This window comes from Chionomys nivalis, chromosome 9, assembly GCF_950005125.1.
Source record: "Chionomys nivalis chromosome 9, mChiNiv1.1, whole genome shotgun sequence".
Taxonomy (NCBI): Eukaryota; Metazoa; Chordata; class Mammalia; order Rodentia; family Cricetidae; genus Chionomys; species Chionomys nivalis.
In genome coordinates this window covers 42,326,617-42,470,795 of record NC_080094.1, presented here as the reverse complement: position 1 = coordinate 42,470,795, position 144,179 = coordinate 42,326,617, and the positions used below count along the sequence as shown (strand labels likewise).

At 45.0% G+C, this 144,179-nt stretch overlaps 1 protein-coding gene, 1 non-coding gene and 1 pseudogene across 4 annotated transcripts; 2 read left to right on the top strand and 1 right to left on the bottom strand.

Moving 5' to 3' along the window:
- Positions 1 to 47,261: 47,261 nt before the first annotated feature.
- LOC130880967 (ubiquitin-conjugating enzyme E2 S-like) lies at positions 47,262 to 48,354 on the bottom strand (annotated as a pseudogene).
- A 16,200-nt stretch (positions 48,355 to 64,554) lies between these two features.
- On the top strand, positions 64,555 to 130,666 carry Shld1 (shieldin complex subunit 1). 3 transcript variants are annotated; one of them, XM_057781701.1, is made up of 3 exons: positions 64,555 to 64,572; positions 71,261 to 71,445; positions 129,873 to 130,666. In XM_057781701.1, the coding sequence occupies exons 2-3, from the start codon at positions 71,265 to 71,267 to the stop codon at positions 130,313 to 130,315; spliced, it is 624 nt and encodes a 207-aa protein (XP_057637684.1). In that variant the 5' UTR covers positions 64,555 to 64,572; positions 71,261 to 71,264; the 3' UTR covers positions 130,316 to 130,666. The 3 variants fall into 3 exon arrangements, with proteins under 3 accessions (XP_057637684.1, XP_057637685.1, XP_057637683.1); XM_057781702.1 differs by lacking the exon at positions 64,555 to 64,572 and adding an exon at positions 65,667 to 65,755; XM_057781700.1 differs by lacking the exon at positions 64,555 to 64,572 and adding an exon at positions 68,320 to 68,380.
- LOC130882151 (U6 spliceosomal RNA) lies at positions 96,247 to 96,348 on the top strand. The gene has a single exon (XR_009057787.1). It is a non-coding gene; the product is annotated as a U6 spliceosomal RNA (small nuclear RNA).
- Positions 130,667 to 144,179: the final 13,513 nt, after the last annotated feature.

Sequence of the window (144,179 nt, the reverse complement as noted above, 5' to 3'; positions counted from 1 at the left end):
TATTGTGAGAAATATTTTTCTTTTTCCTTTCAAAAGTAGCCAGCCCACCAAGAGCCAAATGCAGTAAATCTCTTTCACCCTTAATCTCACCAACTGTATAAAACTTTGTATGCAAATCTTTGAATTTCTCTGACCTGGTAAAACTTATGTTTACATAAAGGCCCTTTCCACATCCCAGAACATGATCACCTGGAGAAGATTCCTTTCTCCCTTCCTCCATTTCCTCGGCTCAGATTCTTAAATTGGTCAATCAGGAAAGATAGAGGTCAGATCCTAGCCCTGGTGGGGTGTGTGTAACAGGGACTACAGTCACTATCTGGGTTACAATAAAAGCCAAGGGAACTTTCTGCCCCAGTGGGCTCACTGGCCATGTGTGTCCTGGTGCACCCTTCTTACAGAAAGAACTTGCTTTGTAAAGCTACTTTTACTTTGTTTGTGTAACACTGAGATTACACTGTTTCTTTCTTTCCCTTTTATTTTTTTAAATATACACTTTGCTTTTATTTTATGTGCATTGATGTTTCCCCTGCATCTACGTCTGTGTTAGGGCATCAGAAGCCCTGGGACTCGAGTGACAGACAGTTGTGGGCTGCCAGGAATTGAACTGGAGTCCTCTGAGTGATTATTTGGAAACGGCTATGGGACAGGGCAGGACAAAACAGAAAAACCTCTGTTTACAGATCCTATTGTTGGCATAGGTGGGGTGCGGACCATATAAGCAGAGCTCCCCATGCAGTACTTGTCTTCTTAAAAAAAAAATAAAATAAAACAAAACAAAACAAAAACAAAAAAACAAAACCCAAGAATTTCAGCATGAGCCAGTATCAAGCAGAGCAGGAGTTCATTAAAGGTTTTTTTTTTTTGTTTTTTTTTGTTCTTTTTTTTTTTTTTTTTTGCATAGACTTTAGCACAGGGATGAGCAGAGATGGAGGCATTCGGGGAATGAATAGGCGCAGTCAGTGGTGGCTTCTGAAGTTACACGTCGTCACTGAGATGCGGAGGAACCTTTGCTTTTGCAGCAAATGAGATGATCCTGAGTGATTCTGGATGTGCATTGGAAGACCCTGCAGCTGGTAAAGTAGAACCCACGGTCAGCAGGGTTGCAGGGGAAGTTATGTCTTTCTTGTAAACAAAGGCTTAGCCTTATTGTAATAGGGTCCCAGACCTTAGCACAACTGACTCCATGATGAAAGTACCATTCAGGCCATGAAACTCAACACGTTGACAGGCACCACCTGCCGAAACTAAAACAAAGGTCTAGTCCACCAAAGGTCATTGTTCTGGAAAAGTCTGTAAGTGTACTAACCCTGCATTTTGGCTTCTGTAGTTCTGCTTCTGGCTAACTGTTCTTGTTAACTGAAGCATGTCAACCCAGGATATGTTTTTGTGCTTAAAAACTTGCCCTGAGAAAGACTCAGGTCACTGGCCAGCTAATAAAGACTTTCCATTGGCTTAAATCCATGTCTGAGCAATCTGCACTGGTGAACACCCTGCAACATTTCTGGAGGTCTCAGTGAGATTCCAGAGACCAGACTCTGAGACACCAGGGGTCTCAGAGCAGTGGTCACGGGACTCCTAGCACACAATCTGAGATAGTCTAGGTCCCCATGGTTCCCTTTGATCAGTTGCTGCCTAACACTTTGGAGGGGTCTGACACCTCCCCTTCAATAGGAAACAAATTAGACATTGACTGGTTTGTCACCTCAGGAGGTAGTTAAGGTGCCTTCTGTTGGGACACATAGGAGAGGTCAGGTGTGGCTGCTGGCTTAGTGTCCAGAAATCATGTGAGATGTCACTGGATTCCCCCTGACTGTTCAGATGTATGAATGTGTGGTGATTACCCCGGTGGTCTTTACTTTCTCTGTCTGTCTGTCTGTCTGTCTGTCTGTCTCTCTGTCTTTCTCTCTCTGTCTTTCTCTCTGTGTCTCTCTCTCCCCACCCATTTCTATCTGTTACTGTCAGTTCTGCTTCCCTGTATGGACCTGTGGCTTTCTCTGGGTGAGAACCCCCTGGCTTGAGACCTGTGCCTCTCCTGTTGGGTACCTGAATTCTTTTGTCTCTGTCTATCCCCATCCCCAAACCCCAAAAAGCCCCCAAACAAAACAAACAAAAACTCTGCACCTGACTGTCCCAGTTTGGGAGAGGGAACACTTGCTTGTTTTGTGGCTTAACTCCTGATCATGGTTAGGACTGGTGTCTGTGTGGAGGTGGGGAGGGGCTGGGCCTCTCATCCAGAGCCCCCTGCCGTTTAAGCAGATAAACCTTGCCTCCCTTCCTAGCCTGCTCTAAGCAGCCCTCTGGAAGGGAAAAAGGTCCTCTGAGCTGAGCCCAAAGGAAAAGAGAAAGTTCCATTCCTTTCTCTTTCACGATTTTATGGTTTTTTTTTTTTCAACCAATGATCCATATAATTGGAAAACTCAAAACCCACCATTTTTCTGGAGAGAAAAAAGGTAGGAAAAAAAAACCCGTTGGCGGGGCAGGGGGATTTCTGCCAGACAACAGATTTTCCCTTCTATTTAACTGACCAAGGAGTCTTTAAACAATTTTTACTAGGTCCTTCTTAAAAGGACTGAAGAGACAGTTGCTAAAAAGATTTCCTTTATCACCTCATCAGCCCCAGATATTAAGAAAAAGTTATAAAAGTCAAAGGTAGAAGTAGGTTTCAGTTGCTGGCATAGCTTAAAAGGTGTTTACTAGCAGAGAACTGATTGGGACATGACCTTTTGCATAAATTGAAAGCCACTGTCACCTTCTCTGATGATGAGACACAGTGAGACCTACAAGTTTGAAGTCTTGTCCTCTGTCAGAAGAATATCTCCTAGCAGAATGTTTGCCTCCAATTGAAAGATACAGTAGGAATATCATCTTTCAGACTGATAACAAAGATTCCCAGGGATATAGACAGAAACCAACCAACCTCTCCAGAACTGGCCCAACATCAAGTTTCTATAATTGTTCAACTAACCCTATTCAGATTAAACAATACCCAATGACCCTGGAAACTAAAGGGAAAATTTCAGTCTGTATTGCCTGGCTCAATAAGACAGGCATCCTGGAGCCCTGCCGGTTACCCTGGGATACATGGGGCCTCTGATTCTCTAGTCTGGTTTTTCCAGAGAAACAGGTGTACACTGTCTTGAATCTGAAAGATGATTCTTCAGCTTTCCATTGGCGGAAGTGAGCCAACCCATTTTTGCTTTTAAATGGACAGACCCAAAGAGAGGTTACAGGGGGCAACTTACATGAACCAGGTTGCCCCAAGGATTTAAAAATTCTCTAACTCTGTTTAATGAGATATTAAATGCTGACCTCCTGCCCTTCCATCAGAGATTTTCCAGGAAAACAGATTATAAAGGGTCACCGAGGGACTGTTGCCAACATTAAAGATCTCGGGCTACAGATTGTCAGCTAAGAAAGCCCAACTTTGTACATCAGAGGCTACCTACCCTAGCCATCAGCTGAAGAGAGGCAAAATGGGTGCATCTCGGAGTAAAATTGCTGCCATCCTTCAGATCCCAGTTCCACAGACTAAGAGACAGGCTCGAGAGTTCCTAGATGCTTGTAGATATTGCTGCCTCTGGACACCAGAGTTTGTGGAAATAACACAAAGTGGGGAACACTAGGCCCCTAGTCGAGACTCAGACTAAAAACAGCTCTGATATTGGCTCCAGCCCCAGTGCTTTCATCTGTTTGTTCATAAAACAAAAGACAAAAAGGGTTTTTAGCCCAAATTTTGGGGTCATGGAAATACCCTGTGATATACCTGTCCAAACGATTGAATCCTGTAGCCACAGAATGGCTCACTTGTCTTAAGAGTAGCCGTGGCTACTGTTAGTCTACTGGAGAAAAACCAAACAAGTTAATTCTAAATCAAGGTCTTATACTAACAGCGCTCCATGACTGTGTTGAGGTCTCCCTCTGAGGAACACCAGAACTCTGGCTGTTGAATGACTCTGTGACCTAGTACCAGGTCCTACTCCTGGGCCACCCTTGAGTCCAGTTTGAGAAACCTACCACCATCAGTCCTACTACCCTCTTGCCTGGTGATGACCCATAGGTGCTTATCCATGACTGTCACAAGATGAAAGATGAAACCGGGTCCTTGGGAATTACAGTAGTTACTTTAACTGAAACAGCGATTTGAGCCCAAGTCAGGTGCCTCAGCCTAGACAGCAAAAACAAGCTATCTGACCCAGTCTCTCCTGTATATAAAAGAGGGCTTTTCACTGCTGTGAAAAGGACATTAAAAACAAAAGAAAAAGATCTTGGCCCTCCTATAGGTGATTTGGCTTCCTCATATGAATTGCTGCCTGACAAACAGCCCTAAGACCGGCGGGGCCTGTTGGTATTCTGATGACATACCAAGACTCAGTGCTGCCTGAGTCTCCATGGTAAAGAAAAAATGAAAAGCTCAAACCCACAGGTTGGTGGAAGACACCAGAGGAAAAGCTCATTCTCCCAGAAACAACCGGCAGGACTCATCTGGAGTCGGTAAAACTTTCTGAGTTGCTCTGATCAAGGTTTGTTATACCTGGACTGGACAACCTAGCATGGGATGTCTTATCCAGGAAGGGGTCCCAATAACAGACCAACACCATGGCAAACTGGGAAAATGACTTCACCGAGATCCAGCCTGCCAGGGCAGGATACAAGTACTTGCTAGTTCCTATGAATAGAAACGTTCCCCACTGGACTGAGACTACTTGGTAGGCATATACCTTGGTTTGACTAAACGGGCCTCTTCTGATGTTTTCCAAACTAAGCAGACATGTTGATCCAGAGGTATTAAGACTTTCCATTTCTGAATTAAAACAACAGTTAGATTCCCTTGCAGAAATGGTCCTGCAGAATTGTAGAGGCTTAGATTTAACTTCTCACGAGATAAACTATGTATAGCTTTATGAGAAACTTGTTGTTTCTATGTTAATTGATCTCCTGATGTAATTACAAAGATCTTGCCATGGTTGGAAAAACAAACTCAAATGAGAGAAAGACAAAGACATTAATCAGATAGTTGGTACCAGTCTCTGTTCTCTTGGCCCCTTTGACTAACTACTTTGCCGGCAGCACTGGCTAGGCCTTTAATTCTCATTCTGATTGAATTTTTTTGGGGACCCTCAACCTTAAACTATACGGTCAATTATGAGTCAGTTCAGTAAAATTAGTGGTCCTTAAGACCAGCTACTCCTCTTTTTTGTTATTGTTGTTTTATTTTTTTTTCAAGACAGGGTTTCTCTGTGTAGCCTTGACTGTCCTGGAACTTATTCTGTAGACCAGGTTAGCCTCAAACTCCAAGATTCACCTGCCTCTGCATCCCAAGTGCTGTAATTAAAGACTTGTGCCATCACCATCTGGCTCTAACTACACCTCATTAAAACAGGACGAGTCCATGATTTGACTCATTCCTTATGACCAGTGGGGAATGGAATGTAACAGGGCACCAGAGCTGAGCAGGTCCCCAGACCTAAGCACAAGTTGGAAGCCAGTTTCCATTTGCTTTCAAGTACAGAACAACTGGAATGTGTTTGTGTGGGGAAGTGGGGGGTGGGGTAGGCAGATAGGATGTCTTAGAATTAGGAAATGAAAATCTCTGGCCTCAGCAAGAAGTTTATTTAGATGGTTGAGCTGTTTTTCTCAAAAGACTGGCACAGGACACAGTTAGAAAGCCTGGTTTCAAACCACGAGGATCATCTGGGGTGTGTCCTATCAAGTAAGGCAGAAGTCTAGTGATGGTTTTAAAAATAGCATGGAAAGGTGTGCAAAGGCAGAATGCATACAGAAGTTTGAGGTTTAGCAGAAACCCCTTAAGGCACCTGTAGGGGGACATAAGGATGGCGGGGAGAATGGCAAGTCTGTGAGGTCTCCTCTGTAAGATAACGGATGCCTTTGCTTTGAGCCTTTACCTTATTAGCTGATGCAGGGACAAAGAAGTGAGGATGTGGGAATGGGAGACAAGCAAGAGAAACTTTCACTTGGGATTCTAGTACCAGGCACCAGGGCCCTTTCCAGAGCAGACTGAATGGGAAACGCTTCAGAATCCCATCAGATTCTGTTGGCCTGAAGCGTTTACCGACGGCACCTGGGGCCTTGGGCCAAAGTTTCGTAGGTGTCAGTGTTTCCAGTCCTCACACAGCTATCCAGACAGATTGCCAGAGGCTCAAACAGACAATAATAGGATCATACAACACAACACAATAATACAACAAACCACAAGACAGTTACAGCTTATAGGATATTTCTAAATGTATTCATTCCCAAAATGTTGTGTACCTACCGTGTGCAAGTTTAAGGAGAGAAAGATAGGAGAGTAACCAGAAATCCAGGCTCTGCTCTTGAGATGATTCCATTGTTGTGATCAATTCAGCTTTGACACGTGCTTTGACCAATAATGGGCAGAAGTAGGTAATACTATGATATTTCCGAAACCTGCTGCTTCTACCATCTGTCTCCTACAATGCCATGCAAAAACACTGAGCTTAGACCAGTGGTTCTCACCCTGTGGGTCTCAGCCCCTTTGGGATTGGATGGCTCTTTTACAGAGGTTGAATAGCAGATATTTACATTAAGATTCATATAGTAGCAAATATATATATATATATTGCTATATATATAATTATATAAAATTATAGTTATGAAGATGCAATGAAATAATTTTATGGTTGGGAGGTCACCACAATATAAAGAACTAAAAAGGATTGCAGCATTAGGAAGACTGAAAACTATTGGTTTAGACTGTCAAGAAAGGAGACGGGGCTGAAGAGACGGCTCAACAGTTAAGAGTACCATCTGCACTTCTGGAGGACTCAAGTTCAATTCCCAGATTCACCGTAGGCAGCTCACAGGAGATCCGACACTCTTCTGGTCTCCACAGACATCTGCACTGACACGCACATGACCACACACACACGTAATTAAAATTAAAAACAAAATAGTTTTTTTTTAAAAAATGAAGAGAGAGAATGAATAGGCGAGGCTAGGCCTGGGGTGAAAGGGTTGGGTTCTCAGAGAATGCAGCCGCATGAGCAAACCCAGGCAAGAACAGGGGAAAAAAACTACTCCGCTGAGCCCAGCCTTGACCACAGAATTATAAGGACACAAAATGATTGCTAGTTTAGCTCATGGAGTTTTCAGTGGTTTCATTACAAGAAACAGATTATTGGTACATGAGGAAGATGAGTGTAGAAACCAGAATAACCCGAAATGTCTCTGCCCACCCTTGATTTATAAATATGTTACAAGACAAAAGGAACTTTGCAGAAGAAATTTTGGTTTTGCAGGGCTAGAGAACAAACAGAACCTCGAGGATGCTGGATGCTCGACCGCTGAGCTACATTTCCAGCCCTTAGGTTTTTGTCAATGTCACCCTGGCCGCTGTGAAGCCAGGAGCGCCACGTTCTCATCACCTGGCTCCATCTCTCGAGTGTGAGGATTACAGGCATGAGCCACCTTACCAGGCACCAAAGGTATTTAAAGCATTACCTGGCTTGTTCCAGTTAGATCATATGATCCCATATAAGCAGAGTTTTCTCCGCTGACAGAAGCCGAAGGCAGAGATCTGAAGCTGTGACAAAGATGTGGCCTGCTTTTCAGAGGTCACGTGGAAAGTGTTAAGAGGCCTAAAGAAGGCTCCGACAGCCAAGAGGGGCCCTTGGTTCAGAATGAGCATGGAAACTGGAATGGAAGATTGGAATTTGGTCACCAACCTCAAAACTTAGAATGCATCCCCAGAGCTCCCTGAAGGGACCAAGCCCTGATGGCACTTTTCAGAACCAACAGAGACAACCTTGCTATGCCACCTTTTACTTGTGAACTCTGACCCCCGGGAATTGGATGCTGTGTTAAGCCAGTATATTTGAAATTATTTATTACAGCAATAACCAAAAGTCCTGATGTGTAAACAAGTCACTGAAAGGCAATTTGAGCAGTCTTCCTTCCAGGGGCGTGCCCCAAGCCAAGGAGTCTGGCCCCAAGCAGAGAAGGGAAGAGCTGATGTCACCAAGAAAAAGAATCCCAGCTCTAGTTTCCTGGAAAAGACGTGTCAGAGCCCCCCAGAAGCAAAGCCTGAGGTGAGCACCAGTGCGAGAGATTGTCCGGATGATCCCAGGAAACTTCAGCAGAAGATGGAACAGTGAGACCAGAAATGACAGAACCCCCAAACGTGGATGACAAAGCACTCCTTCTCGGGGATGCCAGGAAACGGGGCAGGCGGTGCCTCACTGCCACCTCACCCAGAGGACACGGGCATGGGGGATTTATACATCAACTGCCAACATCATTGGTTAGAACCCTCTTGGGGGACAATAACCTCCTGCCACTCCAGCCTGCTGTGTGTGTGTTTGCAGAGCAGGCACCGACAGTTTAGGAAAGCTCTCAGGGTGGGGTGCAGGCGGGGGAGCAGCAGGTACTGTCCAAGAAGTGTGGTAGATGCAAATGGAACTGATGAGGCCAGAAGACGGGGCGGGACATGGTAGCACTTCCAGTAAAGGGTGCTGCAGGTGGAGAGAAACAGGCGTGCTCACAGACGCACTGAAACATCCAAGGTCTGTTGAGAGATGCTCAGGGGATTATTTATCTGGGTCGGACTGACTTGCTCCACCACCTCCTCACTTGGTGCCTCAGGGCAAGTTACTTTATTGCTCTCAATATTATCGCTTCTTGTACTATCTATGATTCAAATGACAGATAGGTGAAGCCTCCTTGGATTAGATTAGATAATGGTTTGAAAAAATCTGGACTTGGCACAGTGCCAGCCCTCAGCAAACAGAAGAAAATAAAGCCGGCACGTTTTTGTCACATACGGGTATTGGTATTCCATGGTTAGCCGACTAACTGCAGTCACAGGCAGAGCCAGGAAAATGGTCTGGGGAGATATTGGGGCTAGAAGAGGGGGCAGTGGGTCTTAGTTACTCTGTATATTTCATAATCTATATTATATATTTTATGATGTGGGTTTGTGATGGAGGTATGTCTTCAGTGGCAGGAGACATGCTTAGCATGTACAAGGTTTTCCATCCATGGTCAATAATCAGCACAAAATTTTTCCAAGTTTAATCTCAATTTTTAAAGTCAATTCAGACTTCCTTTTAGGAAATGTGGAAGAGTAATCCAGGACTTCTGACCCTGAAGGTTGGTGGATGTCAAGAGCTCTGTGGGTAGAGGTCAGGTGCTCCAGAAGCTTGGATGGGAAAAGAATCACTTCTATTTTCACCTTCCGGCAAAGGGTCCTTTTCCTTCAGAGATAAATGTAATAAGCCACAGTGATAGCAGCAAAAATCAAAAAAACAAAACAAAACCAAAAAAACACGTGGCTTTGTTACTAGTGAAAATGTAAGTAAGCAAACAGTACGCATGGGTACTTCCAATTTACACATCTTTTAAAAAATTGTACCTCCCTCCTCTCTCTCTCTCTCTCTCTCTCTCTCTCTCTCTCTCTCTCTCTCTCTCTGTCTCTCTGTGAACATGCACACACATGCCAGAACACACACATGGAGGTCAGAGGGAAATCTGCAGGAATCCATGCTCTCCTTCCTCCATTCGGGCTCCAGAGGTTGAACCTGTCATCGGGCCAGAATCTTTCTTTACCAGCTCAGCCATCTAGCCAGTCCCAGGTGTGTTCCAATTTATATTCAGCACTAATTCAAAACTATGACACTTTTAGATTAGATTATTGCTTTTATCTGATGTCTGGGAGTTTTGCCCTCATGTATGTCTGTGTAGCACGGTTATTCGTGTGTCTTCAGAAATCAGAAAGGGGATCTGATTCCCTGGAAATGGAGTTGTGGATGCTGGGAATTAAACTCAGGTCCTCCGCTAGAGCAGCCAGTGTCCTTAACATTTGAGTCACCCCTCCGAGTCCTTTAGATTTTATATTTAATGTGTTAATAAAAAGTATATTTAAAACTACATTGGACATATTTAAGTGAATTTCAATATAAATGTGTCCCTTTGAATTCCTAGCTGTTTTGGCTTATGCTTTAGAAACACATTTTCTAAGAAATTACTTAGAAACTTCACTGGACAAGAAACCAATAATGAGTACAACCTCATATTCTTCTGGCTTTGCTAACATGGCTGATTCTAGTGCTCATGGGCCCACCCATTTATCTAATAACATACGCCCATTTATCTAATAATAAAGCCCAACCACATGGGCTCTGAGAAGGGAGGGTCACATGAACAGATTTGCATGCTGGGGTAAACTACACCAGTAGTCCTCAGTCCTTCTGCACTGTCTACCCTGTTAATAGTTATGGCTCAAACTTGTCCTGGGCCTCGAAATACACAAGTCAGACTTTCCCTGGGGACAGAGTTTTGTTGTCTGTGAGGGAGTATTTATGAATGGAAAAAGTCCCTTGGGTGAGCAGTCTCTCTCTCTCTCTCTCTCTCTCTCTCTCTCTCTCTCTCTCTCACTCACACACACACACACCCTTCACACCCTTTAAAAACTTATTGTGTGAGTGTGTGTGTGAGAGAGAGACTGCTCACCGAGAGAGAGAGAGAGAGAGAGAGAGAGAGAGAGAGAGAGAGAGAGAGAGAACATACCCTAAAGCCTAAACACGGAGGTCAAAGGACAATTTATGACAGTCACCTCTCCTTCCACCATGGGGATTCTGGGGATTGAACTCATTTGGTCAGTTTTGGCAGCAAATGCCTTTACCCCCCAACCATCTCGCTGGCCCCTGTTTTTGTTTGTTTGTTTGTTTGATTTTTGCTTGTTTGTCACAGGGTCTCTCATAGCCCACACTGGTCTCAAACTCACTATATAGCTAGGGGCTGATCTTGAACTCCCAATTGCACTGCTATATCCCTAGCTGGGGATTACAGGTACAATCCCACAACCAAGTTGTCCCTGGGGCCCTGTATGTGTTGTTGCCACCCTTATAGAATGTCTAGGTCTAAGAGTCCTAGGGGATGTTGTCTGATGGGTTCTTAAGGGAAAGAAGAATTTGAGCAGATCAGTTTTAAAGAAATGATTGGGTCCACAGAGAATCTGCTGGTATGGATATAAAATTACAGTTCTTACAAAGGGAAGGGCTTCATGGCCAAATTCATAAGGCATAGGATGCTTCCTTGCTCATGGAAACTTTTCCTTTTCCTGTAGAGACAGAGGGAAGTGGCAGACTGCACTTCCCAGCATCCCATAGTTAGCAGAGCCCTGCGACTGTGTTTGCTAGTGCATCACCTCAGTCTCCCCTTTCTGCTTCTAAGGCCCTTGTTGTGGGATAGTTATACATTGTGAAGATGTGCTGCTGTGATTGGTGTAATAAAAATCTGAACAGCCAATAGCTAGACAACAGGGATAGGTGGGGCTTGTGGACAGAGAGAGAATTCTGGGAAGAAGAAAGGTGGAGTCACCAGCCAGATTGGATGAAGCGGGAAAGCAAAACGTGCAGTATGGAAGAGAGGCACAAGCCACATGGCAGAACACAGATTAAAAGGAGGTGTTAATTAAGTTATAAGAACGAGTTGGAAAAAAGTCTAAGTTAAGGTGAAGCTTTCATAATTAATAATAAGTCTCTGTGTTATCTGTGAGCTGGCAACCCCCCGAAAGTCCGACTACACCTCATGGCTTCTTTAGGCAAGATGGATAATCTGGGATAATCCCCCATCTCCAAGCTATCTGATCAGCAACCTAATGTTCGTCTGCCACGTAATCTAATGTCCTAACCGAGTCCAGAGACTGTGACATGGGTATCTCTGAGGGGCGACTGCCAACGGCAGTGAAAGAGACAAGCTTGCCAAGGGAAATCTGGCACATGAAAGCCCTGTGCCCCTCCCACTGTAACCAAGTGCACCCATATTGAGGCACTTCATATTTTTGTTTTGTTTGGGTGTTTTTAGACAAAGCACTACCATATCGCCTGGTTGGCCTGGGACTCGCTGCACAGACCAGGCAGGCTTACACTCTCAATCCTCCCAGCTTTGCTTCCTGAGTGCAAGGATTACAAGTGTGCACCACACCCAGCTTTCACTTATATTTATATTAGACACGTGCAGCAGATGTTTGTGGGGTGTTTTGGCACATCGCACTACCCACCTACTTCAGGGTACCCCGAATAGATGGTTCCACAGTCTTTGCCAGCCTCCATTATCAGGCCAACATGGAGACACCTCTACTTTCTCTAAGGTCATACAAGGCCACTGAGCCGGATTCAGGTACAATGTGAAAGTACATGGGAGTTACCATGCCCAGAAACAATGCTCCTCTGACGGAGAGTGAGACCCGTGGTTAGGCATGGCAACCTCTGGCCTCTAGTGGAGCTTCTGATGGTTCCCATGGTTCCCTATGAATCCCAGCGGTACTGAGTCTCAGTTGCCCACAGTGGTAACTGGTTTATGAGTATACCTTGCCTTAGCTTTTCTCCTCTCTGCTTCATTCTCCCTGCTTCTTATTTCAAGTCCCTGAGATTACGTCCCCAACAAACTACTCACATCCTAATCTTCTCTTGCTGCTACTTTAGAGGGAAATGAAAACCTGCTGTACTTACTGCCTGTGTCTTACACATTTGTATACATCTCGTCTAACTTGCTAGGGTCCTTTGGGTTGGCGATGCCCCTGCCACAAAACGTACCTCCTTTTAATCTTGTCTTCAGACACAATTACATGAAAGACTGCCCCTATACATCCTTCTTGGCTGATTCTGAGGCTCTACATCAAGACAAGTTTAAAGAACATAAATACCTTAAGAGCAATCACCCTGAGCCACGTACTAAAAGGTCTATGTACCTAAGGGGAGGAAAGGTTGTCTGAGGTTATCTTTCTCTGAGTTCAGGCTGAAGTTCTGCTTGTTTATTTGAGTTCCGGAAATAACCCTGGGAATTTACTTAGGTGCCAAGGGAAACATGAGGACATTGGACTCTAAAAACATTTTGCTGTAAGCCCCAGAAGACAGCAGGCATACACTCAGAGTAAGACACTGGTGCCTTGCTGTAGACCCAGCAAATGCCTGCTGACTTTGGAGAGGTTACATGTTCTTTAATGGCGAATGGGGATGTCATTTTCTGTATGATCTAAAGAGAGGCAGAGCAAGGCTGTAGAGTTTGGGGAGGATTTTAGTATATTTCTGGGATGGTGCAGAACTTGTTTTTGTTAGGGTTTTTATTTCTGTGATGAAACACATGACCAAAGAGCAGTGTTGGGGAGGAAAGGGCTTAGTCTGCTTACATTTTCTTACCACTGTCCATCAGTGAAGGAGGTCAGGGCAGGAACCTGGAGGCAGGGGCAGAAGCCATGGAGGGGTGCTGCTTACTGGCTTGCTCAGCCTGCTTTCTTGTAGAGCCTAAGACCACCAGTCCAGAGGTGGCCCAGTTGTGGAGCCACCCATAATGGGCTGCCCCCATTGGTCACTAGTTAATAAAATGTCTTACAGTCAGATCTTATGGAGGTATCTTCTTTTTTTTTTTTTTGGTTTTTCGAGACAGGGTTTCTCTGTGGTTTTGGAGCCTGTCCTGGAACTAGCTCTTGTAGACCAGGCTGGTCTCAAACTCACAGAGATCCGCCTGCCTCTGCCTCCCAAGTGCTGGGATTAAAGGCGTGCGCTGGAGGTATCTTCTTAATTGAGGCTTCCCCCTTTCCGATAACTCTAGTTTGTCAAGTTGGCAGCACAGAGCTCCTCTTCCAGTGTACCACGTGACCGTTCCCTTATGAAATAGTCTCCTGTACTAAGGCTGAGCGAGAGTTAGGAATGAGATCCACACCACTCAGCATCCTGGAAGGCCCCGTTCCAGGTTTAATGCCGCTGCCCCTGAGATGGAGAAATGACCACAGAAAGCTGAGGAGTGTGTTTGACGACACTGTCTTGGAGGAGAACTGGAATGTGGGGAAGCTGGCCTGTGATGCCCTCATAATATAGTCACTAGTACCATCAGGAGATGAGAGAAGCTCCTCAGAGCTGTCCTAAACGGAGTGAACAAGTCCTTAGACATGGCTGCTCCAGATAGGGCAAACACCTCCCTTACTTAAGAAAGCCTTAAGGTTTGAACCCTCCTGGCAGCTGGAGATGAGTGACTGGGTTCTCTGATGGGGTTGGAGCAAGGTACCATCCATTGTAACTTCACTCTATTACAGTAGGGAGGTCTATGCTGGTCTCCCAGAGAGGCTCAGTTCATATATCCACCTTCAAAGACCTTCAGCTTCCTCTGGCTATAGGACCTATTTCTACTTTGCCACTGTTAAAGATCGGCTACATATAGAAAATAAAACAGCTCATGGAAAAGAAAAAACAAGGCCGGGCGGTGGTGGCACACGCCTTTAATCCCAGCACTTGGGAGGCAGAGGCAGGCGGATCTCTGTGAGTTCGAGACCAGCCTGGTCTACAAGAGCTAGTTCCAGGACAGGCTCCAAAACCACAGAGAAACCCTGTCTCGAAAAACCAAAAAAAAAAAAAAATAAAAAAAAAGGAAAGAAAAGAAAAGAAAAAACATTGTATTTCAGTAGATAATCCTGTCCCAGAAGCAGAATATTTTACAGTCTTCAGGGCACATTCTATTGCGTGTTCCTATTTGATTCTCAGAACCTGTGTTCTGTTCTATGTGTATGAGTGTTTTGTCTGCATGTGTCTGTATACCACGTGTGTGCCTGGTGCCCGACGAGGTCAAAAGACGGCATCAGACCCCCGGAACTGGAGTGATAGTGGGGTGGTGAGCCACACTGTGGGTTCTGGGAATCAAACCTCGGCCCTTGGAAGAGCAGTCAGTGCTTTTAACTACTGAGCTGTCTCTCCAGTCCACTCAAACCTGAGTATTAACATTTAATATTAACATTAAAAAGTCTCAGTTTGATCCTTAGTACCACAGAACAGTAACAAGAGAAAATAACAAAACCCTTTAGGGAGAAAAAGAAAGACCAGGGACCTGTTTAGTACATATACCTGTCCCTCTCTGACAGCAGGGAAGGGCAGGGGTGCCCATCGAGAAGCACCAGCCTGCAGCAGCCAGTGAAGGCTGAGTGTCTACTTGCTGGGTGCTCCCTATGTGTTTCAGTCCTTTGCTCCCTGGGTCTTTTTTTTAAAATACAGAATGTGAAGGTTTATTTTTAAAAGATTGCATTTTCTTAAAAAGTAGAATACATAGAAATGCAAGGAATAATCTCAGTCTCTAAAAACTTAGACAAGAGTCTGAAGCTTAAACAGCCCTCAGAGTGGAGGCAGCAAACACTCAGACTCTCACCAACATGACCACCCAAATGAGAGCTGAACAGGGAGGACACAAAAGGAGGTGCCACCTGGGCGGAGAAAAGCCTCACTCCCCACAGAGAGCTATAGACCACCAAGGGATGCTGAGAGCAGGAGAGTGGCTCTTTCCCAGGGAAGCACAGAAACAGTTATTCAGTGTCAGAGGCGTAGCATTGAATGGATCAAACAGGTTATATTTAGGGATACACACACACACACGTGTTGGGGAATATTTGTCCATTGTGAAAATGTGTTGCGGTGATTGGTGTAATAGAAAAGCTGCATGGTCAGTAGTTAGGCAGAGAGATAGGCGGGACTTCTGGGCAAAGAGAGAGGACGAGGAGGAGGAATGGAGGCATGCAGGATCCCATGGACACGTGGAATGAGTCAGATACATCAAATGGGAGAGAGGTAAAAGCCACATGGTAGAGCATAGATTAATAAAAAATATGGATTAATGTGTTATAAGAACTATGGGACAAGCCTAAGCTTGTCTCTGCGTCATTATTTGTGAGCTGGCGACCCAAAGAAAACTCCAACTCCACATGCATCAATAACCATTAGTGAAAAGGATGCCGTGGATCTGAAGGAGAATGGGAAGGTCTGGAGGGAGGAAAGGGAAGGGAGAGATGCTGTAATTATAATCTCAAAAGAAAACAAAAGGAATGGAGGCAGGAACTTTTAGTGACAGCACAGCGCTATGTTGCAAATGAAACCCTTACTACATGGCTGCAAACTACCTCGTGTCCCCCCAACACTAAACAAAACGACCTTGGTCCTAATCCTTGCAAATGGGTCTCAATGCAGCAAGAAAAAAACTCAACAATACACAATCTATGCAAAGTTTCTGTAAAACTATTTTGAGAAAAGCAATCATGGTAAGTTTTAAGGAAAGAAAAGGAAAAAAAAGAATAAGCAACAACAACAAAAACAAAAACCCCAGCTGGCTAGACCTCTCCAGCAGTCAGAGGTCCTCGTCACCGGTGGTCAAGGAAAGTTTACAGGGGACCTAAATAAATTAGCTTGATGCTATGGCAGAAAGCTCATTTCCAAATCAATGTTTCCTCTTGGTGTGGCTTTGCCATCAATCCTTACAATTTTATGAACCGGGGATGCATTCCTTGCCTGGGTTGTCATACCTGCTCCTGCTGGCTATCACTTATGTACTTTGTGCCATGGTAGCCAGGGGCCTCAGGAGGGTGCTCCCAGGGTCTTAGGGGACATAACTAGAGAAACTGTACTTGATGAGGTTCGTGACTCTATTCAGGATTGGGTCCTCGCTGGAGATCTACAGGAAGACTTGGATCAAGTCTCTGGGCCTCCCCTTTCTTACACAGGAGACAGACTGGAATAGGCAGTTCAGATGCTGGGAGACCTGGGAGATCAGAAAGTTCTTGGAAGGGGCTTAGAGGGCAGGATGAAGAGATTACTGAAAATATTCCTTTGTTAAAATTGCTAGTCTTAAGAAACTGGGGTGGTACACACCCATAACCTTGGTGTACTGGAGGTTGAGGGCACCCTGGTTTACACTTTGCTTCAAACAAATACCCAACCAAACCACACTTTAAGAATTTCATCTATGAAGCTGGGTGTGGGAGCCAGCCACACTGTAATACCTCACCGGAGACAAGAAGATCAGGAATTCAAAGCCGCCCTCGGCAGCACAGTTCAAAGCCTTTGTTTCCTTCTGACAGTGTTGAGAATCTGAGGCCCCCTATTAGTTTGTTCTTGTTTTCAGGACAATAATTCTGTAGCCCTGACTGGCCTTGAACTCATGACAATCCTGCCTAAACTTCCTCAGTGTTGAGATACAAGCATAAAACACCATGCCCAGCTGTCTCTTTTTCTCTTTTTCTTTCTCTTTCTTCCTTCCTTTCTTTCCTTTTTTTTTGACAGTATCTCTCAACATAGCCCTGACTCTCCTGGAACTTACTATGTAGACCAGACTGGCCTTGAACTCATAGAGATGTGCCTGCTTCTGACTTTCCAGTGCTGGGATTAAAGGTATGTACCACATGACTAGCTCAATTGTCTTGGCCTTACAAACAAAATCAAACTTTATTTATTTATTTAACCTATTTGTTTTGTTTCTTTTTTTTTCCCGAGACAGGGTCTCTCTGTAGCTTTGGAACCTGTCCTGGAACTAGCTCTTGTAGACCAGGCTGGTCTTGAACTCACAGAGATCCACCTGCCTCTGCCTCCCGAGTGCTGGGATTAAAGGCGTGCGCCACCACCGCCCGGCTGTGTTTTCTTTCTTGAATGAAGTGATAAGGCAATTGTCTTTTCCACTAACATGTAGTATGATTTAGAAGTAAAAGAAAACAAAGGAAGGAAGGGAAAAGGAACACACACACACACACACACACACACAGAGAGAAAGAGAGAGAGCAAAAGAGAGAGAGAGCTAGTACAACACCGCACTGACCCGCAAGTTAATTGAGAGTCTTGGTCCAAATTTCAAGAATTTCCCCCAGCCCACAAAGACTCCTTGTTGTGTTCATGGTATTTATGTTTGCTCTAATATCGTCCCTAGCCTGGACTCTGGAGTTTCTCTCTACTGATACACAGCTACTGAGAGAACTCCACGCTGCAAACACCCAAACCCCAGTTCTGCTCTCCCTACAGAGCTGGAGAAGATTCCAGAAAGTCATGGCACTGGCGTTTCCATCACTGACTCTGCAAACATCATCTCTGGAATACATGGATGTAAGATTTCAGCTGCCACTTCTACAGCGGAGATCCCACAGAGCCTTCCGGCGGATAATTAAAGGGTTTTACTACACTAGAGCAGACAGGAACAAAAAAGCATCCATTGTATTCAGCCAGACTTAGAGGGTCCAAGGCTAATTTTCATGCAGTCTGCTTCGAGTGAACTGCACCAGCCTTCTGTCTTTCATTGGTGGGGAGTGGAAGCTTTGGCCACCAAGCGTTATTTTCCAGAAAGCAACTGGCTGTCTGCATAGAAAGGCTACAGTGGGAAAATTACTTTAAAAATTTTATTGTTAGCTGCAGGGCAGAAGTATGAAAGGTCATCATTTTATACATCTGGAAAAATGAAGTCAGGACATGCAGCACATACAGCAGCAGCAGGAATGAGAGCTGACGGAGCAAGGCTCCTGGGAGGGTTTAGTGCTGACTTACAGGGAATACTGTTGTGTTAGCTGATCTTTTTTTTAGTGTGCCCTCCAGTTAGTTTCCTGTGAGTCCAGTGACAACTGGCCATAGGCTTGGTGGCTCCAAACAACTGAATTATTGTCTTGACAGCTCTGGGGTTCAGAGGTTTAAAGTGTGTCTTCAGGACTGTGTTCCCTCTGGAAGCCCTAGGGGAGACCTCTGAAGTGTCTGAGCCGTCTGTATCCCTTAGCTTATGCCCTCGCTCTCCCACCTCTACACCCCCAGCCCATCACTGTGACCTATCTCTACCGTTCCATCTTTCGTTCCTACTCTGACCCTCTTACATCCCTGTCTGAGGACCCTTATAATGACTTTGAGGCCACTTGGACAACCTTTTTTCTCAAATCCTTACGTTAACCACCTTGGCAAATTGACTTGGTCCTTGTAAAGAGGGAGCACAGTCATCTGTGGGGGCCTCTGTATTCACCTCATCTTCTCCCAATGCCCCTGATCTGTTGTGGCTGTAATGTTAGCAGGCACAGCTGACTGAGCGGCTCCTGTGTGCGCACAGGGGTTTTACTGATGACAGAGGAGCATCAGCTGACCAGGTGTGGTGTCCTCACTCATGGGGATCCATGGTTAGATTTCCAGCTCCCAGCTGTACAGTCATTTGTCTGAGGACTTTCTCTGGCTGCCAGAGCCTATTCTGAAGCCAGAAGTAGAAAAGAATTAATGTCCCCTTGTGTCCCCAAGCCTTCCTTGTCAATGACCAATAGACCAACTCCCTTGACCTGTGACTGGGAACACTCTTAAGTACCCGTAATGTGAACAAAAAAATAAATAAATAAATAAGTACCCGTAATGTGTAGTTTTTCAGAATTCCCAATAGAATTAAGCTACAGTTGTCTATAATGTGTCCTGCTTGGGAAATATCTTCTCTTTTATCTGCCTTCTCCTTCTGGTTTTATTTCTCCCAACTCCCCTAAAAATACTTTTTGGATCATTTGCCAGGTGAATTGCTAATGCTTATGTCTTCTCAGAATCTGTTTCCAGGGGAATCCAAAGTAGAATATTGGAGTAGTCAACTCAGTTGCCATGAGTTGCAAATTACGTCTCTCTAACCACTCCCAGTTGCTTCTCTCAGCTGACTTATTCGCTATTGTCCCTGAGGGATAAGGCTGACTTGGGATGTAATTAACCAGAAGGTACTTCGCCCCAACTATCTAGCTTGAAAGACGAGCGGCGTCCTGGAGGGCGAGAGTTGACTGCAGTTCAGCCATCTGAGACCCTGACGTGATGGGGTTGAGGATGCTGTCTGTGACTCTCAGGTTGCAGCAGCGTGTGGGAACTCCCTAGGCATCTCAAGGTACCGCACCCAGATTCATCCGTCAATGTGAGAGTGGTGTGAGTGCGTGTGTGTGCGTGCATGTGTGTGTGCGTGTATGTGTGCGTGTGTCCTGTCAATGGGGGAAAGAATTGCAGACATATGACATCATGACTAGAGGACCTGGGCCATTACCGTATTGACTTGAAATTCTGCAGCAGGAAAAGGCAACAACAACAAAAAAAAACTGACTAAAAGTATGTCTATTGTGGTGGTTTGAGTAAGAATGGCCCTCAGAGGCTCATATATTTGAATGCTTAGTCACCAGGGAGTGGCACTATTTGATAGGGTTAGAAGGATTAGGAGGGTGGCCTTGTTGGAGGAAGTGTGTCACTGGGGGCAGTCTTTGAGGTTTCAGAAGCCTACACCAGGTCCAGGCCTGCTCTTTCTTGGTCTGCAGAGTAGGATTTAGCTCTCAGCTGCTGCGCCAGCACTGTGTGAGCCGCTATGCTCTCGGCAATGATGTTAATAGACTAAACCTCTGAAACTACAAGCAAGCCCCCAGCTAGACCCAAAATCTCGGTTGTAGGAAACAATTTCTGCAGAACGTTATTTGATCAGCCTGCAGCTCTTTTACAAGGTGAATTTTAAACCATAAATGGAGTGCACTATTGAAAAAGAAAAATAGTTGAGTTATCCCAAGATAGGTTTTTGTTTGCTTGCTTATAACCCTTCTTACTATTTAGGGCTGATAGGAACACAATTTTTCATCTGTCTCCCCAAGACAAAAACCTCCTGAGCGAGGCAACTGGCTCTGTTATCCATTTAGCTTTAAGAGAAGACCTTCAGTAGAGGCCTTGCCTTGTGGGGTTTGTGTGTGTAATTCTGAATTTCAGTCTCACGAGAAGAATTTCCTGGAAAACAACATGTCCCATTAGCATTCAGAATATGAGAAGAACGAGGTCGGGTCCAGGAGTTGCAGGGCCACCAGTCCCAGAAGGGGCACCTGTCACTTTGTCTCAGTGTTTGGCGCCACTTGCTACACATCCCGGTTTTGTGACTGACTCGTGGTGTGCCACCTTGGGTGACCTTGCCACCCTTCTCTTTCAGTCACCTCATCTTAAAACAGAGACAAAATTACGGTGTTGGGTGCCTCCCCACTGGACAGCTGCTCCATGCTGGCACTTTCTTACTGGACTGATCTGCTTCAAGATGTGAGGCATCACAGGAAGCCCAAACATGTGGAGTCTGGGGTTTCCTAGATGCCTGAGGCCTGCGGGCTGACTTGCCTTCTGTGCTCCTGGCTTGCTCAGCATAGGAAAAAGAAAAACTGTAGAGGTTTGAGAAATTGATACTGTTGCCTGTCATCTTGTCATCCCTGAATTGGGCTTTAACAGTTTGTGAGCTCCTGAACTACCACAGTGTCTGTAATTAAATGACATATTAACTGTTTTGATAACTGTCACAGTACCAATACCGTACTTACTTGTGCAGGGATGTTTGCAGAATTGTGGCCTGGGAAAGTTTTGTGTAGACTACGGTTGAATCAATGTGTTGCCATGGACAAGTTGGTTATCCCAGACCTAAGCGGTAGCAACATAGATACAGAATCAACAGTAGGGAGGTGGAAGCAGAAGGATCAGGAGTTCAGGCCTGCCTTCAATACATAGTGAGTTCTCGCTCAGGCAAAGCTATGTTGAGAGCCTGTTTCAAAAACCAAACACGGCTAGAGAGATGGCTCGGCAGTTAAGGGCACTTGCTGCTCTTGCAAAGGACCCAAAACTTGACCCCCACACCAGAGGCAGACAACCATCTGTAACTCCAGCTCCAGGAAGCTGAGGCCTCTGAGCTTACCTACACTCGCATGCATACAGACACCCCTGCACACAATTAAAATTAGTAAAAATAGTTTTTGGTTTGTGGGTCTCCGAGAACGAATTGACTTGACCTTGACCGAAGAGTTTAGAATTAGATTTTTAAAAAAGAATTTATATAGGAAAAGGAATCAAAATCTTAGGACGTAGCTCAGTGGTAGAGTGCTTGAGTATTACAAAAGAGAGGAAGGAAGGGAGGGAAGGAGGAAGGGGAGAGAACAAGGAACAGAGCACAAGATGTTTTGCTGAACAAAAGGCCTTCTGGCCTCCTTGCTGGCTGCAGTTTCTTAGGGACTGCTAAGACTCTGTTAGGTTTTACAAACAGCAGAGCAGGTGGCAGTGGATGTTGGAAGGCTGTGGCTGCATCACATCCGACCAGCCTGCAGGAGGATGAATTGGGGGATGACATGGGGGGCAACTGCCCTCAGACCCTCTAGAACTTAGCCTCTTAAACTGTGGGCCATGGTCCTGTGTGGGGTTATGGAATTGAATGTGGGAGAGGAGGCACACAAAAATATCTGGAAACAGTAAAAAGTTACTGAACTCCAAGAACCAAAAATTAATTCAAAATCAAATACATCATAAATCTACAATGTTTTTGCCAGCACTCGCCTTGGCTGCCCGGGCCAGTTTCACCACTGCTATGGTTCTGAACACACACATCAATGGTGCAAGCCCTGCACTGTGTGAGCCCTGAACCATGTGAGCTGCTGTGCTCTGAAATACAAGGCCAGCAAGAACTGCCCCAAACGACCCAGCTCAGATTCCAGGCGCTTGTGTTAAGGACTGCAGTGGCTTCAGTTTTTGCTGTTACAGAAACACAGTGGTTTTAATTATAGAAAACAAAGACACATAATACTTTCCTACTGTCATTCCTTAGCATTAAATTAGTATAAGTTTGGATTGTATTGTGGTAAGTGTTTGACTTTAAAAATTGCTGTTTGAGTTACTGACTCCAGTTTCATTTTAAAAAATCACTATGTAAAGCCTGGTGTGATGGCATATGACATTAATTTCAGCACTTGGTAGGCAGAGGCGGGAGAATCTTTGTGAGTTCAAGCCCAGTGGGAGCTACTTAGTGAGACCCTGTCTCCAAAAACAGGACAAAAGAATCAGTAAGTGCATTTTAGTTTGGTTTCAGAACAGACTTTCCAGCTGGGCTGATGAGGCAGCTGTCGGTGAAAGCACTTGATGTTTAAACCTAATAACCCGAATTCAGTCCTCAGATCCCCGTGGCAGAGGAAATGAACAACTCTCAGAGCCGTCCTCTGACCTCCACAGACAAGCTATGCGCAAGTGTGCCTACGCTCACACTTCTCACACACATCATACTATCTTAACACACACACACACATCATACTATCATAACACACACACACATCATACTATCATAACACACACACACACAGTCACACAACTCTCGCACACACACACATCATACAATCATACCACACACACATACACCTCTCTCTCTCTCTCTCTCTCTCTCTCTCTCTCTCTCTCTCTCTCGCTCGCTCTCACACACACACACACTTCTCACTCACACACACAGGTATACACTACATAATAAAATTTTAAGTAATTTTTCTTTTCAAAAGCTTTTTTAGGCCAGGTGGTGGCGACGCACGCCTTTAATCCCAGCACTCAGGAGTCAGAGGCAGGCTGATCTCTGTGAGTTCAAGGCCAGCCTGGTCTATAAGAGCTAGTTCCAGGACAGGTTCCAAAGCTACAGAGAAACCCTGTCGCAATAAATAAATAAATAAATAAATAAATAAATAAATAAATAAATGCCAAACAAAAAAAATTAAAAGAAACTCCCACAATTTCTGAAATGACCCTAAGCATATTTCTGCCGTTCTATGCTTTGTGTTTATTTGAAGCCATGCTCTCTGATGATAATTATAAAAACAAAGAATTGATCAGCACAGGAAAATTTTGAAGATGCTGTGTCTCCCAGCAGAAAATATTAGCCAAGATTTAACTCTTTATGCAAAGATGATCCCTTTCAAATAATTCCTATACAAATTTGCTTTATTCTTTAATAAATGGTAAAATAATATGAGTACCAAAGAATTTGACCTTTCTACCTTTGACTCTGAAGTGCTGTAATAACACTCAATTTCCAAATAATTGTTTTAAAATATTTTTATGGTTCTATCAGTACATGCTTTGTTCGTATATTTATTTATATCTTTATATGCCTGGAGTCCTGTAAAAAAAAAAAAAACTTCTCACATGAAAAGGAGGTCATGGGAAAAGTTTAAGTAGTCTTGCTTGGGGCAGCTCAGGGAGGATTAAGCTTAGAGAATTCTCTCCCTTCATGTAGTCACCCTCTGTCAAATGATGTAAAAGAAGATACGAATGGAGTGTCTTTTACTGCACAGTTGTGAGGGGCGCAGAGATTTGCTGTGCACAGGCTGGCATTGCCCTTACCCAGGAAACAGGTGGGCTTTGGCTCTCCCATCTTATTCACAGAGTCCTTCTGACATCCCACCCCTGGGAGGGGGGCAGGCAAGTCTGTCGGCCAGCAGAAGCAAACCAGCTGCTTAGTTAGTGAACGGGTCCCAGTTGGACTGAGGGCACAGTTCATCAGGAAAGCATTTCACTCACCTGAGACCTTGGGCTTGCACACCAGAACTACAAAAACAAGAAAGACACAAACAGTGACATACGGTGATGCTCATGTGTCATCCTTGAACACAGGACGATCACAGGTGCAAGGCCAGCTCAGGCCACATAGTAAGTTTGAGCCAGCCTGTGCTACAAAATATGACCCTGTTTTTAAAGTCAAGCTTTCTTTTTCAACTACCAAGTTGTTCAATGTTATCCTTAAAGAGAACCCTCCAGTAATGTTATCAGCACAGAACAAGGGCTCCGTCCTCCAGAGGGAACAGACAGAAAATGATATTGCTGGCCTTCGAGCCTGTGGAACCTTCCAGGAACACACAGGTAATGCTGCCTGATGTGTCAGCTCTCCTCGGCTACTTGGTTCCGCATGACTTTATGTCACCAAAACCTGTCCCTTACATAGCACAAATTTTGGACTACAAAAAATTTAATACAATTTAATTAGCTAGAGAACATGGGTTTTAATCTATACAATATGAATTTAGTGAAGAATTGGAATCTAGGGGCTGGAGAGATGGCTTACCAGTTATGAGTATTGACTGATTTACAGAAGTTACGCATGAGGTTTCAGAGGAATGAATTTATGAAGCATGTAGCAAGTAAAAGCAAAAGAGTAACTAGTAGATGGGTGGAAGCAGCAGACAGATGGTAAAGGCAACATGAAATCGGGAGCTTGCAGTGTCCACCAGGCACAGCTGGAATAACCTGGCTGGGAGAGCAAGCAGAAGCAGCAGCATCAAACCAGGCACTTGCAACATCTAGCAGAAATGACTCGGGAAGCCTTGCTGAAAGAGGACCGGAGCTCCGGACTGGGAGAGCAGAGCAGAGCAATCTCTTCATGGGTGAGCATCTACCTCTCTGTTCCCACCACAAGCATTCTTTTTGTTTTGTTTTTCTTTTTTTTTTTTATTCTTTTTTTATTCTTTTTTACTTAAAATTTCCAACTGCTCCCCGTTTCCCATTTCCCTCCCCCTCCTCCCACATATTGCCCCCTCCCCCCTTGTTTTGTTTTTCAAGGCAGGGTTTCTCTGTGTAGCTTTGGAGCCTGTCCTGGAACTCGCTGTGTAGACCAGACTGGCCTCAAACTCACAGAGATCCGCCAACCTCTGTTTCCCGAGTGCTGGGATTAAAGGCGTGCGCCACCACCGCCCGGCTCATTACAGGCATTCTTATAGTATGTGATAAACAATAGTAACTTCCAGTGGAAATAGTCTACCTTCCAGCCATTGGCAAAGCTGACATAGTTTTAATACCCTTAGTCACTTGCTGTTGTCCTTTCTCCCAGTCCCAGAGTTAAGAAGATTTGGAGGACATTCAAGGACATGTTCAAGTCCGAGAGGTGGCCCATCTCTTATTGCTAGAGTCTGCTCTTGACACGCACTAACAAAACATGAAAAATTTGCCAGTGTAATGCCTACGATGCTAAGACCAAAAGACAGCTGAAAGTTCAAGACCAGCTGAGAATACAGACTGAGACCCCTGTCTCACAAAAACCAAAACCAAAGTAAGAATAAACAAACAGCAAGTGCGGACAAAGACATGTGATGGTGTGGGATGAACCTCACACGCCTGAAAAACCAACTACCACAATCACTAATGAAAGCTAGTGTGGAAGGTCCTCAAGACACCAAAAACAATCATGGGGGCTGGAGAATGGCTAAGCAGTTAAGAGTACAGGCTGTTCTTCCAGAGGACCTGGATTCAATTCCCAGCACCCATGGCTCACAAGGTTCTCTAACTCCAGTGCCAGATAATATAATGCCTTCTCCTGGCCTTCTCGGGCATCAGTGGTACATAGACATAGATCAGGCCAAACATCCACACCCCCACACATAACAAAACAACTACGAAAACTTATATACCACTTCTAAGAATATACTAAAAGAGGTATAGCACAATGGAGTTTTATTCAGCCACAAAGAAAAATGAATTATGCCATTTCCAGGAAAATGGATAGACCTGGAGATGATCATAAGTAAATCGTAAGGTAAGACAGAAAGAGACAAATATCACATTTTATCTCATCAGGTGTGTGTGTCTGTCTGTGTACATGCGCGCATGTGGTTTCAGTTGTTTCTCTGTTGCTGTGGTGAATACCACGACTAACGTAACTTAGAGACGATTGGTTTTGGCTTACCGTTCCAGGGGGGAGAGTCCAAAATGGCCAGGAAGGTAAGACATGGTGGGAGAATCGGGAAGCTGACTGCTCACTTTCCCGTCTACACACAAGAAGCAGACAGACAGAAGAGGAAGTGGGACAAGGCTATATATAAACCCTCAACGCCCGCCCCCCAGCAACTTACTTCCTCTGTGCACACAGTTATCTTAGTTGTCAACCTGATCGGATTAGAATCAGCTTGTCGAGTCCATCCTGTTCCTGTAGCTCCTCAGGGATCCCGAAGGCCTTCCCTGCCATGACAGCTGCTGGGAGATCCTGACTGTGGACTGGGCAACTGCTGAGCATGCTCTCTCTGGTATAAGACAGCCACTGTTGGGCTGCTCTGATTGTACCACGTAGACTAATGAAATAACTCTCTTTTTGATATGTCTTCATTCTGCTGCCCTGGACAACCCTTGACCAACACACCAAGCTGGCCTCAAGCAGCTTATACAGCTGAGGATGACTTTGAACTTCTGGTGGTCCTGCTTTCATCTCCCAAGTGTTAGGATCACAAACATGGGCCAGTTTTACATGGGACTAGAGAGCAAGCCAGGACTTTGGACAGGGTAGGAAAGTGCTCTGCAAACTGAGCTGTGCCCTCAGCCCCAAATTTGCATGGTTTAAGTCATACAGCCTGTGGTCTTTTAGGATAGCTCTAGCAGAATAATGATACACGCTCCACTTACGGCATTACTTAGCTTTTTCTACACGTGCTATCAGAGTTTTGGATTTTGCTTTGTTTTTATTGTTTCTTGTCATGGTATAGACCCTAAGATAGGATCTTTCTATGTATGCTAGGTTTTGTAAAGTTTTTCACCATGCTAGGTTTTGTAAAGTTTTTTCTTGTGTGTGTGTCTTTAAACATAGGGAAAAAACAAATCTTATTTCTTATAATTGATAATTTATACTTCAGATACTTGTAGGTCTGCTTCTGTTGGGGATGTTTCTTGTTCATGTTGCTTTTGCTTCTCTGTGTGCTGCTGTATTTGTGTGTTAAGCACTGAATTCATATGGGAATCATTTGAGACCTGGGAGGAAGGCATTTTCCCCCATAGATTTTTTTGTTCCGTTCCACTAGTCATCTGGAGGCAACACAAGCCATTTTAATTCTAATCCAAGCTAAAATTTACGCTTCCTCAGACTGTGTGGTTATGTGTAACCTCAGCATGCATGGGGCTAAATCTACAGGAACATAACAAGACTTTATAGAAACTTTAAATTAAAAAAAAAAGAAGTGTTGCATTTCCTTAGATTACCTAGGTGACAGGGACCAGCTTTAATCCGTCAGGAACTTGGCTTCACTCTCTGTTCACTCTGAAAACACAGCTTGGTCCCAGCCCAAACGGAAGAAGATCAGAATCATCAGCCGGGCCAGGCTTTGATAACTGACATTTACTTTCAAAAAAAAAAGTAGACACTGTGTCCCTTACTTTTGAGACAATGAAAAACCACAGCTCAGTTCTTCAGCGCTTCCTTACCAACTAACAAAAGTTCCAAGACTTTAACAGGCCTAAGCACCTTCCCCTCAAGGGTCTGCCTTAATCTAGATTTTTGGGAAGTATTTCTGTAATCGGTTGGTAACTCACTAATGGTCTAAGATAGATTAATATTTCTCTGGATTTTAAAACCTTCCCTCAGTTGCAAACTCCAGTGATCTAGCTGCCTAGCAACTGGAAGTGAAAGTAAGGGAACTCTTACCCCAGAGTCTCAATCAGTGACCGACTCTAGGAACGACAATGTTTTACAAGGTCCGAGGATGTAGATTTGTGGGTAGGGTGCTTACCCAACACACACCAAGTCCTGGTTGGATCCCTAATGCTGCATAAAACCCAGTGTAGTGGAGTTTACATTCAATCCCAACTTCCGGGAGGTGGCAGCTAGGGGATTAGAAGTTCAAGGTCATCCTTGGCTACAGAGGGAGTTGGGGGCCAATGAGGCACTTGAGACTCAATCTCAAAATAAGATTTCATTTTATAACTCCATCCATATAACATTCTTTGTTTGCAAGTCCTTATACCCATCTCTCTCAAAATGTCCTGTCAACTTCCTTATGAACCCTCCCTCTCTAGTCCTCTATGCAATCATCATGTCTCTATAGGTGCTGTGGAGGGGACAACAGATGATGTTTTTCAATTATTGGATGGTGGCCACCTTCTTTATCTGAAGATGAATACAGTGTCTGTGATGGAGTCTAGTGATATATCTGGATCTGGATAGAGATAATACTGCAGAGCACCAGAACAGCACACATGGACTTTTCTTTTCGTGTTTTGATTCTGGTTTTGCTCTGTTTCAGAAAGGGCTCCAATCTCTAGCCCACCCTGTCCTAGAACCCTGGCTCCCTATAGGCCCAAGCTTCAACACACCATCACCCTCTTGTTTCAGCCTCCCAATGCTAAGATTAGAGGAATGGACCACCATGCCTGCTCGACACGGCTTTTCTTTCTTTTTTTTTTTTTTTTTTTTTTTTTTTTTTTTTGGTTTTTTCGAGATAGGGTTTCTCTGTGGCTTTAGAGCCTGTCCTGGAACTAGCTCTTGTAGACCAGGCTGGTCTCGAACTCACAGAGATCCGCCTACCTCTGCCTCCCAAGTGCTGGGATTAAAGGCGTGCGCCACCACCGCCCGGCTTCGACACGGCTTTTCTAAGCTCTGATCCACTGTGCTTGTTTCCTGCCCAGACCAGGTTCTTCTATCCCTTCTCAGTGTTTTCCCTATCTTTCTTCCCAGGGTGGAGGGGAGGTTGGGGAAAGGGATTGGAAGGACACCCAGAAGCGCTGGTATTCATTAAACCTAATCTTTTTCTAATTTGGTTTGATTTGGTCTGATTTGGATTATTGCGTCGGCAGAGAGGTTTGTTGGGTCACAAAAACTTTACAATAACTTAACCTAGTTACTTCCTTTAAGGGCCACTCCAAACATAACCACATTGGGAATTAAAACTTCATAGACATTGGGGGCAGAGGGCCCAAAAATTCAGTACATATAGTGTATGGAAATCCCAGATTTCCCTGACTGTAGTGTGGTGGTCCTGAGGCACGTTCCACCCAGTTGTTCAGAGAGTCCCTAGTGGAACTGTACCCAGGCTACCTTCAGCTGTGACTTATTTTATAGTTTGAGACTAAGTTTCCTCTGAAAGCCCCTGTGTTTTGTTGCCAGCTGGTGGATTTTGGGAGAGGGATTGGTATGGGGGCACACACAGATATGAGCCTGTTCCACCTTGACTGGAGGTCAGAGAGTTGCTCTTTCGAAGTTGTAGACAACAGGTGTGACTACAAAACAAGAGATCCTGACCTAGGGTGTGATGACTTGGTGTTTTGGATGTGAGAGGTGGATCCTCTCCACCTTGACCTGCTCCTTCATTTTAAAATAGGAAGTTTGACATAGAGAGTGGCAGCCTACACCTACAGGATACTTGGTCTAGGGTGTATTCTCTGCATCTCCTGCCCAAGACATCAAATGATTTTCTCAGTAAATAACGCTTGATGTTTCAAATATTGAAGCAAGTAACTGTTGTGTTTGTCCTTTGTGTCATGTTAAAGCAGTCTTTTGCCTTCTTCCCCTTCTTTTGTATTAGGGTATGAAGTATATAAAAAAATTAAACATGGGCAATTCAGTATTCAGTATCTACTGAGTTGCTTTCCTATTACTATCCTGTGTCTCTGTATTTCTTTCATATCTCTGTTCCTCTTACCTAATGTTTCTAATCCACACGTCCCTAACCTGGAACATACAAAGCTGTTATGGCTAGGACCATGGCAGAAGCCACCCAAAAACGTGACTCATGACAGATTGGATCCTGAGGGCTTGGAACTCACCAATGGATAAATCCTTTGATGGATTCATCATGAGATGGCATTATTCAGAGGGAAAGAGGGAGGCAGAATCTATAGGAGGAATCAGGTCACTGGAGACATGCCCTGGAAAGGCATACCTTGTCTTTGTCTTTTGCCTTTCCCCAGACCTCCCTATCTCTTGGCCGTCATAGGCCAGTATCCTCCAGTGCCAAAGGTTCCTTCATCTCAGATGAGCCACCTGCCCACAGTGGAGCACCCAGCTACAGATGGAAGCCTCTAAAGCCCCTCTTTCAACTATAGCACAAGAATGCCTCACAATCACAGCCATACTTGCTTCCCTGGCCTTTCTCTCGCTGACCAAGCATCCAGAAGTCACCACTCTCTTGGAGTACCTACGCCTCAAACTTTCAGGGTCTGCTCTGAGATAACCTAAACTGAAGCAATGTTTCAAGTAATTTGAACTTAAAATTAGGCTTATGCAAGCCTGTGTCTTCTCCAGTTTCTGTGTGGAAACCCCACCAATGTGACAGCATCGTCAAACCAGGCTCTGGAGGCAAGGAAGCTCAGTGATATCACTCTCACTAGTGACATTAGTTTCCTTATCAAAGAGACCTCAGAGAGCTAGTGTGGGTTTCGGGAGAAGACACCCATAGGGGGTGTTCTCTGTAAACAAGAGGGCAGGCCCTTATTAGACTCCACATCTTCCCATGCCTCGGTCTTGGACTTTATAGCTCCCAGAACTTGCTTTTCTTCCATGTGAGCTTCTTGGTGTATTCTCTCTGCATAGAGTGGTTTGGACTCTGTCACCATACAATTCTCTAAAGGAAGTGAAACTGATTAGAAGCGCTGTCTGGTCAGTGTTCTATTGCTGTGAAGAGACACTATGGCCACAGCAGCTCTTATAAAGGAAAAACATTTAATTGGACTGACTTTCAGCTTCAGATGTTTAGTCTGTTATCATCATGGCATGACATGGTGGTGTGCAGCCAGACGTGGTGTCCTACATCTTGGCTTGTAGCAACAGGAAGTGAACTGAGTCACTATGGGTGGCTTGAACATATATGAGACTTCAAAGCCCACCTCTAGAGTGACACTCTTCCTCTAACAAGACTATACCTATGCCAATATATCCAAATAGTACCACTCCCTTTGGGGACCATTTTCTTTCAAACCACCACAGAAACTCATCTTTTGCTAGAGACTGGGACAGGGGTTTAGCACTATTAGAGCATTATTAAATATTGTTAATGTTAACAATAAACCTTTATTATAAACACCACTTTTAATGTCCATTTTTTATTTAAGTAGGCTAGGACATTGGGGGCAAAAATTATTTGATTCCCTAATTGACAGCTGTTCTTCTCTGGTGCCCTTGGTGTCTTAAACAGAACATTATCAGCCAGAACTTGCAGCTAGATGGCCTTGTGTCAGCACCAGCTGCTCTGAATACTCCATAGGGGAAGCTACATAGCAGCTAAAGCTGTTTGCTGCTAGGGCGCAGCTCCAGCTCTAAAAGGCACTATTCCAGCCAAGACCTTCAAACATAAGCTTCAGGGAGCTCTAGATGACCCTCTAGCCATTTTCACACAGGCCAGGGGAGGAGAACTTTCGCTGGTAGCCCAGCAAGAGGCCTGTGATTGGCAGAGCCCTTCATTTGTACAGACTGAGCTATGATTGATGTGAGTGGGATCCTTCATTTGAATGAGGGATTCCGATATGATTAGCACAAGTATAGTCTTTCGTTTGTGTGAAGTGCTGCTTTGATTAGTGTAAATTCCCTTGCCACACCCCTTTCATGACTACATAAGCAGGCTATGCAGCTTCCTTTTAGAGCGTTCAAGGAGATGGACCCCTCTCATGTTGCCTGCTCAATATTGCAACATTAGAGCTAACGAAAGACTTCTTTCCAGTGATCTTTTTGGCTACCTTTTTTTTTTTCTCTAATCATCTTCATTCTTGGTACAGCTGGTTGAACTGGTAACACAACCTGAGGAGGCCAGAGTGGCAGCAGAGATACAGCTGCAGTAAAGAGGACAGTGTTGGTAACAGAAATAGTGACAAAAGGGTGGCCAACACAGACAGGAGAGGTAAAAATAGCAATAGGGATGGGAGAGAAGTCAACACAGAGAGTAGCAGTGAGCAGTGTCTACAGCAGCAACACAGAGAGAGACAAAGACAGAGATAGGGAGAGAAAGAGAGAGAGAGAGAGAGAGAGAACGAGAGAAAGAGAGAGAGGGAGAGAGAGAGAGAGAGAGAGAGAGAGAGAGAGAGAGAGAGAGAGAACACAGAGGACAGCAGCGGCAACAGGAGCAATAGTGGCGAGGGAGTAGTCACAAGTTCCAGAAGAGCATATTTTGTGATTTTTGGATAATATAAATGGCCATCCTGTACAAATGGAAAGTTGAAGATCTAGGTTTATTTACAGTAGAGTTAAGGCATGAACTTGCTTTTGAGATTATATACTTTTGACTGGAGAGACAGCTCAGCAGTTAGGAGCACTGGTTGCTCTCCCAGGGGTTCCAGGTTCAATTCCTGGCAAGCAGATGGTAGCTCACAACCATCTGTAATTCCAGTTCCAGGGGACCCAATGGCTTCTTCTGACATATGTTGGTAGGAGGAACATAATACTGGAGGATGAAAAGTGCTGTGAAATGATGCTTTGGGGTATGACATGACCAATGCCCATATGAACTCGCTTAGGCTTTGACTTCCTTCTCAAGATCGAGTTGACAAAAATCAGTCAACCTTTCAGCAGGCAGCAGAATTGGGCTCAGTGGATTACTAACAACAAAAAGGAAAAGACATGAATGGAGATGGGGACTTATTTTATGCACCTGAGGGAGTGGGATGGAGGAGTCTGGGTTTCTAGGAAGAGTGGAGTGGGGGTTAAGGTCCATATGATCGTGATGCATTGTTTACATGTAGAAAAACTGTCAAAGAATAAGATAAAAGCTATTCTACTAAAAAGGGGGAAGGAAACAGGCTGTGGTGGCACACGCCCTTAATCCCAGCACTCTGCCTCTGTTCCTCCTATTTCTCTTCCGAGATGTTCCCTGGGCCTTGGATGGATGTGTTGATATAGATGTCCCATTTGGTACTGAACCTCAACAAATATTTATCTCTCAACACTTAGACAAGTTATAAGTCCGCGTTAGTTGTTGACAACTGCAGAGAGAAGCTTCTCAGGCCAAGGCTGACAGCAACACTAACCTATGGATATAAGCATGCATATTAAGAAAGAAATTTGACAACATGTCACTCAGCAAAACAATGACAGGTTCCTCCTTAGGGTTTGTGACCTCTTGACTCATGGGCTTTTGACCAGACTATAGTACCATGTAGGAAGAGGCCACTTGTTTGTTCCTGGCTGCCCAGCACCAAAATAATCACACAGAAACTATTATTTGCAATACTGTTTGGCCAATGGCTTAAGCATATTTCTGGCTAGCTGAAATGGTTCCCAAGAAAGGCCCAATAGATAGTTGTTAAAATTAGTTCTCCTTTCTCTTCTTTCTTCAAGAGCCCAGACACCTTATGAAGCCATGGAAAGTGTGTGGTAGTGCTGGGGCTTTGGAGGAGCAGCAGATCTGAAGGTCACAAGTATTATGCTTATTATGCGATCTAAATGCCACAGAGAAAAGTCAAGAGGGCAGAGACCAGATAGATAGCCACCCCCTGGCCAAGCCTCTGCAGATTTCATGCCAGGAGGCAGGGACCAAGAGGCAGATCTAAGAGAAAGGTCATGAAAGGATGGGTCGTCTAAGTCCATCATGTGGCAATTCAGCAGGGAAGGACGCCTGGAGTTTGTCAGCCTTGGTAACATGATGTACTTGGAAGAGGGAAGAGTCAAGTGTTCTTTAATTCTGAAGTTTGACCTCTTGAGAGATGGTGGTTTCTAGTTTGGGAGGGAATTGGGATTATGTGGTCCATTCAAAACTGAATAGCCTATAGATGACCCCTTATCTGATGGAGGAAGGTCATTGATGGAGGAAGGTCATTGGCTAATAAAGAAACTGCCTTGGCCCATCTGATAGGGCAGAATTTAGATAGGTGGAGTAAACAGAATAGAATGCTGGGAGGAAGAGGAAGTGAACTCAGACTCGACAGCTCTGCTCTCTGGAGCAGACGCCATGCTCCCCTCTCCCCGGCAGACGCGATAAAGCTCCGACCCAGGATGGACGTAGGCTAGAATCTTCCCGGTAAGCGCTCCTTGGGGTGCTACACACATGAATAGAAATGGGCCAAGCAGTGTTTAAAAGAATACAGTTTGTGTGTCATTATTTTGGGGCATAAGCTAGCCAGGCGACCATGAGCTGGGGCGGGAACACAGCCCACAGCTCTTACTACAGATGGCGCCCAGACATGGGGCACTGAATCTACAGAAAGCCTGAGAAAGCTTGGGAAATAATAGAGTAAAGCATGTTTTCTTTGTAGCAGCAATTTCTTGGGTCTGCTCTGCTTGCTGGATGCAAGCAAGCACTTTCATCTAAGAGAGGCTTCCTGACTCAGCTTTAGCTGCAAAAACTTGCAGCTCTCTTAAGAGGTCCTGCCACAAAACACTTAAATGGTATTGATAAAAGCTGAACGCATGCTTTTCGGTTTTCAGCCATAGCAGGAAAAAAATGCGCTGTTTAAAAATGCCGTCATTCTGGGTCGTCCTGCCAGGGCAAACTCTGACTGTTTGAGGCAGGAGGTCAGCTACAGACAGAGCATTTGAGTGTTGTAGCTTGTTTGCTGGCAAGGACCTTGAAATGCCACAGAGTTGTGGTGATAAACATGGCTACAGCCGGTACCTCAGCCATGAGGCTGGAAAGCTAAGGAATGGCTGGAAAGAGAGTAGTTGGGTGTGGTAGTACACACCTTTAATCCCCAACACTTGGAAGGCAGAGGGAGATTGACCTCTGAGACTTCAAGGTGTGGTAGCACACGCCTTTAATCCCACTGCCTGGGAGGCAGAGACCGACAGATCTCTGAGTTCAAGGACAGCCTTGTCTAAAGAGTTATTCCAGGAATAAACAGAAGATAAACAGAAAAAGTAAAAGTAAACAAAATAGAGTTAAAATAAAGCTGCACAAAGATGGAAATTACACAGAGAATCTTGATACTGTATGCTATTATGCTCTCTTTGAATTGTTTGAATGCTGAGGAAGGAGCAACAGATGCTAAAAGATATTTGTTTATAAATGCTGCTGAATTAATCCAAGATAGGTATTTTCAAAATACCTTGACTTCAGAATTTGGATCTAAGGATATGATATTTTGGAAAAGAGTTTCTTCTTTTGTTTTCACAGAGGATGAGACTCTTTGGATTGCTTCTTCGATCCCAATATGGTATGATAGACCACGTCCTCCTGAAGGGTTGCTGTGAACACCTTCAAAAAATTACTTTGCTCAACTGCCGACTGAGAGGAACCTAGCACACAGGTTATACCATGAAAGACTTGATTAACAGCGCCCCCATTCAGCAGGAAGCAGTTTGGAGAGAAATAACTGCGCCCATATTCCCAAATATTGTTTATAAATGTTCTTTTACATTTAAAGGGGGATATGATATAGGTATGAATAATTTGCATTGATATGAATCTTGGTTTACTGATATTAATTTAAGGTCAATTTTATTATATGTATATGTATTTCTGATATTGATTAAGGTATTGTGATTGGGTAGTTCACTTAAAAATGTAATGTATATAGGTTGTTAATGGATAATTATCAGTAATAGTCAAGTTTGTAGTCATGTTAGTTAGATTTTCTAGATGTGCATGCATATATTTCAGATAGGCATTCATCATATCTTTCAAAGGCTAGAGAATATGGTATTTTAAATGTTTTAATAACTTAGGGTTTTTCATAACAATGAGACACGTCTGCTCCTGGCAGCACCAATCTACTTCAAGAAGAAGATGGGCATCGAAGAGGCACCTTATGGAGTTTGATAGCCATTTGGGCAAGAAACTGCTCTTGCCTGGACTGTTGCATAAACTGGACACAAAGAACCCGCAGAGAGAGGACTACTGAACTTGCCTAAAGGTGAGATGATCTTTCGGGGTTCCTGATTTATGAAAGAGTCTGCGAGACATTCTGCAGGATACAACAGATAGTGACTGAACTGCCTTTGAAATTTCCTGCTTCATGGAAATGTCTCTGGATACCACAGGCCTTTAGGCCGAAGATGGATGCCCCAACGGTACAGAGGAACTTTGGGTGACTGTCCAGGCAGCGAGATGTCTCTGTGATTTCTAGAGTTTTGTAAGTTGCTTACTTTTTGTTTGCTTAGGTAATATTGTATCTTTCTGGAGTCTTTGATGGAGTTGAAGAATAGTTAGTTATAGTTTTCCTTTGTTATAAAAGATAAAATAGATGTAAATATTGTAAGTGTAATTCTTATTTGATAACTGTTTTGTTATATGTAATTTTGCTATGTTAGAGCCTTTCCTTTTTGTTTAAACAGAAAAAGGGGAAATGATGGAGGAAGGTCATTGGCTAATAAAGAAACTGCCTTGGCCCATCTGATAGGGCAGAATTTAGATAGGTGGAGTAAACAGAATAGAATGCTGGGAGGAAGAGGAAGTGAACTCAGACTCGACAGCTCTGCTCTCTGGAGCAGACGCCATGCTCCCCTCTCCCCGGCAGACGCGATAAAGCTCCGACCCAGGATGGACGTAGGCTAGAATCTTCCCGGTAAGCGCTCCTTGGGGTGCTACACACATGAATAGAAATGGGCCAAGCAGTGTTTAAAAGAATACAGTTTGTGTGTCATTATTTTGGGGCATAAGCTAGCCAGGCGACCATGAGCTGGGGCGGGAACACAGCCCACAGCTCTTACTACAGGTCATTGGTTAAATAATAAAGAAACTGCTTGGCTCTCATAGGTTAGAACATAGGTGGGTGGAGTAAACAGAACAGAATGCTGGGAGGAAGAGGAAGTGAGCAGATGCAGGGCAGCTCCTCTCAGAGCCAGACACCATGAAGCAAGCCGCCAGGTCAGACATGCTGAATCTTTCCTGGTAAGACTGGTGCTACACAGATTATTAGAGATGGGTTGATTGGGATATGAGAATTAGCCAGTAAGGGCTAGAGCTAATGGGCCAAGCAGTGTTTAAAAGAATACAATTTGTGTGTTGTTATTTCGGGGCATAAGCTAGCCAGGCGATCAGGAGCTGGGGCGGCAGGAACACAGCCCGCAGCTCCTACTACACTTATCAAAAAGGGGTGCATTCCCATGGTGAAGTTTGTTGGAATCCTAGATGATCTAAACCAATGGTTGTCACAAAGCTGCATGACTTTTAGAGATGGCAGAGTTTCCTTTAGATAATGTGAATGCCAGTCAGGCTTCTGGTTCTTGCCCAGTAGGAACCTAAAGTCATATGCAAATGAGGTGACTGAGACTCTCATAGACCTTTTACAGCAGTGTGTGATGCTGATGGGCAATCATTATGGAGGCTGCAAGGGCAGGGAGATATTTATTCCCCTAAGTCTGAAGACATGATGGGTAGCAAGCAGTGACCTCTGTGTTGTTCTGCTCCCAACAGGACACAGCCAGGTTGTAGAACTTTGTAGGGAGAACTTCAGAAGACCAATTCTATAGTCTTTGTCTCCTCCGTCAGAACCATTCTTGGCTGAATCCAAAAGGGAAAGCAGTGGGTGGGGCCCATCCAAGCAGACCACAGAGATCTGCATCTAGGACCTGGGATAGAATGGGGAAAGGCAAGGACTGGATCTGAAAGGACAGATTTCAGATACCTGGAACTAGCCCAGGTGTGTTGGCTCATCTCTGCCATCCCAGCACTTTTGAGGTTAGCCCGGGTTACAGAGTAAGACTATGTATCAAAACCAAAATCAAAACAACAGCAAAAGTGAAGAAGGAAACGCCAGAAAATCTCCAGCATATCCATCACACACATCAATCAGGATAACAGCCTGGTTCTCGCACAGGGTGGACAGGGAGGGCCCCACAAAGGAGATGGCGGGTGATAGAATATGGGCTTGTTCCCATCATGGCAGAAGAGGAGCCCAATACATAAGCATTTTCCAAGCCTTGCTTTGCATCCTATTTGTGAATATTAGGCAAAACAATTTCTAGAGCTAAGCTCAAATTCAAAACTCGACTCCATTCTAGGTGGGCGGATGATGTGAAGGAATGGGGAGAAGCATAAGCAAATGTTATAGAGATGACAGCTAATGTCGACAATAAGTATGGGTGAACTGAACTGACTGTATAATTATCTGAGATCGCTCAGTAAATGCACAGCCATCAGAGATGACGATCTGCAAAGTCAGAAACAGAGCTAGAGAGAGATGGAATGGACTGTGTCTTGGTCGCTAGTGAAATCCTCTCATTTCGCTCCAGACATTTGTAAAAAGTTAGCTGCATCTACCCCATCCTGATTTCTGGTATGATTATTGTACTGGAGTTCACTTTAGAAACTGTGACAACTTTTGGAAACCAGCGTCTGAGCTGGAGACTGTTGACATTCCAAGTCTAATGGGATCTGGATCTTAGTCATAGTTGTTCCAAGGAAAACGTCCCCCAAACAATGTGTCTTAATTCTCTTCAGATCAGGATGAAATCCAAACGATTAGAATCATTGCTTCTAACTACTGACCAGTGGCAGAGATTCTAGAATAGGAACCAAAGGCTCCAAGAGTTTGGTTGCCCAGTTTTTGTCTGGGGCCTGACGTGGGATTCAGTGGTACAGTGCCCTACAAGAAGGAATGAAGTCCTGGGCTCAACCTCAGATCACAGGAATTGGCATGGTGACTCTTGTCTATAAACACAGCACTTAGGATGTGGAGGCAGGAGGATCAAAAGCTCAAGAGTATCCTCAGTTGAGGCCTGTATATGCTAGATGAGTCCCTACCGCACAAACAAAACAAGCAAACAAAAACAAAAACCCCAAACCAAAACCAGTAGCATTCTAAACAAATAGCTACTGGAAAAAAAGAAAAAAAAAAAAAAAAAAAAGCTATGTCAGGCAAAATGGCTCAGTGGGTTAAAGTTCTTGCTTCACAAATCTGACCACCTGAGTTCAAGCCTAAATTCATGGTGGAAGGAGAGAACTGACTCCCAGATGTTGCCTCTGACATCCACAGGCGTGATGGCTCTCAAGCACCCCCCCTCCATCACACACATATATAAACACATGACATACAAAACTATTCAAGAGGCTTTATCTTAAAAACTGGTTCTCTGTGTCACACTGTCAACGAATTCCCATGGAGGAGTTGTGTCGCAGTGAGTCTCGGTCACTGGGAATCTGAAGCCTGGGAGTCACCGTGGTTTCAAAGCTAGCTTAGGACACAGAGTACAAACGTGCCTTAAAGAGCAAAGTAAAACAAAAGAGAGTAGTAATAGAAGAATAACAGCTGGGCATGGCACTACATGACGGGGAGGTGGGAACAGAAGGGTCAGTGAGGCTGGTCTGTGCGAGAACACACACACACACACACACGGCAAGATCGCTCTGGCTCAGTGAGTAAAAGCCCTTGCTTCGAAAGCCTGACGACCTGAGTTTTACCCTAAGAACCTACAGTGAAAGGGAAGGGATACTCCCAGAGCTGCCCTCTAACTCCCATACATACTCATGCGTCCAACGATAAGACCAATAAAAATTTAAAAAATACAAAAAAGAACTTTCTTGCTGGGTGGTGGTGGCACATGCCTTTAATCCTGGCACATGGGGAGGGATGCGGGGAAGGGGGTAGCCCAGAGGCAGGTGGATCTCTGAGTTTGAGGCCAGCCTGGCCTACAGAGTTCCAGAACGGCTAGGGACATACAGAGAAACTTTGTCTCCCCCACCAAAAAAAAAAAAAAAATACAAAACACAAAACAAGAAAGGACTCTCAAAGAACACAAAAGAAAGAACAAACTTTCGGGTGCTACCCTTCTTCTGAAGACCGATTAACTCAACCATCTGTGCCACCCCGATATTCATCTCATCCATCCTTTTTACATGGCCAACACAAATATTTGCAGAGCAAAGAACAAATACTTTCCTCCATAGGACTGATCTCACAGAACTCTCAGTGGGAAATCATTATCCCTAAGGTAAGATGACAGATGTTTTTGAAATGTGGGCAAATGACTGAAGAAGGATTCGTTCATGCCAGGGCAGGCCAAGTGGTACAGATACTGAGGAGAAAGCAAGAAAGGATTGTGAGGACCAAACCAGGCTGGCCTCCACAGCAAGGTTCTGTGGGAAAAAGGAGGAAGACAGGAGGGAGGGAGGAAATGGAGGAGATGGGGGGAAGGAAGCTAGCTGGCTCAAAAACTTAGCATTTGGGAAACCGAGAAATGAAGATTATGGTGACTTCAAGCCCAGGCTGGGCTACAAACAAAACAAAACAACAAACAAACAACAACAGCACAAAGAAGGAAGGGAGAGAGGGAAGTGATCTAGGCAGTGAAACAGAGCGGAACATTCCCTTTGAAAAGGGTTCCATCCCAGTGGTGTGGCATCACTCGCTGCTCTTCTAGATGGGGAAACACAGGACAAGTGAAAATCAGCTGTTTTGGTCTACTGCTCAGGTGTGTGTTCTTATTGTCTTGGAGACCAAACTCCAGAACTTGCTGAGTATGAATCTTCAAGCCTAGCTCTGCCAGGATACAATTTACAGATTTATTCTCTTTCAAGTTTTGCCATCTGGTTCTGTCTCCTCTTCCTTCTTGCTTTATTGCCTCACTGACCACATTTTACCAATTTAATTAATTAATCAAGATAAAGGTTCTAGCTGGGCGGTGGTGGCGCACACCTTTAATCCCAGCACTCAGGAGGCAGAGGCAGGTGGATCTCTGTGAGTTCAAGGCCAGCCTGGTCTACAAGAGCTAGTTCCAGGACAGGAACCAAAAAGCTACGAGAAACCCTGTCTCAAAAATCAAAAAAAAAAAAAAAAAAAAAAAAAAAAAGGTTCTATGACAGTGGTTCTCAACTTTCCTAATGCTGAGACCCTTTAATACAGTTCCTCATGTGGTAGCCCCCCAACCATAAAATTATTTCATTGCTACTTCATAACTGTAATTTTGCTACTGTCATGAATCATAATGTAAATATTTGTGTTTTCCAATGGTCTTAGGTGACCCCCATGAAAGGGTCATTTGACTCCCTAAAAAGGTCACAACACAGAGGTTGAGAATCATTGTTCCAGGAGGTTCATAAACATTATAGTATTGAATTCTGACCACAACAACCACTTAGAAAAGACAAATTTCGCTGGAGAAAAGAGAAAAGGGCTGCTCTTCCATGGATTACCAAGGTCGAGGGTCTTGAGAAGCTAGAGAGATGACCCAGCAGTTGAGAGCACTTTCTGCTCTTGTAGAGGACCTGGGCTCAGTTACCAGCACCCACATGGCAACTGATAACCGTCTGTTACTCCAGTTCCTGGGGATGTGATGCTCTCCCCTTGTCTCCAAAGAAAATTCATTGAGGAGCAGTGAGTTGGGTCTGTGGGTAATGGCCAAGCCTGAGCACCTGGGCTTACATGGTGGGAGAAAGAAACGGACTCCAGGAAATCATCTTCTGCTCTCCTGTGGATACCGTGACACACACAAGCCCATATACATACATACATACATACACACATACATACATACACACACACATACATACATACATATGTACATACATAATACAATTAAAAAAATAACTTGGATAAATGCTATTCTCAGCTTTTTTAAATTAAATATATTCATTTATTTTATGTCCCAACCACAGTTTCCCCCTCTCTCCTCTCTTCCCCTGCCCACCCTCCATCTTCCCTTTGTCCCTCCTCCCATTTACTCCTCCTCTGCTTCTGTTCAGAGGGGGCAGGCTTCCCATGGGTATCGACAAAGTATGGCATATCAAGTTGAGGTAGGACTAAGCTCCTCCCCTCATACTAAGACTTGGTAAGGGAGCCTAGTATGAAGAATAGGCACCTCAAAGCCTACCAAAGCATTAGAGACAGGCCCATTCCCACTGCTAGGAGTCCCACAGGTAGACCATGCTAGACAGCTGTCACACATCTAGAGAGGGCCTAAGTCGGGCCCATCTAGGCTTCTTAACTGTCAGTCCAGTACCTGTGAGCTCCTATGAGCCCAGGGACTTTGAACGCACAAAGAAAATCTAGGCCTCTCTCACTCACTTAATCACCTTGGCAAAGTCTCTGTCACCAGAGGATCTAAGTCCCAGAGATAATGGAGATGGTATGTTTGTGGGGGCATATTTCTGCCTGCCACACTGTTTTTAGAGTCATTCTTCTGATGACATGGACATTCCAAGCTATGAAGCTGAAGAACCTCTCTTGGTCTACTAATTCTTAGGGGGAGTAAAGGAACTCCTTACACTGTCTGAGGGAGACTGAGCCATTGCAGGAGGCACAGTGTGGAGGAAGAGCGTTTGAGACTTGGTCTCACGGTTTGGGGGTTAAGGCAGGAGAATTGCCACATGTTTAAAGCTAGCCTGAGCTGAGTTCAAGACTAGCCTGGGCTACAGTGTAAGACTCTGTCTCAAAACCAAACCCAAAAGTTGTGAATTCAAAGATGGCAGGCTTTGTGCAGTCGTTCACCCTTGAGCCCTCCAGGCAAGATAAGGTGAGGACACCACACCAGGAGAGCCTGTCTTGATCCAAACACATCAACTTCCTGCTAGGCAGATGAGGTCACCAGCTTGGTCCGCTTGACTCTACCTTTGGGTTAGAACAGGGACCTGACCTTTTTGAATTCTGGTAGTTGGATGCCTGCTGGTACCTATCTATAGGTAAGATATATAGGTTACAAGGTGCCTGGTGTTTTTTTTCAAAACATCCAACTTTTTTGGTTTTTTGAGACAGGGTTTCTCTGTGGTTTTGGAGCCTGTCCTGGAACTAGCTCTTGTAGACCAGGCTGGTCTCGAACTCACAGAGATCCGCCTGTCTCTGCCTCCCAAGTGCTGGGATTAAAGGTGTGCGCAACCACCGCCCGGCCAAAACATCCAATGTTTAAGGAGCCCCTGCATCTGTCCCTGGGAAAAGCTTGATGGTGCTTGGGAGGTTTCTGGAAATCTGACCGGAAGCTGGGGATATGCTTCCTGCCTGTAGTGAAGGAACTGGAATGCATCTTCACTGGCAGCCAGGAGAGGCAGCTGGCCTCCTCCTCCTCCTTCTCTGAGTCTTTTCCATCAGTAAGTGAAAAATCTGAGCAAAGAGGAGCAGAGAGTTTGGTCTGGTTTTGGCATGAGGGCATGGGTGATTTTCTTCTAGAGCTATACAGAGTTGGGGTTTCAGGACAGCACAGACTGTTAAAGCTGCTTATTTTTGGAAGGCTAGGGTTCCATCTTTGATGGATTAATCTAGGAATTCTTTTCTATAACACTAGAGCGTTTCGTGTTTTTATAGCATTAGTTATTTTGTGTGTAAGTATGTATACGTATGTAAGTATACAAACCACAGCAGGTTCTCCTTCCACCACGTGGGACCTGGGGATCAAACTCAGGCCAACAGGCAATAGGCACCCTTACCCGCTGAGCCATCTTAATGGCCTTAGATGTATACTTTTTAAAATCCTTTTTAAAGACACCTCCATCTTGGAGTTCAGTGGTGGTGCTGTTCCAAATACAGCACACATATCTAAAGATTCCAAGCCAGCAAACACAAATGAGAGAAAACTTACAACCTTGTCCTTCTGGGTCTGGGTTACCTCGCTCGGGATTGTTTCCAGCTCCATCTGTTTACCTGCAAATTTCATAATCTCTTTTTCTTTCTCCACAGCTGAATAATAATGCATTGTGTCAGTGTTCCACATCTCCAATATCCATTCATGGGTCGATGGATATCTAGGTTGCCTCCATTTCCTGGCTATTGTGAATGGAGCAGCTATCAACACGAACCAACAAGTTTCTCTGGGTAGGACATAGAGTCCGCTGGGTATACGCCCATGAGGGGCTTGACTGAGTCATGTGGCAGGTCCATTTATAGCTTTCCGAAGAACCTCCACACCAATTTCCATCGTGGCTGCGCCAGTTGGCAGGCCCGTCAGTAGAGAACAAGTGTTTCTCTTTCCCATATTCTCGCCAGCATTTGTCATTCTTTGTTGTTTTATTTTTTCAATGTTAGCCAATCTGATTGGGGAAATCTCACTGTAGTCTGGATTTGCATTTCTCTAATTGCTAAAGGTATTGAACATATTAAAACATGTTTCTCAGCCATTTGTGTTTTCATCTCTTAAGAATTCTCTGTTTAGTGCCTTATCCCATTTTTAAATTGGGATGTTTGTTTTCTTGATATTTAGAAAGTTTTTTTTGTTTGTTCATTCTTTGTTTTTTTTCTAGATATTTCAAAATTGTATAAATTCTAAAATAATAAATAAAAATATTTTAGTGGAATGAATTAATTTTTCAAATTGGTGTGAAGAATGTAAATAAGATTCCCTTTTCTGTCACTTAAAATGTATTTATTACAAGTTTTGTTTTGTTTGTTTTGAGACAGGTTCTCTACATAGCCCTGGCTGACCTGGAACCATTATTTAGAACAGACTAGACTGGAACTCACAGAGAGCCACGTGTCTCTGCCTCTCGAGTACTGGCATTAAAAGTGCACACCACTATTCCCAGCTGATTATAAGGCTTCTAATAATAACTTTCTTTTCTTTTCTTTCTTTCTTTTTTTTTTTTCGAGACATGGTTTCTCTGTAGCTTTGGAGCCTGTTCTAGAACTAGCTCTTGTAGACCTTGAACTCAGAGAGATCCGCCTGCCTCTGCCTCCTGAGTGCTGGGATTAAAGGCGTGCGCCACCAGCGCCAGGCTTAGGTTTCTCATAATAACATTCTTATGGAATACTTAAAATAAGATTTATTTCTCCTAAACTGTTTAGAAATAACTTTCATTAACATGTTGCATGTTGTATATAGCTCTCATATATCCATCAACATCATCTAGAAAACAAAGTAAAAGAATCGGTAATATCATTATACAGTTACTACTGTTTTTATCTGTATGGGTGTTTACCTGAATGAGTGCCAGTGTACCATATGCCTGCAGTGTTCATGGATCCCCTGGAAGAGTTTCAGACATCCGTGGTCCACCATGGTCATGCTGGGAATAGAACCCAGGTCCTATGGAAGAGCAGCTGGTGCTCCTAACTCTGAGCCATCTCTCTAGCCCCTTACCATTGCCATTATAAGTCATATAGGGTTCGGTGTTTTATATAATATATTCTTGAAGAATCTCATGGTTGTCGTTGAATGTCATCATTCCATGAAAGGCAGCCAAGGTGTGGGAAAAGAATTACAGATCCAGCCAGGAAGCTTCACCGTGAGTTAACAGCTTATACTTGAAACCCCAATAAAGATCTCGCTTGGGCTAAATAGACAGTTTCTTTCTTGAACAATGTTTATCTGTGTGGGTGTGGGCATCCTTCCTTCATGTGAACCAGGAACAGACAAGCACAGCATAGCTTCTCATGGTTCCTTACTTCCTGTGCGTGTGTGCAAGAAAGAAGGCAGAGTTGCTGGGCAAGTTCACCGGTGCATCTGAGTACTTGCTATGACGCTAGCTCTTTGATGTTATCCTTTTGCTGGCCTTACACCTGGGTTGCAAGAATATGAATTTCTGACTCTGACAAAAAACATTCTCATTTCATACTCCAAATCTAAAAAGAAAGTCAGCCAAAACACAGCTGTAAAAGGAAGGTAAAAATATATCGGGATCTCTTAGACCATTCCACTCTGAAAATGCAGTCATGAAGTTTCCCTCACACCAGTAGCAATTCGTGTTGCCAGTCAGACACTTTCACTGGAGTATTCTGGGCCAGGAACTGCTTGCCGTTTTGGTTTTTTGTTTCTTTTATTCAATATACTTGGAGGCCAGAAGTTCAGCATCAGTTTTGCTGGGCTGAAACCAGCATGTCAGTAAAGCAGTCTGCCTCTGGAGAGTCTGAGAGTTCATGCATTTCCTTGCATTTTGCAGCTGCTGGTGTCTGTGGCCTCTTACTCTCATGATTGCTTCCTTCTACTCAAGATTCAAGAAATGCCTTCCATTTGCCTTTGGATTACTCGCTACAGGGAGGCTGGCCGGCGTGCGTGGGTGGATACATCAGGCTTCCTTGCCTTTTGTGTGAGACTTGGCATAGAAAGAGTCTCAGCCGGTAAGAGAGGGAAATGAAGATGGTAAGGCTGGATTGTGCATTGTTTTAGCGCTCGGTCTCGTTGTCGTGATAAAATGCCTGTCAGAAGCAACTTACGCAAGACAGGGTTTATTTTGGATTATAGTTGAAGGGTGCAGTCTATCATGAAAGGGATCTGGCGCCAGAAGCAGGAGCAGACAGCAGACCGTCACATTGCATCCAGGAAGGAAGCAGGGATACATGCGCGTGCTCGTCTTCCCCATTTTGTTCCGTCTGAGACCCCAACCCGCAGAAGGACACCACCCGCATCTAGAGTGGGTCTGCAGGCTTCAGTTACCCTGATTTAGACGGTCTCCCCAGACGTGCTCAGAGATTTGTTTCCATGGGGGTTCTAAATCCCATCAAGCTGACAGTCAAGATTAACCATCCCATGTTTCTTCCCAGACAAACAAATACTCTAATCCCTGATTCAAATCTGCCCCTGGAGGAAGCGGCCTAGGCAGAGCTGCCTCTCTTGTCCCCTTCTCTTCAGGATGGGTTTGATTGTCTTTGGAGGTGGGCTGACCCAAGCTGCACACTTGAGCCATTTGCTGAGCTCTCCAGGTTCTTTCTGCCTACAGTCTAGCACCAGACAAGGGGGACACTGGGTAGTATCTGCAGGAGGGGCAGGGCCATATGTACCACGTGAGCAAAAACTGCTCAGGGAGACCTGTCAATCAGAGACCTGCTCTTGACTCCCTCCGAGCTGAAACTCCGCTACTGGTTTCCTCTGTTTTACAAGCTAGTTTTGTTCTTAGTTGTTTATTTTCTTTTCCAGCTTTATTTAGAAAAACAAATCCAGGTTCGGGTGCTCCTCTTCTCCCACCCCGCTGCAAATTAAATAACTTAGACAACGTGGGAGGGGACAGAACAGAAGAAAGGAGGGAGCGAGGGAGGGAGGGAGGGAGGGAGGGAGGGAGGGAGGGAGGGAGGGAGGGAGGGAGGGAGGGAGGGAGGAGGGAAGGGAGGGAGAGCCCACTATAGTCTCCTCAGTGCTGACCTCCTGTCTGACATTTTCTTGACTACTTAATTATCTTGCTCGCCTGTGCCTGCATGCTGCCATGGGATCTTTGGCTCCTCCTAGACCACTGGGGTCATAAGGTCAGTGGGAGAGGCTATAGCCATGCTGAGGTCTCAGGTAGCCTCAGCCCTCCAGCTGCTGGTGCTGCTTGCATACTGGGTAGACCACTGGCGACCTACTCTTCATAGTTCTCCAAGCAGCGCCCACCTTCCTGAGTGCCAACTCTGGGTTAGGGTGCCCCAGTAGGCACTCGGTCAGCAGCACATATCCGATGCCCACCTCAGCCATCCAGTTCCTTTTGAACACGTTGGCACGGATCTCACCCCTGGAGCCCACATTTGGGTGGAAGGTCTCAGAGAGTAGCCTTGGGTGGGGAGGCAGGAAAGTCTTTGCCCGGTAGGAGCTTCATACTGAACAGACCTCAGGCCCAGGGATTCTCTTCAGGTCACCCTGAATGGTGACCTGAATGTCGGTAAGGACCTCCTCTCTGGGGAAGACCTTATCACCACCAAGTGAGTGGGAAGTCAGTGTCACCTCCTCCTTGTACACCTGGTGGCCTGTGTGAGAAGGCAGATTCTCTAGCAGGAGTTCCTGTACTCCTCTGACCTCTGGCAGAGGTGGGGTTCCAACTGCTGTCTGCTGTGGCCCCAGGAAGGTCCCCCCGGCCCACCTCCACTCATACTTCCATCTTCTTCTATTCTGGCCACAAAACACTCGACTGCATGGGCTAGGTCTGTCAGACTTTATCCCATCCCGTCAAAGAGTCAATTAATTCAGGAAAACATCATAAAAATACACCCACGCTGTCAGTGAGCTGGGAAGACCTACCCCACTACACTTGTAGGAATGTCTTTCTCACAGCCCTGAAAGTATAATGAGCGGTAATCTCCCCCGCAGGTCAGTGAGCAAGACGTCACCTACCCTCCAGCCATCTGTAAAACTTGGCCTGAAGACCTCGTTGGCACAAAATGCCAGATGCTTCTGCTTGATCTAGGACGACCTAGAAAGGAACAGTGTATTCTCTAATTGTCTTAGATAGGACAGTGATGCCTCACCAAGCTGCTCTGGATTGAGAGATAACGTGGCAGTAGCCAGGAGCCCAGGCAGGCCCATGTGCAAAAGCAGGGACAGTTCTGACTTGCTGTCAGCCATGGTCCTCAAATCCCTAGCTCCTGGCCTTTGCTCTTGGGCCTCGTGTGCATGGCTGGGGACAGCAGCTTTCAGCATGATGCTGCTGATGGGGAAGCATCAGCCCTTGGCCAAACACATTTTCTTTCCACAGTTACCCGGTTCCTAAAATTCTCACCCTGTGGTGTTTTGGCTTTTATGGAGTTTGGTGGCAAGGGCACAGCTGTGTCACCGCAGAGGTGCAGAGAAGCCTGGAAGGAGAGGCACTGCCCACATGTTTCTGCAGTCTGGGTGGGCCGTAAGTTCAGTGACCCAGGCTAGCTCACTGAGACCCTCGCTGCCACTCAGTTGCCACAGACTGTTCCAGAGCTGGTCCTGCCAAGGCCACCAAGCATCTGAGGAGGCAGATGCTAGACTCAGGACAACCTTTCCAGGGGTGGTACTACTACACTAAGCAGGCTGGGCCCTCCCACATCAATCATTAATCAAGAAAATGTCCTGCAGGCTTCGCTTACAGGCCAATCTGATGAAAGTCTTTTCTCAGCTGAGGTTCCCTCTTCCCAGATGACCCTAGATTGGGTCAAGTTGACAGAACACCAAACAGAACTCTAAGGTTGGCCTTGAAATTTCTGTATTGCCAGGGTTCATCCGGCCTTGAATGACTGACTGTCCTGTTTCCACCTCCCAAAAGTCGAGATGACAGGCATTGGACATGTCCTTGGCTACAGATCCATTTAAATAAGCTCTCCAGGGGCTCATAACATTTGAGAGCCACTTAATTAAAAAGGGGAGACAGCTGTCATCATAAACTAAGAAAAATACTGTCTGCATAGAGTTCCAGGACAGCCAGGGCCACACAAAGAAACCCTGTTTCAGAAAACAAAACCAATCAAACAAATAAAATAAAATAAAAATAAGCTAAGAAAAATACTGATGTTTTTTAAAAGTAATTTGCCAATAGTCAGTAGCCTCTGGAGATTTATTATAAATATAACTTCTGGGGGCTCAGAGAGATGGCTCAGTGGTCAGAAGTATGTAGTGCTCTTCTGGAGACACGAATCCAGCACCTACACTCACAGAGTGCTCTTCTGGAGACATGAATCCAGCACCTACACTCATAGAATGCTCTTCCAGAGGACCCGATCCGGTGCCTACACTCACAGAGTGCTCTTCCAGAGGACCTGAATCCAGGCAGCTACACTCACATGCGCACACCTTACACCTCACCCCAGGATTAAAACCTAAATACTTTAAAAGAAATACAAGCCTTAAACTTGGAAGCCCACAGCTCGGGATGATGATGTATTATTTATAATGTATCATGACTAAGAAAGAGCACACACTTGATTTCATCTGGACAGTGGGCACAGTCTATCTGTGCACGCTTGCAGTTCATCTGAACACTGGGCACAGTCTATCTGTGCACGCTTGCAGTTCATCTGAACACTGGGCACAGTCTATCTGTGCACGCTTGCGGTTCATCTGGACAGTGGGCACAGTCTATCTCTGCATGCTCACGGTTTATCTGAACAGTGGGCACAGTCTAACTGTGCACGCTTGCAGTTCATCTGGACAGTGGGCACAGTCTATCTGTGCATGCTTGTGGTTCATCAAGTCTTGTTATCACCCAACTCAAGGCAATTTGTTTTCATTTGGTACTGAGGATGGAACTTAGAGTCTCAAACATGCTAAGCACATGTTGTACCACTAAACTGTGCCACAGTCCTTTCCACCCTCAGATTAAACTAAGCACACACTAACATTTGTCTATAAACCAGATGATGAGGTGACACGTCTGTATTCCCAGCACTCAGTAGGCTGAGGCAGGAGGATTATGACTTTGAGACTAGCCTAGGATACACACCCTATTCTCAAACAACAAAAACAGTTTTCTTTTATGAAAGCCATTTTGAGTTCAAGGTTGGAGGGAATTGGAACTTATAGGCTGGTATATTACATAGCGAGGAAGAATGTGGCTAGCTTTAGGTCTTTCTCAGAGGGGAAAGTCATCAGGACCTCTTGATTTTGGTCATAGCAGAACACTCACTGTTTTCTATGAAAAACATTTAATTGAAAGGGAAAAAATACAACAACAACAAAAACCCAACAACCAGGGCCAGGGATGTACCCCAGTGGTAAAGAGCTGGACTAGAATGTATAAGACTTGGATTTGAACCCTAGATTTCCCTCCTACCAAAAAAAAGCGTGGTGGTGGAGGGAAGCAAGCAAGGAAAGAACTTGGGCATAGAGAGAGGTACACTACATACCTACAATCTTAATTTTTGGGAGGCTGAGATAGGATTGGGAACTGAACTGTAGGGTAGCCTGAGCTATACAGTGAGAGTCTTTCTCGAAATCATAAACAAAGAAAGAGAGTTTCTAGGGGTAAAGATGTAAGAAGTCTAGGTTCTTCCAGGAAAGCTGAGGAGTTGTGAGCCTCTGGGGCCTCTTGTTCAGGTGAGAAGCGATGCAGGAGGGTCCCCCATTCCTTTGTAGCTTTTGTCTTCTGGGAAACTCCTGTTTGGGGATGGGAAAAGTTTCTTTGAAGTTGGAAAGCAGAATCTCAGCCTGGCTCCTTTTGTTTGAGGTACAGGGTGAGGATGTTGTTAGTGCTTAGAGTTTTGTGGGGGTATTCACCAGAGAAGACTACTCAGACATGAGTTTGAGCCCATAAAAAGCCAGTCAGGAACTACACTGGGTATTGGGGTGAGTTTTTAAGCACAAAAAAACCATGATCTGGATTGACATGAAACTTCAGTTAATAAGAACAGTTTGCCAGAAGTGGAACTATAGACGTCAAAAAGCAAGGTTAGTACACTTACAGACTTTCCCAGAACTATGGACTTTGGTGGATTAGGTCTTTTAGTTTCGTCAGATGGTACTATCTACATGCTAAGTTTCATGGCCTGAATGGTACCTCCATAATGGAGTCAGTTGTGCTAAGGTCTGGGGCCCTGTTACAAGAGTCATGAAACTTGTCCTGAGAAAGATGGCCTGTGTCTTCTTAGCGCACCCTGACCCTCTGGACCTCTTTATTTGTTCCTTTCTAGAGTGACCGTACTAAATAAATTTCCTTTCTCTGATTTTCTCTTACTTGTCTCTTCAAGAGCTGTTGAAGACAGGTGTCCAGGCCAGTTTGTTAGGTCTGCTACGGCCTGGGCTCTGACTGTAACAACCAGGTCATATCCGGTAATAACTAGGGGTAGATCCAGATGTTTGTGTGGATTGGGATCCAAATGGTCAGGTTTGGTGGTTAAAGCTTGGGACTTCTACTTTTACCTTTTGTTTTGTTTTCCTTTGCAGAGAATGTTTTTTGTTTGTTTGTTTCTGTTTCATTGTGAAGGATATTTGGTTGGAGGTTTCACCCCAGCCGCTGGCATCCATTCTAAAATGTTTGAGTGGAACTTTCCATCCCAGGTCCCCTCTCCTGGGAGTTGTCCCAGTCCAGACTCCATCTCCGAAAAAGCCTGCCAAAAGGTGACCCCTCCCACTTCCACAGGCTATTTAAGCTGCCCCCAGAGGCCGGGCATGTGGTCTTCCTGGTCCTCCTTTCCCCTCGGCTTATTTTCCAGGAGGGCCACCCAGGAGCGCTGGCAACCATTAATCCTGGGCTTTTCCTAATTTGGTTTAATTTGCTCTGATTTGGATCATTGTGTCAGTGGAGAGGTTTGTTGGGCCGCAAAAGCTTTACAAAGGACTGTACAGGACTCAATACAATGTATTTCTTTACTTTCTCCTTTTCAATGTTTTGAAAAGAGGTCTGTCTGCGTAGGCCAATCTAGTCTGAAACTGACTATGTAACCCAGAATAGCCTCAAATTTGTGATCCTCCTGTCTCAGTCTCCTAAACACGTGGCAAAGGAATACATTTCTAAGAGCAGCACTTCAACGTGTGTGGCGATGAGGGTACTGAGATTCAGGATGTGCCTCGTCAAGGGACATCCTCGTCAAGGGACTAAATTTCAACAATTTACTTTAAGGGTGTTAAAGAGCTTCATGCCATAAAGCAGAGCTGTGGTTCTCAACCTTCCTAATGCTGTGACCCTCATGTTGTACTGACTCCCAACCATAAAATTATTTTCATGGCTACTTCATAACTGTAATTTTACTACTGTTATGAATCATAACAGTAGTAAATATCTGATATACAGGCTATCTGATATTCGACCCATTGTGAACGGGTCATTCAGCTCCCAAGGGGTCGTGACCCACAGGTGGGGAACCACTGAAGTAGAATGTGCTCCAGTGAGGCAGGCAGAAGCTGGTTTTCTGGGTAGAAAGAGGCGGAAGGAAGCAGAAACCAAAGACGAAAGTAGGTTGCTCTTTGTTCTCCTGAGGTTCCTTGTGAGGCTCCTTAGGTAGAAGACCAATCTGGAGACATTACCAGGCTTCTGAAGGTCATCTTTTGATGTGGCTGTTAGCTGCCTCTTCTGGATTTCTTGGAAGATCAGATTAAAAGCTTCCTGGTTAGCTACATCTTGGTGACTGGAACACAAATACAAATTGACTCCAGTTAGCCTTTTAGCCTGGACTGAGGCCTAATGGTTGTAAACAAAAGCCTCTTGTGGTTTCTATTAACCATTCATGAGAGGTGGGCTCCTTTTTGTGAAAACTTCAGATACTGGCTCCAGTGTTGTGGGGAAATTCTCCAGTTTAAGGCATTTGCAAGGACTTACTGATGACAGTTCTTTATAATAAAAGCTGGTAGGAGACACCATGTTAAGTGTGTCTCAGAGGAAAGGGAGCAGAAGGACAGTCCCTTTGAGGGACATGCACACCATTGGGGACCTCATTTTGTATTATAACTTCCCGTGTGAGGCAAAGTAGGGTGTGTTACCTCCTTTTTACTGACCAGGGGCAGCACCAGCCACAGAACTGTAGACCTGCAGCGTCTCAGACAGGGCCTTAGCACTTTGGCTCTCTCTTGAGTCTGTGCAGTTGTCCATAGCACAGAGAGCTGTAGGAACCCCGAAATGTGAACCTATTCCACCTTGTCTGAAGGTCAGAGAGTTCGAGCTTATTTTGTTGACAACAGGTGTGGCTACAAACAAGAGATCCTGACCTAGCATGTGGTTACTTGGTGTTCTGGACATTAAGATGGCCCACAGAGGTGGATCTGCTCCACCCTAACCAAAGGTCAGAGAATTCAAGCATGCTTCTGCTCCTTCTTTTGAAATAGGAGGTTTGACTTAGGGAGTAGCTGCCTGCACGATACTTGGTCTAGGGTGTCTTCACTGCCCCAAACATCAAATACTTTTACTCAGGAATCAATGGCTTGATGTTTCAAGTATGGGAGCAGTAACTGTTCTGGCTGTCCTTTGTATCATGTTTTTAAAGCAGTCTTTTGCCCGCTGGGTGGTGGTGATGGTGCACACCTTTAATCCCAGCACTTGGGAGGCAGAGGCAGGTGGATCTCTATGAGTTCAAGGCCAGCCTGGTCTACAAAGCTAGTGCCAGGACAGGCTCCAAAGCTATACAGAGAAACCCTGTCTCAAAACCAGGGAGGGGAAGGTAGTCTTTTGCCTTCTTCCTCTGTTTTATATTGGGGTATAAAACTGAATGAAAAATAAACGCGGGTGAACTCAGAACTCGGATGTCAGCGTGCAGTATTTGCCGAGTTGCCCTCCCCGGTACTATCCTATGCCTTTCTTTTCTCTCTCTCTTCTTTCTTTCTTTCTTTCTTTCTTTCTTTCTTTCTTTCTTTCTTTCTTTCTTTCTTCCTTTCTTTCTTTTTGGTTTCTCGAGACAGGGTTTTTCTGTAGCTTTGGAGCCTGTCCTGGAACTAGCTTTTGTAGACCAGGCTGGCCTCTAACTCACAGAGATCTGCCTGCCTCTGCCTCCCAAGTGCTGGGATTAAAGGCGCGTGTCACCACTGCCCAGCTGTGTTTATTTCTTATCTGTTGCTCCTACCTAACATTTCTAACCCTCATGCCCCTACCCTGGAACATACAAACCCACCTTGGCAAGGATCACAGCAGAATCACCCAACAAGGTGATTCCTGACAGAGAAGCACCTTAGATAATGAGCCCAGCAGGTGATACCTTCTCCATCAATGGCTAGGAGGCATGTGAGTGAGTGTCTTAATTACATATCTCTCTCCACTTAGATTTCATTAGTGAGTTTTCCCTTTGGTCACCTTTTAAGCAAGCCCTGTAGCATGAGACACTTTGACACTGGGGTTAGCATAGCACACACAAATTGTGCTTCTAAAATGCATGCTGGCAGGTGGGGAAGAGAAAACAAAATAATAAAATGCATGAAGGATTTGGGCACAGATATCCAGATGAGGACTGCCTGCTTGATTTTCTTTAGCAATTTTCATATATATATATATATATATATATATATATATATACAAAATAATTCACTAATTTAATATACCCTGGCTTAGCAACGTTGGGAGACATGGGCTCATGAAAGCTAGACAAGCACATCAGCATTGAGCCACATCCCCAGGCCTCCTCTGTGCATATGTATACACATATGTACACACATATGCTACAGTGTGCATACAGAAGTCAGAGGACAACTTGGGGAGCGGGTTTCTCCCTTCGCATGGTGATCTGAATGGCCCCCATAGGTTCATATATTTGAATGCTTAGTCATCAGGGGGTGGCGCGATTTGAAAAGGAGGTGTAGCATTGTTGGAGGAAAGGTGTCACTGAGGTGGGCTTTGGGGTTTTAAAAAGCCAATTCCAAGCCCAGAGTCTCTATCTTCCTGCTGCCTGTGGATCAGGATGTAGAACTCTCAGCTACCTCTGCAGCACCATGTCTGTCTAACTGCCACCATGCTCCCTGCCATGATGGTAATGGACCAAAGCTCCAAACTGTAAGCCAGCCCCAGTTAAAGGCTTTCTTTTATGAGAGTTGCCATGGTCATGGTGTCTCTTCACAGCAATGGAACATCACTTACTAAGACACTCCATCAGATGGGTCCTGGAGATTGACCTCAGGTCATCAGGCCTGGAACCAAGTCTCTTTGGCCTTTGAACCATCTCTCCAGCATTTCATTTTATGAGAGGTCCTCATTAAGTTGTCCAGGTACAGGTGCAATCGATACTACCCAGTACTTGGGAGGCAGAAATAAGAGAATCAGAAATTCAGGGTCGTTTTTGGCTACATAGAAAATTGAAACCCAAGGCTGGCAAGATGGCTCAGTGGTTAAGAACACTGGCTGCTCTACCAAGGGTCTTGAGTTTAATTCCCAGCAACTACATGGTGGCTTATAGCCATCTGTAATGAGATCTGGTGCCTTCTGGCCTGCAGGTATACACACAGGCAGAACACTATACCTAATACATAAATCTTTTAAAAAAGAAAAAAAAATGAAACCCAAGAGGCTCAACTTAAACACATAAAATATATAAACTTCAAGGAGTGCTATATTCTCCAAAGAACCAAATTGCGATAGTTTAGATCTTATTGCTCGCTTGATTGCTTATTTTCTTTCTGGGACAGAGCCTTGTTGTATAGCCCAGGCTGACCTTCCCAAGATCTCCCTGTCTCCTTCTCATGGGTGTTGGGATTCCAGGCACGGTTCACTAGTACGTCTGATTTATAGGTTAGCTCTCAAATGTCACCTAAGGGTCTGTAAAGACTTGCTGACTGAAAGAAGATGGTGGAACCTACAGGAGTTGGAACCCAGAAGGAAGTTCAGTCATTGGGGTTTTGCGTTTGAGGGGAAGCTAGCCCTGCCCGCTCCCTCCCATAAAGTGAACAGGCCTCTTCAGCCAGGTAATGGCCAGGACCCACTGTGCCACCACTGGCCTAGAAGCCCCAAGTAACTATGAACTTTCTTCTTATGGCTGACTATCATTAGCTAGGTGTTTTTCCTCAGTGACAGAAAGCTGATTTGATTACTATTCTCAGCTTTTATATTTAGTTTTTTGTGGGGTTTTTTGTTTGTTTTTGAATCAGGGTCTTATGTAGCTCAGGCTGGCCTCAAGTCGACTCCCTATGTACCTGGGAATTTCCCTGAACTTCTTGGTCCCACCTCTGAAGCACTGGAATCACAGGCACAAACCACCATGCCTAGCTCAAAAAGGGATTACAAGTACACTTTTACTGAAGAAAACAAGTGAGATCTGAATCTGGCGGCCCGGGCCTAGAATCCCAGCTACTTAGGAGACTGAGGTAGAAGGACTGCAAGTTCAAGCCCCAGGTCGTCAAATTCCCATTCCACTCATACCTGCTGGGTTTTATTTATTTTATTTTATTTTTTTGGTTTTTTCGAGACAGGGTTTCTCTGTGGCTTTGGAGCCTGTCCTGGAACTAGCTCTGCAGACCAGGCTGGTCTCGAACTCACAGAGATCCGCCTGCCTCTGCCTCCCGAGTGCTGGGATTAAAGGCGTGTGCCACCACTGCCCGGCTACCTGCTGGGTTTTATGCAGTGGCTTCAAGGAGCTCCTGGGTGCCACCACTAGAAAACAAAAAGGACACAACTCAAGAGAACTTCTGAGCACATAATGTTGTGAGTTGTTACTCAGGCCTTCTTAGGGCTCCCAGAAATGCCGCCTTTAGCTACGAATGAGGAGTGTACAGCCCTCGCTGCACTATGAGGTAAACTATAGGAGGGGAGGGAAGAGGAGGGGAGAACAAGGGGGTGAAGTAAAAGGGCAGAGGGAAAGAGGGGGAGGAGGGGGGACAGGAGAGGCAGGGAGGGAGTAAGCCATTTGTTGCCAGTCTTTCTGGAGTAGATGAGTCTGTGCACAGCCAGCATGGAGAGCTGTCTTTTCTCGTCTCAGAAGGTCCTTGTTAAAGGTAATGAGAGCAGAATCAGCTAGAGACTCAAAGATTACTGACAAAAGTAGCTGAAGCCAGTAGTTCTTGGCAAGGTCTCTTGGGTTCCCTGTGTACCAGCTTAGTCTAGGCAGGGAGGCCTATCTTGAGTACATCACTCAAAGGCATTTGTGACTGGTGCCAAGAGTCTTTGATCCCAGTACTCAGCAGGGTGAGGCAGTAGAATCCAAAGTTCCAGAGACGCCTAGGCTACGCAGTAACTTCCAAAACAGGCTGAGCTACTCTGAAAGATCCTGCTTCTTAGAGACAGTCTAGATGCCCATCAGCAGAAGAATGAATAAAGAGAATGCAGCATATACACGAAATGGAAATTATATATAGCCATAAAGAAAAATGAGCTGGGTGTGGTGGCGCATGCCCGTTACTCTCAGCACTCAGGTTACAGAGGCAGGAAGATCTCTATGAGTGTCAGGCCAGCCTAGTCTAGTCTGCTTAGCTACCGGACAGCTAGAGCTGTATAAAGAGACTGCCAAAAGAAAAAGAAAAAAGGATAGAATCCTGATACTATAGAAAATGGACAAACTGGAAATCATATTAAATAGAATAATCAAATGCCACCTCCCCCCCATTTTTCTGAATAGGGTCTCACTACGTATCCCTGGATGGGATTAAAGAGGTATGCCACCATGCTCAGCCTAAGAAATTTTCTCTTACATTCAGAGCCAAGATTTAACTTATATATATGATCCAGAGGGAGAGGCAGGTGGATCTCTGTAAGCTACAGGCCAGCTTGTTCTACATAGTGAATTCCAGGGTGGTCAGTCCTACACAGTGCAAAAGCTGTATTCTGCACTTGTGTGTGTAAACACCCACCATCCCCATGCACATTTTAAGGGCTGGAGATGTGGATCAGCAGTAGAGAGCCTCATACGCAAGACTGTAGCAGCACCAAGAGAAGAAGACATTTTGTTTATAAGTCAAGTAGTTATCAGTGAAAAGAAGAACCAGAGGTGTGATTCTTATCCAAAAGCACAGCTCTTGGGAAGCTGAAGCCAAAGGTCTGCTGTGTTTTGAGGTCATCCTGGGCTGTACAGTGAGTTCCAAGCTGCACCAGAGAGAGGCCCTGTTTCTACAAAACAAATTACATTTCAACTGAGACATTCCTATACTATATATACTTTTAGTTGACAGATAAAATTATATGTGTATCACAATGTTTTGAAGTGTATATACACAGTGGGATGACTTAATCTAGCTAAGTTATGTACATACTCCCTCACACAGGTCCTATTTGTGGTGAGGACATTTTATACTACCTCAGCATCTCCCAGGGATACAACACATCATTAACTGTAGCCAGCATGCTGCATGGTAAATCCCTTGCCTGATTCTTCCTATCTAACTGAAATGCTTACACTGTCAACTCTGAATGCTAACACCACTCCCAGTCTCTGCTAACCACCATACTGTCTTTTCTGGGAAAACTATGTAGGTTGCACATATGAGATCATGTGATATTTGTCTTTGAATGCTTGACTTAATTTGTCTTAATGTAATATCTTCCAGCTATATCAATGTGGTTGCAAATGACAGAATTGTTTTTAATGGTACCATTGCATTGTATATACGTACTTTTTAAAAACCCATTCATCCACTTAGGTTGTTCCCATTGCTTGGTTATTGTGAAGAGGGCTAGGATAACATTGGAGTACATATGTCTTTTTGAGATAGATATGGATTTCATTTCCTTTGTTTAAATAACTGTAGTACAATTGCTGGATGATATGATATTGTTCTGAAATTTTTGTGAAACCTCAGCATAGTTTTCTGTACTTGTTGAACTAATTTATATTCCCACTAATGCTGTGTTGTGCAAGGATTCCATTTCCCCGACAACCTTGTCAATAGCTTCCGTATGACTTCCTGTAGAGACTATTGTTGTGTGATATTTTGATCATATTCTGATGCTCTTGAGACTGACAATAAAGTTTGCTTTGAATCAGAGGGCAGACCTAGCTATTAGCTGACCAAAATTAATCATACAGGTTTTGGAGTACTAAGAACAGATAGAGAGACACAGAAAGTAGTAGGGTAGAACTTAGAGAGGGTCTTGGCCTTTTTGGATAAAGGAACAATAGCTGTGGAGAGACATGGGATAGTGGGAAAAACTGCTAAATTAAATATGCCTCTATACTTTAAAGATGTGTTGACCTCATAATGAAAACCAAGACATGTAATACATTGGGGAAGAGGTTTTGCCTTTATTTCCAAAGGAGAAGAAAAACTATGGATACCATCAAAATTGATAAATATTAAATTCGAACAGGAGACACCTCTTGATTAGAAGAGGTGATAGTTCATCAAACAGTGTGGCCATTCAATCTAAACTAACTTATAAGACAGACAAATGCCTTTCATTTGATCAGATGAAAAAGTTAACTCCCAAAGTCAGGGTTGGGGCAGGGTTTTGTTTTTGTCTTTCCAGGCGAATAAAAGCATACAACTAAAAAAAATCTGAAGATCACTAGACAAATGAGACATCTGAAGAAAAAGGTCAAATCATCCAGAGAAAATGTTCCAAGAAAAAGAATAAATTGACCTAATGATACAGCACATTTCCAACAGGATAAAATTGCCTAAAATCTTCCCAAATGTTTGTTTCTGCTGTTCTCTACAGTCATATAAGGCAAATGATCTTTTTGTGGTCCTAGTTCAATTAAAAATTAAAACTGTCTTTGAAGTTGGAGTGTGACTCTCTCCTTTTCTAAACCCAAGCATGCTTGTTAAAGGAAAATCCAAAATCCCTGTCTCATGTCAGAAGATCCACCTGATACGGGACAAAAGAAAAACCAAAATTAAGGACTTATTCTTTTGCCACTAATCTCATAAGTTTTTGGTTTCATTTTGACTCTTTAAAATTTTTTCTTAAGCTATAAATATTATCTCAAGATCTATAAGATTAATGTATATATTTAAATTTCTGTTTAAATGGTCATATAGAATACTAATTCTAGAAAAAGGCTTCATTTAGCTTTCTGTACATGATTTTGGGCCTGAGTCTGAATCAGGTAACTAGGAATTAAGTTTGTATACTCCAGATGTACTTAACAAATTGTGGTCCTTTAACCTTTCTGAGATATGCTGCATATGACATTTACAATGTTTAAGTATTTTTGCAGTGAACTGTGACCATTCCTAACCGTGACCTTTGACATCTTTAAAGGATGATGGGGCCCCACAACAATGATTCCACCTAAATTGTGCTAAGGCCACTAAGCTGACAAACACCACCCAAAGATCAGTTTTGGATTATAAACTGCTCAGGCACCACCCCAGGCAGGACTTCAGGTAAGCCCTACACTTTCCCATTACACAGAGACTGGCAATAAATGATACAGTTAGCCCTCCCAGGAGTTGGCCCTAACTCAATTTTCTCAGAGTTCCCTAGAGATGCCATTGCCTACCCCCACACAACAGGAAGCACTCTAGAGAACATGACGCCCACATTCCCAAGAGGTTCAATGGGTGGTTTTGGTCATTTGGTGGGTTATGGATATTTTTCATCATGGAGGGGGGTTGGTTACAAGTTATTATTGGTAATGGTCAGGAAAAAAAGTTGAACAAAGGAGGTTAGATTCAGGGATCTCATTCTGAAAAGAAAAAGGAGAGACACAGAAATAATAGGGCAAAAAGGTAGATTATTAAATTTACCTTTAAACTTAAAAAGCAACTAGTTGGGGTGAGGGACAGACATGCCATCAGACAGACCTTACAAGGGAAGGAACTTTGTTGGGGAAGGGAAGGGGAGAGACAGTGATCTGCCTCCTCAGAGAAAAGGCAGAGAGAGCAGGAGTGGGTGGGATGTGTCTCTTAAAGGGACCTTTGCACCTGTGTACAGACTACATAGTGGCACAGCAACCATCGGACCCTGGGCTGGCCAGCCTGAGCAGTGTATTCTGCCAGTCACAGGGGCCAGCATACTGCCTGAATCCTAACATTCACCACCCCACCCCCTGCCTTCCACCTACACACTGATTATATGTTTCTTTCTTGCTTGCTTGCTTGCTTGCTTTGGAGCCTGTTCTAGAACTAGCTCTTATAGCCCAGGCTGGTCTCGAACTCACAGAGATCCTCCTGCCTCTGCCTCCCGAGTGCTGGGATTAAAGGCATGTGCCACCACCACCCAGTTTATATGTTTCTTTTAAATACTCCATGCTTGTTCTTTCTCATCCTGACTTTTTCTTCATCATAGTTTTGTTCTTTAGGAACATTCTTCTCTCCCTTCTGGTCTTTGCAATATTCTAGATCTCAGCTTTAGAGATTTCCCTCCAGGAACCTCCTCTGACTTGTCAAATAGGAATTGACTGTTCCTCCCAGGAGACCTACCTTACTTTTTTCTACTTATCCCTTTAAATTCTTTTGCTCTTCCTTCATTTCCCACAAAACAGTAGCTGTCTTAAGGGCAAGGTTTATGTTTTGCATACTTCTACCCAGATCCCAGTTCAGTGACTCAGGTTGACGTGCTGCTGTGGTCAGGAATGGGAGTAGTCCCTCCCCAGATAGCCTTCTTTTCCCACCTACACTTGACTCAGCAAATACACTCAAACATGACTCTATCACCTTTATCAGTAGAGCAAAAAGTTGCAGCCCTTTGCCATTATCACCTCTGTCTGAGAAACAATTTAAGTGTCTACTTTATCTCTCAGGTGTTTTGATGTCATTTTTCCATCATGAGGCTTGCTTTTCCTATGGTGCTTCCTGGAGCAAAGTTCTAAAGTCTAGATAACGTTGTTTACCTGTAGCCTGCTTCTGACTATCCTCGTCTACTACTTTCTGAGTACCAGAAATGAAAACTGATTGAAGTAGTCATCAAAGCAGAATCTTAAGTTGGTATAGTGCATATCCCAGCACTCAAAAGGCTGGGAGAAAGACTTGAATCTGTCCTGGGGCAGTCTGTCTCCAAACAGAAAAGGGAAAACAACAGTTTTTGTTGATCTTAGATCAACAAAACAGCTTGTTAGTCAAGTGTGGTAGTGTATGCCTGCAATCCCAGCATTCAGAAGGCTGAAGCAGGAGGATTGTGGATTCTAGGCCATCATGGAAGTGATAGATGGTTGTGAGACACCATGTGGGTGCTGGGAATCAAAGGAGGGTCCTCTGCAAGAGCAGCCAGTGCTCTTCACTGAGCTGTCTCTCTAGCCCTGATTCCCAGTTCTTTTGCCATTGTTTATAAAAAGGTTATATAAGTTAAGTTGAAGTTTTATACTCGTATGTTTTTAAGATCTTATTTTTAATTATTATGTGTGTGTGAATATGTGTGTGTGTGTGTGTGTGTGTGTGTGTGTATGGGTTTATGCACTTGAGTGCAGTGCCCGAGGTGCCCTGGAACTGGAGTTACAGGAGTTGTGAGCCACCTGATGTGGGTACTGGGAAGTGGACTTAGGTTCTCTGAAAGAACAGTACATGCTCTTGACTGCTAAGTCGTCTCTCAAGCTGCTGTATTTGTATTTTATGATCAATTATCTCTGCCATCAGCTAAGCCGCCTACTTCAGTCGCATGTCTTTCATCATGGAAAATAAATCATTTAGTTGAAAGACCAAAGTAGCTCTTTCAAAACAGGGTGAGGTCCTTTGAAACTATCTTATCTATGTGTCCTGTTGAACTTTGACCCACCTAATTACTCTCATTTGTGAAATTAGTCTTAAGAAAGGGAAAAGGATGCATTACAAAAGTTCAAGGGTTACGTAATAATGAATCTGAAAGCCCATTATTGCTGTTTCAATCATTTGATAGTGTAAAACATAATTAGATAATAAGTTGACACTTAACTGCGATGAAAGAGACTGTGAGGTCCCAGATAGACACACAGATCTCTGAGTGAGTTTGAGTTTTACTTCCCAGTGAGTTCTCAGCACCTAGTGTCACTCACTCGGCAGCACCCTAAATAGCTACAAACAGCAGAAGGTTGGACTGCAAACGTGAAAAGCACTACTAACACAATGCTAGTCAAGTGAAATACTCTGAAAACATTCCACAGTGGCCATAGTAAGCAGCGAACCTATTGCAGATTTGGATGGCTAATAACTGATTATCCACAGAATCTACAATCACTTAGAAAACAAGTCTCTGGGCAAGCCTGGGAGGAACTTTCTATGCTGGTTGATTGGGGTGGGAAGAGCTACCCTAACTGTGGACCATTCCATGGGCAGGACTCATAGACGGAACACAGAGGAGAAACTGAGCTAGCATCCGTCACTCTTGGCTCCCTGGCTGCAGATGCATCCTGCACCTGCTGCCATGTTTTCCCAGCTGGGCTAGACTGTGTTCCTGGGAACTGTCAATCAAAATAAACCTTTCCCCCCTTAATTTGGTTCTTGTCAAATATTTTGTCACTTAAAAAAAAGAGGAATTGCCGGGCGGTGGTGGCGCACGCCTTTAATCCCAGCACTTGGGAGGCAGAGGCAGGCGGATCTCTGTGAGTTCGAGACCAGCCTGGTCTACAAGAGCTAGTTCCAGGACAGGCTCCAAAACCACAGAGAAACCTTGTCTCGAAAAACCAAAAAAAAAAAAAAAGAGGAATTAATATGACGACGCTAGGGGTAGATATATCTAATCCACGGCCCAGAACTATCCTCGGCTGTCTATGCCGAAGAAAGAAGTAAGAAAGTGCCTTGGACATGGAGCTGAGCTGAGATTTAAAGCCCGAACTCCGGCTCTCTTTGACTGTAGCTACTGAGCCTCTCTGAGCCTTGAGTTTACTGCCTGAAAGAAAAGAACAACTAACTTCTTGAGCTACAGCTTTCACACGTACAGCTTTTGCTGTGCTGCCCCAAGACAAGAAGAATTTGCATGCTCTGTGGCTAAGCCATATCTTCAGCCCCTCAAATTTTATCTTTCAATAGTCAGTCCCCTTCTTGTCTTTGTGCGTGGCTCAGAAATTCTAGCCCGAATAGAATCCATGCCACAATATTAAAATATTTTCTTTCTTCCTGTTTCTTTCTTTTTTTTTTTTTTCGAGACAGGGTTTCTCTGTGGTTTTAGAGCCTGTCCTGGAACTAGCTCTTCTAGACCAGGCTGGTCTCGAACTCCCAGAGATCCGCCTGCCTCTGCCTCCCGAGTGCTGGGATTAAAGGCGTGCGCCACCACGCCTGGCTTCTTTCTTCCTGTTTGAGAGAATCTTGTTGGCCTTAAAGTTTGATCACTCAACCTCCTCCCCAAGATTGGAGGTCAGAGTGGACTTCCAAGGCCGGTTTTCTTCCTTCTTATCCTCTTTAGAAGATAGTTTTCATGCTAACAGAATTCCAGTTCCTTTGCTGCACGCCAAACGAACTTACAGACGACCTGCCTGTTGCAAAGGCCAGGCAAACGCCCTCAGTTAAGATGGCCGCAGCAGCCTTGCTTTGCCCTTTTCTGACCTCAGCAAAGACTACTTCCTTTTAAACCTCGCTTTTCCCATAACGAAGATGGAGCGGGCGTTTCCGGTTCCGGGCTCTCGTCGTGGGGTGAGTGACACGGGGCCTGGAGGAGGAATCTCTGCCGCTTTTCTTCTCCTTTCTGGAGCGCCTAGGGAAAGGAGCAGGGAAGGGAGGAGCGGCTCTCGCGACACTTTATTCCATGGGGTTTCCCCCGCACCTGCCCCGCCCCTCCGTCCCAAGCCCTGCCCACTGCACCCTTCTTACCTGCGCTGGAATTTAGCAGTCGGGATCAGGACTAGTTCCAATTATTGTTTTGTTGGTTTTGCTTTTTGAGACAGTGTCTCTCTCTACATAGCCAAACTCACAAGATCAGGATGACCTGGAATTTCCAGATCTTTCTGCCTCTGCTGGGATTAAAGGCCGGGTCTATTCTAATTTTAAACAACCATATTAGTAATTTAATTTTCATAAAATATAAACTGTAAACTACAATCCGTTTTGTGCCTTACCGGCACTGTGCGATTATCATCACAACCTTGGACTGTTCATCACCCCAAAGAAAACTCCTAAGGAACATAGCCCTGAACCCGGGAGCCACCTGCCCCAGCCCCAGTCCTGTGACCAGAACGCTGTCTGCCTCTCTGGTTGTCTAATTTGCATACTATATAGACGGAATCAAACAGTATGTGATTAGCTTCTTTGGCCAGGGATTTGTAAGGCTTGTTGTTGGGGCTTGAGAGAATTGCTTTCCTTTAATGCCCAAAAATGCATAACTGTATTGAATCCTATTGTATATTTTTATTTTTCTAATGATCAGGACCTTCCTAACTATTATTTTCCAAAGTACTCCATCAGTGTGGTTTTACTTCCGGGCTAGCTATTCTCTTTCACTGCCTTTGTGCCAGCACTATCGTCTTTCTTACTTTAGAGGTTTCTCTTGTTTGGCCTTTTGAGACAGTGTCTTGCTACACAGTCCAGGATGACCCCAAATTCAAGGTCCTCCTGCTTGTGTGCCCCCAGATGCTGGAATCACATCTGGATTGCACTGATTTCTCTCCTTTTTTTGTTTTGTTTTTTTCTGTTTTTTTTTCTTCCTTTAGGTTAGTTTAGGAACTAGTAGCATCATTTTTATTTTATTTCATCTTATTTTGTTTTATTTCATTTCAGGACAGGGTTTCACTATGTATGTAGCCTTGGCTGGACAGGAACTCGCTGTGTAGATCACCTGGTTTCAAACACAGAGATGGGCCTGTCTCTGCTGAGACTAAAGGTGTGTGCCACCACCCCTGGTGAATAGTACTGGCTTCTGATGCATGAACCCGGAATGTCTTCCTTTTCTTTAGTGTATGTCTTGAGCTTACTTAATACAGCCCTGTTTTATTTCTGTGCTTTTATAAATGTAAATCGGTTCTAATTCACCTTTGAGGTTTTTGATCACTAATGTGTGTTAATATACATTGATTGTGTGCATGTTGGTCCTGAATCTAGCAACCTCATGAAAGTTGTTTGTCTTTTTAATTTATTTTGTGGATTCTTTAAGGTTTTCTGAGTAAGATCGTGTCTTCTGGTTTTGTTTGATTTTTGCTCTGAGGACTGAACCCAGAGCATGGAACTTGCTAGACAATGTCTTACCACCAAGCCACCTCCCCTACCCCTGAGTCCTGTTAATGGGGATAATTTTATGGCTCTTTTTCCAATCCGGACACCTTTCATTTCATTTTCTTGTCAATTGTGCTCTCTAAAACTTCCAGCACAACATTGACTAGAAATGACAAGCGTAGACATTTGTGCTTTGCTCCTAATTTCAAGATGAAAACATTTAGCTAGCCTTACTGACCATCCTTACTATGGACTTTCAGAACCACCCTTTATAAGGTTTGAAGAAGACGCTTTCTATTCCTAACTTTTTGAGTAATGGTATTTATCAAAAGTTTGCATGTGTAGTTGTGGGCTTGTCATTTATTCTATTAATAATGTGTGAGGGTATACAGCTGGATTGGCAGAGGTTAAAATAACTCTGAAGGCTGAGGATGTAGTTCCATTAGTAGAATTAGCAGAGTGCTCGCTTATCATCAACAAAGCCTTGGATTTGCTCTCCAGTGCACACAAACCAGGCATACACCTTTAACCCCAACATGTCAGAGGTAGAAATAGGAGAGTCAAAAGTTCAGCCTCATCTTCAGCTACACAGCAAGTTCAAAGTCACCTCCAGATACATGAAACTGTCTAACCCAAGCAACCAAAAGAATAAATAAAATGATTTTTAAAAAATCATTGAATTAGCCGGGCGGTGGTGGTGCACGCCTTTAATCCCAGCACTCGGGAGGCAGAGGCAGGCGGATCTCTGGGAGTTTGAGGCCAGCCTGGTCTACAAGAGCTAGTTCCAGGACAGGAACCAAGAAACCCTGTCTTGAAAAATCCAAAAAAAAAAAAAAAAAAAAAAAAAAAAAATCATTGAATTTTGGGTGTTCCATCTAGTCCTAAAATATAGTCATTCCCTTCCATTTTGTGCGCGCATGTGTGCATGTATTGGAGGACCTCCCACTATAACTGAGCTGCACCTCCAGTCTCTAGAGCCGTATCCTTTGTGTACACTGCTGATGTTCTATAGGGACTCCTGTATGTGTGTTTGTGATAAAGGGCTGTAGTTTCCCTTTCTTTCGTTTGTTCGTCCATCAGTCCTTCCTTTCTTTCTCTTTTCGTTTCTTTTTGTTTTTTTGTTTGTCAAGACAGGGTTTCTCTCTCTTTTTTTTTTTTTTTTTTTTTTTTTTTTGGTTTTTCGAGACAGGGTTTCTCTGTGGTTTTTTGGAGCCTGTCCTGGAACTAGCTCTGTAGACCAGGCTGGTCTCGAACTCACAGAGATCCGCCTGCCTCTGCCTCCCGAGTGCTGGGATTAAAGGTGTGCGCCACCACCGCCCGGCTAAGACAGGGTTTCTCTATATAACAGTCCTGGCTGTCCTGGAACTAGCTCTTGTAGACCAGGCTGGCCTCAAACTCAGAGATCCACCTGCCTCTGCCTCCCGAGTGCTGGGATTAAAGGCGTGCGCCACCACCACCCAGCTCAGGGTGTGGTTTTCTAGTGGTGTTAATGCTGATGTTGTTCTTGTGCTGTCTTTTCTGTCTTTTTTTTTTTCCAGAAGAGAAACTATGTAAGTTCATTCTGTGGGGCTAGGAGTATAGTTTAGTGGTAAGGCACATGTCTGGTGTAACGAGGATCGGGCTCAGTCCTGCTTTTCCTCTGTCCCATTGCATTCTCTCACACACATTCGCTGACTCTCGGACAGTGTGTTTAGAAGCAGATGTGCGTATGCTTATTTTATAGAGCCAAGGGTTCTGCCTTCCGCAGGGTTGTTTTTACTTTGTTTTGGCACAGTGCTCAGCTTGGAATTTTGAGCATTTAGTTTAAATGATTCAAAATACAAAGCAAAATACCACAGCAGTGATTTCTTTCATTAGTGGCATCAGTTTGCTGTTCTTTGAAGGCAGGCAGAATATACTGCTCGCATCTGTGACGTTTTCCCTCCCTTCCACAAGCCTCCTGCACCGAAGCGAAGCCAGAGGTGCCATGCAGAGGTCCCTGCTGAAGCTCCAGGCTTGCTCAGCTGTCGGTATGCCTGCAGAGAGACCGACCGAGAGACAGGATGTTCTGTTTTGGGGGAACTTATCTTTCCACTCCTTTTAGGAATGATCAGCTGGTAGCCTTGGCTGATCCTCCATCTGGGCAAGAGTCCGCAGCCTGTGACTGGGTGTCCTTACCAGGCATCAGTGTTGGTCAGCTTGTTCACTTGCTGTCTTTGCCTGGGGCTGCTCAGACTCGGGAGGCAGGGGGGCCTTCATGCTGGACTCAGGCAGTGGGAGCAGCATGGGAGTCCCATGTACTATAGACTTGACAAAGGTAAACTGTCCTTATTACACTGCTCATAGTATTCTGAAATTGCCTCTTCCATTAAATATATGTCTTTGAGCTCTTTCGAGTTCTACCATTTTATTCTTTTTCATTAGTTCTATCATTTTAACAGCTGTGTAGTGTTCCTTGATTTGAAATAATTCTTTCTTCCAAAGCTATTCCTTGTCTTCTTTCAACTCCCTTGGTAGCACAGCTGTGGCATCCAATTGTCTCTTCTAATTGACTTCCAGGTCCTTCTTAACATTTCTCTATTCATTCGGTTATTAAGTTCTGGTCTCCTTTGAGTTCTTTTTTGTTTTGTTTTTCTTCCAGTTTTTTTTTCTTTCAGTTTTTCAAGACAGGGTTCTCTGGGTAGCCCTGGCTGTTCTAGAACTAACTATGTTGACAGAGCTGCTTTTGAACTCACAGTGATCCACCTCTGCCTCCCAAATGTGGGACTGAAGGCACACATCCCCACTTCCCAGCTCTAACTGTGTTCTCGCTCTTTTTTTTCTTAGAGTTTCTCTTTGTAACAGGCTATCCTGCAACTTTTTTTTAGATTAGACTGGCTTTAAACTCACAGAGATCTACCTGCCTCTGCCTCCGAGTGCTGGGATTAAAGTTTAACTGTGTTTTTAATCTCTCCCTTACTCTTGACTGATAGGACCCTGGCCTAGCTCATACAGCCCTACTCCATTACGTAGAGTACCAGGGTGTGAATGTCCGTTGCTCATGGGACTGCCTGCAGCCACTATTGAGCAGGCTCCCGTCCTGTCAGCCATCTGTTTTCCAGTTACTAAGTGTGCAAGCACAGCAGTGCACACACAACCTTTGGATGGCACGTGGTGGCTTGTGACAACCCTAGCGTCGGGTACATGGCTGTGAGCTCATGAGAGAGGAGGGCAGGAGTGGGCGTGCTGCAAAGCACTTCGTGTGGAGGACCCAGCACCCCACAGGTTCAAGACCCAGGAAGGGAAGTGCTAGGATTTTCTTGGTTTGTTTGTTTTTTAATTTTATTATTAATTTTTTTATATATGGTATTTAAAATTTATTTTTATGTGTATGCCTGCATGTGTGTCTGTGTACCACATTCTCACCGACCTCAGAGTTCAGAGGTAGGTGTCAGATTCCCCTGATTTTAAACAAGAATTTTTCCAGTCTTTCATTCAGCAAACTACCCCTGAGGACATCAGAGCTCACTTAGAGAGTTTCTATATCCAAGATGCTGACAGAAGCTAGACCCTTCCTGTCCTTCCTGGAGTTGAGAGCAGGGTAAGGGGGCTCTGTGACCATCCAGTCAAGATCACATGGCTTGTTCCTCAGTGTATAAATCACCCTGTGTTGGTGATGGTTTGTCTGTTTGATTTTTGAGATAAGGTCTCAGACTGTAGTAGAGGCTGCTCAAACTTGTAGCAATCCTTGGCCTCCTGAGTGCTGGGATTATTGACATGGGCAACCACACTTAGCATAAGTGATCCTTCATGCTCATTTGAAACTCCCAATGCCCCCTGCTGCTTGTGAGTCTAGCCTGGTTCTTCTTCCCCCTCTTCCCAGCCCTTGGTTTTATTTATTTAATTTAATTTAATTTCAGGCAGGGTCTCCTCTAAGTTTGTCTAGGCTGGCAGTCTTGATTCAGTCTCTCAAATAGTTTGGATTATTTTCCTGAGCCACCAGGCCTGGTTTAAACTGTTTTTTTGTTTTTGTTTTTTATTCTTTTATTCCTTTTCTTGAACAAAACAAACAAACAAGCGGAAAAAAAACTTTTAAAAAGCTTTTAAAAAAATTTTAGCATACAAAGTAACAAATTTCATCAACGCCTACCACTGAACTGGTTCTCCTTGCTGCCCCCATCAAACTGGCTCCCCCCATGCTTTAGACTTTGGCCATGGCTGCTCTGGGGTGGGCGTGCTTCTTCTCAGAGTCCACCCTCCTTTCCACTCTTCCTTGTTTGAATTTACAGAGTTGACATAACGAGTTTTGACTGCCCCAGACTCTGAGATCCGTGAAAGAAGGACTGGATGCAGGCTATGGAGGGAACACATGTCACCTGATTTTCAGTACCAGATAAATAGCCCCAGAATAACCTGGGATGTAGCCTTGCTCCCAACTAGCCCCTGTATTCTAGACGTATTTAGCATTTCATTTCATAAAATCTGGATCAAACCCTTCTATTATCTGAAACTGTTCACCTCTGCCGTTTCCTAGACATTTTCCTTCTCATCAAGCACTTTGCAAGTGTTGTAGCTCAGACTGTGGTCTCATCTTATACAGCCCTTCTGAGGCCGAGGCAGGCTTGTTTCCAGGCCATCCTGGGCTACACAGTGAATGCCAGGGCACACCGGGCTACAGTGTGAGGTTTTGTCAAAAAGGAAAGAACAGCTAAAGCCCCCAAAGCCCCTAAGACCTAAAAACTAAAGCCCCAGATATTCTTGTTGCTGTCGAGTTCTCGTTCTCCACAGACCCTCACCAGAGAAGAGTCTGATTGGACATCCCGAGTGCTAACAGTTAGCCTCCTTTCACAGCTGGAATTACATTTATAATATAGATTACTATTGTTACTGTTTGTTTGGAGACAGTGTTGCTGGTTAGCCCAGGCTACCCTCAAACTTGTAATCCTCCTCCATCAGCCTCCTGAGTTTTGGAATGACAGATGTCTGCCAACAGGCCTAGGTCCTGGCTGAAATTAGGACTGGTTTTCCTCAGGTGAAAGTGTCTTGTCTCACAGTCAAGGGAACTTGGTGTCCAAACACTGGGTGAAAGGGAAAGAAAGGAAACACCATGCCTTAGGGGAAGAGAGTGGCTGGTTTCCAGGACTCCCCAGGCTGTAATCTAGGGCAGCTCCTGCCGCGCACAGCCCGTGATGTGGAACTGCTTTGCTTTCCCTTGCAGGCCTATGGAATCCCAAGCTGACACACCCAGCAGCCAGTCAGTGGAGAGCTGCTCCTTGAATCTCCCAGCAGCGTGTGACTTCAGAGGTCTTGAAGCAGCCCCAGAGGGCAGCCAGGGTGCCGGCAGCAAGTCTCTGAGTTCTCTGGACTCCCATTCTTTCCCTTGTTCTTCAACTGCTGATCCAGGTAATAAGCGGAGTTCGAATCGAGCTGACTTTAACAACAACTGGCAGAGACACAGGCATGTGGTAGCTCTGTTTCTCCACTTAGGAGTAAGTTTTTACCTCACGTAGAAAGACACTCTACCCAGCATCACTGTGGAGAAGGACTTCAAAGAAATCCCCTAGAGTAACGGTGTACAGGAACTGGGGATGCAGAGGTGAACACCCCCGGTCCTTCCCTCAGGGAGCTCAGAGTTTGGGGTGAGCCATAGACAAAGAGGACCAGAAAGGGAAGCAGATCTTTGCTATTCCTTCCTGGCCCTGTTCTGATCCAGAAGTGCTTGGAGACAAGAGGAACGCTCGGCTTGGCAAGGAGGGTGGATTGCACTTTGCTCTTTCAAGGCTGCAGAAAACAGAAGTGTGAGTGCTGTGTGCTGTGGGTGATGAGGATGATAGAGCCACCTTGGGGTGACTTCTGCCGCGGTGCAGCGTATGGTGGGTTCTTACGTTCCAGGGTAGGGATGTGAGGATGAGAAATGTTAGGCAGGAGAAACAGAGATTAGAAAGAAACACAGAGACACAGGACAGTCATGGGAGGGCAGCTCAGTGAATCCTGAATGCTGAATTTTGAGCTCTGAGTTCCCCCACATTGATTTTTCAGACACTTTTATACCCCAATACAAAAGGGGGGAAGAAGGCAAAAGACCTCTTTAACATGACACAAAGGACAAACAGAACAGTTACTGCTCCAATACTTGAGACATCAAGCCATTAATTCCTGAGCAAAGTATTTGATTTTGGGGAGTGAACCCACCAGAGACCAAGTATCCTGCAGGGAGTGACTTCCTAAGTCAAACCTCCTATTTCAAAAAAAGAAGCAGAAGTATGCTTGAATTTTCTGTCCTATGATCAGGGTGGAGCAGATCCATCTCTATGGGCCATCTTAATGTCCAGAGCACCAAGTAACCACATGCTAGGTCAGGATCTCTTGTTCTGTAGCCACACCTGTTGTCAATAACGTTGAAAGAGCAAAATAAGCTCAAACTCTCTGACCTTCAGGCAAGGTGGAATAGGTTCACATTTTGGGGTTCCCACAGGATGCCAGAGAACAGCAGTGAGGGCTTCTGTGTGTTTGGGTAAAGAGGATGATAGATGCGGGTTATTGTGGGCTTGCCTGGAGCATGTGTGCAGATAGAGACAACTATGTGGGTCCCAGGCATTGAACCCAGGCCATCAGATCCGAAACACCTGTACCTTCTGAGCCATCTTACCAGCCCTTGGTCTCTGGATTTAAATGAGAACCTTTCTATAAACTTTCCTGACTGAATTGCAGACGTTGATATTTTAAGGCTAATGGTAATTTAATTATTGAGCTGGAAAGCCCATCTCTTGTCTATGAATTATCTAATCTAGAGTCCACAAACCTGGATTCAAAGTTTAAATGTACGAGTTGCTGACCTGAGTTTGCTAGGTAGACCAGACTGGCTTATACTAACTTTGAAGTCACAAGCTGTCTCTCTGCCTTCTGAGTACTGGAATTAAAGGTATGTGCCACCACCCCTGGCTCCATAGAGTCTCATGCAGTGAAGACTAGCCTTGAACTCCTGGTCCTCATTCTGCCTTCTGAGTGCTGGCATTATAGGCACATACTTTGATGCCTAGCCACCTGTAGTTTACTTGCAAGAGCCTGTTTTTCATATTTACATGTTGACCCGTTTGCTCTCCTATCACTGCAGGTTTGTAGGTAGTCGTAGTTGGGGTTTTCCTCCCTGTAGCCCTGCAGCAGATTCCTGCCCACAGTTTCACCTGCTCTGACAATTCTGGACCGTTGTCTGCTCAGATCCAGGCAGGCTTGCCTTTGCGCTGATCTCCAGTGCTGTCCCCATAGCTGCTGTTCTAGCCCAGATGCAGCCATGTTGGTTTGTGTGTTTCCTGTCTGTATAGTAGGGAAATTCCTCTTCTGAGGAATATTCCAACTGGGCAGTCCATGGGGTAGCTCTGCAGTGGGCTATGGCACCAGTGCATACTCAGTAAGGAACATTTGACTCTTTTCCTGTGGCTTGTGCTTGACTCCAAATAGAGTCAGCTTTACAGAGCCGGCAGGAATGATGGGGGCTTGGGATGGAGGGCTGAGAGTGAACTTAGTAGCTGGCCTCCCTAGCTATTAAATTAGAAAGGATCCAGGAACTGACCATGAGAGTCTGGTCATGAGCAGAGGGCTCAGTGGTACAGCACTGCCCTGGCATGCCCAAGGCCCCCAGTTCAATCCAACACCAGAAAATTAAAGATGTATTAGAATTCCATTGAATTAATCCTCTATCAACATCTCTAGTTGAAATCCAGGCAGGAGTAGGCAAAAGAGTAGAGTATACAGTGATGGGGTGGGGCAGCCACTCCAGGCAGTGGCTTCCACCTGCAACTGGTAAGCAAGACAGTAGGCATTCACCAAAGCACAGCATGAGCTCCTGGGACAGGCAGAGCCCAGGTGGCTTATCCAAGGTCTGGAGGAGGGGTGGGGTTGCAGTTCTAACCCCTGGAAGAGTGGCAGGCCAGAGAAGACTGGCTTCAGGCTTTCTGTTCTATGTTGTTGCTTGTTCATTTAAGAGAAGGTCTCAGTTATATAGCACAGGCTAGCCTGCAACATCACAGGGGCACCCTGGAGTGGGACTGGTACTTCAGCCACTTCACATTTCACAACCTGCTGAGAGGTCATGACCCTACTTGATGGTGAAGCTTCTGCTTTTGAACCTAGATAGATGATCGACACCGTGCATCTTCGAAAGCCATTGAAAGTAAAGCTGGTAACTTGTAACTTTCACAAAGCCTCCTTCTATAGTGTTCTCTGAGAGGTATCATCAAAATCATCTATGTGCAAAGCCACTACTTTGTGTGTAGTCCCAGAAAACCTGCAGTCTGCTTTGACATGAATTCGTTCCCTACGAACTCTCCACCGGCCGTACTGAAGTGTGGATTTCAGAGGCTGGGAGCTGGGTTTGCCCTGGAGTTGCAGTCCAGTTTCTTCCACCCTTGCTCTGTTTGCACTGAATTCTGCCAAACATCAGGGAAAAGCAGAGTTGATGGATGATGGGGCTTGTCATGGCCACAATAGAGTCAGGCCAGGTAGGTGCCCCTGATCCTGGACCACGGCTCTTCTGTGTGATGAACCTGCTGCTAAATCCCAAGCTGGTAAATTACCAGTGGTACATTGGGGTTTTCATTGATGTGTGACTTTCTCCTATTCCGTGAACATGAATCAAACCTTAGATTTCCCCAGAGCTCCAGGTGTCCTGAGTCCACACACAGTGGAGAATGAGCCCAAGCTGTTGCCTCTCCAAACCCACCTGCTACAGGGACCCACAGAGCCAAGATGCTGGCACTTGCCACTTCTTCGTCCCTTGATTGGTCATCTTCCCCAGGCACTAGCCACCACCTCACCTACCCACGGGATGAAGCCTACTCTGGCCCAGAGGCCTGTGGTCCTGTCTAGGAGCCCTCACTGAGTGTGTCTCATCGCATACCACTGTTCATGCCTGGAAGAGGCCATTAGAGGCAGAGGCACGAGTCTTTAGAGCACTTTCTAAGAAACTAATGGGCTATAAGAATCCCGGGAGTAAGCCAGAAGAACCTCAAAAGTTTCTTTTGTTCCCGTCTGGTCTCCAAAGGCAGGATAGGCTGGGCTGTCATCTGCATTAATAACCGTGTGTCTGTCCTGAGGTTACCAGTTAGCCACTTTGCAGGAAGTGCTGTTGAAATAACCCTTGCCTCACACAGGCATAGGCTCATGAAGCTCTGCCCCATGCCTGTCCCAGTAGATAAAGCAGAAGACTCAGTGCTGCCAAGAAGGTCTTCCTGGGACACATTTCCAACCTAGTGCGTGAGTCTGTCTAAGACTGTCCTTCCTCTTCCCTGGCAGCGGTCCCAAGCTCTCCAGTAATCTGGTAGCTGTGTGATTTGTTCAAAACAACCGATCCAGCAACAGTGCAAGGCTGTAGAGGCCCACAGCCGCTGAGCACAAACACCTGGGGCTACTCTATAATCCTGGACTCCTGTTTTCTGGCTGAGCCAACTCTTAGAGCCTTAGCTGTCCGGTTCCCTCTTCGGGTGGTCTCCCTCTTCGGGTGGTCTCTGTCCTTGGTCAACTCCTATTCGCTCCATGAGCTGTTGAATGGGATCCACCCACCCCCTCCCCGACTTTGCACGTGGCAATGGACTCAAACTCCTTGCCTGTTAGATACTTGCTGTCCTGGCTGCAGGAATAAAGGGAAACATAGATATGAAGACGCAAAGAGCCGTATTAACTTATGAATTGTCTCCACTAAATCTCTCAAAGGCAAGGTCACGAGGTTTCATAAGGCTTGGTAGTCAGGTAGGTCCTGTAGCATATCTTCCCAGGGCCCACGGAGCCTTGCCCTGCAGATACCCACAGTCGTTCTAAGGCAAACAGAGGCTTTCTCTGCAGTTGTTTAGACGTGGTAGGACGGGCGGAGGAAATCTTGGCGCTTCCCTCAGAGTAGAACTTTTGTCTGAGAACAGTGCTGGGAGCTGGAAGGCAGACAGCAAGCCTAGTGCTAAGCACAATGAGTCTTTGATGATTAAAGGCCCAAGCTGGCAGGTGGCTATAAACTTTACCAGTGCTTGAATGCCCTTTGGTTTTTTTGGGGGGGGTTGGGGAGGCAGGGGGAGTCTGTCAACATCCCAGTCTTCAAAGGTAGCCAGATAATTTAATATTGAAGAATAGGTAAATATGCTTTATCCTGTTTAGAGCTCACATGGGATCTCTTTGTAATTCTATAAAATTCTGTTCCCATAATGGAACAATTAAAAGCCCTTACAGTCAGTACTTCATAGAAGTTACATAATCATTGTAAAATTCTAGGTTTGGGACTGGGGAGGCGGCTCAGGGGGTAAAGTACTGGCTGAGCAAGCTTGAAGGTCTGGGTTCTCGGGTACATGACACCCATGTGCAAACAGGCTGTGGAGGGGGTCAGGACAGGCCAATCCTGGGGTCTCACTTGCCAGCCGCGGTAGTCTAGATGGTGAGCCTCCAGGGTCAGGCTCTCAAAGTGGGAGGGCCTGGAGGAGAGGGATCATGAGTTAGAAGCACACACCCAAGTTCTATTCCCAGCACCCATGTCAGGCAGCTCTTACCCTCAGTCACCCTAGCTCCAAGGGATCTGACACCCTTGTCTCTCACTGTGCACTTGCACTTGGATGTAAAAACCGACATCCCCCACCCCGCCCCGCACACTGCACACACTGTGAAACATAAAATACAACTTTAAAAACTTAGGTAGAGAACAATTAAGGAAGACAGCAGATGCCAGCCTTTGGCCTACACACGTGCACACATGGGCAAGTGCAAGTGTGTGCGAGTGCTTGTGCGCACACACACAATCCTGTGTCATTTCTCTTTTAAGAGTCAGGCTGTATGGTAGACATGCAAATGATGTCAAAGAATTATTTTGATGAAGATATAAACAATATCTAACCTACTGGCTAATAACACCTCTCCCTTCCCTCCCTCTTCCCTCCCTTTTCCCTCCCTCTCCCCTCCTCTCCAGGATACATCAAGGAAAGGAAGGAATAAGGCAGTGATCATAAACTGATTCTCTGAGACAGGACTGGAAACAAAGTGGGGTTTCCATCACACGGCCTGGCTTTTACTTGATAACATTTGTTGTTTTGCACAGCAGTACATTCCAGTGTTGGCTCACTCATGCCCCACCCCCACCTCTCCCTCTCCCTGCCAATTTAGCCAACTAGAAGGTTCAGTTCCAGAACAGGATTCTGAGCCCTGCCCTCTACTGGTAGAAGGCAGCTGTGGTTTCTGATGGGGTTGTAATTGAGGACCATGGGGTTGCAGACTGTTGAAGCTCCTGGTCTGCTGCTCTCATTCCTTCCCTCCCTCCCCCCCTCCCCCTCCCCCTCCCTCCCTCCCTCCCTCCCCTTATCTCTGCTTTTATGAGCTATTGCCTCACTATGTGGACCAGACTGGCCTCAAACACCCCATCTTACCATGTTAGCCTCCTGAGTGCTGGGGTTACAGAGCTGGTAGTGTCAAAAGTGCTGTGGACATTCCTTGGGGACTCCAGGCTGAGACTTGGGAGGGATGGTATGCTAGCCTCCCATGATGCATGCTTCTGTTCATTTATACTGTGGGTCTTCAGACCCTGAAGAGTTTTCCAGGGCCAAATGGAGTTTGAAAACCTCCCAGCCCACCTAATCTCATTCCCACATGGGGAAACTGAATCTCAGGATGCAAACCCACCCAAAGACACCAGCAACCTGGAAACTATTTCCTGATTGGCCATCTTGCAGATGACTTTAACTGTTAATTCTTTGTCTCATTTAAGATACACCTAAAGCCAGGCATAGTGGTGCATGCCTTTAATCCCCAGCAGAGGCAGGCAGATCTCTGTGAGTTCAAGGTCTGCCTAGCCTACATAGCAGCTTCTGGACAGCCAGGGCTACACAGTAAGACCCTGTCTAGAGCTGTGTATTTAGAGTTCCGAATGGCAGGTTATGTTAGTCACCGGAGGGGGTGATGGTTTTAACCGTGTTGAAGAGCTCAAGGATGCTGCTGCTATGGGTAATGGCCTCCTCTGGTCTTCACCTTTGAATTCCAGTGCTGTCTGTGAGGGCTAATGGTCTAGAAAGGAAATCTCAGTAGATCTGAAAACCAAGCAGGGCTCCCGACACCAGACAGGGCTGTAGGGCGCTTAGATGCGGAGCCAGTGGGCAGAGTCAACCGCCTGCTGACTCAGCTGCTTTCCTTACTGGCTCCTGCAAGTGAGCTTATGTTCAGGACTTGTTCAGCTGTGTCTTCCTCCAGTGCAAGGACAGACTTGACTGCTGTAGTCAACCGATACTGCGCCTCATTCACCACAGGCAGTAAGGGAAGACAGTGAACATCTGTCCCTTATTGGACACCTACTCTGTAGAAGCTGTGTCATAGGTGTTTATATACATGCGTCTGTGTGTCTGTGTGTTGTTGTGAGCGTCTGTGTGTGTGTGTGTTGTTGTTATTGTTGCTGTTGCCGTTGGGCAGCAAATCCAGGGTGTCCAGTATGCCAAGCAAGTACTCTGGTACTGTGCACCCCAGCGTCTTGTTCCTTTTAGAACAGTGCTGTTCCTTCTTAGCACCACCCCCAAAGTAGTAAGAACTGTTCTGATCTCCATTTTACCCCTGAGGAAACAACCTTGGAGAGGCTGGTATTGAGATTTGTTTAAAGAGTGCTGGAAAGCTGAGACTCAGATCTGGGTCAGGCCAAGCTCAAAGGCAGGACTTTAAAGAAATGCAAACACGAGGTCTGAGTGAGGGCTGTGACATGCTAAGCCGGAAGCGTTTGCAGTTACCCTTCCCAGCTCCTTCTGCTAACTGCCCTCCAATATCAGTGCTTTTCAGGGGCCAGCCATGCCTCCTGCCTCACTTGAGACACACACACACAGACAAAGAGACAGACAGACAGACACACACACACGCACACCTTTCTTTCCTAGTTCTGCTCTGTGGAAGAAGCACTACTCTGCGAGAAGACATTGCCTTCCTGGTTAGTTCAGTGTCACATTAGGCAGGAGTTTGGATTCCAGCTGGAATGAGTGAAACCCTTCTATTACCCAGCAGACATTTTCTCTCCTGCATCCAGCACTATTTGCCCTTTGTCTTGTGTAGCTACCCTTTGGTTCCCCAGGTTCCAACCCAGGCCTTTGCATTTTAGGCAAATGTCACCACTGGGCTGTTTGAACACTGCTGACGACATGCTATGGAATCCAGCATCCTGAGCACAGCCCGTCAGGGTAAATGCTTTTGTATTCACTTCTGGGCTCTCTGTGCTTGACTGGCGGTCGCCACACAGTGTCTGCAGCTGCTCTCTGCCAGCTTAGGCCTTGACCCATGAGTCAAGCAGCACCTGGTTTTTAGGAGGTTCTCAGTTCAGGCTGCTGGACTGAATACATGAAACTTGTTGATATTCAAAAGAAATAAGGGCTGGAGAGATGGCTCAGTGGTTCGGAGCACCGGGTGCCCTTCTAAAGATGTGGGTTGGATTCCCAGCATCCACATGGCAGTTCGCAACCGTCTCTAACTCCAGTTCTTGGGGATCCCACATCCTCTTCTTTCCTGAAGATTTTGAGACTAGTGAGTTCAAGGCGTGTAGCAGGCTTTCTTTTGGACTACCAGCCAGCTCTCAAGTCATGACATTTACAGACATGGAGACTTATTATTAGTTATGAATGCACGGCCTTAGTTTGTATTTGTCCTACTTGCTCTTATAATTTAATTTAACCTGTTTCTCTTCATTTATGTTTTTCCTTGGGGCTTTTTACCTTTCTTTCATTCTGTGTGTCCTACTTTCCTGCTTCTTCCGTGTCTGGCAGGCTGGCCCCAGGCTTTCTTCATCTCTTTCTTCCTTGTTCTCTGCTATCCTCTCAAGCCTAGATTCCTCCTCCTACTTATTCTCTCTGCCCACCAGCCTCACCTATCCCTCTTCTGCAATGCCATTGGTCATTCAGCTTTTTATTAGACCAATCAGGTGCCTTAGGCAGGCAAGGTGAAATAGCAACACATCTTTACATAGTTAAACAAATGCAGCATAAACAAATGTAACACACCTTTACATAAAGTAATATTCCACAACAAAGGTCTATGTAGTGAGATGTTCCCACAGGTAAAGGTGCTTGTGGTTAGATCTGATGACTTGAATTCAATCCCAGGAACCCACACAGTGTGAGGAGAGAACTAACTCCATAAATAAATATAATCAATACATTAAACAAAATAAAATATCAAAACAGTAAGAGCACGATAGGAAATGGAACAGCTTTCAGGATGTTACAGGGTAGAATCTGATCTGTGTATGTCCCTAGGAGAGAGTTTATTTATCCACTTCGAGACAATCTCGCTGTGTAATTCTGGCTGTCTGAAAACTTACTATATAGACAGGACTGGCCTTGAACACACAGATTTGTCTCTTAAGTGAAGACTCATGCCCTGCTGGACTGTTTCTTTGAGACATCATTTCACTGTGTTGCTTACAATGGTCTTGAGCTCAAAATCCTCTCTTCTCAGCCTCCCAAATTCTGGGATTATAGGCTTTAGGCCACCATGCCTTGAGGGGATTGTTCAGTCATTTCTTTATTTTTAAGGTTTATTTTTATATTTTAAAAATATGTGTGTTTGTCTAACTGTGGGTATGTATATGTGAGTGTGTGCCTGTGGAGGTCAAAAGTGTCAGATTCGATTCCCCTGGATCTGAGATAATAGAGGTTGTGAGCTACCTAGAGTGGGTTCTCTGCAAGGGCCTCTACCTGCTGAACCACCTTTCTGTCCCAGGAATTGTTTCTTAGTTCAGCAAATATTTCCTAATAAGAGTTCTTAGAATTATAGGTTTAAGAATACATCTAAAGAATACATCTAAAGATTGTCTGTCTATCTGTCTTTCTTTCTTCTTCTTCTTCTTCTTCTTCTTCTTCTTCTTCTTCTTCTTCTTCTTCTTCTTCTTCTTCTTCTTCCTCCTCTTCCTCCTCCTCCTCCTCCTCCTCCTCCTCCTCCTCCTCCTCCTCTTCCTCCTTCTTCTTCTTTTTGAGACAGGGTCTCACTGTGTAGGTCTGTAGCTCTGGCTGTCCTGGAACTCACAATGTAAACCAGGCTAACCTTGAACTCAGAGCTCACAGAGCTCCTCTTGCCTCTACCTCCCAAATGCTGAGATTAAAGGTGTGTGCCACCACTACCTAGCTTGCTTTTAAAGATGTTTAAGAATTTATTTATTGTTTAGTTTGTATATGGTGTGTGTCTGAGCCCGTGTCTGAGCACAGTGGTATACTGAAGTCAGTTCTCACACACTGAAAAAGAAAAGCTAGACATGGTGGCACACACTTGTAATTCCAGTACTTGGGCAGTGGGAAACACACAGAGCCTTGGGACCCACTGGCCTGCTAGCCCAGCTCACTTGATGAGTTCTGGACTAGTAAGAGACCCATCTCAAGAAACTCAGAAATGGATGGCTTCTCAAGAGCAACACCCAAGGCAATCCTCTGGCACACACACACACATACACCACACAAACACACAAACACACAGGCATATACATACAGCCTATACAACACATACACACCACACAAACACAAGGCAGATACAGACACATACCCCATATAACACACACATACATACCACACACACTCACACAGACACATAAACACAAAGGCAGACACAGACATGCAGACACAAACACACACCACATATACACACAAACACACCACTTACACACTCACACATATACATATGCAGACATACACACACAAACATACCACATACATATACACAGGTATATGTGTATACAGGCAGACATACACACAAACACCACAATACACACAAATATCCACTTACATACACACAGGCACACACATGCAGACATATATACACACAAACACAGCGCAAACATGTATACCACACACACACGCACAGAGGCAGACACATACAAACACAAATATACAAACATGATTCCTCCTTTAAGACACTGGTATAGCACCTCTCCCTCCACCAGCCTGCTCTGTCTGTCCTATTTGTCAGTCCGGTTGCCGTATCTGGACAAGCTCTTGATTGTTATGCTGTCCTGCAGAATAAACACATGCCTTCTTTTCCAACTCCTGTCCACATAACTCTGCTCTCCAGCTTCTGGGGCCTTCGTAGGTCTGCTGAAGACCTTAGTGTAGCCATGTGAGAGCGTGTGGAAGTCTGAGGCAGATGGATCCCTGATTTCAGAGCCAGCCTGGTGTAAATCATTAAATTATGTCCCAGAAATAAATATATAAATAAAAATTCACACCTTCCTATGTGGGATCTAAGGATCCACACTTCCTCACCTCTTGACTCTGTACCCACAGCATGCTTAACTCTAATTCTCTAATCTTCACTTTCGGAAAACATCTTTGCTTTTCATGCGAGCACTTTCACGACTGAGCGGTCTCCCCTGTTTTCCCTGAGATAACCATTTCTATCATATCCTAGCACTCTGGGTCTTTTGAGTAGCAAACATGAGGAAATGCTGAGAAAATGCATGCACCTGTTTCTTCCCAGCATGTTAAATATTTGGCTTTCCAGGATCTCTCTTTCTCACCTTTTCCTAACATTTTATTTTTTGAGATATGGTCTTGCTGTGTATCTCCAGCTGGCTTCAAACTCGTGATCCCCTGGCTTCCTCCCATGTGCTGGGATTGCAAGCAAGTATGAGCCACCAAGTTGGGATTTCACAAAGATTGTTCGGGAAAGTGACGATTACAGAAATTAAGTAAATCACGGTGTGAGTACAAAGTTGAAGAAGTTATAGACTGAACAAGGCCACTGCCGCTTCAGGAGACCAGTTTGGCTGGAATTGGGTACACTTATTCCCCAGTTTTTTTAGTCAGTAGTACTTAAGCAGGTGCCTGGACTTGGCACTGTGTGTTACTCTACTGCCCTCTTGTGGTTGCTGTCCGCATAGTTCTGAGCATTGGTGGGGAGGCAGCACTTAGTGAGTTAAACCTTTTGTCATTCTCTGCTCTGATTAACCCTACCCCGCCCCGCATACACACACACATACACACATACATACACACACACACACACACACACACACACACACACACACCACACTGGGGATTGAACTCAGCACCTGCACATTTGAGGCAAGAGCTTTCCCACTAAGCTACACCTCTCTCCCCTCTCATGTATTCTTTGTAGAAGCTGTCTACTAGAAGTAAAATTAAACATTTCGGGGAGATTTATTTTTGAGATGGGGTCTTAGGCTAAAGCCTGAGAAGCTAATTTGTCTTACTGTTCCCAGTGTCATTATGTGGAGTCCAGAAGAGGCCATGGGATCCCCGGAGCTGGAGTTATAGGAGGTTGAGTGCTGGGAACTGAACTCAGGTCCTCGGCAAGAGCAGTACATGTTCTTAACCACTGAGCCATCTCTCCATCCCCATCTCAGAATTCTTAAAGTTTACAACTTCCATTTCAAGGCCAGCCTGGGCTGCATAGTAGGACTATCTTGAAACACTAAAACAAACCAAGAATGAGCTGAGGAAGGGCTATGGAGAGCAGAGCTTGAGCCCAGCACCTCTGTAAAAGCAGATCCTGGTCACACTCACCAGTGACCCCAGGGTTGTGGGAGCCAGAGATAGGAGGACCCCTGGGCTTACTGGCCTGCCACAATGACCAAAACAGCAAGCTCCAGGTTCTGTCTGCAGGGAACAAGTCAGAGAGACAGAAAACACTCGCCAACCTCCCCCAGTCACTGCAAATGCACGCTCACAGAACTTGCACGCTCACCCTCACAGACCTTGCACGCTCATCCTCATAGACCTTGAACACTCACCCTTACAAACCTTGCACACTCACCCTCACAGGCCTCACACACACAAAGTAACAAAAAACACCCATCATCCTCCCCCAGCCGCTGCAAGTGCATGCTCACGCTCACAGACCTTACACGCTCAACCTCACAAACCTTACACGCTCATCCTCACAGACCTCATACACACAAAGAAAGAAAAGAAAGAAATGGGTGTATTTGTCTCTCTCTTCCTTCACCAAGTCCCACATAGCCCAGGCTGGCCTTGAATTCACTAAGTAGCCAAGGTTGGCCTTGAACTTGAGCTATCTTTTGACAGGGTTTCTCTCTTTTGTAGTTCTGGCTATCCTGTAAATTGCTATGCAGACCAGGCTGACCTCAAACTTACAGAGATCCACCTGCCTCTGCCTCCTGAGATTTTTGCCATCGTGCCCAGCTGGGCTTGAACTCTTGATTTTACTGCTTCCACTTCCCTGGTGCTGCAAAACACCACTTCCCTTTTCCTTTCTAAAGCTGGTTCACTGTATCACCCAAGCTGGCCTAGAACTTACTATATAGACCAGGTTGACTTCAAACTCCATCCCCCTGCCTCAGTCTCCTCCATGTTGAGATTGCATACATCACCATGTGTGGCTGTTAATATTTTTGGAAGGGTAAAAGAAAACTGTTTGGGGCAGACAAAATAGGAATATAAATGTTTGAACTTCTGTCAAATTTGTAATCAGACAGAGGTGATTTTACTGTGGTAGACTGGTGGCTGGGCCTGGTGACCTTCATTCCTCTCTGAATGGGAGGAACTGTGGCCGTTGAGGCTTTTGGGCAGTGGTTCTCAGCCTGTGGGTTGCAACCCGTGGGGGGGGTCAAACGACCCTCTCATAGGGGTCACTTAAGACCATCGAAAAACATATACATTTGCATTACAATTCATAACAGTAGCAAAATTACAGTTATAAAGTAGCAGCAAAAATAATTTTATGGTGGGGCACACTACAACTTAAAGAACTGTATTAAAGGGTTGCAGTCTTAGGAAGGTTGAGAATCACTGTTTTAAGGGCTTTTTCACTTTTTGCCTAGTTCTTAACCTCTTTACGCCTCATTTCTGTGTGTGTTTCCTAAAATAACGCTGTGAGGTGGAGCTGGACTTGGTGAGAGATGACACTTTCAACCCCCACACCACTAAACTCTCACGTGACACCCACTTGTAACAGTTTCGACGTGCAATGTCACCCACAGGTTCCTATGTTTTAACACTTGGTCCAGCCCAGCTGGTGGCGCTGATTTGGGAGGATGGGGATCTTTGGGGTGTAGGGCCTCCCTGGCTGAAAGACTTACAGCCTGCCCCACTTCACCTGAGCTCTCTCTGGTATGAGGTGTCAGAAGCCGCCTCTGCAAGCTCCACCACGGACTGACCCACCTCGGCCAAAGTGTGCGGCTGGATCTTTGTGCTGCCAGCTCACAAAAAACAACATGGAGACTTACTATTAATTATAAAAGTTTAGCCTATAGTTTAGGCTTGTCCCACTAGGTCTTTATAAATCAAATTAACCCATTTCTCTTCATCTGCGTGTTGCCATGTGACTTAAGGCTTTTACCTCCTGCATATCTTGCTCCATCTATATCCTGCTGGCAACTCTGCCCTTCTTCTCAGTGCTCTCTCTGTCCAAAAGTCTCACCTATACTTCCTGCCTGGCTATTGGCCCTTCATTTAGCTTTTAAACCAATCACAGTCATATATCTTTACAGAGTGTAATCAAAAATCTCAGAACCAAAGTGTCTTCCCTGCCATGATAGACAGTACTGTCTACAATAGGGAGCCAAGTTAAACCTGTCTTGTCTTCATTGCTTCTGCTAATTATTTTGCCACCGTGGTGACAGCAGTGATCTGCAATACACGGATGCCTGCCTTGTGCTTCCTTCCTCCCTGGTGAACGTGTGTGCCCCTCCTATGTGTGTCCCATCCTCTGGGTGGATGGTAAGAAGTCCTCATTTTCCTCCAAAGATCTTCAGCTTAACCCGCTGCTTGACGTCTTTCAGATTTGCAGTGCGGAACTGGCACACATTCAGTAGAAATCGTGCTTCAGGTCTGGGATTTGGATCTTCCCAGTGTTAGTGGTATGTTGTCTGCTGTGATGCTGGCCGGTGACAGTGAGTGGTGGGAACCAGCCAGCCCTGCTGGGACACACCCGTATCCCCACAGCATATTGTGTTGCTGATTTAGCATGTCTAGTGAGTTAGATGCATTGAGTGCACTTGTGATTTAGGATGCTTCCAAATTACAGTGAGTGCATTTATTAGGGTACAACCCCACTGGAAGCTGAGAAGCATTGCTATTATCTGTAATTCATGCTTCTGTGTCTATTCTTACCTTCTTTATGAAAGAATTACATTTAGCTTCAAATAAACCAAGCAGTATTGTTGTTTATTATTACTATTATTTATGTGTCTGGATGCTCTGTATGTTTGCATTGTCCAGGAAGGCCAGAAGAGGGTGTTGAACTTGTTTGTGACTCCCTGTGGCTGTTGGGAATCGAACCTGCATCCTCCGGATGAACAGCTAGTACTTTTTTTTTTTTTTTTCTCAAGACAGGGTTTCTCTGTGGTTTTGGAGCCTGTCCTGGAACTAGCTCTTGTAGACCAGGCTGGTCTCAAACTCACAGAGATCCGCCTGCCTCTGCCTCCCAAGTGCTGGGATTAAAGGCGTGCGCCACCACCGCCCTGCTAACAGCCAGTACTTTAAACCTCTGAGCCACTTCTCCAGCTCCCAATGGTGGAATTTTGATAGAAGTAGCATGATAGTGTTGTTCCAGGGGCTTTTAGGTTTTCTATTGGCTTTGGAGACAAAGTCTCACTTCTGTAGTACCAGCTGGTCTGTCACTCACTTTGTAGCCAAAGCTGGCCTTCAATTTGCTGTAATCCTCCTGCCTGTACCTCCCGAGTGCTGGGTTATAGGCATGAGCCGCTACACTGGCTCCCAGGTACTCTTGCCTGCTTCTGGGCATAGACACAGCATTACTCCGTCATTACAGAGTGACAGGAAAGTTGATTTCAGCCATCTTGCTGCATGGTGGTGTGCCCATCAGCCAAGACACCAATATTTCTTCCTCATATATGAGTTTTTGTTCTGAGTGTCCAGTGGGTGTGAACTGAAGAATCCAGGTTGGGGAAAGTACCAACATGGTAGCAGTGATGGCTGCCAGCCTTCTGTCCCTACTCTCTCCACTAAGATGATGAATGTGTCTTTAAGACTTGGTTTTTGTAGTTGATAGGAAGCGCCTGGCCTTCAATCCTTTGCTTTTTCCTTCCTTGAATTGTTTCATTCGTGATCACATTAATCAGAAAATCAGTTGCTGGTGGCCTTGTGACAGGACAGCACGCACCACTTCAGCCCGAGCTCTGCAGGGCTGGCCCTCGTCCTGGCCTTCACTTTGTGTGCCCTCCTGTGTTGGGCTGGGGACAATTCTTGCCCATGATGGTTATGTTGAATTATGATTTAAAATTGGCACACAACAAAATGAAATTTGGAAGCGTGATACACATTCCTGGCTTCTGGAGGTAACATGCGCCCAGTTCTCCTGGGCTTTTTCTGTAGAATGCCCCTGATTGTCTAAGTCCTGATTCCAGGGAGTATTTTAACAACGTTGGAAAGGACCCCTCAAGTTCCCTTAGGGGATGTAGCGCAAGCTCAGCCCGTGTGCTTCCAAGGCTACTGGGAGTGCAGCTCGATGGTTCAGCGCTTGCCTAGCGCATGCGTGCAGTCCTGGCTTTGATCCTCGGCACCACAGAAACAACGGACAGAGAGGAAAAGGACAAAAGGAATAGAACTTGTGCTTAGAAGGAAGGAGAGAAAAAGAAGGAAGAATTTATGCCTCTTAAAAGGTAGAAGTGGGTTCAGACAATAAGCTGTCCAGGAATATATCTTAAGCTAGATTTGGGAGAGAGGCCTTTACTTGGATATATGTATGATAATTATGGCGTTTGTGATTAAGTTAGTCTGGTTTTGTTTTTTGTGTGTGTTGTGTTACTTGGAATTAAATCCAAGGTCTTATGTATGCTAGGCAGACACTGTGTCACTGAGCTGTACCCCCAGCCCAAGTGAGTTCTTTTGTTTTTTCTTTTTGTTTTGTTTTGGTTTTTGGGGGGTTTTAAAATATGCTATTTACATGTGTGGGGTGCAGTGTGCATGTGGAGGTCAGAGACGACTTACAGGAGTCAGTTTTTCCAATCTGTGGGTTCTGGGGATCCGATACAGGTCACGAGGCTTCATTTATCTCCCGAGCTATCTCAGCAGCCCTGTTGTGTTTGGATGGGATCTCCCTACAGAGTTCAAGCTGGCCTTAAAGTCACAGTAGTCTTCCTGCTTCAGACTCCCAAGTACAGGGATTACAGGCATGAGCCGCCATACCTGGCAGATTTGTGTGTCTGTGGTTTTAGGGTTTTTTCTTAATTTTTATTTTATATGTATGAATGTTTGGTCTGCATGTATGTATGTACACTATCAGAAGATCAGAAGAGGGCTTTGGGTTCCCCAGAACTGGAGTTACAGATGGTTGTGAGTCACCATGTGGGTGCTGGGAATCAAACAGTCCTCCGCCAGAGCAGCCAATGCTCCTAACCAGCAAGTCTCTCTACCCCCACAGCAATTTGTGTTGTTGTTTGGTTGGTTTTGGAGCTCTCTATAGACCAGGCTGGCCTTGACCTCTTTCTGTAGACCAGGCTGGCCTTGACCTCTTTCTGTAGACCAGGCTGGACTTGAACTCACAGAGATCTGGTCACAGATCCCTCTGCCTCCTGAGTGCTGGGATTAAAGGCATGAACCACCACCCAGTCCTACAGCAGTTTCTAATAATAAAGTTTTAATTTTTTTCCTTTAAAAAATAGAGACAAGAGCCGGGTGTGGTGGCGCACGCCTTTAATCCCAGCACTCGGGAGGCAGAGGCAGGCGGATCTCTGTGAGTTTGAGGACAGCCTGGTCTACAAGAGCTAGTTCCAGGACAGGAACCAAAAGCTACGGAGAAACCCTGTCTCGAGAATTCAAAAAAAAAAAAAAAAAAAAAAAAAAAAAAAAGAGAGAGAGAGAAGTAAATATTACAACAAAATATAAAATTGAGCATAAGACCAGATGTGGTGGCAATGGCTGTAATCCCAGCACTAGTAGAAGCAGGGTCTACATGCACGCGGTAAGTTCTGTGTGAAATGGACGAGATAACTAGACTGTACACGAAGCTTCTCCTACCGGTAGTCTCGTAAACAACTTCTGTAAACGCTTTCAGCGGCTCCCCTGCTCTAAGTGAACTCATAGGAACAGATATATACAGGTCCTGCTGTGTTTATACACAGAAGCAGCAGGTCAGGGTTTGGAGCACAGGAGAGTAAGCCCGGGGGTGTGGCTCGGTGACAGAGCACTAGTGTTTGTGAGGCCTGGGCTTGAGCACCGCCAGGAAGAAAAGGTTACCAAGACGCCAGCGTATCGTGTTCTTTTCATTTATTGCATCAGGGCATCTTGTTGCAGTACTGCATGTGGAGTGCATGTTTTATGGCTACATGGCTTTCGAGTGTATGGTTGGATCATGGTTTATCTAATGTGATGAACGTTACTGGATGGATGTTTAGTTGCTCACGACGCTAACAGTCGTGATCTCCTCATGTAGGTATCTCACTCAGTGTGTTTGGTGAATGAATGTTTTCATTTACTGTATTACTGATTATTATAAATGATTGTTCTATCATTTGATGGATAGAGTCACACTGGAAGGCTCCGTTGCTGTATGTTAGATATTAACAGTTTAACAGACTTTACCCTAAAACGTGAACCCTGATAACTAACAAAGATCTTCTCAAAACCAGGCCATAAACACTTCTCTAAGCACATGATAGGCTAACGCAGGAAAGTTGCCGTGAATCCTTGGTCAGCCCAGATCACAGAATACTTACCTCTGAAAGGGAAAGCGGGTGACACTCGGGAGATGGCTTACCCAGCTACGAGCCTGCCTTGTCCAGTGAGCGCCCGAGTCCCAATCCGTCAGTCTATTGATCCTGATCCCAGGGACCCAGATGAAAACCAGCTGTGGTTGGATACATTTGTCATCCCGGTGCTGGGGTGGAGCCCCTGGAGCCCCTGGAGCCCCTTAGCCAGCCAGCTTAGCAGAACTGCTGAGCTGCTAAGCTCAGCCACATTTGGTCTGGGACCTTGTCTCAGAACACAAGGTAGGGGGCTGGAGAGCTGGTTTAGCAGTTAAGAACCCTTGCTGCTCGCGCAGAGAACTGGAGTCAGTTCCCAGGATCCCATGTCAGGCAGTCAGAACCGGAACTCCAGCTCCAGAGCTGATGCCCCTTCTGGCTCCATGGGCTCTTATACACAGAGTCCCTTGTCCCTAGACATAAACACATACACATAAATAAAAATAGTAGAGATAAAATAGTGTGGAGAACAGTCAGAAGACAGCCAGTGTTGGTCTCTGGCCTTTATTCGCACGTACATGTGTGTATGTACTCACATGCACATGTGCATACAGCCACATGAACACATACATACATACCCCGTGTGTGTACGTGTGTGTGTGTGTGTGCATAGAATTCAGTTTTGTTAGGAGCTAATTCTGGTGAAAAATTTGTTTTAGAATGTCAAATTACCGCCCCACACAGGAACTTAAGCGTGGCTTTTTGCTTTTGAGTTGCTGTGGTACAGAGACAGAGCTGTGGGACACTCAGTGGCACTTGCAGAGGTGGAGCTGCAAAACCAACTTCTCCTAAGAGGCGGCGAGAAGTGTTGGGGCAGTCTTCTAATTAAAAAACTGTATTTATAAGTCATTAAAATGACAGCTTTGAAAAATTGCCGAAGAACCAAACAATGTAGCTAACTAGAAAGGATCTGGCTGTACACGTTTGTACGAAAGTAGGAAGCCTCCGGAGTCCCGTGGGATGACTGGGAACCATAGGTAGAGTAGTTCTCAACCTGTGGGTCGGGAGGCCTTTGGGGCTTGCATATCAGAGATCCTGTGTATCAGATATTTACATTACGATTCATAACAGTAGCAAAATTAGAGTTATGAAATAGCAGCAAAATAATCTTATGGTTGGGTGAAAAACTGTATTAACCATGAAAAACTATATTAAAGGGTCATAGCCTCAAAAAGGTTGAGAACCACTGCTTCAGAGTGACTCCTGAGAACATCTGTCTCTATGGTGTCATTAAGAAAATCCTTAGACAGCTGGGCGGTGGTGACGCACGCTTTTAATCCCAGCACTCGGGAGGCAGAGACAGGCGGATCTCTGTGAGTTAGAGACCAGTCTGGTCTACAAAGGGAGTTCCAGACAGCCAAGGCTACACAGAGAACCCCAGTCTCAAAAAACTACCAAAAAAAGAAGAGGAGGAGGAGGAGGAGAAGATAAAACTTTTAGAACCCTAAGCCCCTGGCCTCATAGCTAAGTTTCCTATTTTCTTTTATGTCCCAGTTCTCTGGTTAGCACCGTTTATCCTGCTCCTGACAGCACTTCCGCTCCACTGCGGGAACCGCCCCGACCTCTGCAGTCGCTTGGGGTAGCCTTCTCTGTGAGCCTGCCTTTCGCAGCAGCTGCATCCCCCTCACCCACCTCGTGGGCCGTGTGTGATCCAGCTAGGGGCAGTCTCACAGCCAGGACTCAGGATTTTCAGTTGTTACAACCTTGAGTGTCCTGCTGGCATCTGTGGCTCCTTCAGAGTGGCTTCCCCACTGAACACTGAGTTACTGCTCTTCACATCGCTGCCAGACACTGAGGTCTCACTGTCACTCCGGTCCCTTTTTAGGAGGGTGGAGGAGACCCTATCTTTATCCGTACTGTGCTTTTCTCAAAAATGTATTGTTCCCTAAGAGGCTACCCTATCCCAGAGTAGCTAAGGGAACCAGTGCGTGGGGGAGGAAGCTGGCATCAGGCAAGATGACGGTTAACAGGTGTTCTGAACTCAGTGTCACTTCAATCAGCTGCAAGACCTCCAGGAGCTATGCACTTACCTCTGTGTGCTTGTGAAGGAGGGCATTGGCCTGCATCATCTACGGTGACTTCGTACGTCTTAGACTGTCCTCACTGCCATCACGAATGTGTTTTAGGGTGGGGTGAAGGTGGGCAGCGGGAGCATGCAGACGCTCCGTCCAGCCCATGCTTCTGGAGCACTGCACCACCAGGCGCTGGGCCTGCCCTCAAACCCTAGTCTCTCTGCAGGTGTCCTGCCTGGCATTTAAGATCATTTTATACTCCGGGTGGTGGTGGCGCACGCCTTTAATCCCAGCACTCGGGAGGCAGAGGCAGGCGGATCTCTGTGAATTCGAGGCCAGCCTGGTCTACAAGAGCTAGTTCCAGGACAGGAACCAAAAAGCCACGGAGAAACCCTGTCTCGAAAAATCCCCCCCCCCAAAAAAGATCGTCTTATACTTTGAATCTGGAATCCAGCACCAAGCAGTTCCACTGCCCGAGTAATAAGACATCACCCCCACCCTGCGTTCTCGCTTCAGTGGTAGACAGGAGCAGCAGCTTCCAACACTTTAAATAAACACAAACACTAAAGGCAGGAGGAGAGGCAGGAAAGGGCCTGTTCTTCTCTAATTAAAGACCAGAGTTCATAGTTTAGAAAAATGCCCCAGGCCATGGTCTCTGTGATGGTTTGGGGACAGAGGTCTTCATGGTTCCTCCTAACTCTCAGAGCATCTGCCTCCCGTGACTTCAGTAGGTGACAGGACAGGGAATCAGAGTGCAGGCCTGCCCTCCCCGCAGAGAAGCCCATGCTCTCTGTCCCAGTTAGCGCCCTGTTGCTGATGAGCTGACCTGTGGAGCAAAGGGTGTGATTCATCTTACAACTTCTAGGTCACACTGAACCTCTGAGGGGGTCAAGGCAGGAACTCAAGGCAGGAACTGAAGCAGAGGTCATGGAGGAGGGCTACATACTGGGTTGCTCCTCATGACTCACGTGGCCTGCTTCCTTTATAAGTCCTTTAAGGTCCTTCCAGGACCACCCAACAAGGAGTGGCAATGCACATAGTATGATCTAGGCCCTCCCACATCAACCGTTAATCAAGAAACCCTGTACCAGTCATTTATCAAGAAAATACTCCACAGGCTTGCCTATCGGTCAGTCTGAAGGAGGCATTTTCTAATGACCCTGACTTGTGTCAGGTTGACAGACACTGACTAGAACACCCCTAGAAAGGCTTTTTGTCACAGACTGAAAAAAAACCCAGCTGTTGCAGATTCCTTCTGCAAACACTCTTCCCTGACACTGAGGGTACTGATGCTGAGTTGATATCTCTGACACCGAGGGTACTGATGCTGAGTTGATATCTCTGACACCAAGGGTACTGATGCTGAGTTGGTATCTCTGACACCGAGGGTACTGAGTTGGAATCTCACTAGCAACAGAATAACAGAGAAATAGATGTGTCTGGGAGCTGAATCCTTGTATTAAATTCCATTGCCTCTTTTTGCCTGTGACCCATGGCGAGTGATTCTCACCCATACTTTTCTCATCTGTAGAATGAGCATTCGCGATAGTTATATAGTTGCTATGAGGATGAGGATTAGGTGAGACACTGTGTCTCATCTTTTCTCCTTTCTTTGTTTACGTTTTAATGATAGATAGCTGTAACATTTTATTTATTGTTTGTTTGTTTGTTTGTTTGTTTTTTGAGACAGGGGTTTTCTGTAGCTTTGGAGCCTGTCCTGGAACTAGCTCTTGTAGACCAGGCTGACCTCGAACTCACAGAGATCCGCCTGCCTCTGCCTCCCAAGTGCTGGGATTAAAGGTGCGCCCCCACTGTCTAACATTTTTATTTTTTAAGGAAAGAGCTTTAACATATCTTGACAGATCTGTCTGGTATTGGGAAGTCTGGTATTAGGACCAGGACTCAGACAGGCTAAGGCACCTGCCACGAAGCCTCACGATTGGAGTTCAATCCCCAGAACTCACACAGAAGGAAACTGACTTCGCGACACTGTCCTTCAGTCTCACACACAAATAAATGTTTAAATAAAAACCAAGAAATTAAACAGGTGCATTTTCTTTTGTGTAGCGAATTGAGTTTGCGAATAAGATGCCAGTTTTCTGTGACAAGAGGGGAAAGTACAGATATGGGCAGGCGTAAGAGGGCATCTGTGCCCATGGAACTGGAGTTCCAGATGGTTGTGAACCACCCCGTGGGTGCTGGGAACTCAGCCTGGGTCCTCTGCTGGAGCAGTAAGCGCTCATAACCACTGAACCATCCTCCAGCCCTGAGAACACGTACTTTTTTAAGACAAGGTTTTATGTAGCCAAGCCAAACCTTGAACTTGTTATATATCCAAGGGTGATGTATAATCTCATGTAATCTTCACCCTCTTCCAAAAGAAGACCCGGTGTCAGTATTTACAAGATCAGGAGACAGCGAGCTCAGAGGTAAAGCTTTTTGTGGGAAGACCCAGACACGAGCTGGGCGGAGCTGCCATCGGAGCCAGGCTGTGATTGTTCTCAACCAACCCGCGTTTCTTCCCTTCGGCATCACTCTGCCCCAACAGGCACACCGTTATTTTCTTCCGATTTTGAAGTCAATACACACTAATTTTAAAGTTAGCATATTCTGACTATAGAAGAATTTGTCAATGTTGTAGGTGGTCAGTTATTTCCAGCTCTAGCTTTGCTTAACCATGGTGCCCATCTTTGCCTTCATGGAGTATGATAAGCCCTCAGCGAGTCCTTCTTGACTTACTTCAGAGGCCGGAAACTACAAGGACTGTTTAAACCTTTGCGGTTATGCTGGAAAAACCGCGGAAGGCAGTGGGTATGAGATGAGGGCCTGGGAGTGTGTGTGTAGCTGAAGACAGACGATTTCCTTTGTAAAATGTCTGCACAACTGTTGTGTTGGTTTTTTAAAAATCAGAATTTAGGCTCGGTGTGGTGGCATGTGCCTTTAACGGGAGGCAGAGACAAGTGGGTCTCTCTAGGTCTGATGCCAGCCAGGTCTACACAGTGCAGTCCTGTCTCAAAAAAATTTTTTTTAAACACAAGGGGAGGAAGGGTGACATTTTTATTGCTTTATTTTTTCCTGTTGAGGAATTAGTATTTTTCTCACTGAGGAGGAAGGGTTCTCTAGAAAAGTTGAAACTGAATGGATCGGCTGCTTTGCTTTTAAGGCATTTCTCTTGCTACTATCTCTGGGGATGTGGCCTCTTTTGCGCCCTCCTGGCTGCTGAATTGTGATGACCTGGCCCGGTCTCAGGCTGGTGCTGGGCGCCAGCTGCGCTCTGGCGCCCCCTCCTGTCCAACCTGAGGCTGACTCTTGTCAGCTCTAGAGGAAGCCCCATTGTGAGATTCCTCGGGTTCTGCTTCCTACCTCATTTTATTGAGAAAAATGAAACAGCTTTCTCCTCCCCTGCCTCCTGGCCCCATCTGCCTCCAGCCATCACAGTGGGTAGTTTCTGCTCTTGTCCGATGCGCTTTCCTGCCTCCTCACCACCAACATCACACCTCCATCCCCCTCCTCAGCTTCTATTGATTGATTTGCTTTTGTTTTATTGGTGTTTTGAGACGGTCTCAAATATCCTGCTGACTTTGAATCCTCTTCCTCCTTCTTTATAAGGTTTAATTTATGTAAATGAATGTTTTGCCTAAGCACCGCTGACTTCCTGATGCCCATAGAGTCCAGAAGAGGGCTGGATCCCTTGTGACTGAATTTATGGACAGCTGTAGACACCCAGTGTGGGTTTTGCAAACTTGGGTCCTTTGGAAGAGCAGCCAGTGCTCTTAACTGCTGAGCTATCTCTCCAGTCCTGAGTTTTCACATTTATTTGGTTTTTCGAGATAGGGTTTCTCTGTGGCTTTGGAGCCTGTCCTGGAACTAGTTCTGTAGACCAGGCTGGCCTTGAACTCACAAAGATCTCTGCTTCCCAGGTGCTGGGATGCCACATATTTTGACTTCTTAAGAAAACCTGCAGTCTAATTTTCAAATTACCATAAATAATGATGTGCGTGTATTTCAGGAAGTGACTTTTCAGAAAAGTTTTATTTTAATACATTTTTCTTTGTCTTGTGTGTGTAGGCAGCCCAAAGACAAATTGGGGAAGGCAAGTCTCTCCTTTCATTGTGTGGGTGGCAGGTATTGAACTTGGGTCACCAGGCTGGAAGCAGGTTCCTCAACCCACTTAGCTATTTCATTGGCTCCTCTAAAGTTTTAAAATAGAAAAGTTAGCACTCACTTCGGTAGCATGTATTGTTATAATTTAAAAACGGCAGGAAGGAGTCACGCCATACAACAGGGCCCACGTGGAGGGTTTCTTTATTGGGGGAAGGGACAGAGGCAGAGAGACAGAGGTACAGAGAGGCAGAGACAGACTCAGACAGAGAAGGGGGGTGGGGGAGCAGGCGGCAGGGCCCAGCCTTTTAAGGGAGCGGAGCTGCGCATGTGCACAGAGACCACACAGCAGGCCAGGGCACCGACTGTGTACTGGGCATGTGCGCAGGGGTGACGAACTCTGCCAGGTCTCCAAGGGGCGGGCCAGGTATGCCCAAATGCCAGCACATTCGCTAAAATTGGAACAGTGCAGAGAAGATGAGCATGGCCCCTGCTCAAGCCATGCAAGTTAATGAAGCATTCCGTATTTTTAAAAATGAGAAAAGTTATTGCTTCCCTTTAGTGCTGCATTAAATTTTTGTTCCAGCTTTTTAAATTCTTGTTTCAAAAATATCTCCCCTGACAAGACAATAAGCGTTCTGCGTTACAGATATTGTCAGCACAGGAACCCGTTGTCAAGCACGGTACGGCCACTGCGTGCCACACATTGCCTGCTGCAGTAAATGGGACTTTGCCCTTTCACATGTTCCCACGTCAGGAGTGTCCTCACGTACCATGTTGTCACCAAACAGTAAAGCTGTGTAGGCGGCATGTAAAGAAAATTTCTCTGAAATGCGTACATATAGCCACAGCATACTTATTCAATCTTACCCATATCAGTCTGCACAGGGTGGTTTCCTGGCTTGTGCAAGGAGACACACTTCCGCTGGGGTTCACTGGAGGCTGCTCTCTGGGCCAGGAGGTGCTGGATTACCAAGTGTTGCTTCTTTCCTGGATTTTAGAGATGGGAAATGTAGGTGATGTGTACGCCAGGTCTCAGAAATAGAATTTGGGTCATCCAGTTTCCATTCTGAGCTGGAGAACCATGAGGGTCTGGGGAGTCTGTCCAGTGTGCTACCCACTGAAATCTGAAATCCGGGGCCTTAGTCACAGCGGCCGCATTCAAGTGCTCTAAGAGCACACGGGCTAGTGGCCCCCACATTGGGTGACTCGTGCAGAGCATTCTCGTCGTGGAAAGCCCTGTTTTAAATAAAGGAAACAGGTGAACTGTTCTAACAGCCTGATGGCTTTTTACAAGACTATTATTAATCTGTTATTTTAGTCGGTGAATTTAAAATATGCAAATAAAATCGCTTCATTTTCAGAGCACTTTTAAGTTCATAACACAGTTGGAGGCACAGATATTTCCCATATCCGTGCTCCCTCACACACGCACAGTGCTCCCCACCACCATGGCATGCTGTCCTTAAATTTTTTAAATTTATGTGGAGCAGCAGGCTGAGAAGCAGACTTCCTGGGTGCCCCCCTTGTTGTCAGAAGGTGGGACTTTCTTTTTTATTTATTTTGTTTTGTAGACAGGGTTTCACTGTGTAATTTGACCTGGAACTCACTCTGTGTACCAGGTGTTTCTGCTGCTTGAATGCTGGGGTTCAAGGTGTGAGCCACCACCCTGGCCAAGGGTATGTTAAAGGGGGGACTTTCTTTTTTGTCTTAAAGAGGAACAATTTAATAATGAAATGTCTAGTTTTCTGTGAGCTCCGTGGTGCTGGGATCTGAGCGGCAGCCCTCAGGGTTGAGCAGGAACCACTCTTAACTGCTGAGCCTCTCTCCTGCTCCCCAGATGCCCAGTTTTCAACCAAAGACATCGAGGTTTGCTTTCTCTGGTTGCCTTTGTGGTTCCTTACATTTTGATGGCCTTTCTGGACCCTCCTATTGACATTGTTTCTCAGATCTACAGTGATTCGCTCTCGTGGGTTGTGTAGATGCTGCTGCAATCACTGGAGACCTGAGCTCTCCTCACAAATCACAGGAATGCTTGCCTAATCGTTCCCGTGGAAAGCATCTGATTAAGGTGCATTCCTTTAAAAACAAATCAAGTTTCCACCTGTTTTCTGGCACTGTTAAAGTGACTATATGGGTCATCACTGGCTGATGAGTGTTACCTGCCAGCTGTCCTCTTGCACATAAAAGCTGAGTGTTCATTCCTGTAGTCATGGCAACATGCTTTTGCTAATGAGTGGACAATGTAGAAATAGACTGTTCCCCTTCAGTCCTGTCTACGGCTCATGGGACACAGTATGAGAACATTCTGGAAGAGAGCAGCATGAGGTCAGGCCATCAGCACTGTTATCTCACCCCCACTAGGAGACAAAGGCCCCTGGCAATGTTTCTTAGAGTTCATTACTGGATTCCTCATTACAATCGTGACTGAGCTGGCACATTTGGCACATCATGGTGCAAAGGAGAAAGCTATGGTTGTGACTAGGGAGCGGTTTTCCTTCCTGTCTTTCTCCTTAAGCTGGGGGGAGGGCAGTACTTGCTAGGGAAGTTATTTCTGATATTAATAAGCATGCTGGCTGGGCGCAAAGGCAGCCAGGGTTAAGATGGAAAGATGCCATTTAAAACAAATAGCAGTATGTGCCATGGGGCTGTTACGTCACAAGGAGTCCTCACGGAACAGAAGCTGTTTTCATGATCTTATCTGCTGCGAGAGGCCTTAAACAAATTACCCGTTAACATTTCAGATATTTGCATATGGAGCACTGGTGATTATGAGCTGATTGAGTGGGGGCTTTTTGCACCCTTAGGGCTTGAAGGGGACCCAGCGGGAGCCTGGGCCTGGAGGAAGAAGTGCTGCTCAAGGCCTGGGCACACCCAGGAGGATGAGGAGGGCAACCAGAGGTCACTGGCAGCAAGGAGGATTTTCTTTGCAGTCTGTGGCTGTGAATTGGTTGCAGGTTACTTTTTCCTGCTGTCTAGGTCTTTGTTTGGGTTCTCTTCTTGGTCTGGGGTCAAGCCATTTATTTTATGTAGGCAGTGACAAAGTCCAGCTCTTTGTTGTTGAGCTTCTCCAGGAAAAATCACCCAGTTTTGTTTTGTTTTGTTTTTTTCAGTATTTTGAAGCTGAGATACCCAGTTTTTATCTACAGCCTCAGCTGGCTTTTTCCATGTTGAGTAGCTATTTTTAATGTTTCTTAATATTGTGAGGTTCCTCAGGACCGTAACCATGGTTTTATAGCAGAGCTAATCATAATTTGTTTATATGTCTGTTTTGAGAGAGGCTGGCTTTGAGTGCTCTGTGTAGCTGAGGATGACGTTAAATCCCTGTCCTCCTATCTCCAGCAATTTTCTTGGACATGGCCATTAGTTGAGCCTTACCACTACTCAGCTGCCTGGGGACAGTTATTTCTTGTCTCTGAGGATAGAGAGGTTTTTCCAGGTGACTTCACTTTAACAGTCTGCTCAGGTAGCATGTAGTCAGACTGTTTGGGGGACCCTTGAGTCTCTTCTTCCACAACTCTGCTAGTCTGTGGGCTGCTCACCTACTGTATCATGATCTCTGCATCTCTTTCACCTTTCATACCTGTTTCTGTTCCCAGAATTCCCTACCTGTCTAGTTTGGAGAAATGTTGAGAATAACCACCCCAACTAGTCTCATTTCTGTAGTTTCCCCTGCCTCCAGTCAGGTACCGTGATAGCCAGATGACTGTTTATGACGTCACTAGGTGTAGTTCATGTGTTGACCATGCTGGTCCTTCTGAGAACTGCCACCCTATAGTAGATCATCCACTTACGGGCAGACAACAACATACTTCTTTACATTCCTTTATGGTGCTCCAAAGTTGCCTGAATAAATGGGCAGGTGGACTTCCCAAACGTAGAGGTTAGGAGTGACATGACACTGAGGTATATAGCAAGAGCTCTTTGCCTAGCTAAGGACGGGACTGATGCTCAGGAACAGTGGAGGCCTCAGCATTTTCATTACTTACAACTGTGTGATGTGTTCATTTCATTTCTACCATGTCTCCACCTGAGCTTTCCAGAGGGCATGGGGGCAGAAGCCAATTTTGTGTTGCTTGTCATGGAATCTCTAGGTCTTAGAACAGCATACAGAACAAAACAAGTCATTCATAAATATTTTCATTTATATTTCCTATTTGTCTTTTTGAAAAATTATTTTCTTTTGTGTGTGTGTGTGTGTGTATGTGTGTGTGTGTGAGTGTGTGTGTGAGACACACATGTGGGGGTCAGAGGACAACTTTTGGAACTGGTCCTATCTCAATTCCAGGAATCGAACTTCAGTCGTCGGCTTTCCCAACAAGCACTGTTACCTTTGAGCCATCTTGCCAGTCCTCGTCCTCATGTGTTTATTGTAATTAGTTTTTTGTTTTTTTGTTTGTTTGTTTTTTGCGACAGGGCTTCTCTGTGTAGCCCTGGTTGTCCTGAAACTTACTCTGTAGAACAGGCTGGCCTGGATCTCAGAGGTTCACTTGCCTCTACCTCCCAAGTGCTGAGATTAAAGTCGCATGCCACCATGCCTAGTTTTATTGTAGTTTTTTAAATTTGTGATGTAAGTAAAATATATTCAGTTATAATTTGGACTACCTCAAGCCTATTTAGTAATTTTGAATATATGTAAATAAGCTTTAGGTCTTATTGAAAATTGACATTGTTTTTTTATATTACTATTATGACATATTTTATTATTAATGACTAAGGGCAAGCCTTTTTAAAGGTCACAAATGATGTTTAATAACCTGAAAAAAGATTACCTTGGGAAACAGGAAGCAGCAACATAGCCTCGAATTCTTGATTTATTTAAGCCCTGCATGGCCCAGTAATCTTTTCATCTGCCATTTCCCCAGGCCTAATATTCTGAAAAAAGCTCTGAGAAGGAAATTGAACATGAACTTTGAGATAGCAGAGCCCTATGAAGCTCATAAACCGAGCATATTAGGAAAAGATACTGATCAAATAGAAAAGCAGAAGGCAATTAGCTTGAAGGGACTAAGGAGGATTATATAAAGTGAAAATCTGGAAAAATAAAGTGAGCAGATGGTCCTAATGAGCCGGGAAGATTGGCTCTGGCCCCGCTGCAGCAGCTTTCACTGGCGCATCTGCCACAAACTAATTGCCTCTTTTCTGCCTGGACACCTAAGCTGAGATGCATGGCGTTTGTAGCAGACGCTATTAAAAGCTCAACCCTGGCTAATTTTTTTCCATTAATTTGCCAGTGAGTGCTCGGGTTTATGTGGATCATTTGATTTACTTTGAGTTAATTGTAATTATATGTTGCATTTTGCTCAACAGTGTGTCCTTTGTAATATAATTTGCTCTTAACTGCAGTATTATTTCTTCTGCCTTTCTTGATCAATAACCTCTTCTTTAGGGGAAAAAATAAGCGTAAGGAATATCTGCGAAGGGAACTGTTGTTATTTGTTTTGTACTCTGATTTTGTTTTTTGACTGTCCTAGCTGATATTGACCTGGAACTCACTATAGTCTGAGCTGGCCATGGACTCTTGGTGGTCTTTGTGTGTGCTGACATTACAGGCGTGAGCCACTATGCCTGGCTGGAAGATACTTTTATTGTTGTGTGTGTGTGTGTGTGTGTGTGTGTGTGTGTGTAAGTAGGAGGTGGGGGAGCACACGTGTGGCACACAGCATGCTTGTGGAGGTCAGAGGACAAGTGTGGAGTCCTAACTCTTCTACTTTCACGTGGGTCCCAAAGAAGGAAGTCAAATCATCTCACTGACTCTTCTAGGTAATACTTTTAAGTTAGATGGGATGCGTGCTTCTAATCCTGATGATGAAAAATCAGATTTGTCAGCCGGGCGGTGGTGGCGCACGCCTTTAATCCCAGCACTCGGGAGGCAGAGGCAGGCGGATCTCTGTGAGTTCGAGACCAGCCTGGTCTACAAGAGCTAGTTCCAGGACAGGCTCCAAAAAACCACAGAGAAACCCTGTCTCAAAAAACCAAAAAAAAAAAAAAAAAAAAAAGAAAAATCAGATTTGTCTAAGTCCTGGCGTGAGATAGCATTGTTAAGATGCAGGCGGGAGAAGAGCCAGTCCTTGTTCACATAGAAGCTACCCTTCTTGTGTGCAGTATTCCTAAAAGCTGAGCATGTATGTACACCAGGGCACAGCCCTTCTACCGCCAGGTACACCCTAACATGGACACACCCATATGTTCATAGAGGTACTTCACTGACAGCCAGCAGCACCGATGGCGCTGATAACTGGAAACCACCCAGAGGCTGCCACAGCTGAAGTGGATCATCACGGGGCTTCCTCACAGTATAGAGTCACCATTGAAAATGCACACGTTATCACAGCACACAACCTGAATGACTGTCACAATCCAGTGCTAGGTGAAAGAAGCCAGACCCCACAGAGCACATGCTGTGTGACTTTCCTGTTTGTAAGTCAGAAAGACAGCAATCTGGAGTGGTTGATGGCTCAAGGTTAAGAGCACCCGCTACTCTTGCAGGGGACCCAAATTCCTTTCCAAGCACCCACATCAGGACAGGAGGCTCACAGCCACCCATTACTCCAGCTCCAGGGACTCTGGTGACCTCTTCTGGCCTTTTTGGGCACCCCCCCCATACACACATGTGGCATACAAATACACACAAGTAAATGAAAATAAAAATACTTTCTAAAAAGACAAAGTGATGTAGGTGCTGGGAGTCAGAGTGGTTGTGACCGCCAATAAGATCATAGATGGAAGGTGCAGTATGACAGTCTGGGTTCTGGAGCCCCCACCTCTGGGCTGATCATTCCAGTGTGTTCAGTTTGTGGAAACCAATAGAGTCGTGCTGATTCTGTGTATATATAATGTATATGTGTACATATTATATATGTGTGTGTGTGTGTGTGTGTATGCATGTATGTTATAGTTTAAGTGAAGTTTTAAAAAAATCAGTGTGAAAATGTGGCGGTGCGGTCCCTTAAAGAAGGGCTGTGCTTGGCTCCAGGCGCTTTGACCCACTTCGTGAGGTCAAGCCAGTCTCCGCAGCTCAGTGACCATTTAAGATTTGCTTATCTAACATTAAGGGCTTGCACTGTCCCCAGATGCAACTTCATTCTCTGCCAAGAGTGAAAGAGGCCGTGCAACTCTTAGAATCCCGGGAACTTGTCCAAGTCCTTATTTCATTTGATTAGCTCCAGAGTTTTGGTTTAGTGTTTTGTTTTTCACTTTGGAGCCTGTCCTGGAACTAGCTCTTATAGACCAAGCTGGCCTCGAACTCATGGAGATCCGCCTGCTCTGCCTCCCGAGTGCTGGGATTAAAGGCGTGCGCCACCACCGCCCAGGTCTTGACTTGTTTCTAGTCAGCTTTTCTTAAATTATCTATCTACCTTTTGCCACTGGGCTTTTTCCTTTTCTTGTGTAATCTTTACTTTCATTCTTACTCTGTGGCCAGGTGGCTGGGTGATTGGCCCTTAGTGTCCTCTCTGTTCTCTTTTGTTCCTTCTTCTTCTCCTCCCAAATTCTCCTTCTGTTTATTCTTCCCTGCTTGCCAGCCCCACCTATCCTTTCTCCTGCCTCGCTATTGGCCATTGAGTGCCTTATTAGACCATCAGGTGTTTTTGACAGGCAAAGTAGCACAGCTTCACAGAGTTAAACAAACGCAACATGAAAGAATGCAACACATCTTTGCATCATTAAAACAAATGTTCCACAGCATAAACAAATGTAACAGATCTTAAAATAACATTCCACAGCATATAGTTCTTCAGATAGAACCATGCTGCTTGCTATTGTTTCTGTTCTAAATCTTTCCTACTGTTTTCTTGGAAGCAGCCATCGAGCCAAGAGCTCTTTTCCCAGTAAGTGCTAGAAGTCAAACCTATTCCTTCCCCATTCTAGGCAAACCCCTGAGCTGTATATATCGTATATATCCAGCACTGATTCCATATTGGTGTTTTCTTACTGTTTTAATATTTATAGTGAATAGATGAAGTTTCATTGTGGCATTTTCATACCTTTATACCATTGTAACTTACTTGTGTGTACCTGTCCCTTCCCCCATTCCTCCTCCTTCTTATGGGACTATTCCCTCCCCCAAAATATTGCCCTTCTGCTATCATGTTATATAGAAAAATATACATTATAGTTAAATTGAGCTTTCATATATGAGAGAAAACACACACTACTTTATGTTTTCAGCATTACCTTCTCTTCCTTCCTTCAAACCCTTTCTTCCTCCCTCATTAGGCCCCCTTGGTGTTAGTGTGTGTGAGTATAGTGGAGTATGTGCTGAGAGGGACAGCAAAGAGTTTCTTAAAAAATGCAAAGTGGAAGTAGCTTGCACTGATGTCTTTATCATTTCTACTCTGTAGAGCCTCTGGCCACTCACTCACTGTACCCCCCTCCCCAAGTCTTCCCTCTTTGAACTCCTCCAGAGGCACTCCCCTGTGCTAGGCATGGAGGAGCTAGAGCTGCAGGGGATTTTTGTATGCCACCCCCCAACTCTGTAGGTATTATAGTCCCTACTTGAGGGCCGGTTTGCAGTCCTGAGGTTGTGACTGCTCATGTTACAAAGGCAGTGGGGCCTTCGGTTTCCCAGAGCACAGGCCTCTCTCTTCAGGAGCCGCTTCTTGCAGGAAATAGGTGGAAGGGGAGTTTCCACAGCAGAGCAGGAGCTCTGCCTCTGAGTCTTTCTCTCCAGATCCTTTTAAAAGGCAGTCTGAGTGTGTATATATTGGTTCATGTACATGAGTGTGTGTGCGTACACATGTGCACACACATTTGGAGGTCAGAGGAGGATATCAGTGGCTCTACCGCTGTCCATCTTCTTGCCTTGAAACAGGGTCTCTCGGGGAACCTGAGGCTCACTGATGCCTCCCAGTGCTCAGGTCACAGGCATATGAAGCCATGCTTGACCGTCTTTTTGTTTGTTTCCTACATGGTGCTGGGGATTCAAACATAGGTCCTTCCTTATGCTTGCCTAGGAAGAGCCTGCCATCTTCTCAACTGTAGTTATTGTTTGTTTATTGTTTATTTGTTAGCACTTTGGAACTCTCATCAGAGAACTGGGAAAGGGACCGTCTGTCTAGTAATACAGGCATAAAGCATCCCAAGGTCACTGACTTGGTTCCATTTTAATTTGCCTAATATTTTGAGTGAAATAGCTTTCTCTCTTGAAAAAATTTATGAGAAACATCTACAGAGTGTGGTAGGAAGGATGATGGTAATTAAAAAAACAAGCAACAAAACAAACAAACAAACAAAACCAAAAACCCACAAATCAAAGCTGAAGTGCTGAATGCCTGTAATCCCAGCAGGAAGGTCAGGAGTTCAGCCCGGACTTTATGAGACTGTGCCTCAATAAAACCAAGAAGAACAAAATCCCTAGAGTCCAGTTAACCAGCACTTCTCTTCATCACTCTAGCCCGAGTTCTAACCCTGTTGGTAGAAGTCTGCATAAATAGAGCAGCTCAGAGTGTTCCACATTCTGCCTTGTTCTGTTTGGGTGGCTATAGTAAACTAATATTTACTATAAGTTTATTTACTAAGCTTGTAAATAAAAGAAGTCTGTTGCTTACCGTTCTGGAGACTGGCAAGTCTGAGGCCAAGGGGCCAGCAGATTCTGTATGTGATGAGACCTGGTCTATCTGAGCTCTCATAAGTCACTAATATGTCACAACTAATAAAAGCTCCTCCGCTATGCCTCAGTCACTCCCCAAAGGCCCCACTTCCAGCACCATCACCTGGATGGGATTTCATCATGTGAACCCGAGGAGACACACACCTGCAGACTCAGGCATCTTGCTGTTTATTCTCAAACTTAGAAACCCGAAATCACCTTTTGTGTGTGTGCGAGAAAATGCAGGTGGAGGAGGTGGGCTCAGAAGCCAAAGCACTAGCTAGGGACTGAGCTGGGACCTGACATTTGCCTCCCACCCCACTACCATCTTTCCACGTCAATGGTTTTGATGTGTCGATGGTTATTTGGGACTGTCCTTTAGCATTAGAAACCAGGGCAGTCCGCCCATTCAGTCTTCCTCACTCTCTAAAACACTGTAGTTAGGACAGGGTCCCTGTTTCCAGAAAGGACAAGCTGAGGAATACAGACAGAATAACCTGCTGAGTGTGTGCACTGAGTGCATTGGGGCCTGGGGGGCACCAGCTAGCTCTGTTGTTGAGTTGAGAATGACTACCCAGAGGATGGGTACTGGCCATGGTGCTCTCAAGTAGCACTAGAGGCCTCAGGTAGAGGAAATGAGGAATGGCAGCATTGGGAACAGTCTGGCAGTATGCAGTTCCTGGGGCTCTCAGCAGGGTGGCTGGTGGAGAAAGGGCACAAATGGCTCCTAGAGCCAATTCAGGGCATAGGCTTTGGAGCCCCTCTGGTTTCTCTAATGGCAGTGTGGAGCTGATGAATGAAAGCTCCCTGCAGTACCGAGCAGGCAAAGCTGCAGAGTCCTGTCTGAATAGAGTAGTTCTCATCCTGAGCTTGTCTTCTGTGCTTCCTAGTAAAGCATGTGACCCACCCGCAGTGTGTTTATCCCACATGCTAAAGTGGGGGTTACATGGAAAAGAAACCAGTTCCAGACCTTACAGGGGCCTGAGTTGAAAACTTGATTCATTATCGACCCCAATCCAACTACTACTGGTTTAGGAGGTTTTGTTTTTGTTTTTAAGACAGTCTCACTTTTAGCCTTGGCTAGCCTGGAGCTTGCCATGTAGACCAGGCTGGCCTCAAGCTCACAGACATCAGCCTGCCTCTGCCTCTGTTACTTTTCTTCTTTTTCATCACTATGAGCTGCTTTTGTGGCTTAGCCGAGGCATGCCCGTGGAGACTTACTTAGGGACTTTCTAGTATGTTTATAAAGTATTATTTTTTTTTCCAGGCTCTTCATGAACACTGTAGAAGGTTGCATGAACACTGTAGAAAATTCCATGTAACTGTTACCCTGCCTGATTAACCAGAAGGAAATCAGAGGTGATTTTCTATGTCTGATGTAAAATATTGTAAAAATAAATTGGGTTCCTTTGATAGAGTATTACAGAATATTTTAAGTTTTGACTTTGTAAATGTCCCTGACAAGGGCTATAAAAAACTGCATTTCATAATCTAGAGCTGCCCTCCCTCCCACCTGCTGGTCCTGATTCTCAGGGCTCTGGCTGATCCCACTCCTCACCTACTGGTCCTGGTTCTCAGGGCTCTGGCTACAGAGGCTGCCCTCCCACCCCCTGTACCCCTTCCCCCCACCTGTTGGTCCTGGTTCTCAGGGCTCTGGCTGCAGAGGCTGCTTCCCATCTTTGCTCGCCTGTTATGTTTCAGAACCGTTTCCTTCCCTGTGCCTGTGACCTGCCTGACCCTGGTCTTTGCACTGCTCTCCCTTGTTGTACTTTGTTCTCTAGTTAAGTCTCCAGAAAGAGGACCCTGAAGCTTCCTATCTGGCTGGTCAGGTGGTGGGAGGACCTTTCTACAAGCTCTGTCCATGTGAGAGCTTCCTGTTAGCTTTTTAATACTCCCTTAATACAGACTCAACCATTCAAGGAGTCCTCCAGTAGGAACTGTGGAGCTGTGGTCACCAGGAGTGTAGTGAGAAATGAGGAACGTGGAGAAGCCGAGACAACTAAGGAGACAGAGAAATCCGCAAACAGAAACAAAACACCAAAACCAGAATGGGCAGAGAATCAAGCAGGAGCAAGGAGGTAGAAGGTTCTGGGCTGTGAGCATGGGCTGAGAAAGTGCAGTTTTATCCCAGTTGCTTAACAGAGGAAAATTGTCCTGAGAGGCTAGCACAGGATCGGGGCAGTTTAGTTAGCTATACGCACGGCAGATAAACTGGGCACATATGCCTTTAATCTCAGGACTTGGGAGGCAAAGGCAGGTGGATCTATATGGGTTCCAGGCCAGCCTGGTCTACACAGTGATTTCCAGGTTAGCTGGGGCTATATATTGATACTCTGTCTAAAATCACAGCAAAGAAATACAGAACAGAAATAAGAATGTACAAGTGATCAGTTTTATATAAACACTAAATACTGTTTTAATGAAATTGATGTGACCATTCTTAGAGAATGGGAAAGGGACGCCGTCCCCGCTACCCAAGAAGGGGATGAACAGGTGATGTCCAGAACTGCTGTGTGGCCTTGAGAACATCCATAGACACAAAGGTCCGACAAACTGAAGCAGTAAGTTGAAGTGGTGACTGTGGGGGATGCAGGAGGGTGGGAAGCCATTGCTTTTCAGTGTGAGACCCGGTCTCTTCTCTCAAAGTTACAAGCCACTGCTATGTCAATACAACTGAAAATTAGTCATTAATTAGAATGAGCCTTTTGATGGCCCTTCTTATGGACATGTGTCCCTGGAACAGTTGGATGCATGTTTGGTTACTAGGAAGTTTCTCCAGCATGTGGAAATGAATGTGTAGATCAGGCTCATTACTAAGCCAAGTCTGTGTCTGCTTACTCTGTGTCTGCTTACTTTGGGAGTGATTAACTCGGGCTTGCCTCACTGGAAGTCATGCTAAAGACGTTTGTCATTTCCCTCTGCGCCATGGAGACAGATTGGACTGTGGTTCATAGTTGTTGATGCTGTAGCTTTATTAAAATTGAGTAAGGCTGTCATATGAAATTGGGTTTTTTGATTACTTTAGACTTGATGACGTATCTTTTCCATGCGTATAATCTTCAGCAAACATTTACCTTTCCCAACTGGCAGACTTATGATTTATAACTTCTCATGTCTAGTCACACATTTTCTCTTTCCTCTGCCTTCATAGGGATCTCTGTTCACAGCTGTCTTTCAGAATAGTTGACATGTCCCCTGTGTGCAGAGCATTTGACATTTCCATTTCTCTACCCTTCGCAAACTCACCCTTCTCATTCCTCCTGCTTGTGTTAGTCACAATCCTGTTGCAGTGACACAAACATCATGACCAAAAGCAACGTATAAAAGGGCTTGTTTTGGCTTATGCTTCCAGAGGGACACCATGTCTGTCGTGGCAGGGAAGTGTGATATGGCAATGGGAGTAAGAAATTGGGAGCTCACATCTGCAGTGGCCAGGAGGCAGCAGAGAGGGACCAAGGCTTTTAGTCTCAAAGCCAGTGAGTGACATACTTCCTCTAGCAAGGCTGCACCACCTAAACCTCCCAAAGAGTGTCACCAACTGGGAACCAAACACTCAAATGTCTGAGACTATGGGAAACATTTCTCTTTCAAACCAACACACAACCTTAGTCTATAGTCAGTGGTGTTTGTTTAAACACAGTTTAATGTTTTAGTCTGATACTTTTTTCCATAAAGTCAGGGTAGTATGGACAGATAATTGCAGGTAGGCAGATAGATGGATGTTGAGGACTAGCCTCTACAAAAATCACCTCTTACCAGGGTAGGGGTGTGGGAATTTTAGAAATATAAGTAAAGAATATGAAGGTGCATAAAAATAGTAAGACAGAAACCATGGGATAATACCGGAGGGTATTCCAGTGAGAACTGAAATCCTGAAATTGCCCGTGTTTATTTTTCCACAGCTTTTATACCCAATGTAAATGGGGCATGCAGGGCGGGGTAGAGAGGATGTAACAAAAGGCTTTAACTCACACAGTCAAATTGCTTTATCACTCTGAGACATCAAATCATTAGTATTCTATTGTCTAGGTAGCTAAGCTGCTCTAGATCATGTATGCTGCAAGCCACCTTCCCCAGGTGACCTCATAGTTACAAAAGAAAGAACAGAAGTAGGTTTGCATATTCTGACCATCTGTCAGGATTGAATGGAGTTATCAAAAGAACCAAGAAGCACCTCCTGACTTGGGACATGCAACTATGCTTGTCAACCTCCAACCTCTCTGACCATCAGACAAAGTGGAAATTAGGCTCACATTTTGGGCCTCCACGGATAGATAGAGATGGAGATGGAGAGAGCAGGCTGAGAACACTCAAGAGCAAACAGTAGTAGGGCTGTTGAGAAGCAGCTCCAGGTAACAGAGCTGCACAGCAAGTCTTAGCCTCTCGAGGTTCCCCATCTGTAAACTCTACATGTGGCTATCTTTCCAAACAGAACCTAAATAATGATCTTTCTTTTATATCCAGCATAGTTCACCAAACTAATTGGCAATGTATACTCAGTAAGGTGCCCCGTTAGAAAGGCCTGGAATAAGAGGGTGGGCTATGGCTTGGTAAAGCATCTACCTAGCATTTCAAAGGCCCAGAGTTTACTCATTAGCACTACCTTCCTACCCTGCACACTGCACACACCCCCAAAAAGAAAAAAACTTCTGTGGTAATTTTGATTTGTACTGAACATAGTCTTGGTGTGGTATTAATCCCCGAGTGTTTTAGCACTTCCACCCACTCCCCTATCTGCTTTCCCCAAGACATTTGAGAACACTTTTAGACCAAACCAAATATGGTCAAGAAAATTAATATTTTTAAGTTTGAAGATGAGAAACTGCAAGATTGAGTTCCTAGAGGTAATACCAGTATTGTGAACAGTGAAGACAGTTGTGGTCTAAGAGCAGAATTCTGTGTGTCATGCTGGAGAGCGACCTGTGCACTTAACTACGCACAACAGTATTGCTCTCTTACCTGCTTCTTGCCATTTCTTCAGAAAGTGTACACCTAGCTGTGCGACTTGCAAATGCCTTCAAACAAGTGCATGTGTGCTTGTTTGTGGTGGTGGGGGTTTAACTCACCCAAGACCTTGTATATGCATACAAGCTATCCATCACTGAGTTACTCTCTTATTTGGGTTTCTTTTTTTTTTTTTTAAATATTTATTTATTTATTATGTATACAATATTCTGTCTGTGCGTATGCCTTCAGGCCAGAAGAGGGCACCAGACCCCATTACAGATGGTTGTGAGCCACCATGTGGTTGCTGGGAATTGAACTCAGGACTTTTGGAAGAACAGGCAATGCTCTTAACCACTGAGCCATCTCTCCAGCCCCTTATTTGGGTTTCTGTTGCTATGATGAGACCATGAGCACAGCAAATCTTACAAAGGAAAATATTCGATTTGGACTGACTTATAGTTCAGACGTTTAGTGTTAGTGGAGGCTGCTCATTTGTTCCTGGCAGCTTAGACCTGAAATAATCACACAGAAACTATATTATTTGCAGTACTGTTTGGCCAATAAGCGTATTTCTAGCTAGCTCTTGTATTCTAAACTAATCTTTCTCTATTAATCTGTGTATCACCACGAGGTTGTGGCCTACCGGCAAAATTTTGGTGGGCTCTGATGGAGGTGTCTGTCTCCTGTGGCAACTACATGGCTTCTCCTTGACTCTGCCTACTCTATATGTCTTTTCTAGCCTGGCTATATTCTGTTAAGCCATCGGCCAAAAGCAACTTCTTTATTAACCAATGGTATTTACAACATACAGAGGGGAATCCCACATCACCTCCCCTTTTCTATCTAAATAAAAGGGAAGGTTTTAAGATTAACATAGTAAAATTACATATAACAAAACAGGTATCAAGCAAGAATTACAGTTACAATATTTATATCTACTTTATCTTTTATTATAACTAAAGAAAACTATAACTATTCTTTAACTCCATCAGAGACTCCAGAAGGCTATAATATTGCTTAAGTTAACAGGAAGTGTATTGTAAGCAACTTCCAAAACTCTAGAATTGACAAAGACATCTCACTGTCTGGACAGTTACCCAAAGTTTTTCTGTAATGTCGGGGTACCTATCTTCTGCCTACAGGCCCATAATATCTGGCAGACCTTTCCTTGAAGCAGGAAATTTCAAAGACAGTTTTGCCTATATTGGCAGTTTGTCAGTAATTTTCTTCTGTGTCCTGCAGAATTTCTGGCAGACTCATGAAGCAGGAACTTCGAAGGACCATCTTACCTTTAGGCAAGTTCAGCAGTCATTTTTCTGTGGGTCCTGCATGTCAAGTTCATACAGCATAACATAAAGCAGTCCAGACAAGAACAATTTCTTGCCCAAATGCCTAACAAACTCCATAAGGAGCCTCTTTGATGCCCATCGTCCTCTTGAATTAGATTGGTGCTGCTAGGAGCAGATGTGTCTCATTGTCATGAAAAGTTCTAAGTTCTTAAAACATTTTAAATGCCATTTTCTGTAGGTCTTTGAAAGATTTGAAGATTATCTAACTGAAATATATCTTATTATATATTTAGAAAACCTAACTAACATGACTACAAGCTTGACTATTATAAATGACTATCTATTAACTTGTATTTCTTAATTATATATTACATTTTTGAATGAGCTGCACAAACAGAATACCTTAATCAAGAGCAGAAATATACATATAACAAGATTGAACTTAAATTTGTATCAATAAACCAAGATCCATACCAAAACAAATCTCTATAACATATCCCCCTTTAAATGTAAACAAACATTTATAAATAATATTTGGGGAATTTGGGTGTAGTTCTCTCCAAACTGCTTCTTGTTTTTTTGTTGGGCAAAATTTTTGAGCGTGTTCATGGCAACCTTTCAAGGACTCTTGGTCTATCAAACCACATTAGTCTGGAAGGATTCCACAGGTTCTCATTTGTGGAAACAAAAGAAGCACCTCTTTTCCAAAAACAACAAATCCTTAGACCCAAATTCTGAAGACATGGTACCTTTAAAATATCTATGCTGTTTTAGCTTAGCAGCCTGTACAATGAAATGTCTCTCTGTACTTAGCTCTTTTACAATCAAAAATTCAAAGAAAACACAATAATATACATAATCCAGACTCTCTATGTATATTCCATCTTTATGGCTTATTTTTCTCACTCTATTACTTTTTTACAAGTTTAATATTTATTTTATTATCTTAATCTATGGCTGTCTGTACTCTTATATTATAACTGTCTATACTCTCTTTCTCTCTTTTTCTCAATCCTAAATACATCTATCCTACACTGTGACCCATTTAGAGGTCTTTTTAATCTGGATTTGTCTTTATTGTGTGAGTATCTGTAATTATTTTTTGACCAGGAGCTTTTTATTTTTAAATGCTAAGCAGGCATGACTAGGACCAACTCCACAGTCCTGCCTGCTTGCTCTGCCCAGTCCAACATGGCAGAGGCATGTTCACTGCCTCTGAGACTGCTGGGTGGGAGCCGTCCTCACCACCTCAACTCTGAGAAGCAGTCATACAGCATATAAACCCTTTTTATCTGAGTAAAATCTAAATCTGCCATGCAGCACACTTCATGGCCTGGAAATATCTCTTTGTATGGCTGCGGGAGTCCACCAGGGCACACCTGATTCTGCTGCCTGCCCAGGCAGGAAGCACTGAGCTGTGGGCTCCGAGTGGGCACAAAAGCATCCAGACCCAAAGTGGGTGGCAGGCATCAGCTCCAAACATCTCAGACCATGTTGGCGTGGTGCACCAATCTGTTGGCGGAGGCTGCCCGTTCGTTCTCGGCTTCGTAGACCTGAAATAATCACATAGAAACTATATTATTTGCAATACTGTTTGGCCAATAGCTTAAGTGTATTTCTAGCTAGCTCTAAAGACTTTGAGGGCCATCATCTAATCTATTAAGTATGCCTGATTAAAAAGTCTTTACTGTTTTTAATTACTTGCTTCTGGCATAACCTTGAAGACTTATACAGAAGGCTACTCACTCTGTAGACCAGGCTGGCCTCAAACTCACAGAGATCCACCTGCCTCTGCCTCCCGAGTGCTGGGATTAAAGGTGTGCACCACCACCGCCCAGCGAGACTGTGTTTTGAAAACAAAACAAAAAAACCATTAACTTACATGTCTTAATTATCTTTAACAGTTTACAGACAAATTAGTAGCTTTTGTAAGATTAGGATTTTATAGTTTTATTTCTGTTTTGACCCTAAAATTTTGAACTGAAGATTTAATTGACTATCCTTTATCATCAAAATAAAACTTTAAACCATAAGTGCAGTCCACAGAGAGACAGGAACTTTCTGATTCTTTCATAGTGCCCTTTTACAGTTTCTTGTATGACTCAGTTTATGTAAATAGCTAAAGCTTAACAAAGTTAGCAAAGACCTAAGTGGTTAGACATACATCTATGAGTCAGTTTCATTAACCTGAGTAGACCTTAGCTAAGGAGAGACAGTCTATAACAGTGGCTCTCAACCTGTGGGTCACGTATCAGATATTTACATTACGATTGATAACAGTAGCAAATTTACAGTTATGAAGTAGCAACAAAATAATTGTATGGTTGGGGTCCCCACAACATCAGGAGCTGCATTGGTCACAGCATTGGGAAAGTTGAGAACCACTGCTTTATAGACTCTCTGCCAGACAGCATGGGCCACTGGTTTGCTGCACCACAAAATAGGAATATTCTTTTTCCTACTACATTTCCCTCAATTCAAACAATTAGTGTCTCAGTTTCTGATGCCCACAGCTGTGACCCTAACTCTTTAGTCTCTCACCCCCACATTCCTAACTTCTCTTTTATCCCTTCTCATCTTAGAACATTTCCCACTGCTTGAGTCTCTGTTGTCCTTTACCTAGAGTGATCCTGATGTCTGCCATCTCAGTCTGTACAAAACCCCGACCAGATCCTGTCTCATGAAATTAAACCTCTGCTGTTCTTCCCTAAGTCGTATTTTCAGTCAGAAGACTCTACCAGGGATACCAGTCCCTGCTAATAACTGCCAGGGTAGCATCAAAACCTGGCCGGAGGCAAGCAGCCCTAAGCCAGGAGGTGAAATTGGCTCATCTGAGGCCTGTCGCGTCCCTACTAGAAAGGCTTTGTCTGATGCATAAAAGAAGAAAAAGGAAGGAGGGTGGGGAGAGGGAAGGAGGAACAGGTTTTTTTTTTGTTTTTGTTTTTCTTTTTCTTTTTATTTTTTCTTTCTTTTTTTGCTTTATAAAATAAAGCTGTTAAACTCAAGAGTCTCTATTTCCTGTTCTCTGTTCTCCTAATGGCACAGAGACACCTGTGAATGGCCAGGAATCCATCTGGCTAGATGAGTTTCTGCTTCTGCTTTAAACAGTGTGGAGGTGGAGGCCTGCAACACAAGGGCCCCAGAGATGCAGCTCCAAGACAGCAGATCCCGGGCTCTCTGTGGATCAGTGTGGGTTACTTCAAGCATATTTTGTGCCCCCAGGAAATACAGAGGAGCCAAGCCTGAGTCCTCTGACTTTCTAATCATGAGATAAGCCTGTCCCTCTTCCTGGAGGAGACCTGGGCTGACTTCTCCAAGAGAGCTCCTTTCGTCTCTCTTCCACTTGGTTCTGCTTCTGCTAGCACTTTCTGCCTTGACCTTTTTTATATGGGTTTTTTGGGCCGAGTTCTCTGCGTCCTAAGTTGGTGCATTCTGTTAGCTCAGAGATATATCCGGCCACAACCCTCTACTTATAGTGAAAACTAGAATTGGCAAAATTACTAGAATTGCTGCATATATCAAACCAGTGCCATTTACAGACTCTGCATTTGAGGACATTCAAGGACAAACATTCTAGTTCCATCCATGACACTATTCTGAGATAAAGCTGACATCCAGAAGATCTGTTGTTCACACTGGCATTTCCAAGGACAATAATAATTTTTCCTGCTGAGAAACCATTCATTGCCCTAGATAGATTTACTAAATATTTCCATAATTACATAACTATTTACATAAATATTTCCTTTGCTCCCTTAAAAGACTTTTTTTTTTAAAATTTCTGTGCTTCCCTCAGTAACTCAGCCTTTTTCAAAGGAGCGAAGAGTTACTAAGCAAAGTAAACGAAGCTTCATTTATGCTACCCGGACCACAGAATAGAAATCACCGAAGGCTTCCACTGGCATCTCTAATCACCATAGCCTCTTCAGTGCTGGCCCCAAGCTTTTCTGTTTGCTCAGGTCTCATAGCGAAGAACACTACAGAGGTAAAGAGTTCCTGCATTCCCCACCTGCTGTTTTCATTTTTTAATCCTTGCATATAAATGCATGTGGGTGCAGCTTTAATGCTGTATTAATCAAGCATATGTTGTTTTTAAGTCCTGTTTCTCATAAACCTTGTTCATGCTTCGATCCGCTTCTGTTATTTTTACTCTCAGGACGAAAATCATCATACAAAACCCCATTCTAATCCAAAATATCCTGGAGACCTGCTGTTGCCTCCTTGGTCTAAAGAGGAGATACAGTGATGAGCAGAGGGCTCAGGAGGACTGAAAAGTTTTATGGAGGTTGCTTTAATTGGTTTATACCAGGTGGTCATCTTAAGATGGTGGTAAAATCACAAGGCAGGTTCTCTCTTTAAACTTAGTAAAGATGGCCGCCAGCCACATGGCTGCTTCCATCCTGATGAGGTCATTGACCAAGATGGTGGCAAGCCACATGCCTGCTGTTTACTGCAAGGTGAGCCCATCAGGTACACACACCCTCAGGAAGGCTGAGAAAAGCAGCAAGCTTCAGCAGGCCAATGAGAGGGACAAAGACAGAGCAGAGCTCCTGGGGGGAGATGGGGAAAGATAAGTAGTTAGCCTTGGATAGAGATAGAGTAAGCTACAGGAAGGAGCTGAGAGACAGAGCTAACTAGCTACAAGGCCTCCAGGAGCAGAGTAAAAGGGATGGGCAGGCTCCAGGAGGGACCTGGGAAACAGACAGAGCGAGCTATGGGGAAGGTGGCCAAGAGCAGCTGAGAGGCCCAGAAGGGTGTAAAGAAGTTGCCTGCTATGGCTTTTGTAGCAGCAGCAGGTTCTGGGAGCCAACAGAGCAGGCAACTCTTTGGTGACATAGGTAAGAGCAACAGCAAGGTTCCCCGGCTGCCTGCAACTGGGAAAGATTAATGTGAGCCCCCAAAAGGGACAGATAGAGTGACAACAAATCCAGGACACAAATCAGTGACCACCAAGACCAACCAGATCCTGAGGATGCCTGGTGTTGTCCTGGTCACAGCCAAACTCTGGAATTCTTATACTGCATCCTTTTTTGCATGAATCCCCCATGATACCCCAGAGAGAATAGAAACCTGAAACAGGCTTATCTTTAACCTGAATCTTAGGTTTATCTTACCTCTGGAGGTCCTGAAAGAGGCAAGTTGGTGAGGGGTATCCAATTTCTGGAGCTGAGGAATGATGACATCACGGTGGCCTCTGCTAGGACTGGCAACCAACTCTTTGCCGAGGGGTAGTTCCACCCCCAGACGCGGAGTCTTCTTATCAGGAATTTCAATAGGACTCTCAGAAGGCCTGGATAAGTCAAATGGAGTCTTCATTTGCCAATAGTGAGGCTATTCCAAGCAAAGCAGTGGAAAGCAGTCCTGACCTCCAGTTTGTTTGAGTTTTTAAAAGGCAAAACTGTGTCTGTGACAGATGTACAGAAAGGCCACTCTGGACATCTGCAGCAAGCAATCCTTGCTTACAGAAGCAGAAAAAAAGCAGTTAAGCAGTCAGACCGTCCTCATAACCTGGAAGTCAGGGACACATTGTATAGGAATTTAGGGCTGCTCTAAGTGACCAGGGACCAGTTTGTCCAAGGTGGCTTTGTCATTTAAAGTTTTCTTAGGAATACTTCCACAAGATGGCAAAACTATAGTTCAGTAGCCCACTACAGATTGGCAAGCAGGAGGAAGAGAGGAATACCAGGGAAGGGTGGGAATCTTTTGAAACCTCAGGTCTGCCCCCAGTGGCACACCTCTTCTAACAAGGCCAGCCCCTAATCCTTCCCAAACAATTCCACCAACTGGGGACCAAGTACTCAAACATGAGCCACCACAATATACTTTCATATGTGGAACCATCCCCAGGGGCATAGTTTAAACTACCAGAGACCACACTCTCAAGAAAGCTGACTCTTCCTCCCCCAAAAGCCATAACTGTCAGTAGTTCCCCAGGAGGAGGGGCTCATGAGTCCCTCCCGCTGCATGCTGGGATGTTAACTGTCTCGACCTTGTGCAGGCGACTCCAGCTGCTGTGAACGCATGCGTGTAGTAGTCCTGCCATGCCCAAAGACACAGTTCTGCTCTTGTCCTCCCTATTTTCTGACTTCTACAGTCTTTCTGCCCCTCTTCTTCCATGGCCCTTGAGCCTTTTGGGGAGCTGGGTAAATTCTTGAGTTCTGTGTCTTGCTTTTATCATCTGATGACGTTCTAACCCACTCTACCTGTTCCCTTCTAGCATGATTTATTGTTTCAAAGAGTGTGCCAACTTTTGACTTCCAGAATCCTTATGACTAGTGTTCCTAGTGTAAACTAAGATCTGCCAGCTGGACATAGTCCCACAAACCTCTGGATTCCGGCCTAGGATACGTGGGAAGAGAACTGGTGTATGAAACCTTGGTTTGGATGGGTGTGAGTAAGAGCAGAGGTTTCATGTTTCTGGAGTCAGTGCTGTAATCAAGCACATCTGGAGTCAGCACACAGCTTCCTCACTGAGAAGCTTTTGGGATCTTGCAGCAACTGGGTAGTTTGGAGTCAACATCTGTAGCAGAAGCTTCTGAATTCTTTAGGTTCCCAGCAATGAAGCAGCAGCCCCTTGACCGTCCAGTTCTGCTGAATTGTCGAGGAATCATTTCTCCAGGTCAGCCTGTGGTCTTTCTGCTGCTCTCCCAGTAATGTCTTTAGCTGTCCCAACCATCTTGTGTTTATTTCCTTAAAGTAGCTACAGTGATACATGTTTGCAAACCATCATCTTAGGATTTTCGTGAGACTGGTCAGCTTTGCATCCTTATAACGATACCTGAGCCACTAAGTTAAAAGAGAAGAGATCTGTTTGGGTCATGCCCCTGGAGATGCCAGTGCAAGATGAGGTGACCCTGGTGCTTTGGGGCTCTGGCAGGGGTGGTGAAAGTACTTAATGAGAAAACCATTTAAAGCTTGAGCCAGGAAGTAGAGAAGCTGTGAGAGGCCTGAGTTCTTTTTTTTTTTTATTGCTTTTTATTGAGCTCTACATTTTTCTCTGCTCCATTTCCTGCCTCTTCCCTCCCCCCCCCTTCAACGGTCTGCCAAGGTCCCCATGCTCCCAATTTACTCAGGAGATCTTGTCTTTTTCTACTTCCCATGTAGATTAGATCTATGTAAGCCTCTCTTAGGGTCCTCATTGTTGTCTAGGTTCTCTGGGAAAGGCCACACATCCCACGGTTCTAGGAGGGAACATCATTGTTACCAGTCTAGAGTCTCCTATGATTAAAATGGTAATGGCTCTTCTACTCAGAGGACAGCACCCTAGGATACCTATAGGAAGGCTAGTTTTAATTCCCAACGCATGGTGTCATCTAACCATAAGCACGAGGATTATCCTTTGCTATGTGGTCAAGGTCATTCTTGGCTGTATGCCACACTTGGGTATGTAGCTTAGTGACACTGTGTGCTTAGCACATGGAAGTCTCTGTGTTCATTAGAGAGGCCTGAGTTCTAAATGTCCTTCGAGGGTATGTCCCCAGTGACTGAGGACCCCCCCAATACCCTCCCTGTTCAGGTCTCATCACCTTCCAGTCACCCACTCTGGAAGACCCAAGACTGTAAAGCACAGGCAAGACTTCATAAGGTGAGGCGAGCAATGCTTAAAGTATCTGACATGAATTCTCACCGACTTAGCTCCTGGAGCTTTTTCTGAAGCCATAGCCCATGGTACTCCTGCAGCAAAGACACTCATTTGTTGGTTCATCCGCTCATCTACTCACTTAGCCCTTAAGGAAATTAACATTTCTAAATATGTGTTTCAGTTCAGACATGCTCTGGTTGCTGTAGCTGAACATAAGCACAATTGATGACTCTTGAATACACTTAATTTCTGTAGTGTGCCTGAGACAGCTCCAGCTCTGTTTATCGATCTCTATCTCCATTTATATCTATATCTGTATCTCCCCAACCCCTCTAAATACACTCAACATTTATTCTGAGGAAAGGTTGCTGTGTGTGTGTAGATATTTCACATTGAGATACAATTTACCTAACAGTAAAGCACACAAATGTTAAGCATTTCAGTTTAATATTTGTATAGACCCATGTATCGATGACCCTGAGCAAGATACAGAAAAATGGAACTATTAATAAAAATGGACTGCGTGCCTAGGTTTGGGTACTCTTTTTAGGAGCTACTGTTTCACTTGAAGTTTTACCATTTCAGGTTTTTGTTGTTGTGATCCAGAATGGTCAGTGTAATTGAATCATTTTTTTCTCCTTTATTGTCCTCTTTAAGTTTTGTTATTGTTTTGGGTTTTTTTGTTTTGTTTTTAGGTTGTGCTTTTATATGTGAAATACAATTAACTTAACTAGGACCTTATGTTATAGGATGCTCACCAGAGATGAGCACTCAGACATAATTTATAGCCAATTGAGCATCTTTATTTCAGCTGTGACTACACCCAAGTGTTTAGGAACCTGGGTGTAGCCTCAAGTATCCAGAACACTTTTTTTTTTTTTAAAGGCAGAAACCATGTTCCGGCTGTGAGGGCTTCACAGAAGGAAGCAAGCAGGTTTTTTTTTTTTTTTTTAGATTTATTTATTTATTGTGTATACAGTATTCTGTCTACATGTATGCCTGCAGGCCAGAAGAGAACACCAGATCTCATTACAGATGGTTGTGAGCCACCATATGGTTGCTGGGAATTGAACTCAAGAACTTTAGGAAAGCAGGCAGTGCTCTTAACCACTGAACCATCTCTCCAGCCCCTGAAACAAGCAGTTTTAACAGAAACTAAGTTAGCTAGGACATCCTGACCTTTGTTCCTAGAACAGAGTTGGGTGATTTTCCATGGGATTCTCCATGACATGTTCTTGTTCTTTTTGTTTCTTTTTCTTGTTTACCTAGTCATTATTAACATTATTTATTTATTTTGTGTGTGCAATCACACATTCACACACATGTGCCACGATGCACATGTGGAGGTCAGGGAACAACTTTTTTTTTTTTTTTTGGTTTTTCGAGACAGGGTTTCTCTGTGGTTTTGGAGCCTGTCCTGGAACTAGCTCTCGTAGACCAGGCTGGTCTCGAACTCACAGAGATCCGCCTGCCTCTGCCTCCCAAGTGCTGGGATTAAAGGCGTGTGCCACCACCGCCCGGCAGGGAACAACTTTAGAAAGGAGTTGATTCTCTCCTTCCAGTCAAGCAGGAGGACCTGAGGTCATCAGAGTCATAGCATCCATGTCTAGGTATAGTGGTGCCTGTCACCCCTACCCAGTGTGGGGAGGAGAACAGAGACAGGCAGATCCCTCCAGATCGTCATCCCGCAGGCCTGGCAAAAGCAATAGTTCCATATTCAGTGAGTGACTCTGCGTCACAAAATAAGGTATAGAGTGATCAAGTAAGACACTTGACATCAACCTACACACACACACACACACACACAGTCATTTAGTCAGTCTTGGCTTGCACTTACTTCTCTGTTGCCTACAATGCTTTCTTCTCAGGTTGCATTATGTAAGTTTTAATTCTGTTTGGGGCTTTTCCGCAGCTCCTATGGCACAGAAGGGAGAGCTAGAAGTTTCCTCAGATTTGCAGGTGAGTGGAGGAGGAGGAGGGCCCAAGGAGTCTCTATTTCCCACTTTCATTGAGCTTGTTTAAATTTAACTCTCCACACAGTTCTGACTCGTCAGCAGTCCTATGACCGCTAGAGCTTTTTAGCCTTCTGGGAGAGGCAGAGCGGGCAGGGGCCACAGGGAGAACGGAGCATGCCCGATGCCTGCTGCCCCCGGTTACTTTCCCGTTGCTGTGATAGTCTGCGCTAACAAAAGCGCCTCAAAGGAAGGAGGGTTTCTGGGATACAGCCCATCACGACAAGGACTTAAAGCAGCTGCTCCCATTGTGCCCGTTGTCAGGAAGATGCCAGCCATGCTGGCATTCAGGTAGCATCCTCCTTAAGAGGTCCAGGGCCTGGTCCGGGAAATCCTGCGACCTAATCAACATAATCCCTCCTATATCCCTCCCCAGTCTGGAGAGATGACTCCGCTTACTGCTCTTGGAGAGGACTCAGGTTCAGATCCCAGCACCCACATGTGGTTCATAACCATCTGTAATTCCCATGTCAGGGACTCTGATGCCCTCCTCTAACCTCCATAGACACCAGGCACACCTGCAGTGCGTATCTATAAATGCAGGCATAACACTCATGCACATAAAAATTTATCTTTAATATTTTTTTTAAAAGATAACCTCCCACAGTGTGTCCAGGGGCTTGCTTCCTTGGCCCTGTCAAGTTGACAGTATTAACTATAGAGATATTTTATTTATGTTTTATAAATAAAGCTTGCCTGAAGACCAGAAAGTAAAACTAGACTAGAGGCCAGGCAGTGGTGGTACACACTTATAATCCCAGGATTTGGGAGACAGAGGCAGATGGATCTCTGTGAGTTCAAGGCTACCCTGGGCTACACAAGTTCAATGCAGAAACAGATCCAGGTGGTGGTGACTCACACCTTTAATCCCAACACTAGAGAGGAATATAAACCTGGATGAGACAGGAACTAGTTCTTTTTCAGTTTGAGGATTTCTTAGAGGTAAGAACTCTCTAGTGGCTTGACTACTTTGCTTTTCTGATGTTTGGGTTGAACCCCAATATCTGTCTCTGGGTTTTATTATTCAAGCTACAATTAACCATCACAGCTATCAAGATGGAGGCTGTTGGCCTCTCTGCTCAACCCACCTTTCCTATTTATTTATTTATTTATTTATTTATTTATTTCAGTCATTCAGGGTGTGTGCATGTTTGTGTGTGTTCATCTGTCCGCTGCTCTCTGAGGCTAGAAGAAGGCATCAGGTCCTCTGGAGCTAGAGCACAAACTGCTGTGATCTGCTCAACATGGGTATGAGGAATGGAATTCAGCTCCTCTGCAAAATCCACAGGCGCTTTTATCCACTGAGCCTCTCTCCAGGCCATTCTCTTTCTAACGAGTGTATCTTGCTTCCTGACTGGCTCTAATTAAACTCCTAACTGCCTGGACTGTTACTCTACCCCATATGAATTCTTGGGAACACAAAAACAGAAATTGCTGCTGAGGTTGAAACAGAGGAAACTTCCCCATGGTCCTCCTGGGGTCTCATGGGGGAAGTGACTCGCGGACAGCTGGAGGGCTCTACCAGCCTGGGCTTCTGTGTGACTCTCCCACACACTAAGGCACCTGCTGTTTCCACCCACACTGGGATCACGATTGCTTTGCTGTGGGTGCTCTTGAGACCCGTCAGTCGCTGTAGTCCTCCTGCGGGAGCCGGGGGACGTTCCCATGACTCATCCCTTCATGGCACAGCCAGCAGCTACAGGGCTGCCTTTCCTTACCATAGCATCTATCTGCCGAGGATACATACACGGGCTTGTGCAACTTACCTGTTAAGATCCCAGATGTTAAATGACAACCCCCCTGATTTTCAGTTTAGCAACTCTGCTATGGGTTCTGCTCTTGTTGCTATGGCAATAATCACAAAGTATCTTTTATTCCTGGAGCACTTGATATGTCCTAGGCTTTATGTTAATGGTTCATGCAGTGCTTACAGCAGTCCTGTTGCCTAGGTGATAACCGGTACCGCATAGGTGGAAACATAAGATTCAGAGACATCAGGTAACTTGCTCAAGGTCACATGGCCCGTCTCCTAAATCCGCAAGCATCTCTTCTGTCAGGACAGAGACATCCCACCCAGTTCCAGACCTTTGACCATGAGCGTTTACAAGGCCAGAGCTGAAATCCACCTTGCAAGGCAACCGTTTAGAAATCTGTCCATATTGTTGCCTGGTGCTGCTCAGAACTGGTTTGGGGATTCTTTTGTGAGGGCTGCTTTTTAAATTAGTTCATGAAACATGAAGGAACCTGTCTCTTTTTGTGGCCAAGCTGGCTTTTGCCCTTGACAACCACTTTGTCTTCCCTATGCCCAACAATGTTTACCAGATTTCAGCACGGATGCCTCATGACACTTTCTAAAAGGGTGATGCCATCCTCTGGGGTCAAGATGTGTCACTAGTGGGGACACTCAGAAGACTCTAGGACTGAAGACAATTTCTGGCATTTCTGAGCAGGGTCAGAATTTTACAAACAGAGTGTTGGTCCCTGGGTACTGACTTCAAGGGGGACACTGAGCTCTGTAAGTGCTTGGTAGCATATTTGTTTATAGTTAAATATGTCCCTGTAGATTTGAACCAAGATGGAAAGACAGGGAAATTATGGAGACATGGGAAAGACAAAGAGCCACTTACCCCAGTCTGGATGAGCCTCTGACTAACTGGGAAGCATGGATTCCAGCACAATTAACATGGGCTGTGAAGGCTGCTGGCACAGCGATGATACGCCCTTCATAGATGAGTATTTTATGTTCAGACAGCCATGATGCAGGCTGGTGGTCTGAGTATATATGATGACAGACAGGGCCTTATTCCTTTCCCCAGACATCACCTGAGAATCTCAAACTGTACTGAACTTTGCCTCAGAGATGTCCAACCTCCCTGCACCCTGGCAGTGTATCAACTGTAATCTTTGGTCGGCAGTCATCCTGTGACCCTATTTAAGTTTCTTAGCAACTGTTTAAAGACAGTAACTTTAAATCCCACAAATCCTATATGTGACTACTGTAAAAATAATTTTTAAACAAAGGTGATCTGAGACTGTCCAAGTGAAGACCCCATCCCACACTTGGCGCGTCTCACCATCTAGAACTCTTCTCTGAGAAGCCATACCCCTTGATTTGGTCTGTCTTGCTTTCTTCTGAGTGCCTCTCTTTCTCTTGATCCTGTGCTAAAGCTTATATAAGCCTTTTTTAAATCCAACTCTTCTGGCTTTCACAGTTACCTGTACTCATGTGCACACACACACACACACACACACATTCACTCGTATGCGCGTGTGAATAAAATAAATCTTTTTGAAATACTTATTTGTTTTATAATTAAGATTAAAACTTCAAGCATCATCTTAATTAGCAGTTCGCATTTAACCTGATTCTGCTAAAGAGAAGTCATATCAGAGTAGCCATGCTGGAGCTGGGGGATGGCTGTTGGTAGAGTGCTTGCCTAGCATTGGAGAAGTCCTAGATTCAATCCTCAGGACACATAAGCTGGCCATGGTGGTGCATGATTATGCAGCATGGGAACATGCCTCACAAAACAAAAAAAAAATCTAGGATCCCAGTCACTTGCTTTTCTTCCTGCTCAAGTGGTCCTTACTGCCCAAGCCAGGGTTTGAGCTATTCACTGAAATGAAAGTTTGAAGATGTGCTTTTTATTTTGTGTGTATGCTGTTCTGCCTGCATGTATGTATATTGTGTGCCTGCAGTGCTGGCAGAGGCCAGAAGAGGGTGTCACATCCTCTAGAGCTAAGTTACAGATGGTTGGGAGCTGTTGTGTGGGTGCTGGGAGCTGAACTAGGGGCTTCTAGAAGAGCAGCCCGTGCTCTTAACTGCTAAGCCATCACTCCAGCCCCTGAAAGGAAAGTGTAAAAGCTATGTGGGAGAACGTTTTCTCTTTTTTTTTTTTTTTTTTTTTTGGACAGGGTTTCAGTGTGCCACTACCTTCTGCTAAGGTTGCATTTTTCAGGGATTCCTTTCCGGGATAACTATATTTGGAAAACAAACAAACAAACAAACAGAACCCATTTCTCACAGGAATAAACATGCATGTGTGTGGGGGGGTAGGTAGGGGGGTGGGAACATGCATACACATATGTACATGCATGTGGAGTTCAGAGGATAGGGATCAAAATCAGGTCATTAGGTCTATACAGCAAGTGCCTGTAGCCACTAAGCCGTCTCTCCTCTCCTAGAACATTTTAGTTTCTTAGGATTAATACTTAATTTTCCCAGATAGTTTACAATTCAGAATATGGTGGGATTCAGTTGCCTTCGCCCCAATGTGAGGCACATGGATTTTTCCAGCTTTCACTGTCCTCCTCAGCGGTGACCTGTCACAGGGCTCTGTCCTTTGAGCATCTGCTTGTCATTAAGATGAAGGTGGCAGCATTTGCCGTTTCCCTCTGGATAATTCTTCCAGCTTTGGCTGTCAGATATAAACAAGCACCCACAGGGACAGCCTGGCTTCAAAAGCGCTGACCCAGAGCCAGCCATTCTCCCTGTGAAATGCTAATTTGGATTCAGTATCTTGATACCCACACACTTGCTTTGCGATTTCAATATCTGATCTCCACACACCCTCTTTGTGATTCTGTCTCTGAAAGGAACTGTTGCAAATCCTAGAATGTATAAACTGTGGTTGGCAGGGTTGCTAGGCATGAAGGCGGATCAGGCTTATCCATGTTTTTTTGATTCATTTTATTAATATGGTAGAATATAAGTTCCTTAAAATTCCAGTGCAGGTGTTGTTATGGGGGGAAGGGGGAACAAACCAGAAAGAGGACTCAAGATGCTGAGAGAGTGACTAAGGGCCAGCCCTTCCAGCAGTTTCCAGAAGCAGGGGAGCAGAAGAGCTGCCCACTGTAAAAAGGGGAAAGGAAGGACAAGTGGGATTCAGTGAGACAGGCCCAAACCCAACAAGCTTCAGCAAAGAGCCATCTGAGGGCGCCATCCGTGCGCACTGTCTTAACTAGGGTCTCTGTTACTATGATGAAACACCACAACCAAAAAGCAAGTTGGGGTGGGGGAGGGTTTGTTCAGCTCACACTTTGACACCACTGTTCATCACCAAAGGAAGTCAGGACAGGAACTCAAACCGGGCAGGGTCCTGGAGGCAGGAGCTGATGCAGAGCCCATGGAGGAACGCTTCCCATGGCTTACTCAGTTTTACTTCTTATAAAACCCAGGACCAGGAGCCCAGGGATGGCACCACCCACCATGGGCTCGGCCCTCCCTCACTGATCACTAATTGAGAGAATTTCTTATTTTTAGAACTCATAGAGGCATTTCCTCAACTGAGGCTCCTTCATATCTGATGACTCTAGTTTGTGTCAACTTGACACACAAAACCAGGTGTATGTATGCATATGTACATACATCTTAACAAGCCTTATGTATGCAACTAACAAAATCACATTCCTACTCTGTATTATGACAGCCTATAAACAATCCTTGCCTTGAAATTGTAGGAGTAGGTAGGAATAGAATGAGTTAAAGTTTTACTTCTGAAATAGTTAAGAGGGAGGAGAACCCCTGCCTCAAGTACTTTTGTTTGTGATGAGTGTGAGTGCCCAGCAGACCTTCCTCATGGCTTGTAGGGCTCCACTGGGGACAGCACCCAGTTTTGTTCATTCGGTGATCTGGTCACTCTTTCAGGAGGTGGCTAGTAAGAGGAACAAAGAAAGGAAACAGGTCATGGTCTAGAACAGAGAGGTGTAACGGGTTCACGGTCTAGAACAGAGAGGTGCAACGGGTTCACGGTCTAGAACAGAGAGGTGTAACGGGTTCACGGTCTAGAACAGAGAGGTGCAACGGGTTCACGGTCTAGAACAGAGAGGTGCAACGGGTTCACGGTCTAGAACAGAGAGGTGCAACGGGTTCACGGTCTAGAACAGAGAGGTGCAACGGGTTCACGGTCTAGAACAGAGAGGTGTAACGGGTTCACGGTCTAGAATAGAGAGGTGTGGCACCGCAGAGCAGGGTCCCTCATTTACAGGCAGTAGCATCTAATATACTCACATGATGAAGTTATCCACGGAAACAGTGAGTTCAGTTCTGTTCTGGCACATAAACACACACACACACACAAATTAATAAATCAAACATAATCTTAAAACTTTAAAATAAAAAAAGTTCCACTTAATTTAAATAGTAGAATCATTTGTTCCTGCTAAGACTACTAGCAGTAGTAAAAATCCCTAGCTCATTGCCTGAGAAAGGAAAACACACCATATGCCTGGCTACCAACAGGAAGGGGGATTCATACTAAAGGTCCCATGGGGTGTTTAAGGCAAATCAACATGCTGTTGTGCAGTGCGTCCATTCGTCCTACAATCCATCCTTTGAGACAGTATTTCTCTTCTGGAAGGAGCAGGCTATTAGGGACATCACTGGCATCTTTGTCATCTCAGACTGTCCTATACACTGTAGGATGCTTATATCCTCGACCCTACTCAGTATCAGGGTTAAATATCATACAGCTAAATATTATATTTAAGTAATATAGACATAACCATTTAGTATAAGTAGCATTTTGTAATTACTCCCAGACTCTTTGTACAGCAGAGATTTCTGTTCCCAGTTGAGAGCCCTATAAATCTGGGCTAGATCCACAAGCAGACGGGGTGGTGTTTGGACATAATGGTAAGGGTGCCGCAATGAGTGGAGCTTTGAAGATCCACTGTTGTTCCACACCCAGGGCATCAGGAGAGAAGGGACAGCTTCACTTGCTGCCATCCCAAAGGCCACAGCAGCTGCACGCTGAGAGGGAAGCGTGTGGTTTGCAGTAAAGCACATTTGAGAGAATTGGAGACTGGGCGGCCTGGAGGCAGCATTCGCTTAGAACTGAGGAGCTGAGTATACTCGGCCATATGTCTTTGTTCCTTTGCAAGAGGAGGGGTTGTTTCTTTGAAGATAAGTTACAGTCTGCTTGACATTTGCATGAAAAACACAGGAGATGAGCCAGTTTTTAGGCTCTTTTGTAAACACCTCATAGTCCCAGGCTGGAGAGATGGCTCAGCAGTTAAGAGCACTGGCTGCCCTTGCAGAGGGCTCAGGTTCAATTCCCAGTACCCACATACTGGTTCATGAACATCTGTAACCCCAGATCCAGGGTTTCCAATGCCTTCTGACCTCATCAGGCACCAAACACGCACAAGTACACAGATGGTATGTGCACTCAAACACCCATACATGTAACTGAGTTCGATCCCTGGGTCCCACGTGGTAGAAGGAGAAGACTAACTTCTGTGTGCTGTCCTCTGACCTCCACATGCATGCCCATGTGCACACACATACCAATGACTACTATATAAGATGTATAAGAGAGCAAATGAATGGTGAAATATACATTTAAATAAGTGCAGAGACAACATCTGGTGTTGGGATTAGTAGCTCGAATTGTCAAAGCAGTGTGCCTCGCTCTGTTCAGGATGCTGTGAAGTGCCATAATTAAGTGAAGTAGACAGTGTTATTGGAGGCTAAGAGCCCACGGTCTTCAGCAATCCCTGCCTCCTTGTCCACAGAGGCTGCTGCCGATGCTATTCTTTATGAATTACATTTCATCATAGAAGGAAATGCTAAATTTCAGGTGGAAGGTAATAATGGTAGGATTTTTTTTCAGTCTCCATGAATCTATATACAGGACCCCCAGGCTAAGAGCTCCTGATCCAAGCTGGAAAGATAGCTCTGTGGTTAAGAGTACTGGCTGGTTTTCCAGAGGACTCAGGTTCAGTTTTTAGCACCCACATGGCAGCTCATAACCATCTGTAACTCCATGTCTTAGTTAGGGTTTCCATTTCTGTGAAGAGACACCATGGTTTATAAAGGAAAACATATAATTGGGACTGTCTTACAAGTTCAGAGATTTAGTTCATTGTTGCCATTCCGGGAAGCATGGCAGCACACAGGCAGACATGGTGCCAGAGAGGAGGCTGAGAGTTCTAGATCTCAAAGTCTACCCCCAGTGATGTACTTCCTCCAATAAGGCCACACCCACTCCACAAAGCCACGCCTCCTAATAATGCCACTCCCTTTGAGCCTATGGGGGCCATTTTCGTTCCAGGCCCTGGGGAGCTGACACCCTCCTCTGGCCTCATTAGGCACTGCATGCTGGCGGTGCACAGACAAACGCGCAGGCAAAACTTCCATACACATGGAAAAGAGAAAAACAAGGGACTCCTGACCCACATGGGCATAACTTGAGGACGATGGGAAGGCTTCTGAATCAGATGATTCTGCCTGTTGTTAGTGTCCTGGGAGTAGTAAGTGTCCTGAGCTGAAGAGAGACATTTGTGCTTTTGGTTGCTTTCTGGTCCTAAAAAATTCCAGCTAGTTCCAGGACAGGCACCAAAAGCTACAGAGAAACCCTGTCTCGAAAAACCAAAAAAAAAAAAAAAAAAAAAAATTACCATTATTGTGTGTGTGTGTATGCTGCTGTAGGAAGTCCATGCCACCATGTGCATGTGGAGGTAAGAGCGTGACTTGAAGGAGTCCGTTCTCTCCTTCCACCTTTACTTTGGTTTTGGGGATCCACCTCATATCATTAGGTTTGTGTAGCAGAGACCTTTACCCACTGAGCAATCTCACCAGCCCAGTTTCTCATAGTGTTGACTGTTTGAGTACGGGAATGTGTTGTGTCTTGCAGATAGCAGTTCTCTAAACACTGAACAAAAGGGCTCCTGGGACTCAGAGAACTTCTGGCTTGATCCTTCTGCGAAAGGCCAGTTGGAGACCAGTGAAGAGGAGGATGGACTCCGGAAATCACTGGACAGATTCTATGAAGCATTTGCTTATCCACCGCCAGGCTCCGGGGACCAGCTCTCTGCCCCTGTGTGTCGGTGTCTGTCTCAGGCAATCTCTGAACTTGAGGGCCAGGAAAGCCAGAAGTACACTCTCCGCAGTTTCCAGATGGCACGAGTTATCTTCAGTCGGGATGGCTGCTCCATCTTACAGCGGCATTCCAGGGAAACCCGCTTCTACCCTCTGGAACAAGGAGGCAACTCTTTGGAGGGCGAAGAGCCCACCCCAGGACTGTCTAGAGAGATCATTCGTTTCCTCTTGGAGCAGAACATAATGAAAGACTCCTAGCTGGGGCTGGTGTGAAAGGGCAGTGCTGGAGGGGAAGTGCTATATCTTGGCCCTCAGAATCCCTGAGGGGTCTCCTGGTAGCTTCCTGTTTCCAGCTGTTAGCTACAAGCTTTGTAGGTAGAGGCTGGCACCAGCGATCTGGTGATGGAGCTAGTAAGTCTCTAGGTGTGCCACCCCACTCACGTTGGCGAAGGCTGCTATGGACTCAACTAGGGTTCTTTGCCTTAGTCTGTGTTCCAGAGTATTCTGCTGGGGTCCAGACCAGGGCTGGGACTTTGGCAGGAAATCACTTCCTTGCTTGGTTCATCCCTCCTCCCACCCACCTCCTGGTGTCTCTGGGGCCTTTTCTTAATAAACCTTTATATCCGCATCCTTGACTCAGTCTACTCCTGGGAAAACTGGCTTCTAGGAGATGAGTGTTTTGAGGATATACATTTCTGTGCAGAATCAAGGGTAACAACTATACAGAGTTGTCAATGGGGACCAATCGACTGGCCTGAAGCAATGGAAAGATTTAAAAACTCTTCCAGATACCACATCATATCCTAGTCATACCTTTGGCTCCTCCCCAAAGCCAGAATTCCCTGTTCTATATTGACGGTGGGGAAGGAACATTTGGACCATCTACAAAGCTAAAATTTACACACTAAGAGGCTTCTTCAGGTCCACTGATTGCAGTGTGGACGGTGAGGAGACAGCACTGGACCGTCCACTCAGGATGTGGGAACACAGGTCTAATGTGTAAGGGTGGCACTGCGTGACCCTGCCAATTTGTGCTTAAAGGGAATAAGGAATCCTTTGCCCACCAGCTTTTCCCTCTCCTTGTTACTTTTGCCCTCTGTCCACTGCCAGCATCCCCTGTGATCCTCTGAAGGGTTGCCCCTCATTCCTGCCCTGTTCTTGCCCCCAGCAGCCTGAGCTCCAGGCATATGCTTGCCCTGAACAGGGCTTTGCTGTCACCTGTGCCTGGCCTCCAGGCAGGTGCACAGCCTGACAGGGAGCTCTTTAAATAGCTAGTTCAGGCTTGCACTGGCAGATGCTCCACTCTGCGGGTTGCGTCCTGAGCCCCAGTTTGAGAATTACGTCAGCTGGCACCAGGAACTCTGAAACAGTAATTGGAAGCCTCATAGAGCTCTGCAAGCAAATTACATCAGTAGAAAGGCCCACCTCCCTCGCTTGGAGGAATAGCAAAAGCTGGCAACACTGCACAGTTGGATTTTGTGAAACTTGAGGTGAAGTTTAGTTGGCATGAGATGCCAAAACTTTTCAGAAAGTGGATTATGCAAATTGGGCAGCTGACAAGTGCACCCTAAAAGTCAATACATTGCAAAGTCTCTTGGGGACTCTTGTGTGGAAAGAAGCCTCAAAGGAAGTAGGGGTGTGAGCAGGCTTCCAGTTCAGGGAAGGTCCGACGTGAGACCCTTCCACACGGAAACATCGAGGCACATGTAGAAGGGGTTCCGTGTGATAGGAAACCACAAATGGGGCTCCAGCCCTCCCTCTTACAAGCAGTCTTCTGCTGCTTCTTCCTGTTCAGCAGCCCACTCAGTAGTCATGAAACCAGTGCAGTTCAAACCTGCAAGTCAGATGTGAAGGCTGTTGGTTTTATTGTTTTCAGTTGAAGCATAATACCAGGAGACACCCGTGAAGAATGGTGAAAATAATCCAACCAAGGGCACGCTCACAGTTCGTCTCCATGGCTACCAGTGGAGGGAATCTGGGTTATTCTATGCTGGTTTTTAAAGGACAACGAAAAAGCTATTTGACTCTTTAGGTTAGGAGGTAGTGGTTTCTATTTTGAAGGGAGTTTTTAATATCAATGCCTGCCTACGCTTCCCTGAGGTCAGCACTGAAGGGGTTCAGCAGGAGGAAGCCTCTGATGGTACAGCATGGGAGAGTAAAAGCCAGGGTTGCCCTGGGGAAGCACAGTGAATGGTGTGTGTTCACTTAAATCTGCGTAAGTGTTTGTGACAGGCCAGCACAAGATATTTGATTCCCTGGGGTCCTGCTCCTTAACTCAATCTCTGGGAGGATAGAGTGGCTTTTTCCATTTATCTCTGTGAACCTTTAATAAAGACTAAGATAAGACACTGCAGCCCAGGCCTTTGGCAGGATTGCCTGTTTGAGCACCGAGGGTAGGTTCACGACACCTTATCAGCTCATGAACACTGTGAGGGGACTTAGGATAGCATCTGTGATGTTTTCCAGAACCGCAGAGCCTTTGTGAGGGTCACTTTGTTCCAGAAACGTCAAATCCTGAAGATGAGAACTGCTGGCCGAATCTGAGGTTCGTGTCCTGGGCTCAGGTCATTAGCCTGTTTCTCCAGGTGACTCATGCTCAGGATTGGAGCCCGGGACCTTGCACTAGCTCAGCCTGCAGTCCTCTGTTGAGTTCTTCCCGAACCGCAGGGAATGCTCTTCGGGAACGTGACTGATCATATTATCAGTAATTTCAAAGCAGTACAACAGCAGCAGTTCTGTTTAAATTGGAAAGGGTTTTAAAAATGCTGTATTGGAAAAAAAAGAAAAGAAATAGGTTTTAAACACACACAAAAAATGTTGTATTGGATTCACAGGTACACACAAAAGCGCATACATTCTATATGTGAATGTCAGTAATTCTCACAGGCTGAACCTATCTGTGCAGCCAGAATCTTCCTTGAGCTATAAGACCTAGTGCTGCCCCTACGGGAAGGGTTCCTTCTGCAGAACTGATGAGAGCAGTGGGCACTGCCCTGTTTTCTCGAGGTGCTGGCAGCACACAAACTGAGCAAACACGGACAGAGTTTCATTGCTAACCTGTTCTGTTCAACATGCTAGGAAAATATGAATACTGCATGTAATCCGTGGTTTTATATGACAATGTTCATCTAAATATAAGTTTAATATAAGTTTAAAATGTAAAGGGCAGCCGGGCGGTGGTGGCGCATGCCTTTAATCCCAGCACTCGGGAGGCAGAGGCAGAGGCAGGCGGATCTCTGGGAGTTCGAGGCCAGCCTGGTCTACAAGAGCTAGTTCCAGGACAGGAACCAAAAGCTACAGAGAAACCCTGTCTTGAAAAATCAAAAAAAAAAAATGTAAAGGGCTAATTTAATAAAATTTAATCATAGAGTAGGTAACACCAGATGCTCAAAAGTTAGAACTATGATGTGCCCCCAAATCACTGAAGTCCAAGATACAGTAGAATAGATTATTCTCGGGGCTTTGGGTAACTACAGGGGGGAATAGTGCAAACACATCCGTGTTCAAAGCTACCTTTGCCTCTCTTTGCCACAGTGAAAGTTGTTTTAAAAAGAAGAGCATTCATGAATGATCAGGCAATATAAAAGACTTGTGATATCAAAATAGGAAAATAGTTTCTGTCTAGTAATTGAAGCAGTACCGATGTAAAAATGGATACATCAAATGAAAGGGTTGCGTCCATAAAGCAGTGTGGTAGTTTAAAAGAAAATGGCCCCCCTAGGGAGTGGCATTATTAGGAGGTGAGGCCTTATTGGACGAAGTGTGTCACTGTGGAGGTGAACTTTGCGGTTTCATGTATGCCCAAGCCACACCCAGTGAGTCAGCCCATTTCCTGTTGCCTTCTGATCAAGATGTAGCCAGCACCATGCCTGCCTGCAAGCCACCGTGCTCCCCACCATGATAATAACGAACTGGACCTCTGAACTGTAAACTGCCACTTCAATTAAATGCTTTTCTTTGTAAAGTTGCTGTGGTCATGGTGTCTCTTCACAGCAATAGAAACCCTAACTAAGACAAGCAGATATGCAACTTGGTTACCTAATGAAGGTGGCATTTCAAATTAGGCATGGCTGGGGATGTAGCTTGGTGTAGACCTATGTAACATGCATGTGGTTCTAGGTTCATCACCAACACAGGAAGAAGAAAAGAAAATGTAAGACAAAGACAGCTGTCAGCCATGGTTCTGACTCCCAGCTTTGGGAGAGGGAGAGTCAAAATAGAAAGCTGGGTTCCCCATCTCATTTCTTATATTCAAATGTCTTCTACTTGGGTTTTGGGGTAAAAAAAAAATTTATATAATAAAAGTGTAAGAGATATATATGTTATATATATATAATACATATATTATACACAGGCATATGGGGAGAAAAGGATGTCTTGGATTGGGGAAATCTTTCTAAGAATTGCTTTAAAAAAGAAAATCTTTAAAATTTCAAAGAAATTTTGATGAAATTGTCTAGAAACATATACCTTCTGGTCTGGCAAGAATGATTCAATAGGTGCTTGCTGCCGAGTGCGGTGATCTACCGGGTTTGATCCCAGGACTCCATAGCAGGAGGAGAGGAGAGAGCTGACTCTAGCGAGTTGTCCTCTGACCTCTGAGGTTGTTCTGGTGCACAATGCGATTTTCTTTCTTTCTTTCTTTCTTTCTTTCTTTCTTTCTTTCTTTCTTTCTTTCTTTCTTTCTTTCTTTCTTTCTTTCTTTTTTGTCAACTTGACACAAACCTCGCCATATGTAGGAAGAGGGAATCTCAACTGAGGCATTGCTCCATCAGGTCAGCCTGTGCACATGTCTGTGGAGCATTTTCTTGATTATTGATTGATATGGGAGGGCCTAGCCCACTGTGGACAATGCCATCTGTGGGCCTGGCTTGCTTTCTTTTACAGCCAAGACCCACCTGCCCACAGATGGGCTTCTTGCCACCGCTCTCTTATCCTCCTTCTGTCCTTGTCCAACCCATACAGGACCTTTCCAAATATTCCCCCACAGAGGCTCCCAAGTTCCCGAATGTCCACAAGGTGAAGGCCATGCTGGTTTCCAACCCAGTTATTCTGTCTTTTTTTGGACCTGAACTTCCAAAGCCATCCCGTTCTGCCCCCGTCATCAGGGTTCCACCTAACTACTCAGCTACAATAATCCTACACAGCAGAACCTCGCTCAGCTCTTACCTCATGCGCATTCCTTCCCTAGTTTACCCCTCCAGTGCCAGGTAGGGACCGGAGATAGCAAAAGCTAATCAGGACATGAATTTTATATTCACATCTCTTGTTCAGCATCATGGAGAAGCATTACAACAGCTTAGTTCTGTTCTTAGCTGGAACCACAGACATTTAAAGCTAAGAGCAGCAGCTAAAGCAGGAGGTAGGTTTGCGCCCTCTGAACACCAACATGGCAGAAGGCATTGTCCAACTGCAGGCGTGAGGTAGTGACACTCTGTTAACAGGCAGGGTGTCCCTCTAAACCCTCCGGCCTTCATTTCTGCCTCTGCCAAGTGAGGTTATTAGCACAGCTCCAAATCCTCTCAAGCTCAAACACTGATGCATCTCCAAAGAGGTTGGATCTGGGAGCCTGGTTTTCCAGATTGATTGAGCAGCATGGAGCTAAGTGCATGGAAAATTAAACTGCTCTTCATAACAATTCATTGCCTGAGTTTAGTCCATTAGCCCACGTTTATTAAACATCACTTACTCTGCAGCCCTGGGTCGAATGCTACGGAGACAGAAGGAGCATCTCACAGGATCCAGGGCCTAAAGCAGTTTGTTATGTAATCGAAGTTGTTTATATAATACAGACTTATCAAGCTCATTCTCCAGCTTATTTACCTAAAACTTCTTTTGTCAAACCAAGTGACTTGACTTCAGTCATTGCATACAATCCCTGAGTCAGCTGTGGGCTCTTTGTGGCACTTTTCTGCTATTTTACTTGATATATTGATGTGTATATATACATATACATGTGTGTGTCCTCTAGATGTAAACATACACATTTCATAAAATATATACATTTGAAATGTATTTGTTTAAAATATATTTACTGACAGGTTGGGGTTTGTTTTTATTTTTTTGGTTTGTTTGTTTTGTGTTTTGATACAAAGTCACTATATAGCCTCAGCTGCCCTGGAGCTCCCTATAAAGCCCAGGCTAGCCCCAGATTTGGGATAACAGGCCTGTACCACTACAGTTGGTTCATGTGGACCTGGAGGCAGGTAGGTAGTCTACCAAGATACAATGCAGCCTTTCCCTAAGGTGCTTTGAAACAAATCCCAGATGTTACTCTATTGTATACGTAAGTTTAGCAGAATATATCCTATGAATGAAGCTTTTGGGGCTATTGATTTCCCTGTTAGTCAACATTCTGGGTACTGTCAGGGAGAAATGAGCTCGGACCGACGTTAATGGAGGGGCCATGAGTTGTTAAAGGAATTAGCCAGAAGGATGGATACCAGGTTTCTAAAAACAGTGAGCTATGTGGATATGTGGCCAGCAGGAACACTGCCAAAGGCACACCTCAGAGACACTCCGGGTAGGATATCCCTAACTCTTGCCCTCCTCTGTGGAGCAGTAAATGAAACGAAAAGTCCTGCCCTTGAATTTGGCTAGCAGAGTCTACAGCCGCGACCAATTAGGGCATTTCTTATTCTCTGTCTGATGCATTCTGTCTCCAGACAAGCAGCAATATTTTGGGTACTACGTTTGCAAAGGCTTTAACCTCATTAAAGAGGAAGCAATTTCTTTTTGTGTATTGGTGGCACCTTTACTGTCACCTGGCCCGATTCTAAAGGGAAATCAAGCACAAAGGATCTACCTGATGTTGCGCTAACCTCAATGTGACCATTCAAATCTCTTCTCTGAGGTTCCATCAGCGCTTGAGTTGCCCATGAAAGTGTGCCAGGCTACTAGCCAGCAGGCTGGGCAGGGCAGATGTGGACCTTAGATTTGCTGCCCTCTGCACTTCGGTGTATTTCTGACAACTCTCAGATTCCATAATGGAAGACAGAGTTGTGTGGTTTAGTAACACGAGGCCGCAGCTGACACTGTGACCACAGTTCCCTGAGGCTCAGAGCTTGGCTGTTACTGGGAAAAGGTGCCCTTGACTTTCATGGCTTGGCAGACACGGTCTCCTCTGCTTTCTGATTGCCTCAGTGGATGGCACGGTGTGAAATAACGAGCTAGAAAGACCTCCAGCGCCTCTGAGTCCAGTTTAGGTTCCTCTCAGAAACAGATCCTGGGGAGCAAATGCAAATGAAAGCAGTTTTTCTTCCGACAGAGATGAGGCGCTGGGACTGAGACTAGAAGCCAGGAAGATGTTACCACTCGAGTGGGCACTAGAGGGGAATCCAGCTGGGAGAGGCTGGCAGCTAGGGCAGGAAGTAAGCACATGGAGTGGGGGTGGGGTTGGGAGATAGTTAGGTTCTTTGATTTTACTCTTTGGGAGCCCACCACCCAGCTCCCAAATAAATATACAGAGACTTATTCTTATTTAATTAATGCCCGTCCTTAGTGTGGCTTGTTTCTTGCTAGCTTTTGTAACTAAATTATCCTGATTCCCTTTAACTACATTTTGCCTCTGGGCTTTTTACCTTTCTTTATCTTTTCTTCTTATCCTTAGCTGGTGACTGGGTAGCTGGCCCTGGTATCCTCCTCCTCCTTCTCCTTTTCCTTCTTTTTTTTTCTCCTCTTCACTCTTCCCTTGAACCTAGATTTCTCTTCCTATTTATTCTCTCTTCCCAGCGGTCCTTTCCCTTATCCAGCTATTGGCTGTTCAGTTCTTTATTAGTCCAATCAGATGTTTTAGACAGGCAAAGTAACACAGCATCACAGATGCAATATAAAAGAATGCAACATATCTGTGCATCATTAAACAAATGTTCCACAGTGTAAACAAATGTAACACATCTTAAACTAATACTGCACAATGGACGGGTGGGGTGGGTGCTGTAAACACCAGTTCCTGTTAGTCTGGTTAAGGTAGAAGCTAGGAAGACACTTGTTTTCAGTATCACACTGCAGTGTTCAGACCTTAGCTACCAGACAATTCCCTTCCAGATAGACAGTTGCTGCCAGTTGGAATGAAGTCTGGAATTCACAGAATCTGAGGACCCAAAATGGCTGGAAAAGTCACCCTCATCACCGGGTACCCTGAAGTCACTTTCTTCCTCTATTCTAACAGTTTGGGTAAGAACAACAGCTTGCCATACAAGAAGACTTTTGCATGGTAGAAACTAATGAACACTTGTTTGTTGTGGTGTTAGACCTTGGGCTTCTAAGCAGCCACTCTACCACTGAGTTTTATCCCCAGAACCATGATCTTGATGGAATAGAATGTTTCTACTCTTAGGAAGGAGATGGGCTTCCTTCAAGAATGTGGAATATTTGCTAAACTGAGGGTCAGCTGTGAGTAGGTAATATCTAAGAGAGGTTGGTGTGTTGGTTAATGTAGAAACCCTTTGTTGGTATGTCTGGAACATGGACATCCTGACTTTTCCTGAATGAGTTTAAAGATTCATCCGAGGTCTTCATGCAATCTTACATTAATGAATAATCTGGTTTGTTTGTTAACTTTCTTGTTTTTCTTAATACAGGCTCTAGCTCTGCAGCCCAGGCTGGCCTTGAAGTCCTGATCTGCCTGCCCATTGGTAGCACCACAGTAGTGCATCACCATCCTTGGCTTGAAATCGTATGTCTTTCTGGTTTTCATCGTTCTGGAATGGTGTGGGAGGCAGGAAAGACCAAATTCAGTAAATGTTCTAGCATTTTCTTTATGCCTCATAGGATCATATGTCTTCTAAAGGTCAAAATAGAGTGTGTTGAGATGAGCATATGCATTGGTGATATGCCATTTTAGACAGTGTCATGTTTATGTGGCGATATAAAATTTGTATTTTTTTCTTTTTCTTTTTTACCTTTATGAGAGGTAAAAGAAATGAAAGGCAAGTAGGGACAGAGGGGCGGGGGAGTGATCCTTTAACAAAAATTACATTTGCATATTTGTTACTCAAAACAAAGACGTGGGCAATTATATCTTGAGAGCACTTACTTAGGGTATGCATATTTACTTAGCAATAATGGTTCCTTAAGGGCCACTATGAATTAGTGGGAAATGAAATATTCATAGGTAGATAAAACTGCAATTCTCCCATGTAAAGTTTTCCCTGGACATTCCACCTACAGAATGCAGTTTTGTTAGGGGAGAGCTGCCCCGGGCTGCTGAGCTCTACAGTCCCCATCAATAACTTTCTTTTCAGCATCAGCAGGAGGAGGCTGCCTCACAGAGCAAAGTCATCAAATCTCAAACTCACAAGGCAGAACTAACTGACATTTCATGGCTCCTTGGAATGAGAGTGGAGACTGGCAACAGAATTCAGCAGCCAGAGGGGGGAAAACGGGGAAACCCAAAATCCTCAGGACAGAACTGCTGGGGAATTCTCCCTAAGGGTTCTGTTAGCCAGAGAGCGGCATGACTTAGAGTCATGGGCACCCATTCTGGTGGGTACTGGAAATGTCACAATTTAAAGGGTTGTTTTATAATGTAGCTGAATATCAAATCTCCTTAGGAAGACAGTTGTATCCACAGGCTTCTTCATAGCAAGGGGATAAAGAGGCTGTGGGCAGGCACCAGGGACACAGAGAAGTGGTACTGGGAGACAGGAAGATCCTCCAAGAGAGCAGGACAGAGGTCTCAGCCTCCCACAACTCAGCACTTGAGGACTATTAGAGTATGAGAGGGGACACATGCACAAACCTGCGCTTCCGTCTGAAATCCCGTCAGACTTTCTTTCTCTCTTTTTTTTTTTTAACTTAGACTTTTTTTTCCATTTTTCATGCCAACCCAAATACCCCCCCCCTTTCTCCTGCCCCACCTCTCCTCCTTCCCACCCCCTACCCACTCCTCAGAGGAGGTAAGGCCTCCTTTGGGGAGTCAACAAAGTCTGGCAAACTTTCATTTAATCTGACTGGGGATTGAATGCAGGGCCTGGCACACGCTAGGCTCAACCACTGAGCTACACCCCAGGTCTTCGTTTACTTCTTAGTCTGTGTCAAGATCTCACTAAATTGCCCAAGCTGGGCTGGAACTCACTCTGTAGACTAACTCTTAATTTTGCCACCTTCTTGTCCCTGAATCCAAAGTGAATGGATCTACGAGCTTGTGCTCTCAGGACTGGCCAAATTTTACGGTTACTCCTAGCTTCCTTCTGTTTTGTGGCTAGGAAGAACCTAAGGTCACCGAATCCTTGCTTTGATTCTACCTGGGAGACTCTTTTTCTGCGTTGCTGTGCACCCATCTGCTTTATACAGCGTGCAAATGTTTTTCTTTTTTCTTTTTAAAACAACATCTATCTATCTATTTATCTATCATCTATCTATCTATCTATCTATCTATCTATCTATCTATCTATCTATCTATCTATCTATCTATCTATCTGCATTGATATTTTGCCTGCATGTATGTCTGTGTGACTTGGAGTTACAGACAGTTGTGAGCTGCCATGTGGGTGCTGGGAATTGAAGTCAAGTCCTTTGCAGTGCTCTTAACTGCTAAGCCATCTCTCCAGCCCCATACATGTGAGCATTTTTCAACCTGTGCTGCACACACATTTTGTTGAACTGGGAGGGTACACTGAGGGAACAGCTTCCATCTTATCTCAGGTTCTACCAGCTGTCCCTTCTTGGTCGGTAGACAATGCCCCAGGCCTCTCATTAACTCCACCCCCCCCAGACTATTTTAAACCTGAATTCCCACATAGGTGCAGGTGTGCACAGTGTCTCCCTGCTCTCTTGTGAGCTTGAAGTCAAAGAAAACTGAACTGTCCTCTCACATGCCCGCACTGGTCTGGTCTTTTCGCTAGAGTTTCTAGGGAAAAAATACCAAAATTAAGAAAAATTAGTGTGATCTGAGTGGAGAAAGTGTCCTCCCAGTGAGGTTAATTCCTTTCCTATCTTGTCTCTGGCCATTGCCAATGAGTCAGCAAAGGATAAACTCTGCCAGACTTGACTCTCCAAGGGAGAGGAGGCCTTACCTCCTCTAAGAAGTGGATGTGGGGCGGAAACGGGGAAGGTAGGGAGGGGAATGGGAAGGGGGGAGGCAGGAAGGGGGTGGGAGAAGGGGAGGGAGAGGGAACTGGGGTTAGTATGTAAAAATGAAAAGAACACTTTGTCTTTGGGAACAAACTTTACACAGACGTGGGAAGGAAGTGACATGTGCTGGCCTCAATGTGTCCTGGTACTAAGATGGCGATCCTGTCAGCTTTACAGAGTTTGTGTTATGTGATGTTCACAGACACCCATTGAAATCTCAGTCCCAGAAATACTCATTTCAGAACACTAGAAATGTGTACAGGAGCTGATGGGACAACTTCAGCCAAGTGTTCACAACATATTGATTCACAGTTCTAAGCTGGGAACAATCCAATCCAAACACTCACCAACAGCGGTGTGGATAAACTGTTCCACACCATAGTACGGAACACTACACAGAATCAGAGAGCATGGACACCGCTATCTATAGACACATGGGCAGATCTTAGTGGTGCCACACTGACCTTAAGGGCTCAGACACAAAAAGGCACAGGCAATGTGGTGCCATTTATACAAAATTTGAAAACAGACTAAAGGAATCTGTGATGTTAGATACTGGAAGTGCAGTTCTGTTTGGTGGGAGTGTTGAGTAAAAGGGATGGGGGAGCTTTCTGGGTTCTGGAATGTTCTGGATCTGGACGGTAACTACATGGGTACATGTGTTAAACTTTAATAACCTATAGATTTAAGATCTATTAATTCACTTAATATGCTCAATTTTTAGGAAGAAAATTCTTAAAATTAATTTTACAAAGAGAACGAATCTCAGCCCTGCCTTTTGCCACTGCACCATCATGGCTTTTGTGTCTTTTATTTTAGTCTCATCTGTAAAGGGAGAGCTAAACATTTGGTCCTATAACATTAATTTAAAAACCTTATTGTAACATATATAAAAGTGCTTTGTAAACCAAGTCACGTTGCCCAGTGAGTATGTATTAATAGGAGAATATACAAAGGTCATAAACACCCTTCATTTTAGATACTACGGTTACGGTTAGTAATATCAAGTGGTAATTTGTCAAAAGCACCAAGGACTCGTCAAACTTACCAAACTCAAAGCATAGGTGACCCTCCACCCCCTTCTGTCTCCTTCTCCTCCTCTCTCCCCCTCTTCCTCTTCCTCCATTTATTTATTTCCTTGGCAGCTGGAACAGGGACATCATGCAGAGGACAACTTGTAAGAATCTGTTCTCTCTTTCTGCCTGGAGATCGAATACAGGCTGTCAGGATGAGTGGCAAGGAGCTTTACCCAAAGGGGCATCTCACCAGCCGCCCCCACTGTCAATGTCTTGCTTCCTCTCAAATGCATTAAAGAATAAATGAATCGTTTGACATGTCTCATCGTATACAAGCTCAACTGCAGAACACCTCTGCTGTGTTACACAATGACATGGCTTCATCTCCTGACTTTCCTTGAGAAATGTTCATTTTATTAATATATATCCACATGAAAGTTGTGTGGTGTTACATTATCCACAGTTTGGTGAATTTTTAAAAAAGTAAAACATTTCTTTCTTGAGGCTGGAATGGGCTTGCTATTTCTTAATTATTTCAAAATACATCAAGCTGGGCGGTGGTGGCGCATGCCTTTAATCCCAGCACTCGGGAGGCAGAGGCAGGCAGATCTCTGTGAGTTCGAGACCAGCCTGGTCTACAAGAGCTAGTTCCAGGACAGGCTCCAAAACCACAGAGAAACCCTGTCTCGGAAAAAAAAAAAAAAAAAAAAATCAAAAATCTTACCTGCTAGAGAAATTGGATATAGTAAGTATTCCAGAATCAAATTTATCCAGGGAACGTTACTAGCTGACATAAGGCTTGGGTCGGGGAGGAGGGGGGTGAAGTCAGAGTCACTAGAGATAAAAGTCTATCCTGGTGGCCACTAACACAGGGAATTCTGTGGACATATACCTGCAGAGCAACAGTTTCCATGGTTGCACCATCCCCTGGCAGGCCATACTCTCACCTTTAATCTCCAGCCTTGTGGCGCTAATGCTGTGATTAATCTAAGGATTTACCAAAGCCGCAGTCAGCTAGCCATACAAACAAATGAGTTCGTGAATTGAAAAACAAGAATCCAAAGTTAGAGCCCAGACTCCAAGGTGGTTTGATCTGTTTGCCGTTTGTTTGCTTGCTTTCCAATTTTCTCTCTGATCTTATCTGTCTCATTGGGAGACTGGCTTTTGTAAATGATTTTTCCTGGTTTGCCCTGCTGTTTCCAGGTAGCTTCAGTTGCTAAGAGGCACTAGCTTTGAAAAGAAAAAACAAAACAAAACAAAAAACAAAACGCCGAGTAATTCTCCCCCTCCTCCTCTTTGGAAAGAAAACATTGCATCTCTTGCAGGAGCAGCCTCTCTCATTTCCAGCTGCTGCTCAGCAGCCTTCTTGCCTTCTTATCCCTACGTATTATTTTCAGTACCAAATTCCCTTTGTTGATTTCATTTTCAAGGCTGTTCATTTCAGAAGTCGTGTACAAAACCACCTTGTTAAATACTGGGCACTGGAGCTGTATTTATTCTGCCACAGTTTTACAAAAGAATTCCAGGGAAATACTGTTTCCCATGACTTCTTTTTCTAGTATTTTGTTGTGTTATCTGAGATAATATTATATCCAGAATATCATCAACAATCAAAAAGTTAAATCTTACCAGGCATGGTGGTACACACCTTTAATCCCAGCACTTAAGAAGCAGAGGCAGGTGGATCTCTGTGAGTTCAAGGCCAGTCTGATCTACAGAGCAAGTTCCAGGACAGCTACCCAGAGAAACCTGTCTTGAAAAACAAAAACAACAATGACAAAAAAGCTAAGTCTTTCCAATGTTGTCAAGATGCCAGCTGCTCCTGTATTGATATATAGTTGGTGTCATTCCTGTTCAAATCCCAGCCGGGTTTGTAAGTGAAAATTGACCATTGATTCAACACTTTGTATGGAAATATAAAGGACTGAGAAGCTTCCTAGCAAAAACGAGATGAGATGGCTTTTGTCAGCAGATGAAGACAGTCTTTAAAATGACACGATGTGGAGAAAGTGAGTACCGAGTCAGGGAGA

Bases quoted from the DNA above. Each gene is read 5' to 3' on its own strand.
- Shld1 (XM_057781701.1), top strand. From the start codon at position 71,265: ATGGAATCCCAAGCTGACACACCCAGCAGCCAGTCAGTGGAGAGCTGC. The intron at 71,446-129,872 runs GTAATAAGCGGA...TGTGTCTTGCAG, and splicing joins TTCTTCAACTGCTGATCCAG to ATAGCAGTTCTCTAAACACT.